At 40.3% G+C, this 143137-nt stretch overlaps 8 protein-coding genes and 1 non-coding gene across 22 annotated transcripts; 5 read left to right on the top strand and 4 right to left on the bottom strand.

Annotated features, from left to right (window-relative positions):
- The first annotated feature begins 13200 nt into the window (after positions 1-13200).
- scg2a (secretogranin II a) lies at positions 13201-17710 on the top strand. 4 transcript variants are annotated; one of them, XM_042415093.1, is made up of 2 exons: positions 13201-13284; positions 15403-17710. In XM_042415093.1, the coding sequence occupies exon 2, from the start codon at positions 15411-15413 to the stop codon at positions 17373-17375; it is 1965 nt and encodes a 654-aa protein (XP_042271027.1). In that variant the 5' UTR covers positions 13201-13284; positions 15403-15410; the 3' UTR covers positions 17376-17710. The 4 variants fall into 4 exon arrangements, with proteins under 4 accessions (XP_042271027.1, XP_042271024.1, XP_042271026.1 ...); XM_042415090.1 differs by lacking the exon at positions 13201-13284 and adding an exon at positions 14000-14119; XM_042415092.1 differs by lacking the exon at positions 13201-13284 and adding an exon at positions 14027-14166.
- Positions 17490-22842, bottom strand: ap1s3a (adaptor related protein complex 1 subunit sigma 3a). Of its 5 annotated transcripts, none has more exons than XM_042415097.1 (6): positions 21874-22036; positions 21216-21313; positions 20691-20846; positions 19978-20086; positions 18342-18479; positions 17490-18241 (listed from the first exon to the last, which is right to left on the bottom strand). In XM_042415097.1, exons 1-6 carry the CDS (start codon positions 21874-21876, stop codon positions 18206-18208), a joined length of 540 nt encoding a protein of 179 aa, XP_042271031.1. In that variant the 5' UTR covers positions 21877-22036; the 3' UTR covers positions 17490-18205. The 5 variants fall into 5 exon arrangements, with proteins under 5 accessions (XP_042271031.1, XP_042271032.1, XP_042271034.1 ...); XM_042415098.1 differs by having other exon boundaries at positions 17493-18241; positions 20691-20869; positions 21874-22034; XM_042415100.1 differs by lacking the exons at positions 21216-21313; positions 21874-22036 and adding an exon at positions 22734-22842 and having other exon boundaries at positions 17493-18241.
- Positions 22843-22849: 7 nt separating this feature from the next.
- dhrs12la (dehydrogenase/reductase 12-like a) lies at positions 22850-31562 on the top strand. Of its 2 annotated transcripts, none has more exons than XM_042415095.1 (10): positions 22850-22930; positions 25120-25253; positions 26604-26686; positions 26790-26885; positions 27146-27227; positions 27330-27391; positions 27866-27970; positions 28851-28941; positions 29109-29246; positions 30597-31562. In XM_042415095.1, the coding sequence occupies exons 1-10, from the start codon at positions 22875-22877 to the stop codon at positions 30710-30712; spliced, it is 963 nt and encodes a 320-aa protein (XP_042271029.1). In that variant the 5' UTR covers positions 22850-22874; the 3' UTR covers positions 30713-31562. The 2 variants fall into 2 exon arrangements, with proteins under 2 accessions (XP_042271029.1, XP_042271030.1); XM_042415096.1 differs by lacking the exon at positions 22850-22930 and adding an exon at positions 24871-24937.
- A 98-nt stretch (positions 31563-31660) lies between these two features.
- Positions 31661-53045, bottom strand: wdfy1 (WD repeat and FYVE domain containing 1). Its single transcript, XM_042414844.1, has 12 exons — positions 52772-53045; positions 50946-51013; positions 50702-50775; positions 50459-50513; positions 43537-43687; positions 43320-43432; positions 39108-39234; positions 37929-38034; positions 37328-37429; positions 37084-37214; positions 36804-36912; positions 31661-35239 (listed from the first exon to the last, which is right to left on the bottom strand). Exons 1-12 carry the CDS (start codon positions 52906-52908, stop codon positions 35180-35182), a joined length of 1233 nt encoding a protein of 410 aa, XP_042270778.1. The 5' UTR covers positions 52909-53045; the 3' UTR covers positions 31661-35179.
- A 7055-nt stretch (positions 53046-60100) lies between these two features.
- On the bottom strand, positions 60101-70073 carry serpine2 (serpin peptidase inhibitor, clade E (nexin, plasminogen activator inhibitor type 1), member 2). The gene is made up of 9 exons (XM_042415399.1): positions 69839-70073; positions 68146-68425; positions 67736-67963; positions 67232-67429; positions 64454-64652; positions 64262-64359; positions 62498-62584; positions 62317-62400; positions 60101-60692 (listed from the first exon to the last, which is right to left on the bottom strand). Exons 2-9 carry the CDS (start codon positions 68405-68407, stop codon positions 60655-60657), a joined length of 1194 nt encoding a protein of 397 aa, XP_042271333.1. The 5' UTR covers positions 68408-68425; positions 69839-70073; the 3' UTR covers positions 60101-60654.
- Positions 70074-72347: 2274 nt separating this feature from the next.
- Positions 72348-89861, bottom strand: prss16 (serine protease 16). Its single transcript, XM_042414108.1, has 9 exons — positions 89581-89861; positions 89192-89373; positions 87389-87621; positions 86093-86228; positions 81025-81139; positions 75018-75219; positions 73825-73915; positions 73476-73678; positions 72348-72670 (listed from the first exon to the last, which is right to left on the bottom strand). Exons 1-9 carry the CDS (start codon positions 89788-89790, stop codon positions 72561-72563), a joined length of 1482 nt encoding a protein of 493 aa, XP_042270042.1. The 5' UTR covers positions 89791-89861; the 3' UTR covers positions 72348-72560.
- Positions 89862-90286: 425 nt separating this feature from the next.
- Positions 90287-100560, top strand: psmd2 (proteasome 26S subunit ubiquitin receptor, non-ATPase 2). Its single transcript, XM_042414107.1, has 21 exons — positions 90287-90491; positions 91740-91796; positions 91909-92073; positions 92675-92796; positions 93373-93597; positions 93714-93872; positions 94143-94287; positions 95155-95215; positions 95377-95523; positions 95614-95720; positions 96036-96163; positions 96380-96467; positions 96559-96721; positions 96864-96965; positions 97116-97264; positions 97400-97483; positions 97943-98111; positions 98989-99083; positions 99190-99316; positions 99464-99582; positions 99808-100560. Exons 1-21 carry the CDS (start codon positions 90369-90371, stop codon positions 99988-99990), a joined length of 2718 nt encoding a protein of 905 aa, XP_042270041.1. The 5' UTR covers positions 90287-90368; the 3' UTR covers positions 99991-100560.
- Positions 100561-102325: 1765 nt separating this feature from the next.
- On the top strand, positions 102326-142833 carry LOC121898492 (eukaryotic translation initiation factor 4 gamma 1-like). Of its 6 annotated transcripts, XM_042413616.1 has the most exons (33): positions 102326-102374; positions 108354-108406; positions 108718-108839; positions 109315-109401; positions 110418-110450; positions 111410-111430; positions 112044-112238; positions 113240-113342; positions 122010-122149; positions 126810-126902; positions 127495-127585; positions 128800-129801; positions 129989-130077; positions 130315-130507; positions 131586-131719; positions 132007-132132; positions 132252-132662; positions 133678-133824; positions 133985-134221; positions 134348-134452; positions 135899-136192; positions 136472-136583; positions 136685-136790; positions 136979-137217; positions 137353-137480; positions 137854-138026; positions 138466-138591; positions 138703-138784; positions 139088-139186; positions 139400-139534; positions 140016-140097; positions 140325-140465; positions 140665-142833. In XM_042413616.1, the coding sequence occupies exons 3-33, from the start codon at positions 108765-108767 to the stop codon at positions 140844-140846; spliced, it is 5181 nt and encodes a 1726-aa protein (XP_042269550.1). In that variant the 5' UTR covers positions 102326-102374; positions 108354-108406; positions 108718-108764; the 3' UTR covers positions 140847-142833. The 6 variants fall into 6 exon arrangements, with proteins under 6 accessions (XP_042269550.1, XP_042269551.1, XP_042269552.1 ...); XM_042413617.1 differs by lacking the exon at positions 102326-102374 and having other exon boundaries at positions 113240-113333; XM_042413618.1 differs by lacking the exons at positions 102326-102374; positions 111410-111430.
- LOC121899598 lies at positions 133528-133602 on the top strand. The gene has a single exon (XR_006096781.1). It is a non-coding gene; the product is annotated as a small nucleolar RNA SNORD66 (small nucleolar RNA).
- Positions 142834-143137: the final 304 nt, after the last annotated feature.

Raw genomic sequence — 143137 nt, 5'->3', positions numbered from 1 at the left:
CAGTTAAAAAGAAAAGGGCACTTCTATGCATTCCTGTGGGCAAATCACTTACCAATGTATCAGCATGGTGTGAGTTCTGGTGGTCCCTTTACAAGTCAGTGTAATTTTTAAAATGCCTTTATTAATGCCAAAGAATATTTAGATAGTAGTTTTTGTATTTTTTTAGAGAGTTGGTTCCTTCCAGAAGGGACATGTAGTTACTGGTCCAACAATACATAGCATGAATGTTTTAATAGCCATATTTGGATGTCATCAACTTGTACCTACTGCTGCTCTCTTTAAAGTAAAATACATGTGTATCACAACGTGCAAAAGCTGATGAGAACCAGCCTAAGTCCTTTAAAACGACTGAGTCACTGCATCTAAATGAGCCCGAACTTTTATTCCCATATGACAACAGAGTACCACATTTCAGATGCTGAGTTCTAAACAGGAAGTGTCATAGCTGTGAACATAATATGATGTGGCAGATTGTTGGTCCTAGCCAAGTCCAGAGGGAGGACTATATCACTGGCAAACTTCAGGATGTGTCTGTGAGGATGGAAGCTACATTCAGAGAAATCTAGCAAGCATTTATACTTTTTCTGCCATTATTGTTTTTGACATGTTTGCCTTTACTTGATAGTTAACGGTAGAGACAGAAAGGGAACCTTTAGAGAGAGAAAGAAGGGATGACATGCAACAAAGGTCCCCAGCTAGAAACAAGCAGGGGGAGTTGTGATTACATGGTATGCATCTTCATCACTAGGCTACAAGAACACTCTGTAAACATTTAGTTTGAAAAAAAGTTATGACCGCTCAGAAAAAATGGAAATTGGAACAACTCTAATTGCATGACAACTGAGCAACTACATGTGCCGAGGAAGATCATGCAATATGATCAAAAGCCCCGGAGCAGCTACTGAATCAACCATGTGATGAGACTGTTCTGCCAACCACTGTGTCCAAGGTCAAGGGAGTATATCCTGGACAGGTGACCAGTCTCTCACAGGGATAGTACCATACCGTAAAGCTGTTTTATGAACCCAAAATATACACGTTTTTTCTTGGTTGAATAGTAGAGAGGTGACAGGAAATGAGAGTAGAGAGAGATGGCTATGACTTGCAACAAAGGTCACTGGCTGGAGTTGAACTGGACACCTCAAAACATTTTTTAAAACTGTCCTGCAATATTATGGAGTAAAACATCCATCAACAGCTTTCTGGGGATCCGCAGGTGTGAAAGCTTACAGTCCTGCCAGGAGCTCAAGATCACAGACTGTATTGTGTTAAGGTTAAGGTTACTTTATTGTGTCCCACAGGAGAAAAATGTCTTGGATTAAGGGAACTGTTGCATCAAACCAGACATTACATATTCATAGAACCTGCAGTTATCTTAGACCTTCCTTCTCTGTCTGTCCTCCAGGAGTTGCCCATTAATAAGTTTAACCAACAGAGGGATGAAGGAATGTTTATAACAGTTGTGCTTACACAAAGAGACCCTGTACCTCCTTCCAGAGTTCATTAGCACATACTCAAGAGTTCAACACATGGGAAAGGTCAGAAAAAATCCTGTTGGCCTGCCGAATAGTGGACTGCTCAAAAATGTCTTGGGGAGTGAGTGGTGTGGGTGTTCCTATAGCTCTTCCCTGCTGTTTTAACCAGACTAAATATTTAAGCTTTAAACTTGATTGTTAGGTTTCCAAACCAGCAGGTAATACCATTAACATAAGATGGACTCTATAGTAGCTCTATAAAAAATTAACATAAAATTCCTGCATACACCAAAAACTCTGCGTCTCCGAAGGAAATGAAGGCGCTGATGGTTTCTTGCAGAGACACTTGCCACATGTGTGTGCCAGTTAAGCTCACTATCGATGTGGACATTGCAAGAAGTGACCTGTCTAATGTCATGGCCATGTATGGCAACAGAGCTCTGCTCTCCATTGATCTGAGAGCTAACATGATTTCCTCAGTTTTACATACATCGATGTGCAAGTGATGCTCATCACACCAGTCCATGAATCTGTCCACTCAAGCTTTATAGCTGGCAATGTTGGAGTCATTTGTGAATAAACTGAGGATAACAGTGTCATCTCAGAATTTCACAACAAATTGATTGATTAGGTTGGGAGCTGACACAATAATTTGTGTACAGAGCAAACGAGAAGGGTGAATTAACACATCCTGTGAATTTATTTCTATAATTTCAGTACTTTTGGCAGTAGCTAGAAATGTAACTGATTACTTTTTCAAATTAAATAATGAAATTACAATTGCCGAAATTTAAATGAGATCAAGGACAACAATATCCTGGTGAGCTGTAGTCTATGTGCAAGTGTGAGAACTTTATCCTCATCAAAGAATAGTAATTCTAATCCTCTGAAGCACCTAGTTAAACAACACGCTTCTACAAAGCTAATCGCAAAAGACCTCAGTGGTAGCTCCGCTGACCAAGGAGCCACTCCATTCAAACAGCCAAGGCTTGATTTTAAACCCAAGAATTTGTCTGCACAGTCTGTAAGCCGGGCAGAATTAAACAGACTGATTGCAGTCCAGTCCCATCATTTTGTTGTGTATAGTTTTAAGAACCTTGGTAACAGTACATGGATCTATTAACATTCTTTCATCACAAACATTACAAGTTACTTTATCTAAAACCTCACAGCATTCCTTAAAAGTATCAGTTTCAAATGGAATATAAAAATTATTCAGTTCATTTGCCCTTGCAGTTTCATTGTAGGCAAACAAGGACATCCTTTTGGAATCCATACTGGTCATTTCACAAACTGCGTCCAACAGTTTCTTTGTGTCAGATTTAAATGAGTCTTGTTCTACCCGAAACTCTCTGAGAACTCTGACTGAGGAAGCTTTGTTGATTCAGTAGCTGCTGCAGGATATTGCACAGCTATTTGTTGACCACCTTATTTACCTGTGGGGTGTTGAAGACTGAGGAGACGCTGGGGAAAAACACCAGCAGAGGTGAAAATGTTGACAAAAGATATTTGGGTCTTTTAGGTGCCAAAACACACCTGCCAGCCTGAGGGGCAAACAGCAATAGCTGTGCTTATGAAAGGTGACATTTTCACCTTCATGAGGTTAGTGCTGTTGTTGTAAGGTCGCCGGCTGCTGCTTTATTTTTTTTGACTGAAATGAGGATAATTAGAGTCCAGTGTTGGCAGGAAAACAGCGCTGGGTTGTTCACCCCAGAGTTTCAATCTACATCCTCACAATCAAAATCAGATTAATTAATAGAGTGCAATTGACCATTCACTAAACCCCACAACAATTATCCAATCATAGCTAAGCAACTGTATCTGGGCATAGAAGGCCTGTCAAGCTTTGTATTTCTCCACAATAAATACCACTTAGAGTATGGTACTGTAGATGCCTTAATTTACTTACCAGAAGCTTATTTGTTGTCAACAGTAAGGTTTCAAAAATAAATGTTGAAAACCAACATTGGACAGGCCTGTTGGGCCTACCTTATCTGAAAATGAGATATCCAAAAATGAGTTAACCAAATCCAACCCTGGGGGCACAGACCTCTGTGGGTCTGACATCAAAACTAGAATGTCATCAGCAAAAATGTACATTTTGTTTTCCCGACCATCCAGTGTTATACCCCCAACAGATTGATTTAGAGAGTGGAGAGAGAGGGAGAGCAGATCACCCTGCTTTGCCCCTTGTCCTGCAGGGAAAGCAGATCACTAGTTGTTACCATAGATTTAGGCTGATTGTATATAGGCTTTAAATGATCCAAATTCTTTTAGAGTGCCCTGTGTCAATAGCAGCATTGAATGTCTTAAAATCTCAGGGCTAAGCTCCTCCGCAAACTTCTTATAGAATTCGCTAGGTATTCCATCTATACCTGGTGTCTTCCAACTAGGCAACAGTTTGATTGTTTTATTCAGCTCCTCAACAGTTATTGGGCATTCTCAGCCCCTCTTGTTCTCCTCTGAAAATTTAGGGAGATTTAGATGTTCAAAAAAGTCTCTTGCTTTGATTATGTCCATCTGACATCATCTGTAAAGTCCCTCATAAAACTCTCTAAACAAGATGTTAATTTCTTTATGATTGGTGGACAGATTCTCATTTTTGTCTCTAATCCCCCCAATTTGATGGGCAGCTTCTCTGGCTTTCAATTGGTTGGCTAGCAGTTTACTAGCTTTGTCATTATTTGTCGTTATTTTGCTTTTTTTTTTGTGTGAAAATAGTATTAGTTCATATTTAGCCTTAACTAGACTGGCTAGGCATGAATTGTTAAGATTTTTCCAATATTCCTTTTCCAGCCTTTTAAGTTACAGATTTTTAATTGGTCCTGTTTTTTATTATTGCTGTTTATGGTATCAAGACTCCCCATATGTAAGCTTTAAAAGCATCCCATACATTAACCTGTTCAGCAGGTCTGTTATAAAAAAATCCACCACACCACACACCACCAACCACAGCAAACATAATTACTAGGTCGATGGGAGCATGATCTGTCATAGCTATTGTGCCTATACTATAGATTCCAATGCTTTCAATCAGAGAGTGTGAGATCAAAAAATAATTAATACGAGAATAAACAGAATGTCTATTTGAAAAGAATGTGTAAAGAATGTCTAATCATGAGCAGTTGAATTTAAAAGTCTCCATGCATCATATAGTCCCATATCTTTACATAAGGCCCTTATAGAATCCTGAGTCCTGGGTGGTCTAACAATGCCAGACCAGAATCTGTCTAAGAATACATCAAGCACTTTGTTATAGTCACCACCCAAGGAAAAACAGGAAAATCCAAAATGATTTCTTTAAGTTGAGGAAAGAAGTCTGGGTCCTCCACATTAGGTGCATATAGGTCGCCTAACATTATATTTTGTCCTTATAAATTTACCAAAAGTATTATTATTCACCAGTCTATGTCTCTAAATTATTTCCCTACCTTGACATTAACCTTTTTTGAAAATAGAATAGACAACCCCGCTTTTTTTGCTTTTTAATGTTGTGGTAGGCTCAGCCAATCCATCTGTCATGAATTCTAACAGTATATTCTAAGGCATGTGTTTCCTGAAGTATCACCACATCTGAGTTCCTTAGCACCCTTCACCTTTTCACATATGAGCCCAAACCATTAACATTCCAAGAAGAAATCTTAATTATACTAGTTCCCATTGACTACCTAGCTGTGTATGATTATCTGACATGTGGTTATCAGCACACCTCTTCGCTCCTGCTGCTGCGTCCTCAAAACAATGTCTCCTTTCACCGACTGTAACCCAAAACACTGCTGGATATTGCATTGAGTACTGCAGTTCCTGTTTCATGCGTATGTGTCTGACTTCCGTGAATTTGTTTCTCTTGTTCTGTACATCCTTAGTACTTAATGCCCATTTTCTGTGCCTTCTGGTATTCCTTTAATATGAATGTTGCTTCTTCTACGGTAGATTTCCTGGTACTCAAGACAAGCCTTGAGCTGTGCAATCTTGCTATCCACAATCTGCAATAGGTTCACTAGGCAAATGTTCTTGTCTTCCAACTGTGAGATTCTTCCCTCGGTATGATCAATATTATTTAACAAATACAATTGAAAAATCTCTGCCTCTTCAGCAAGCAACTGCTCCTCGCCACATCATCCCCGGAGGTCTACATTGCACTTTTTGACCTTCAGATTCCAGAACATTCCCTTTTTATTCCATTTCATAAATTTCCTCGGATCTGGTGTCTGGATCTGTGTCTTGGTTCTGGTTATTGATTGTCCTCCTGATCCCAGAGCTCCCACTGCACAGATCTCTTGAATCATTTATTATCAACCATTTCCTTTGTCAGGTCAGAATACAGAGAATCAAGTCCTCCACCAGGCCTCCACCTCCTATTGTGTTGTTTACACTGAAGATTTCTTTTTATCAGTCTACAAACTGAATACATTTAAATAAATACATAGATACAAGATTTTGTGCAGTGTATATGAATATTGTTTTTATATTTTATATCGACTGATGTGTTACTTTTGCTTTTAGCTGCTCATCGAAGCACCAACCAGTGAATTCAGCTTAGATGAGGGTGCTTAAGTGATACACTGTCTAATCTATGTCATTTTAGCAAAGAACTGCAAACTCTGAAGAGAGCCAGCCTGTTGTGAGGGAAATTCTAGTTTGATGTACTGATTCAACAAATGAAGGCAAGAGCAATGTGCAACAATACAAGATACTCATGGAGTTAACAACAGAATTCAGCTAAATCTTAACTGGAATTAAAATCGTGATTGTCACTGGTCAGCTGGTACTATTGTTCCCTGGTATATTGATTATCATGATGACTTTTTAGATTCCTTTGTTTCTTTGGTTGGCTTACGGTTTTTGTCAGAATCAACAGCAAATGTAGGAGTTCCTGGCCCAGTATGAAGGCAACTTTGTAATGAGAGCAGTTATGGGGTTGGTTATGAATATTATGGGCCTCAATCAAAGAAATACTTATCTTAATGTTTATCAGGAAATGGTTACCACTTTCACCATCTGTGCATGCTAACATTTGCTAATAAGCACAATAAACAAACAGTAGTCTACCTGCTGATGGTGCAAGAGGACAAGCCAGGGGATGCTACAATTCATCCTTTTGGGAACATCAGTGACTGTACCAGATATTAGATCCTTACAACAGCTGTGCATTTCCCTCAGAACCAAAAATGTTATTTGCTGGTGGAACTAGATGAAAAGTAAATGGATCATCAAAGCTATTTGGATACATAATTTGGTAACCATGAATGTCTGTTGATATATTTCAGTCTGGACCAAAGTGGATGACTGACTAACAGACTGACAGATCAGCCAATCAATATCCTTAGAGCCTCGCTGCTAGTGTGGCTAAAAATCCCTTTGATGAAATAGGAAATAGACATGATACAAGTGAAAATGTGTTTCTCATAAATCCTCTTGCAAGCATATGGGAGGTGCCTGTCCTCAGATAGCACCTTGGATTATAGTGCAAAAATAACTGCAACATCAAATTCTGTGCATGCTGTGTGTGTCCACAAACACAGCATCTGTTCTGTCAGGATATCATCCATTTATGTCACAGTTTCACAGATGGTTTTCCATTGGCATTACATTGTGGGTTCCCCTGGTATCCATGTGGTATCCATGTGACTCCAGGCCTGGAGCCTAGGATAAGTTCCCTGTATGTAGACTGTGAAGCCAGGGAGCTCAAACTGGGGCTTCGGCTTTATCCCTGCAGATACACGACACAGTCAAGTATCAAATCTTCTGTGGTAACAAAGGCTCAACCTCTCCTGTCCATCTCCACGTTCTCTGCTCTATAAATGTAAAATGTTATTGGAGTATGGTTTATTTCGGAAACCTTGTTTAGCCCCATGCTCCTTTACAAGTGTCCCCACTGTTTGCTGATGTGTCGCAGCAGAAAAAAAGGCTGTTTCTCAGAAAAGCCGGTGGGGTAGCAGAGGAGGGAGGGGTAGGTTTATTTTTGTCTTTCACGAGGAGGTAAACAACAAATATTCCCTTATGTGCCAACAACACAACATCTGCTCTGTGACTTTAAGATGGAGGAATGAAGCAGAGGCCTGATTCAAAGACAGCAACATCAAAGCTCAGGACCATGAAAAGGCATCAAGATGCTTCTTAAGCAACCAAGTGTGGATGTTTTTATATCCTTCAAATAAAATTCAGTGAACCTAACAGTGTAACTTGGCAGCAATACTATGAAAAAAGATCCTAATACTTTAAGATGCAGAAGTCTTAAAACCCAGGAAAGAAAGAGAATGTGCCCCCTTCTTTATAATCCCTTCAGACAACTTCTATTTTTCTTAATCTTCTCTCTCTTTCTGGGTCTCATCAGCTGCCTTAGGCAAGAAAATATGAGGGAACAGAGAGATATGGAATACATCAGAGAAGAGAGATCATGCACTATTGTACCATTAGTGTGGTAAAGCCATGTTGCTGTATGCTGCATTGTCACAACACTGATAAAGAGTGGCCGAGAATAGACATAAGTGAGTAGGTGGTGAACAAAAGAGAACATAATTTTATGGAAAGCATGAGACATTTTGTTCTACAAAGGTTTGAAGAAGTTAACTTCAGAAACAAACTCACCTGTGGTTATGATCAACAATAACACTGATCCAATTAGATATGGAGCCTCAGTGTGTTCAATATTAAATCAGTAAAGTAATTATGAAATAATCACATGAATAAATTGGCTAAAATGTGTAAATTAACTGATAATTTGCGAGAAAAAAAAATTGACTCATTATTATGTAATGTTATTTCATCGTTCTTAATTTCAGAATATAAAAGTTTAATTTGAATTTATGTTAAGTCTGTTTTTACTTTATAATGACACATTTTTATTTCATGTCACTTTTTATTTCATAATGTCACTTTTCATAACAGTTGTCACATGTCAACTCCCCCTCCCTTCAGCCAATCACATGCCCCAGCCTCCTCTCTTAACAACCACTACCCAATTTAGCCAGTTAGCTACTGTTAGCTAGAGCACAAACAATGTCAAAGTTTTCAGAATTAACCAAGTACAGATGCTGCTTTAAATAAACATAATACTGTCTCAATAACTATCTTCTCCTTTAATTTATCAGGCTAACCAGCTAACTGGCTAGGCTGGGTTGTGAGCTCAGCCTCAAAGTGGAGAGCCAGACAACTATTTTATCATCCATCACAACAATCACAAGGTACACAGTTGCAAAGAAAGCTGCCAGGAATGTGTGTTTGCATGTATGTGATTGGCCAATGCTGCACCTTGCCTGATGACATCACAAAAGCTGAGCCAGGTTCAACTTTTTTTTCTTTGCACAAGCCCTCTGAAAGACGTACAGCTCTGTGAAGAGAAAGATGACAGACTTTCTCTGGGGTCGCTTTACCCAACCTAACACAGGCACTTTGTTACTTTGATGCTGAATAAAAATCCAACCTCGCAACCCAGTCTAGATAGTCAGACAGATATGTGGCATGTGCAGCCTAGGTAAACTAAATAAAAGCAGAGGTTAGTTACTGTGTCTGTACGATCTAGCTGGTTGATTCAGAATGAGTAGCTCCCCACAGTCGATGGGTTAACAGAAGAGGAAAGCAGAAAAACATGTTTATGCTACACAAAGTTATGCTTATCCTGGCGACTTCTTAATTTTTTGCAAATTACTGAATAATTTTACTTCTTTATGTCTACTTAAAGCGGAAAAAACAGTTGAACTGGTCACAAGTGGTTGAGACATGAAATCAGGGGTCAAAATAAACATTGTTTTGTTTTAAGGAGTTACAACCCAAAAAGGTTAGGGAACCGCTGCTCTAGCTAGCAAGGAGCTAACTGAAGTTGGAGGCATGTGATTGGCTGAGAGGCGTCATTACAGTGACAACTGTAATGAAAGGTGACACCATAAAATAAAAGGTGACATTATGAAATCAAATGTGGTATGACATAAAAGTGTCACTGAAAAATGTCTACAATTCAATAACAATTACAATTACGAAATAATGTTTCATAATAAGTGAGTATTAAATGATTATCAAATGAGCTTTAATGATTTCTTAAACTTTTTCAAATATATGGTTCATTTATGTATTTTACACAACTTATTCATGTGACTATTTATATTATAATGTATTATTTATTTAAAATTGAACACTTTGGGGTTCCATAATCAAGCTTGTTAAAACATTTGGTGATTAATAATTGATTAGTATTGGAGCTTTAAACAGAGTTATTATCTGTGTAATGACACAGATCTGACTTTCACCTCTAAAATCTGTTTAAACTCCCTCCTGCATCCTTTGCTTCCTGTTTTATTTTTCCATATGTGCTAACAGGTCCTGTGAATTTCATTTTCATAAACAGAGTGGTGTGATTGTATCTGCTGTATTCTCCTCATAAAAGCATCAGTAAACCCAGTGACTCATGCTCCTGTGGATACACAAATCATCTTTACCTGCAGAGGGCCTCTTCTTTTCATTAGCAAAACAAACACATCATGAAAATGGATTTGAGTACAGTTATATTAATGGTGTTTTTGGATGAAGCACTTCAAAATTTGCACTCCAGGGTCTTTTAATGGTTGTTTCACAAAAGCAATATTTTCAAAATGTCAGGCTCTTTGTGTTCTCTTCAGTCTCGTTCTCTCTTTCAGTAGCACATATTGAGTGTCCTTGTAGTCATGTGTGAACCTCCCAGACAGATGTGAGGCCTGGAAGCATGCAGTTTTCTGAACTGAATGGCTTCATTGTTATCATCATTTCAGGTAAAAGTGACAAATATGGTGGGGAACATTTTGTATATCTGCCCTTTTAGGCTATGAATGACTCGGAGGGTCGATCTGTTTCCACATCTCACATTTCACAAAAGAGCAAAAATTGATGCATCACACCTATTCCCAGACACTCACACACACATACACACACACTCACACACACACACACACACACACACACATAATCGACCAGAGAAAAGAGGCTGACGTCAAACGCTGTAGACCCATTCACAACCTCTCCCTCGCTCTCTCTCTCTACATTGTGCCTGCCAAGCTTCTGACAACCTGAGTTAAGGAGCAGAATTATTGGTTGTCAGGCCTGGCGGTAATGAATGGGCAGCAGGCGGTCAGTCACCAGGGGACAAACACACAGAGAGCAAAGGTAAAGAGAGGAGAGGGATGATGCTCTCGACAAGGAGAGGTGAGTGTTTATGTGTAAAAGGTACTCATAGTTACACATTTTCATGTGCTTTGATGGGCCTGAAACCACACTTATTTTTAGAGATGTATTCATTTAAAATTATATATTTAGTGTCTTTAAAATCCCTCATTTGTCAAACTCCAGGCCCCCAGTTTATAATGTAAGTTGTTTGTCAAACATCTGAAGTCTCAATACTAACACCAGATAACCCTGATGATGTCATCAGGGTTATTTCTCAGATGTGAGAAAGCTCCCTCTAGAGCCACAGAAGACATGACACATGCTGAGTAATTCTCTCCATGACATGTAAACTGACCTTTATTTGTAAAATTGGTGAAATGCCCTTTTTAATGGTATAAGAAAACTATGGTGATTAATTATAATCTGGAGACACATCATTAAATGTAAAAGAAAGAGGATAAATTGTAAAGTTTTTTTTATTTAGCATTAGCTTTTTCTGTTCCCAGTGAGGGATAAACCAGTATCAGCATTGTCTGACAAGACTGGGACCCAAACAAAGTCACACCATCCGTTCCCTGTACTGTATAATGAGCTGGAACCTGAGGTGACAATAAATGTACCACTTACTGGGCTGGATAAAAGTTTCAGAGCTGCCATCTTGTGTGACCCCAAACAGTCACACTACACTGCTGTATGAATACATTTTGGACAGTAAAATTATAATTACCTTAAAGAAATTTCTCATTTGACCTGAGAAGAGCCATATGTGTGTTTTTTTAGTGGACATGCAGTGGAAATGGGGGTGGAACTGAGCTGTAATTGGTTTCTGTTTACCAGTAATCCTGCAACAGACACAACCACAAGCAATTAGCCAGACAGCTCAGACTTTATCAGAACAAAACTGGCATTAAATGTGTGTGTGTGTGTGTGTGTGTGTGTGTGTGTGTGTGTGTGTGTGTGTGTGTGTGTGCGTGTGTGTGTTAGTCATGAGGGAGAGTGTAATTAGGCTGAGGGAGACATGAGATTAAAATCAGCTCTTTTGTCCTGGTTTCTTTTGGTCTCCTGGTCCTGAAACTTCTAGTATGACCACATTAGAGAGGTAGACTTTAAGTGAAGGTTACTCTCACTGCAAAATGAACAAAAAATGCTATGTAACTTGAAATGAATCCATAGAACTGTGAATGTGACATGACTGAACCCTTCAAGTTTGAAAGGATCCTCTTGTATATGATTCATCAGTGTCTTTTTTTCCTCCACATTCCCAACTCAAGGGTCCTTTAAAGCACTTGAAAAAATGATTATTTTGGCTTGTAGTATGAAAGAATATTTTCTAGCATCAAAGAGAATATTTTATGAAAGACAAATATGGTTCTAAATGTTGCAAACAGGAAATATGGACAGCAATTTTGCTAAACTCTGTTTGTTTATTGAGATTCAAATGAGTGTGAGTCATTGTGGGTAGCAACACAAACCTAAATATGTGAAAAAACCCTGCTTTTTCTGTATACAGAGGACTATTTTTGTACTGCAACTGTGACAAAGCTGAAAACAAAGTAAGCTTCGCTGAATATGAGACAAGCAGGTCAGTGGAGGATAGCCTGAGCTCACACCAAACAGAGCAGCAAGGGGGATTTATGAATGAAACTGCAAACAACACAAACACAAACACAAACACACACACACTCACACACACACACACACACACTGATCCATACTAGACAAGATTTGACAGGCAGCCAGAAATAGAGACCACAGTGCGTGCTGGCTTACAACTAAAGGGCTCTCTCTCTCCTTTTTTCTTTCTCTCTCTCTCTCTCTCTCTCTCTCTCTCTCTCCCTCTTTCTCTTTTACACACACACACACACACACACACACACACTCCTCTGCAGTCCCTCTGTCACCCCGCCCGTCTCAGGCTTTGGCGGAGTCCGTATGTGAGTCATCGGTGGATTTTAACTGTCTCTGTCCCTCAGTGCTGCAGCAGAGACACAACAGCTGTCAATGACAACAGCCATTCAACAATTACTAGTAACGGTTTAAATAGCCAATTAGATAAAGTCAGTATTAAGAAAAGTAAATTAATCATAATAAAATCATTTTTAAGCCATTATTAACAATTTGACACAATTTACTTAACAAATTAGTGCAGAAAAAGACCTCCAAACGGTGAGAAAACGAGTTTCAGCTCAGCAGTATGATGTGATGACTTGTAATCTTTATTAACCTATTAAAACGCCTACAACGTGTGTTAATATGAACAGGTTCAATCATCTGAGACAGGAGAGCCATATCAGCTCCTCAGTAAGTCAGTGGTCCTAAATATAGACCCATTATGGATGTATTCATTTCACCATAAACTGCGACAAAAGCCGTTATGCAGCCATTGAGCTGTACTGGGTCAAAACTACTTTCAGTCCATGTTCAAAGAGAGAAGCAGTTTTGTTTGGCTGACTCAAATTAACTGAGCGTGTGTGTGTGTGTGTGTGTGTGTGTGTGTGTGTGTGCGCGCGCGCGCGCGCGCGCCTGTGTTGCGTATCTCCCAGCTCTCTGACGCACAAGTCAGGTGGTCCCTCTAATAGCATGAGGAGCTGTCCGCGGTGCTGAAATCAGACTCACACTGCGAGACAGAGATGCTCAGTTCACTCACGACCCTCGACAGAAACTAATAACAAAGGTAAGACTTCGTTGTCTTGTTAATAGCATGACCCACATTACACTAAAACTTACTCTAAATATGTTTCCTATCACCCGTCATAACATTAGACGTTTTTTTTCTTACTTGAGCCAGCTTCAGCTGCAGGAGCTGTTTACCAACCTGATGCACCGCCACAGATGTTGAGGCGAAGATGTTGCGTTGTGTTGCCCGCAGTCTTTGTTCTCATTTCGCCTCAGATTATTCAGAATTGCTTGCGCTCTGTTACTCGTATCAAATGCTACTTTTCTTTTCCTCACAAGTAAATATATACTGTAAATGACAAAGCGACGTTTAGCCGTTTAAATTCTGGTTGGAAAAATGAGGTAAAAAGTAAACAAGGGGAAAAATAATTGCTTATGCGTCGTCGCTTATGGTCTGTCATGCCCTTTTCTTTTTTGGCTCCTTTGGGAAAAAGTTCCTATCTCAAAAAATATTAACTTGTTAACCTTTATTATTTAAAGCATTTGCCTCCAAAATAAAAATTTTAATGCATTTCGCATGCTTGTTTTATATTGGCTAAGCCCATATAGGCAGAATTTATCCCACTGACAATGTGTTTCAACGCAACAGTGTTTAACTGGAGTTAAAGCTTGAAAACAGTCATAATTGGACTTTAAAGGTTTTCTGCGGTTAAAGGAGAGGTTCCATGGGAACATCAGCCTTACCGGGTTACCTTGACAACGAGGCAGTGACTCACGGAGAGCAGCAATTTGACGACTAATGAGATTTGCACGGGAACTGAATGCCGCTGCTATTACTGCTGCTGGCAAACAGGCGGCAGAATTCCAGTATGATCCTCAAATACCAGCAACAGGCAAGAAAATGGAGGAGAGATACAAACACCCTGCGTGATATTTTACGGTGATAACTGAGCTGCGTTACACTTAAAGGTCCTATTATTATTATTATTATTATTATTATTATTATTATTATTATTATTATCATTATTATTATTGTTATTGTTATTACTACTGCTACTACTACTACTAAATCGACAAGTACTTCAAATTAAACGACCTATATGGTCGTTTATACCTGCACTCCAGAATGACCCACTGGAGCGTAATATGCTGCTTTCCAAAACTGTTAGAAATCACTGTTAAAAAATAACGATGTTTTAAGATGTGACAAAACTGTGATTAATGTCTAGTTAGGTTTAGGCACAACTTGGTTAGGGCTAGGGAAAGATACTGGTTTGCATTAAAATGTTCACTTGAAAAATTGTTACTACTTCCTTAAAGTTAGGCAACCTCCGTCGTCATGGCAACAGTTAATACCAGTTACTTTTTTTTTTTTTTTAAATGTCCCGAAGTGAACAGAGTCTCCTGCAGCTTAGTCCATTTTTTGCCATCTAACTAAACTATCTAGCCGTTTGCCCAACCCACCTCCTCCTAATGAGGAAGTCACCTTTATAGACAATATTGGAACTGTAACTTCTCCGGGACATAATTGCTACGGCCGCTAGATGGCGTCTGATAGGCTACTCAAACGTAACTATAGATAGTTTTTGGCAACCGAGTTTTTCTTGGGAGGACAGGCTCATTTATTTATTTATTTATTTTTTGCTGCTGCAGACTTTCATCTTTTTGATGCAAACATAACTGTTAGTGCTACATAAAACATGACTAAAGAATAATGAAAAAAATCTCATCAAATGCAAACAAAAGCATTACAAAAATGTAAAAGGAATAATTATATGCTCAAGTAAAATAAAGTCCCAATGAATACATTTTAACCAAAGGCTTTATTTAATGTGAGTCATGTCGCTCTCTCATTGTTTCCCGTCATCTCTCTATCAACTGTCAATACAGGCATAAAATGGCCACTTAAAAAACATATACTATAAGAATAAATTGAGGTGTTTGACCTAGTTTACACCAGTGCAAAAGTCATGGATCAAGACTTTATATATTTCCAAGCACTGCCTCCAAATCAATACAGATGTGTTCATGGTCTGTGGTGTTATCACCAGACAATTAAAGTGATGATAAGAGCAAAAGACATTTAAGAAATGCCAGAGCGGTAACCGTTGCGAACCTGTTAGCTTAATGTGTAAAGGTCAGTCCTGACATGTGCCTCTTTGTCTTCCCTCTCCAGGCGTCACCATGCCGTCACTCCCCAATACCTCTACAACAGGCAAACCTTACCTCGTCTGTTTTGCCAGCCTCCTTCTAATCCTCCTCTTTCTCAGCTCCTCCGGCGTTCACGGGGCTTCTCTCAGAGACCACAGACTGCGAGGAAGTGAATCAGACCCCCAGAGAGGAAATGTCCACCAGGCTCCCAATGCTGACATGCTCAAAGCCTTAGAGTACATCGAGAACCTCCGTCAGAGAACTGGCACAAACTCCCAGCAGCATTCCCCTCTCACTGCAGGGCACGATGCCAGCCACATGGATGACGCTGAGAAGCTTCGTGCCATGCTGAGACTGGCTTCTAACCCTACGCAAAGCAAAAATGAGGATGAGGAAGAGGAGGAGGAGGAGGAGGAAGGAAGGGAGGATAAGAGTGAAGAGCTGCTCCAGGCTGTGCTCAGCACCCTCCAACAGACAGAAAAGGCCTCCAAGCAAGCTTTGCTTCGTCCCTCCTCCCTGGGCGGAGGCGAAGGAGCAGCCATGAAGGACAGCATGTACCCCAGGGTGCAGCAGAAGCAACATGGCATCATGCCTCACAAGAAGCTACCATTAATGTTTGAGGATGAGGAAGAAGGTGAAGGAGACGAGGATGAGGATGAGGATGAGGATGAGGAGGGGCCAGATCTGGAGCACGAGAGCCCCTTCAAGCGCACCAATGAGAACGTGGAGGAGAAGTACACGCCTCAGAACCTGGCCACGCTGCAGTCTGTATTTGATGAACTGGACAAGCTAACTAATGTGAAGTCCGTGCACAAACGGCAAGATGAAGAGGATGCCATGGAAGAGGAGGAGGAGGAAGACGGTGATGATATGTTTAATGTGAGGAATGTGGCGTACGATGATGTGGATGGGGATCTAGCAGACTGGGGTCCACTACAAGAACAGGAGGAAGACGAGGAGGAGGAGAGGGACAACAAACACGAGTTTGATCGAGGCCTTGATTATGTCGACGATGAGGACGAAGAAACTGATGACGACGGCGAAGAGGAAGATGATGAAAGCTATCCAGTCAAGAGGTCAAAGGATCCAGATGATGTGACCAACCTGGTGGACTATTACCTTCTCAAAGTGCTGGAGAAAACAGAAGAGGAAGAGCAGAAACGAGCAATAGAGGAAGAGGAGAAACAGAGGGCTGAGAGGAGAGTGGCTCAAATGCAGTACAGAGATAACATAGACCCACAAGCCATCTACCAGCTCATTCAAATCTCCCAGAAATACCAGATTCCACCTGAAGACCTGATGGACATGCTCAAGTCTGGAGAAACAACAAATCAAGACAAGTCACGAAAGAGCAACGAATTAGCAAGAGCACAAAACAAGCTCTCTCAGATATCCTCAAAGAAGACACACAAGAGTACTGAAGCTAAATTCTACAACAGACGCCTTCCTGATAGACAAAAGACCCCGGAAGACCTGCGGACAGAGGAAATCCTCAACATCCTGGGGTTAGGGGGCACAGAGAACAAAGATCAAGCTCCTGTCAGGAAGCAGAAGCAGTACAAAAGCTCACTGTCACGACTTCACAGTCTGCCTGCGGGGCTTTTGGGGGAATCCGCTCCCACGCAACGGCGCCTTCCCAGCAAATTAAAGGACGACTATGATGACACCGTGGACGAGGATGAACTGGCAGCGTATCTAGCAGCTCAGATGCTGGCACAGTATCCCAACCCGGCATACAGGAACAACAAAGCGAGCCAAAAGAGAGATGAAGTGGGACACAGCATGACGGGGTCTTTTGAGCAGGCAATACAGAATTATTTTGATCAAATGGACTCAGATAAAAGCATGGATGAAAAGAGACAGTCTGAGCACGATGAAAAGGGCGGTAATACACAAATGCAAGGCTTTGATAATGAGGCAGTGATGAAATTGCTGAGCTATCTGAACCCAGAAACTGAAGAAAGTGATACCGATGCCAAAACTGCCCCAGGAATATAAATAAGGCTGTAGATACATATACATATATATATATTGTTTCGGTGGAGGGAGAGGGTCAAAATAAAGTATTTTGAAAGATAAAACATGCAGTCAGCTGTAGTTATTGTGTAGGTTTACAAATGTTCTTATTTATTAGCAGAAATGTGAGTGTTCAGACATTCATTTGAGTTTCAACAACACTTACAACCAGTACATGTGACTCACCAGCCTTACATTTCAACGCACACAACCAAATCAGTGTTGGATCCCTTAGATTTGTGTTTTTTGGTAATTATTTCTTAAATGTGGTCATATGTGACATACTTGAGGTTAATAAAGCATTGACTTTATTTTTCCTTACTGTGTAGTGTTTCTTCAATTATTCAGCATCATACAAAGCATCGGTTTAAATGTAAATGACAGATTACATTACAAAAACATTAAAATATATTTTTAAAAGGACATTTGGATATATTGACAGATGAGACAATGCTGTCACACAGAGAATATGTTTTCAGTCATATTTCCTGTCACCCTGTCAACCCTGAGAGGCTTAAAAGGCACTTATAAATGCAAATGTAATTGATATTATCCTGAAAACTTTTCAACAAAAATAATATTGACTTTAATCAATACTCTGAGATATATTTTAAGTATCAGATTTTCAGAGATAAACATTCTTGTTTTAGCTGCATTACATTAAATGGTTTTAAATGAGAGTGGTAGACATTTTGAAGAACGTAATTCTTGCAACTTAAGTGAAAACATGAAAAATTAGGCTGAATTATTTGTTAGTCGCTTAGTCAACATACTACGCAATAATAAACCTTTCATCCTTGTCTTCTCTCGACTCAGTAGGCAGGTTTACTCATGTATTCCTCCATTGTCTGTGATAAGAGATGAGATATGCAAACACATATCACACAAGTCATTTCTTCAATGAAACCTACAGTACGTTCACTGAGGGTCTGTGAAACTATACTGCACCTCTTGGAGTGTGTCAGCCTCCTCTATGGATACACCCACATCTACTTTGGAAGTTTCTAGGACTTCTCCTCCCATCAGGAATTCATCCAGGATGAAGTAGGCCTTCTCAAAGTTGAAAATGATGTCCAACTCACACACCTGACAGAGGAGGAAAAAATATACAGTCCACTAGATTTGAGATTGAGTTTTAAGATCAGGTCTTAATTAAATATTAGAAAGACTAAAAAAAAATGGCAAGCTGTCTGTATAATACATGTCTTGACCTATCTCATTTTCATTCATTCTCTCCCCTTTCTATCTGCTCTTTTCCTCTTGCTCTCCTCATTTTCATTGTTTGAGTTTTTGTAAATAAGAAGGCGTGGCTCTCCTCCTGTAGATAAAAACAAGCAGGGTCCATCTCAAAGTCGTTTTGGAGCAAGGGCACCTTGTGGACACCAGGGGGAGTCTGACTGGTAAAAAGCACTGTAAAATATCCATTTGCAGATTCAGGAGGGAAGGAGAGGGCATTTTACTAAACTCCTGCATAATGTAAAGCAGGAGTCACTGTATTTCAGTGTTTGACCTGTATAATTATAAGCATTGATCAAACTGATGTGGAGGCTTTTTAAGAAACATGTCTGTTCTCCTGCACAGAGCCCTGACCTCAACCCCATCCAACATCTTTGGGATGATCTGGAATGCTGACTGCGAGCCAGACCTCATCACCCAACATTAGTGCCCGACCTCACTAATGCTCTTGTGACTGAATGAGAACAAATTTCTGCAGCCAGCAGAGCAAATCATTGTGTTATACACCACAAGACAAGTGATCACTGAGTCAGAGGTGACGTAAAGTTGGCTTCTTTCAAAATAACCCAACACCTTTAAAACATGAAGGAAATTTCGGCTTAATTAATACAGTGCACCCATGTGCAACATGTACTTAGAGCTGCTTTGTGGTGTTGTGTTCCAGGGGCACCTCTTTTTTTCTATCTCCTCTTTTCTTTAGCAGTTTTTATTTTCACTTCTATTTTTAGTTTGTAATTTCATAATATCTGTTCTTTGAAGTGACTACACATTAATTTCAATGGGCCTGGACTTACGATCTCCTGATGACTGAGCACTATATTGTCTGATAGACAATATCAAATCTTTGCTTTATCTTAGTCATTATGTGAATAGCCATAGCAGTAGAATTTAAAAAATATAAATATTTTGGATAAAATTACCCTCTGTAAAATACACACTATAAGTTTTAGACAATGTAAAAATATTCTTGGGAAATAAACAGTTTGAGAGCAGACGTTTAAACCCCTACACAGACTGTCCACCCACACAGTTGTTTTCATTCTGCCTGATTAGACCTTTTCTCAGGACTGTGTGCAGACTGAACTTCATTGACTTCTACCTCACTCTCCTGTGAGTTTTGTTGCAGCTGTTGAGGAAGGATAAATTAGACTTTGTACATGGAGTTTGGTGATTTCATGTAATCCAGATTACAGCAATGCGTACTGATGCCTAATGTCAGCCTGAGCAGATGTCTAATTAGCCAGAGTGATTGAAACCTCCTGTATGTCTGTGTGGGCCCAACTAACAAAACAGATTGTTAATGACCAAACAGAATCTGCTTGAGCAAAAACATTTCAGCTCTACTTACATTACCAAAGTATTTATCCAGCAACTCCACATATCTGTGGAGCACCTCAAGGCTCAGCAGCTCATTATCCTGGTCGTCCAGACCAGTACAGAAATACAGACTGGCATACCTGCATTTGAAGAGGAAAATGGTCAAATGTCACAGCAATGATTGACACAATGTTGTCAAGAATCTGGAGAAACATGCAAAGCAAATCAATAAAAAAAATACCATTGTAAGTGTCATAAAAGTACAATGTACTGCACTTTTTTTTATTTTACTTGGTTATTATACTAGATTATTATATTGTAAAGTGTTCCTGTTATTTTTCCACTTCCATTAACTCCATATTTATCACAAGGTTGTTACTATGAGACAATGAGATGAAAGGTCATGAGAGGATAAGTGCTGTGTTGCACCATCACTAACATGGTTCGGCCAGTAATCTCAATCATGCTCTGTGTGTTTAAGTAGACCTTTACTCTGAGTGGTCTTGTTAACCCATTGTTGGGAAAAGGCGTGTTTGCATTGTGTGTATTTTGAGCGGTAGTCAAGAGAACACAACCATTAAGCATTGGCAGAGTTAAGGGTGGTTTCTCTTTACTGCTCAACACCCATGTGGTACCAAGTCTGTACCTGCCAGGCACATACTGCTGATGACGAAACATGAAAAAACAAAACCTAACTGATAATAATAACAGGAATGAAAGAGCAGCTGTGTCTCTTGCAGCCACCTTTTGTAAACAATCTTGAGGTCCCTCCATTGGAGGAAGTTGCAGGAACGTGGTGGACGGGCCAACACCATCATCGTCATGTCCCGGATCACCTTCTTCTTCTCTCGGTCCGTTAATGGTGTGAACCATTTCTGCAGTCGCAGCTTCCCCTGCCGACTGAACAGCAACAGGAAGCGCATCTGAAATTAGGAAAATGAGTCATACGCAAAGTGGTGCCTAAAACTGACATGACATAAATTAAATTTTTGTCTGAACTGAGCAATATCAAGGCTGACTGCACAAAAGGGTTGTAAAATAATCAAACATTGTTTTGTGAGAGAAGCAACATCCTGTGTTATACAAGTTAATTAAGCATTCATTCAGACACATGCGTGTGCGAACAACATAATACTATCTCCTGCAACAGTCAGTTAGAGCTGCAGCTAAAATGAAACCACCCAAAAGTGGTGACGGTGTTTGCACCAAACAGCAATTAGATTTCCCAACTAGAAATGTGAACGAAGAAACACCTCACCTTGCACTCACCTTTGAATGCAATAAAACAGTAAATACAATGCTTGCGTTGCACAAGGGCATGAGAACTCTTTGCCCCGAGGTGCAGTTGCAAGCAGCAGTGCATCTGCCTGCAACAAAACCATGACATGTGGACTAAAGAAGGCCAGGAGTGTAATTATAACACAACTGTCTGCTGGACGAAGATGAAAAAATTATTTGGGCTTAAATTCTTTATTTTAATGCTATGCTATTTATTTTTATGCTATGTGATGGTTGTCTGTGAATCTGAGTGATCACATTTAATGTATTGTTAAAATAAATCACGCATCACCAGGATCACGGATTTCCATTCATTTGCCTGTCACATACAACATTGTTGTTACCCTGCATCCTTTCCAAGCCCTCTGGTTGTTTCTGCAGTAATGTCAACGCTTTAAAGGAGTTTTTAGGAATGTCTACTCTGTCTGCCACTCCACTATCAATTACATGACCTTTGAACAAGGAAGTCCCTCTAATAAATTGAATTGCAACTAGAAAAAAGGAAAATAATCACCCCTCTACCGGCTGAGTTTTCACTTTAAAAAAGTTATTTGGACATACTACAGAATGAATGAATTACTGATAGGTTTACAGTGCAGGATTACCTACAGGTACATATCCGACTATAGAAGCGAGCTCGAATACTCACCATTTTGTCACAGCTGTCCGAGAGAAATCAGTCAAATTCAAATCCTCCAGCCTTATAATAAAGCCTACCCCTGAATCCTAGTCCTCCTATCCTACTGAATCTCATGCGTTTTCACCATGGTTTTAAGATGCGGCGACATTACTGATCTTCCCAGAAATCAGTGCGCTCACACCTTCTCCAGTCACAGCCGCGCCCTGCTGCGCTCCAGTGGCTGATTGGCTGCGAGGAGCCAAAGCGCAAAGCTGCACAACAAACAGGTAGGTTAGATCCTCTTTATATACAGTCCGTGACTAGACCAGTGCAGCTGTTGGATGTGTGGTAACTCACAGTACAGGCTGCAGTTATATTCATCCTTAGTTATTACAGTGGTGGAAGAACATTTACTAAAGTACTGCACTTCAGTAGCCTGCAAATTTGAGGTACTTGTACTTAAGTACTTTTTACTTCTACGCTATATTTTAACGTTTTAAATACTAATTAACGTTACTTTAACGCTACAAATGAAGGTTTTAGACAGTGTGGCTCCGTGCAAGTTAACAAAATATGCCATGTAGGCACAAGACCCCACGTAAAATGTCGTTCTATAGGTTTTAAACAAACCAGATATACTGTTTCAATTATGTTGGCGGGTTTTAAAGGTTCCTGTAGTCAGATTTTATTAGCTTGACTACACAGCCACAACCATGCACGTAAATGTGTCAGGAAAATGATGAATGGAGTAATGTCATGTAGAAAATGTAACTAACAGTCTAATAAAGTCCTGTGTACATTACAGGAGGAATAATGTGCTCTCATAACGCAGGCTGTAGATCACTGTAAATTCAGCTTTAAGAGCTGTCGCATCATAAACTGAATATTACATTTGAGGTTGAATATGCATCCTTCCTGCCTGCCGCTGGGTGGTCCTCTGATGTTAATTCAGTGGGGCCACACGTGGTTTGGATCCAGAGTAAAAGCGGAGGAGAGAGCTCAGCGCAGCGAGAGGCTTCCAGAGCAGCACCATGTCTCTGTACCGCAACTCCGCCTGGTTCCTGAAGGGAGTGACTGAGTTCACCAGGTAAGATGACTTTATACTGTATCTCTGCCCTCTGTACTGCTGAGACTTCACTTCAGTGTTGTAGGAGCTGCAGTGAGTGTGTGTGGCTGATGTGTCCTGTGCATCACTCCCAGTGTAGTGAGAAGGAACAAGCTGACACTCAATAACACTTTATAATGCAGCATAATCTCATCATTTATAGACAAACAAGAAACTCTAGATGAGAGAAAATGTAAAGATTCAATTTGCTAATAAAAAATGTCATTTTCTGTTATGATTATAATGTGCTTCTTTCTGATTCTAATGGATCTAAACATCAAAGTGCACTTCAGTTAATGTGTTACCAGATGTAACTTTTACAGGCATCCTTCTAAAAGCTTGTGTGACATTTTTACTGCATGTTTAAACTGAGTTAGAGACTCAGATGTCCATTTGAATTTGAAATAATAGAAATAGTTTACTGCTAGTGAAATTAATTATTTGATTTTTTTTTTAATTATCTAGGTGGATGTTTTTGCCGCAATATACATTGAGTTTCTGTTCATTTGTCTGTTCAAAAATGTATATATCATGATGGTTGTCTACATAAATAGATCTTAAGAGATGGGATGGGTTTGAGCCACTCCATTTCCCAATCAGCCTAGATAATGTAAAATAGAATAGAAAAGAATAGAATAGAATAAAATAGAGTAGAGTAAGGCTGCAACTAACAATTATTTTCATGATCAATTCATCGGTCGATTATTTTCACAATTAATCAATTACTTGTTTGATCTTAAAAATATCAGAAAATGGTGAAAAATGTTGACCAATGTCTCCCAAAGCCTAAGATACAAACTAAAATGTGTTGTTTTGTCCCCAACCCAAAGATATTCACTTTACTATCATAAAAGACTAAAGAAACCAGAAAATATTCACATTGAAGAAGCTGGAACCAGATAATGGCTTTTAAAAAATGACTCAAAATGATTAATCAGTTATCAAAATAGTCTGCAATTAATTTTCTTATGATCGACTAATCATTGCAGCTCTAGAATAGAAAGGGGAAACCCACTTAGACTGCATTCATGTCTCTTATTTAAGACTTTTGTCAAAATTTTAGGTTGATGTTAGTAGTCCTGATGAAAGATAACACCCTAATAAGTAACAACAAACTGGGTTAGAGGAAATGTTATATGAGGACTTGATCTTTAGAAGGGATGAAATGTATGTGTAATGGGTCTGATTTTTATTTGTGCTGCTGCACCCTGCTGATCGCTGACTACAGATTTTACCATGTGAGTCCCACTACATCACTAAACAGAAAGGAAAGAAAGGTTTAGAACCTTCGAATATCACTGATTTATGAATCAAACACAGTTTCTAGTGACTCAGCAGGAGTCATGTAAGGTTATAAGTCATTTGTCCAACCAACAGAGCTCTAAATGTCCTGATCTGATCTGATCTGTTGCAGCTCTGAAGCGCCTTTCCTCATCAGTATAAAGCAAGCCAAGTTATCTGAAGAGGTGCTTTTGTGATTGTTTCCCTTCTCCCCTTTGTTCTGTGTTATCTTTTCTCTTAGAGAGCTGCCTGGCAACCCGCTCTGACCCTTCACTAATAGCTCTCTGCATGACACCATCGAACAGAGCGGGCATTTAGCCTCACTACTACCCCCGTCCCTGTATCCCTTCATCTCCCCCCTTCAGCCGCCCGCAACAATGGCATCCAGGACAAAGGGTGGAATTGAGGTCCTTGGTGCCACACACACTCACATACACACATACAGCGATCCTGTTGTCACCATCGGTAGTCTCAGATGCCCCCTCCTCACCCCCCACAAGTCTTCTCATCAGAGATGATGCCAGGCACGCTCCTCCTTTCATTGTATCTGTACAGTAATGCTGTGAAGAGACGTACTGTACAGTAAGCAGGCTGACCTCAAACACGGACCCTCTCTTACCCTACACACACACACACACACACACACACACACACACACACTTTCTCTCTCAGGACCGGATGTGTGCAGCTGAGTTTTATTACAGCATTGTAAGTGCCAACTTGATTTTATTTCATTGCTGTCCTTCTGCAGTGAACCTTCTGACCCATTTAAAGTCTCATCCCAGCATCCACTGGACTGAGCCCTGAGGCTGAGATTCAGACACAGTACAGATGTGCAGATAAACAGGCTGCTGATACAGAAATAATTCATAAATGTTTATGCTCTGCAGGAATGCCTTCCTGTCAGCCTCCAAGCGATTTGTGGAGAAGGACCTGGAGGTGTCCATGGCGGGACGCTCCTTCATGATAACAGGAGCCAACAGTGGCATTGGGAAAGCCACCGCCATGGCCATCGCTAAGAGAGGTACCAACCCTACTGCCCTCTTTGTCAGCAAATCAACTCATACCTGAACAAGCAAATTAGACATCCACACTGAAACTGTACTGTGGAAGTTTCTAGTGTTATTACTAGGAGTTACAGCTGTAACTATGAGTTTCTATGAGTCACAGAAATGCTTCTTTTGTGAATTATATTTACACAATAAATTAGGTTACAAACAATAATATAGATACAGTATATATTAGAAAAAAGGGAAATAAAGAAAAAAAATATATACATATGTGCACATACTGTATATACATACATATGCAGATACCCCTACACTGTATTTTATGTACATACATATTTAAAGCTGTTAAAGATAAAAAAGAAAAAAATTGAATACAATTTTAAAAAATAAAAAAGGGAACAGGTGGTGTGGTGTAAAAAGTTAGTAATCTATGCTCTACACTTCCAATTCCATGCAAGCCACAGTTATGTAGGGAAAGTCAATGAATCAAGGATACACATATATACATGTACACATATATTTACAAACACACCAAGACTTACTTGGTGTCTATATTTTCTCGCATACATACAGAACATGTTATCTCACATACACATACTGTATTATATATCAAGTAATATGAGTAGTATGAGAATAGTTATGCTTGTTTGCTTGTAAGCCCATACATCTAACTACCAAACACTGATGGAATTATAATTGTACATATTGCACATACAATAGGAAGAAAATGTTAATAATTTTGTAACATCTAACACTTTCCCAATATGTATTATACAAATGTCCAATTCTGCAAATCTTTGAATGGGTCAGGTAACATTAGCCTTTAGTAATACAATACTTAGGATAATCAAACACCATGTAGTGATGATAAATCTCTCATAAAGTACACAGATAAGGTGCATCCAGGTCAAAATCCTCACATATTTCTTTTATTTATCAGATTTATTATCAGATATTTGCAAGAAGGCAAATCAATTTTAGAAGATGGTGCCTGAACACTGAGTTGATGTTACCAAACAAAACTCAACCTTAAAACATTGCAGCTGTGCTTCATAACTATTTTGGAACTTTTTAATCTATTCACAAAGGACAGAAGGATTTTGATGAATGGTGTGACAGGTTAATGCAAAGTGAAAAACATGTGCTGTGTGCTGTATATATTGTATCTTCATAAACTGGTTGAAAACAAGCAGGAACAAAACAAGCATTTGGTAAATATAGTAAATAATATAACAGCCATCATATGAAGTTGGGCTCATCACAGGAAGGTGAAGATAAACCCTGTTGTCTTTTCCTCTTGAAAACGCATCCAGATACAAATTACCTGCTGGTAAATAATGATGCTTATTCGATCTTTGTCACAGGTGGAGCGATCCACATGGTGTGCAGAAACAAGGACAAGGCTGAGGAGGCTAGGGCTGATATCGTCAAGGAGACAGGGAATAAAGTAGAGTGTGATTCACTTCTAAACAGATATTTTGAAAAACAAGGGGACAGACTCTGTCTCTCCAGATGTGATATTATTCATTAAATGGCTCGTGTCTTTGCAGGAGGTGTACGTCCACATCCTGGACCTGTCTGAGACCAAGAAGGTCTGGGAGTTTGCAGAAGCCTTCAAGAGGAAGTACAAGGCTCTCAATGTACTGGTGAGTGATATGAGTAACCTGTTTTTATATTGGAAAATATATGGCAATGTGTTATCAGATTATTATCTCCATCTTTCTGTCATTCATTCGCTCAGTGTTGCTTTTATTGCTTTTTGCTGGCGCTCACTTCAGTTTTCTCATATATTTTAATGTTTTGGTTCAATAAAAGAAAAGAGATACATCATAATGTCACATCTGTCAGGTCTCTGTTTTCTTTTGACTGCAGTGAATGATCGTCTAATATGTTGTAATCTGTGCAGATCAATAACGCAGGCTCTATCATGAGTCAGAGGGATGTGAATGCCGAGGGGCTTGAGAAGAGCTTCGCCACAAATGTCCTGGGTGAGTCACAGGTCAGGGGTGAGGTTTGAAGAAAGCGATGGGAGGAAAAAAACAAGGGTAGTTGAGAAAAGTGTTTTTTTTCCATCCTTGTCTGTCCTCTAGGGATTTACATTCTCACAAAGAGTCTCATCCCTTTACTGGAGAAGAGTGCAGATCCCAGAGTGGTGAGTCTGACAGACACAAGTCAGAATCTCCTCCTTCAGTTAAAAAATGTAATAAAATGCTCAAAGAGGCTTTTCTCAGCATGATCCATCATTTTAATGTACATTTAATGGGTGTGGGCCACTGGGTTGTGGCTATGTAATGGTTAATTGCTGGTATGGGGAATTTTTGCGAGACAAATGCAAAATACCAGATCACATGTTAAAAGGTAGTATATATTAGGAAAATCATCAAAAATAAAAGTACTCATTATGCAAACAACAACAGTGTTATCTTATATTATAATATTGGATTATAATTATTAGTGCAAAACATGTAAGCAGCATTTTAATGGCTGAGGTGGATCAAATTTTAAACATTACAATACACTACAACACTGTATACAATTGATATGAAATTGGATCTTATATTGTGCCCTCTAAAACCCGAGCTCCCTCCCCCACCCCTCACTCCTGTTTCCATTCCTCCATGTTCAGATCACAGTGTCATCAGGGGGGATGTTGGTGCAGAAGCTCAGGACAGGAAACCTGCAGTCTGAGAGGGGCCGCTATGACGGCACCATGGTCTACGCCCAGCACAAGGTAAGAACTCAGCTTGTTCTGTGATGTTTTAACGCACTGATAAGTAGTCGCTTATCAGTGCGTTAAAACATCACAAAGGTCGTAACTGACAGACTGTGGGACATTGCCGACCTTCAGAGTTTGTCAGGAAACAGCCAAAACTGGCTTATTTCCATGCAAATTGTATAAAAGAAAGAAAAGAACTACAATGGTGTGATTAATCTTTTGGAAAATGTTTGTCATAGTGACAGATATTTGTAAAGCATCTTTCAACAAGGCAATTCAAAGTGCTTAATATAAGACATAAAAAGGTATTAAGACAAGATATTAAAGTAGTATAATGATAAAAAGTATATTTCCTAATTTTTGAGCTAATGTGGGCCTTTTATTGATCATTAGGATATTTATGGAATAGTATATATGATGTTGTATTTTTGATTGTATATTAATTGAATAATTGATCAGTACTACACTGAACCTGAGCTTAACTGAGTCTGAATTGTGTCTGATGCAATTAATTGTTCCAGTTCAATATAAATCTGCATGAAAATGTTTTAGTAAGTTTTGGTTTTAAGAGTATGTTTTATCCTTTAAATTAGGTTAGGTTAAATTCCTAACCTAGAATTTCTAGTATTAGAATGGCTCATGTTAAGATATTTAATCGCATGTTTTTAATGTATTTCATTTTATAGTATGTAGAACAAAATTTGGGATGTCAAAAAATATGAGTATCAGCCTTGGTATGATGCAGTGATCATTTCAATGGGAAGCATCAAGATGTTTGGTTTGACTGACCGTGCCAAAGACAACGTGTGAATCACCTGCCTATAGCCACACAGCATGTACCTCATCTCTTTAAAACATGTTCATACATGCTTGTGTGTGTGTGTGTGTGTTCCAGAGGCAGCAGGTAGTGATGACAGAGCAGCTGGCTAAGACTCACACTAACATCCACTTCTCCGTCATGCATCCTGGCTGGGTGGACACTCCAGGTATCGTCCACACATGTCACATCCACTAGGAATTCATAGCTGCCACTTTTGGGACATATTTTTACATAAATTCAAAATTTGAAACACTATCAATTTACTCTTTATTATAAACACTGGGCTCTTATCTTTTGTTTCCCTCCCTCTCTATCTGTGTCTATTTGTGCCAGCGGTGGCTAATGCCATGCCAGACTTCCACAGCTCTATGAAGGAAAGCCTGCGGACCCCAGAGCAGGGGGCCGACACCGTGGTGTGGCTGGCTATCTCTGAGGCTGCGATCACAAACCCCAGCGGACGCTTCTATCAGGGTAAAACTAAAGAAGCACCTTTTTATCTTTTAGGGATTTGTGTGTTGAAAAAAACGAGGAGGAGAAAGGAAGAGAAGTCCGCTGACTGAATTATGTGTTTGTCAGTTGTGGGTGGGATGGGGGGCATGGGGTGTGTGTGTAAGTTTGGCCTGTGTCCATTGCAGCTGGAGTGGGCTGCCTTTGGTGCCAGATACTGCCAGAGAGTACAGTGCCCCTCTGAACACACACACACACACACACACAAACGACTGCACGCTGGTGTACACACACATACACACAATGACGTCTGTGGCCTTGAAGAGGGAGGCTGTAGCCTAATAGAAAAAGCACGTTTCATTACATCTTATATAATATGAGGCACTATTGTTGGGTTTTCTTTATGTTTAGATATGAGCACTACATATTTCTGATCTTTAATAATAATTGAGATATCACTGCGATGTGATGAAATAATGATATAGGCGCAATAAATAGCCACAGCTGTAATGGTGATGCATAACAACAGCTCTGGCTGTTGGAGAACTTCGCCGATGCAACACAGTCAGTGAAACTGCTCTATTTCTGTCCTGTTTGTTTCACTGACAGGTCTAAAGACTGCTGGGGCAGCATGTTGATATGATAACAGCTGATTAAGGGCGTCTTCATCCATTTATGGTTAATTGTGGGACTGGAGATAAGGCTTGTGCACATGCGCCCAGTTCCACAGTGATTAAAATTTATAAAACAGAACCATGCATATGGATGGCTTGCTTTGTGTGTACACACAGTTTAATCATGAATTTACACAGAGTTTTCTGATTGGGCATCACATCTATCACACAAGTGAGAGAAAATCTTATTTCAGATACTTCCAGCTGCAGTGTTTTTTTTTCTATGTCTAACTAACTGTGTAACTGCAAACAAGCAATTTTGAATTAATACATTATATAATAATAAAATACTACAATTTAGAGGTGATTTAATGTTTTGCTTATTTTAGAACTAAATTGAATACCTGCAACTACTGACACCTTTGAGGCTATTTCAGTGTCGTTCCTTGTGGAATCAAACAGTCATGAACAGTGAAAAGTAAAAATATCCTACTAAAATATGTTCAGGCTGTTTGAATCTGTTGCCATTGGCTGAAAATGAATCCTGTTTTTTTCTGCAACCAATCACCTTCAAAACTAGGAGGCAGATATTTATACATGTGTTTGGTCCTTTTGGCTTTCTATCACTGAACTCTGATACTGTATTTCCCCTGACACCTTGTGGAAAACAATATTTTTTAAACATCAGAACCAGATGAGGGAACACATGTAAAGCAATGAATAGCTCTTACAAGTATGTTGTGTGTGTGTTCATGTGTAGACCGAAGGATGGTGTCCACCCACCTGCCGCTGGCCTGGACCCACAGCTCCTCCCTGGAGGAGCAGAAGTTAATGTCTCTGCTGGAGGACTTCGCCAAGACGTTCCAGCCACACTGAGACAGCAGGAGCTGGGTACCAGTACACCCCCACCACTAACACCACCAGCTCATACTGACTGAGGCTGGGCTCAGTATTTCATCCCCCTGTTGAACATACACTCCAGGAGAGGGGGAAGGAATAAATCTGGGTCTGTTTGGAGAGTTAACACTGGCTTCAAACACATATGAAGCTATTCTTTGAGTTTTAAGATGTGTTTGGGAAACGAGCCTCACAATGCCAGATTAACTCACCTGTAAGTGAGGGATTAGCTAGATTTGTAATGCTTTATAACTACTTTTATAACTATTTTTCTTATTTATAAGCTCAAATTTATAAGAACTAAAACTTTTATTGTATAAAAATGTTTGATGTTTAATGAGTTTTCAAAGGATGTTTTCTTGCTGATAGAGAGAGCAGCTTCATGAGCCACACACACACACATACACACACACACCAACATCCCAGTCTTTTACTGTGACTTTATAAGAGGTGTCAATCAGATGGGAATCTGATGCGACCAAAGTCACGCACACGACGCCCAGTCTGCATTCACACAGCACCAGTTATGTGTTCAGTCTCATTGTTGTGTCTAGATAACATAAACGTGCCAAACTGCTGATGTGTATTTAACAGCTCTGTTAAGTGTATTTGTTATATTGTAGTGCAGTCGCTGTAATGAACAGGTTGAACTCAGGCTGGAGGTGAAGTGTTCTCTCTATGAGCCGCGTGCCTTAAATGCACCGCAGCAGCAGCATCACTTTACGTGCAATAAAATCCATGTTTTTATGACTTGGTAATATCTGCCCTGCACCTTTAAAAAGGCTTTTTACTGACTGTGGCTTTGGCTGGAGTCTATCTTGTAAATGCATGCTAGAATAAAAAAAAAAAAAAGGCTGTTTGTGTCTCATTGTGCCTCCGAATTACTTATTATTCTTGAACCTCTCCAGAAGAAAAAGAACAGTCAAATAAACATATCAGAATATCTTTATTAAGCATTGATTCTTTTCTCTCTGTGACCTGGTTTGAGGTCACAGGGAGACCAAAGTCAGTACTGTATTGTCAACAAAAGTATTTAAAAATACAATTATTTTGAGATATACATTAACAACATCATTTTGGGACAGCAAGTGTCTTTTACAAGCAGTTAGAAGAGAAAAAGTCAAACAGAAATCAATTTACAGAGTTTGAGATATGGGCCCTGGTGTTGTGGAAAATGAGTCATCAAGTGTTAATGTGGCCTGTCATAAACATGAAGGCTGACCATTCTAGTGTTAGATGAACTAAAGATGACAAAAACTGAACAAAATGACTCCTATAAATAAACCATGACATTTATGACTTGACAAAATCTATTCCTTCCTTCCTGTGACAGTCTGGTAATCTGAAGATCTATTTCATTAGCTTTTTCAGCAAACAACCAATCCAGCCATTCATCAAACCTTTAACATCTTGTCCATCTGCTATGCAGTTAAGACCCCGGAGTCAGTGTTTGAGCAGACAGCCTTTTTATCACCAAACACAATCTGTTACCAGGACATGATTAGAAGTAATGACTGGAAGAAGCTTCAATGTTGAGTTAAGTGAAATAGGAAAGGAGAGCTTTGACTCCTGATTGTACGGTAGCATCGTCAATAACCCTGTAGATCCCTGATGACGCTCTGTGACATGAGTTTTTATAATACTTGAGGTTAGACTATCTGATCAGTTTCCCAAAATTGGGAGCTGACTAAAAAGTCAACAGCGCTGAAACATGCAAAGACTTTTTAAAGCTGCACCTATTTTTAAATTACCAATAGATCAAATGATTATATGTCATGTGAAAAGGGTATGTTTTCCTGTCCCCTGGTGGAACATTAAGCAGCTAAAAGACAAATATTTTCCTTAGGAGTTGGTGGAGACCAAAATAGAGCTAAAAGTGAACAGCTAAGAGTGAATATTGGACTTATATTCCTCAAATGGACAGAGTAAGGAACCCCAAATGAATCCTAATGTTGCTCCATATGTCAACTTTTTGATTACACGTTCAACATATTTATAGTATTTTAAATGTTTTCAGCCAAAAAAAAATTAATGCAGCTTTAATGACACATTTTGCCAATTTTTGTGATAATTATGTATAACAATTTAAGGCATGTTTTATCCCAGAGCATCCACTGATGTCAACATGATAACATTAGTTTATAATATTGGCTACTGACATATTCAATCTGTTTCAGCGTTCAGTGTAACCCCAAGTATTATATTGTGTGACATCTAAATATCTATTGATCTGTCTTTCTATTGATGTGGACATTGATGATGGGAAACAATAGCAGTCAACCACTGCTGTGACTTGATTAACCAACCAGTCTCTGTCCTTGTTAGGATGTAAAATTCTGCTTAATCTGACATTTCATTTCATCTCGTCATTAGAGTTTGAATGGGCTTCATTTGCTTAACATGTTTTAGTTTTGCTATCACGAGGAAATAAAGACTACTAGATGGGCACAAAGAAAAGTAAACAACCATTTACAGTGATAATAGATAAATACTTTACTACAAATATAAATATACACTACATAATCAAAAAACTGGAATGTAACTACATTTGAAATCAGGAACTCCAACAGTATAATGCTCATTTTTCCACTTACAATAAGGCAAGCGTTAGTCTAACATTAGAAGATATTAGCCACTATTTACAAGGACGCTACATCTAATCCAGCTATTATCTCTCCCAAATCAGAACTTGCAAAAATGTTTTAAGTCAACGACAAAGACCACGAGTTGTGCAATTCAGTGCAGTGGTGAGAGCGCTATGAGACATCCTTTATAACACAGATGTGTATGTGTGTATGTGTGTGGGGGGGTGGGGGTGGAGTGGGGGGGTGGGGGGGCTGTAAGAGAGTTCAGAACAGAACATGAGGGGAAAAAAAAGAACAGGATGAAAGGAACGCAAATGAGACATCCAGAGCTTTATAACAAGGTGAGTGCGTGAGAGTGAATGGGTGAACAGTCGTAAGCACCGACAAACTACTAAAAAGGCTTTGTGAGTGTGTCCTTCTCTCTTTAAGGCTTTTGAAGGAACACAGGCAGCCCTGATTCAGCTGGCAATGACTTCAACATACCAGCATTTGCTACATTAAGTTTAGAGTACCTGTCCAGTACCTAAGTGCCTTTCTGGTAAAAGTTAATCCAATTTTGCACCACAGTATAATTTGTAACTCTGTTGTTTTTCTTTTTTAATTACAGATGACAAGTAATTCTCACAAGGCATTAGAGTCTTGGGTTTATACCATCAGTGCCATGTGTCGCATCTACCTAAACACAGATTTCTAAAGAGAGTGATAAATGCTAATGATGTGCTATTTTTTTTAAGACTTGTTTATCAAAATTAAGTTGGTTGAGACCACGAGATTAAATCTTGAACTGATCAAGATAGAACGGTTCATCTCAGGATGGCTGCAACAATATGTTTGATGATGCTGCGGTCAGTGCATGACACTCAAACATGACTTGTTACTACGGCGACGTATTCCAATTTTCCCTGGCTCACTTGGGTTCATAAGGTGAGAGGATGTGTCAGCGTTGTCAAGCAAACGTCTGACAACTGCATCAAATTTCTCCGGCAGCATCTTCAAATGTACCGAGAGATTTCATTCATCTATCAACAAGTGGTTGCTCTATTGATTTTCTTACAATGCTCGAATGAATACACGTTAGGGATGGTTTACGACTGACATCAAGAGCCCCGCCCAGCGACAACCTACTGATGTAAAACCTCCTGAGAGTGATTTAAGGCCAACTAGTGAAAGAGAAAACAAGAAATCAATAAGAGAGAGGAAAAAAAAGAGTCATTTCAAGCAAGTATCTCTACTATAAACATGATGCAGGGGTATATACAGATGCTTTTTAGGTTTTTATACATGTTACAGTGACAGTGAGTAATATGCAGTTAGTGGGCCACAATAATAAGCAGGAGAAGCTAGTGTATGTTTTTTTTTTTTACAGGACTGGCAGGTCAGCGATTTTGTGAAACCTAATGTTACAGTGCAAAGGTAATAAAAAAAATGACCTTTGTCAAAAGAAGCATCAGAAATATTAAATGTAAACACTAATATCAATACCATTCCTCCCATAGGAGGAATAATTACGATACATGCACACATGTACACACACTTACACGCCATCGTTGTGCTTAGGGTTCTGTTTCGGATTCAGAGCAAAAAGTCAAAAATCAGTCGCACACACTTTCATGTAGGACTGAGGAGTAGTGAAATTAAAGGATAGTTTGTTATGAGAAGCAAAAGGAATGTGGAGACCTGCACCATCAGCACTCACACACTTACACACACACACATTCACCAAGAGCAGGCCTGGTTGTAGCTGAAGAGCCCAGGCGTGATGGGGAGATATACTGTACAGAGGGGTTTCCATGACATTGGAAGAGTGGGCGGAGCTTGGAGAGAGGGGGGGTGGAGGGGGGCACGTAGTCGGCTGGACCAATCAGCGCGGAGAGAAGCCTGTTGCTAAGCTACAGCCAACCACCTGCGTCATATCCCAGATCTGTGGAGACAAACAGCCAATGACGATGACAGGAGAGGTGGTGCAAAGCTGAGAACACTCATGAACAGGATGTAAACGATAAAGCAGATCATCTGCAGCTGCAGCTTTGTGACAGTTTTTCTGTCAACAAGCTAGATTTAAGACTTTCATTTTTCTTGATAGCTTACACCAGTTTTGCAGTTGAAATAAATATGAACATGAAACAGTGAAAGAATTCATGACTGATGTGAGCTTTTACTGGGAAAAAAACACCCTCTTTTTTCAATAACACCCCCTCAAGGCTTGAAAGGGTGAAGGAACATCTAAACAAACTTCTCCCTAGTATGTAATCCACCTCTGTGCTGTCTATTCATATGCAACAAAATATAGCTAAAGACACTGCTTCTGTTACTCACCTGCCTGCTTACAAACCTAGCAACATGGTCTCAAACATAATGAGCACATGGATGGACAGACAGAGAAGTGGTAACACTTACTTTTATGTCCTCCTATTTATCATTTATAAGCAGTATATAAATAGTTAATACATGGTTTGACACATTATATAGTTATAAGCTGTAATATGTACATTATAATGTGTTTATTAATGTACAGTATTTGTCAGCTATTATAAATTCTCCTGTGAAGACTTGTTTTTTTTTTTTTACTATATTGTCATTCATTATCATTATATACCAGTGTCTACTTATGGCTGCCCACAGGAGTTATACACTAATAAACACTCATATCTGCTATATTATAGTGTTAAACAATTTATGAACTGATTATATGCTGCTTATTAATGCTAAACAGGGTGACTTAAAATAGAGTGTAACTGGAGAGATATACTATGCTGCACCAGCATCATGGTGGTGGTTTAAGAAGTTACTGTGACAGTTTTGATGCTTTGTTTCCACAGTGAAAACTAAGTAAATTGTAACAGATATGAATTCAAGTTAACTAGAGTGACTGTTTTAAGAGTGTAGTTGTTTTATAACAATGCAAGCATTGGCCTCTGACTTTGTCCATACCTGGAGGATTAAAATATACATCCACAAGGGGGCAGATCAGAGCCAAATCACTTCTGACCAACACTGGAATATTATCTTCCTTTAAAACGTGTTCTTGGACAATATAAAATTAGATTATGGCGTAAAAAGTGGCAGCAGCAAGAGACGTCATATAAATGTGGGGAATTTTGAACAAGCTCTACTGGTTTCCTTCAAAACTGTCTTCCACTGTTGTTGTCTGTTGTCATCTTAATATACAGCACCCCACCACTCAGGTGCTTCATTGCCTTTTACAGGCATACAGTTATATGTGTAAGTGCCTCAACAACCTTTCAAGCCATACAGGGGTCAAGCGTTTGATATTTGAGTTTAGATTACAGATAATTTGCTTTACTTAACCAACTGCAGACAGTCTTATTTCATACCAGGAATCTGAATCTAAGATAACAGCTTTGAAAAATAATACTAATTTGAATATTTGATTTGTTTCTGTTGCGATTCAAAGGACCTGTGTTTGACACAGACCGATCACATGCAAGAATTACTGTATCTGCTATCAAAGAACTGTTGTTGACCTTAACAATGCGGTCGCTTCCACATGTGACCATCAGGCCTCTAGATGGGTCCATGTCCATGTGGGCGATGTTGTGTTTCCCCTCGTGGAATGTGGCCAACGGTGTTCGACTGCAAAACACACACACACACACACACACACACACACACACACACACACACACACACACACAAAGACAGCATTTCATCAGGGTTTGCTTCTGAAAACAGGGATATAATGAAAAGAAAAAGAGATAGAAGTGACCAATCAGTTACAATTATTTACACAACCCCTTTACTCACTCTTCTTCTTTGATGGTGTCAAAGCAGGCATCACACACCCGCACCGGGAACTCGAAGCCCATAATTGGGAACGTGGAGCGTTTAGAACTACATTTCCCACACACAGCTTTGCCGCACTTCCTGCAGTGGTGCTGCACACAGGAAATACACCCATAAACTTCTGACAACTGAATGGTGCGCAGGATTAACAACGGTTCAGAAAAACTGATACAGGTGCACTTTAGTAAGGACACCACTCTCCTACCTGTCGGAGCCCCAGGGTCTTAGTGTCCCACATCTGTTTGATGTTCCAGAAAAAAGGCTGCTCACACTTCTGACACGAGTCGCTGTCTAACCACTGGGGCGCCTGCAGAGACAGGTACAGGTGAAGACCTCCATTAAACATTCAGCAACATCACAATGCAAAGTAAGTGCTACTAAAATCATTTCTAGTACTTCTATGATCATTATTTTAAATCATTCAAACCAGAACTGAGACCAAAACGCCCCTCTAAAATACCACAAGTTCCATGGCAGCTACTGTATACTGCTCGTATTATAGTGAGTGAGCACTATTTTCCTTCTAGAACATAGTAGGATCATGACTTTGTTACTTCTTTATATGTATATAAGCATCTGATTGTAAAACATATTGATTTATATTTTCATGTAAGAGATTCTATTACTTTACAGTTTGCAATAGCATCAATGAGAAAAACTATTTATGGCAAAACCTGAAAATAATGGTATAAAAAAGGATATGAAGCTATCAACCGTGTATCTTGTATAGTACAACACTGTGAGTAGACTATTTAGTTACACCCTATTTTTTTTTTTTTTCCAGCAGCTGTAACAGTGATGCAAACCTCTTCTCTGGGTGTGTCCATGTTCCAGACTGCGATGCCTCCGTCAGCTGAGCACGAAACCAACTGCCTGGTCAACTGGAGGTAACGCAGGGCCTGGACACGCTCACTGAGGGAGTTGCCGAATAAAGGGAAAATGAATGAATAAACCTGAATTAAGCAATATTTTAAAAAAAAATCACAGAGAATCAACACCAAACCCTGCTAATCTGCTGATGTTTAGTCTCTTTTAGCTCATTGTTTTAGTATTTTGGCATCACATTTACTGCAGAGCCACTGATAAAAACCACTGCCCAGCCGCAGACAGCAGACAGACAAAGTTGGTGACTAGCAGTGAACACAGTAGAAACTTCAGCAGCTTCAAAGATAGATATTTTTTCTTGCTCATAGTCAACCCTGTGCTAACATATAGGCATAACATAACAGTATGATAAACTGTGTCAGCTTATTTTGATGTTTTTCTGTCCCCTACTGGCCAAAAATGAATGACTGCAGCTTTTATTACGACACGTATAAGGATTAGAGTAAAAGGTTAAACAACACAATAACACAAATACACAGACTGAATTTTAAAACTAAAACTTTCATTAATTCTCTCTTCTCGTATCTTGTCAACTGTCATACCACCAATGTCATATAAATGTTAAATCCCATAAAAGGAAGTCTATTAAATACATTAGTAAAACGGAGGAGAGGAGGAAAAAAGGACACAAAGAGGGTTGAAAAGAAACGAGGACCAGGTCAAACAGGATTTAGGACCCTTCCGAACCACAAGAGCATTACAATTCTCATTTTTATGGGTGTCTGAGAAATAAACCTCTGTAAATCCTGCTGTTATCGGCCTAGTCTGCCACACAGTACACAGGCTTTGCGATGACTCCTGTTAACGGGGGAGAGGGGAGGGGATAAAGGGTGGTGAAATATGTATGAAGACTGAGAAGTGGAGATAAAAACAGAGTCAGCGCCTGGGGACAGCTGTTACTGACACCACTGAGACCTGCCAGTGACAAGAGAGTGTGGGGATGACTGTGACAGACAGATAGACGCTATTGTGAGAAGAAAAAGGTGTTTTTTTTGTCCTCTGAGAAATATGCGACACATCTACATGTCGTTTCATCAGAGCCCGTTTTCCCTGGTTCACGTTTTAAGCCACATGTTCATATTCAAAGCTGCAGGACTTACTGGTGTCCCTGCAACAGTAGCGTTCGTCCTTTGCGGCCTCCGATGTCCCACATGATGACGCTGTGGTCGGAAGCCCCTGAGAACAGCAGCCTCTGGACGGGGTCCCACCACAGGACTCCTATGCTACCTGGAAGCAATTCACAGAGAGGAAGGCGGACACACTTGTTACATGTATAGTGTAAGAGCCTGTGGAGGGACAGTGTTAAGGTCTGACTTGTTGGCTCCACCCAGTGCCATGTGGGAGAACTACAGCCAACTCCGACCAAACACATTCAGTCTGGAACTGGAGGGCCTTCTCATTTTAAAAAGGCATAATTTTTGGATGAGCCTTGTTTTTCTATTAATGCACACCAAACTGAGTTGATCTTACCAAGATCTCATTAATTGTTTCGGTATACGGCTACTTATTGTAATGTCTTGCTTACCAGTCGCACTCCTCTAGGCTACAACGCTATAAACTTAAAGCCCCTGATAACTTACTGCCAAAAAGTCCGCCTCCACTCAAAAATGTGTTTCGTTTCTTGTCCCTTCAGCTGGATGTTTGAGCTCCACAGTGCAGAATGATGTACGTGCAGAGTTTGACACTAGAAGGCTGTTTTCACATTCATTTGCTGAAGAGGGAAAGTTTCAGTTCGCCTTAAATCTGAATTTAAGATGAGGATGTGCGAGCATGATTTGTGATATAAATAGTGTGATGTGGAAACTTGAAGCCTCCAGTGCACATATGCTGAAAATGAACTTTAATATTCAGGGATTCTGGATTTTCCAAAGAGGGAGAGAGTGTAGATGTAATTCTAAGAATTTCTTACTAGGTAGTTGAACTTCTTTGTGGAAAAATCACATCAGACACAACTTATTGTTCAAAGCAGAGTATTTTCTGCTCGTGTAAGACTACATCTGTTATAGTAAGCAGCTGATTAAGAAAACATAACTAACATCTAACAAGAGCTGTGGAAAATTGCTGGAAGAGCAAGAAAAGCTCAGCACTGTCCAATCATAGTTATGTTGCCAACATAACTATAACTAATTCTCATTTATTTAACCCTACAATAAAAATCCATTTCTAAAATCTGCCTATTGGTGTTAGTTGCCAGGGGTTAGCCTGTGTAGCTAGCAAGAAGCTAACTAACTAATGAGAAAATACAGCTACTTGCCAAATTATTTTCCTTGAGACTGCTAAGGAAAAAAAAAGACAGCAGACTAACAGCTGTTGCCAATGATCTGACAACGGATGGGCACAGATTTCATTGTAAATAGTTTGTGGAATTACAGTATTAGCATTTTTTATGGCTTTGTTCTGGCTCAGCCTTTTTGTCATGCCCTTGGCTCTAATTAAGCAGAGAACAGTTGCATTCAACTGATCAGCTACACAACACAGACCATCTGCCTGTTCTTCTGAGAGGATAAAGCACATCACACATGCTTTCACTTTCCTTCTGTCTGAGTATGAAACAGAATGTTGTTAAAGTATGTACAATCTGTTTAAACCTGAGTTATGGTGACTTAAAATGCTTAAACTGCATTTCTGATTTTGTTGTATCACTGATTTTCCACACAAGCCAACTTGCAAAGACATAATTCTTTTCATGTTTTCCACTGGAACTCTTTTGAGCTTTCAACAGGAACTGAACTGTGGGACACACAATAAAGCTCTTGAAGTCAGACCCACTCCAGTCATATGATGAATAATTTATGGTCTGTGGCAGGTGGTGGAGGACTGATTATGCCGGCAGAAACTGTAGCTACATGACCCACACAGCATTTTACAACCGTAGAATCCTGTCATCTAATCGCTTATCAAAGCTTTCTTAGGTACTTCAGCTTTTACACAGTATTCTCATTAAGCCACATGCAGCACGCAGTAGGGAGCCAAGCCATTTATAGCTCCTTATTGATAATGTTTAGCGGAAAAAACAGTAGCTGTAACTTCATTCTCCTCTACTGCAACTATAAGTCACACAAACTCTAAGCAAACGTATATGCAATATAGTTACAATATGCGACTCAGTTTGGCAAAAAAGTAAATGTGAAAGCCCTGATGTGAGCAAGGCAAAGTCTGACCTTTTCATTTCAAATTTGATTAATCATAATTTCCATTAAATATTTGGATGGAACTCCAGCTTGTACACAGCTTGAGCCAAAGCCACACCCTTTAATATGGATTACCATCAGTCCAATTAAAATGTATTATATGAACACTGCAGTCAATTTGCAGATAAAAAGAGAGGCAGGGAATATATTTCCATTTTGTGACTCTTATAAAATGTATACTAACATATGTCAATACTTGATAAAGAGGATGTTTTGTAAGCAATATGGTTGTGGTAAAAACAGAGGCATTTTAGAGAGATGAGATAGGCATTTAGATGAGTCATCGTTTGTTCTTTTCTCAACAAGCTCATGAGTTCATGTGTGATAAATCCCCAAAGAAGAGCATAAGGAATGGTTTGTTTCACTCAGTGAAGTGTCCTGGCAGTTTGTTTTTGTTGTGTGGTCCATTTCCTTGGCACAGCTACAAGAACATTGAATGACTTCAAAAGGTAAAGTAAACACTAGAGAATATAAACCATCATCTGAGTAATGTTCATCCACTGATGAAGCATTTGTGTTTAGATGGGAGATTTCCAGAAGGACAGTACTCACATCTAAAAGAGATCAAGTGGTCATTGGATGGCTGGAAGAACAGCAGAGTTACCAAATCTTAGCCTAAACCAGCAGTTATGGGAATTTCTCCAGCACTATGAGACAGCATTTCCCAATCACCATCATCCAAAGCCAAAAGATTGGATTTCTTTTCAATGGTGTCACATCCTGCCTGGAGACAATACTCGGAAAATAATGTTCAAGTGTGTAAAGCTGTTGCTGGGGCTCAAAACTCTATTCTGGTTTTCTGCAGGGTAGATATAGACTTGAATAGAATAGTTGTTTCACAATCATACCGGCTTGTATGGAGTATGAAAATATCACAGAAAACCAGTAGGGATATGAATATGGACTATTATATTATATGGTTTCAATATTTCCCAGCAGTGTGTAACAAAATTCCTAATGACATATTTAATTAAATAAATGCGAGCTGGACCCAGATGAGCAGCATATAATGAACAGATGGATTTGTGACTGAAGACTTTTCAATACCTTCTAGCATCCATCTACTGATGGAAATGTCTCAAATTTCTTACACTTGTTTCTTTAGCATTTTAGTTGATGGGAAGTTACATTATAACAAAACATACTCATTTTATTTGTACCAAAACTGTGAAATCACTGGGGATCTTCATCAAAACTGAGATCTCCATAAGCTTCATGTGCTGCAAAAACAGATCTATAAGTTTGGGAACTTTCTCAAACTCTAATGAGACCTCTGTCCCCTTGTTCAGAAAACCTAACATTCTTTCAGTATATGACTTAAATATTCATCAGCTATGTGTGTGTGTTTATATAAATATATGTTTTTCTCCAATTATCTTTTAGAAACTTTTTAAAAATTTGATTCCTAAACTCATTCTTATAAACACCAGACAGATCCATCAGCTCATCTTCATCTTCCTTTTTACAAAATGAAACATGGCCAGTGTTCGCTCAGATATCGTGGTGTACAGATATGGAATGCTAAAATACACATTAACAAGAAGAACTTGCTATCTTTTGAAAATTAAAGAAACAAATTGTCATCACATTTAATTCATGTCTAATTCTTGATGTCTTAATTTTTATTTTATTGTCTTTCATTCGTGTATTTCTTTGTTTTTAAAGTACTGTTGTCTCCTGATTGATGGACTCTTCTGTTCATTTTGTGTGTTTCTTATTGCCATTTATTTTCTTTGTATTTTGATGAATCCTGCTGTATGTATTAGTTTGTATTTCTTTCCTTTGGGTTAAGGGAAGCTCCATTGTATAAGCTTGTGGCTTCTTGACCTTATTTCTATCATCTGGTTTTTATGCTGTTAAAAAATAATTTTTAAAAAAGTCTAAAAACCTCTAAGGCCTTTTTTCAGGAAATAGATTTCAATGCTTTTTCAGACTTTTCAAAACCTTCAAATAGCCACATAGATAAATCTATAACTAAAATCATGCAAAATTTATTTTTGAACATTGAAAACAGTTTCATGTCATGTGGAAGAATTTTTTTTCAATGATGAATAGCTGTGTCAATGATAAACATGATTCTTCACTTCTGGGCAGGTGTGTATGCAGCATGTGTGTCTTTACCTTCATGTCCTTTCAGTGTGGTGATGGTGGAGTACGTCTGCTTCTCCAGTTTCAGCAGCGTGATCTGTCCTGAGTAATCGCCAACGAAGGCATGCTGTGTCTCGTGATCGTATCTGAGCAGGGGGTCAGGGTTTAAACAGGCGCGACATGTTAACAACTCAACTGAGAAATACTCCTACAGTAAGTGCTGCACACATAGTGAGTGAATGAAGGATACTGTAGGCAGGAGGCCCAGGCAGTGAAGTAGTGTCTCCCCAGCATGCTGCCACTCTGAGTGCACATCCAGCTCACACTCTTGTCATGGCCAGTACTCACTACCCACTCACTCTCCAGGGAAAACACCATATCTGACACACGGTTCTGGTGGGCTGCAAAACACACATACACGACATTTTAAAAAGGCACAAGACATGTTGGATAAACATCAGACAAGATCACATCTATTCCATTTCTCCAAACTGTCATGGATGAGCACCATATAAGACTAATTTGCCTTTTCCAAGTGCTGATCCCATCAGAGGCTCTGCTTACTGCCGCAGTAATCCAGACTAAGTCAGACAAATCCCTTCAGCCGACTGTACTCCTATCAGAGTTAATAGTCCATCTGGGAATCACCACCAAGGTGCACACTTTTGTTGTCAAATTTCTGTATTCAACATCTATGGTTTTACAGACAGCAGGTTTTCAAGCCTTTTTGAAACACTGCATTGTTCAAAACTATGGCTAATATAAAAGAAAGGGTAAATACAGAAACCATGCTGATACGCAACATACAGTATTTGCTGATGTAAAGTATCTGATCTCGATACGGGATCGCAATAAAAGTTATGTTGATAACGATGATAAACTTCAGGCATTTTTTACTCAATATGGATAGATCTAACAAGTCTCTATGTTGGAGTCTGTCCCCAGGTAAACAGTGAACCCAGGCTGGCAAAGAGGGACAAACTCAGCCGCATCCGCTGACGAGGCTATGCTAAAGCTAACATTAGCAGGGGTATAGCTGGAGTGCTCGTCATGTCTAAAGTAATGTTTTTTATTTTTTGCCATGTCACCCAGCCCTAATTTCACCAGTACAATCAAACAATTTTACATCCCAAAATATATTCTCAAATGGACCTCCAGTTGGCTCATCATCACAAATGTTTAGAGTTATTTTTATTTTTTTATAAGATCCCAAGTTTCCAAAGATACAAAATCTTATATCATGTTGAACTATTAAGAGTTAATAAGAGCCCTTATTTATTTCTATTTCATGCAACACTGCAGCCATAAAATGATGGTTGTTAATGATTGTTGCAATACTGCATGTAGATTCAGAGAGAGGACATGAAACTATCAAATCATGTGGAAAATATTTTTCCTCTATAATTTTTCCAGCTGTAAAGATATATAAGGGAGAATTTAAAGGAAAAGTCAGGGTTCAATAGGCTACAATCTATTGATGCAGGGTGTAACAAACCACATTACTGTGCATGAAATATGGACAGGCCTTCTATTACACTTAAATGAGAAATGCTATACTGGGTAAATCAGGTTTGTATGGCCGCGCATCTCTCACATGACAAGTAATTTCTCTCTTCTTTTAGTGCACAAGAAAGTAAGATTAACTATTAGAATTGAGGCAACGATAAACCTGAAATCATGTCCAATTTAAGCTAAATAAACCCATTTTATTGGTTCTAGAAGGCGTAGACCAATTCAGTCACTATTCTGCTAATAATATTCAACAAAGTTAACATATGACTACAAGTCACTCATCAGTATAGGGAAATGGTCAACTCACCACTTTGTTAACTCTCCTCCTGCCAATTCTGCTACCTGGCTGGTCGAGGTTTTCGAAAGTAAATCAGAGTAAACATTGAGGGAAAGGTGGAGGGGAAAAACACCAGCTATGATCCTGACCACATAGACAAGCAAGACCATCTCTGCATGCATCTCTGCATCCATCTCAACATTGGAGGAAACACTGAGGTAAACGTGGAGGGATTAAACACCGGCTGTGATCCTGGCCGCATGGATCTTCTCTGCCAAGTATCCTGTTTAGCCAAGGTGTTGGTTAATAAATTGGACGACCTCCGTGCCCACATCAGTTTCCAACGGGATATCAGGAACTGTAATGTCCTTTCATTGCCCTGAAACTTGGCTAAATCCTGGATGGTGGCATTCAACCACGTGACTCTTTTCTGTATACCAATCTGACAGAGTGGAGGACTCTGGCAAGACAAAAGGAGGAGGTGTGTGCTTTATGGTGAATATTAAAATGCTATCCCATTCTGCTCACCTGATCTGGAATGATTGTCAATCAAATGCAAAAGGCACTTTCTACCAAGGGAATTAACATCAGTCATTATCACGGCAGTCTACATCCTACCACAGGCAAGCACAGAGGCTGCCCTGTCGGATCTTTGCAAAGACTTGAACTGCTCGCAGACCAGTAATCCTGATTGTTGCTGGGAACTTCAATTAGACTAATCTTAAGGTTATGCCTGACTTCCATCAACTTATTGACTACGCCACAAGAGGAATAAACACTCTGGATCACTGCTACATGTCATTCAAAAACAGCTACAGAGCAGAATTGCTCACCACATTCGGGAAGAGCAATCATGCAGCCTTCTTGTTGAGTATGTCCAAGTATGTAAACAAACTAGAACGCACGCCCCAGTGACGCAAGAGGTCAGGAAATGGTCAGGCCAATCAGAGGTTGCCCTACAGTCTACACTACATGAAGCAGTCTGGAGTACAATCCAGGACACCACTGTCGACGTCACCGATGACATCAATGAATTCACTGAGTCCGTGGTGGATTTAATTTGTGAAACAACAGAAGCAACTGTACCCAAAACTGCAGTTAAATCATTTCACAACCAGAAACCATGGATTACCAGAGACATCCGGGATGCCATAAACACACGCACTACAGCCTACAACTTAGGGCTGCGGTCTGAAAACATGGACAATTATAAAGCAGCAGCCTACAATGTAAGAAGCAATAAAGGAGGCAAAAAGGGACAACAAGAACAAAGTGGAACTACAGTACTATGAGGGCATCCCAGAAACATGTGTCAAGCCCTCCCCCTCCTCCTTGTCAAGTGCTGGTGCGTCTCTAGCAAGTGAGCTAAACAACTTTTATGCTCGCTTTGAGGCCAGCAGCAGCTGGCAGGCAAAAACAGCTGAAGCAGAGGTTGATGGATGGGTGGGTGCACCTTTCACACCTATCACCCTTTCTGAGCATGACATAAGGAGAGTTTTCAAGCATGTGAATGGCAAGAAAGCACCAGGACCAGACAGTATCAGTGGGCAGGTCAATCAATGTCAGGACAACAACCTACTCCTGAATGTCAGCAAGACTAGGAAGCTGATAGTGGACTTTGGGAAGAAGCAGGTAAGGAACTATGCCCCCCTTATTATCAACAGGTCTTGTTGGAGAGGGTGGACAGTTTCAAGTATCTTGGCGTCCACATCAGCGAGGGCCTGACCTGGCCACTGCATACTGACTCAGTTATGAGAAAGGCAAGGCAGAGACTGTTTCACCTCAGACACTTAAGGAAATTCTGGGTATCCCTTAAAATACTGAGGAATTTCTACTCCTGCACCATCAAGAGCATCATGATGGGGAACATCACTGCCTGGTACAGAAAAAGCACCGAATAGGACCACAAGGCCCTGAAAAGAGTGGTATGTTCAGCTGAACATACAATAAGCAGTGCTCTACCCTGCCTAAAGGGTATTTACATCAGGTGCTGCAAGAATAGGGCTAGGAGAATCATTAAGGATCCCAACCACCCAGATAATGGCCTTTTCTCCCTGCTGCAGTCGGAAAGAAGGTACCAGATAAACCAGGCCAGCACTGAGAGGCTCAGGAAGAGCTTCTTCCCTCAGGCCACCAGGATCCTAAATGGAGGTCACTGCCTAAGACTGCCACCCCTCCATGCAACTGGGTCATAGGGAAGGTTGTTCAGACAGTCCAAGACAAGAACAGACTTGAATAAGGCAGTGGTAAAGACTGTCCTCCTCCGGGGACCATGTGCTAGTAACCTCTGGCCCCTGAGGAAAATGGTACATCAAGTAAGAAATGAGAAGATGGCTTGAAGAAGAAGAGTCTTGTCTTCATTGTTTTCCCTCCAATCATACACATATACTTATTACTATTTCTATTCTATTTAAACTCTTTTTAATGCACAAATTGAAGGAACTGATGGGACTACATTTCACTGTGATTATACTTTTTATTATTACATGTGACAAATAAACTTGATTGATTGATAGATATACTTGTACTTTTAATCAATGAAAACATTTTTTTGCATATTTGTCCTCTTGCATTTTACTGCCTCATGACCAAACTGTGGTCAAGTCTCTGAGGCTGAAACTTTGATCTTCCTTCTCCCCTTTTTCCTCTGCTACTCTACTTTTCTAAAAATACTTTCTGGCATCAGTCACTTCAGAAACATTTTTTATCACCTAAATCTATTTAACATACTATTGTGTTTTCTGTAGACTGTTGCTGTCTCTTGTCTGATGGAGCAACAATGTTTGTTCCTTGTGCAGTGTGTTCACAAGATTGTCTGCATGAAGCCACCATGACCATGATTACAGAATAACGCAAGTAATTAATATGAACTACACAGAGAAAAGCATTTTCCAAAATCCCTTGGAAAAAAAAGAAAGAAAAGAAATCAAGACTCCTTTGTCTGCAGCTCTGAGGGAAGTAACACTGACTGCCAAAAGCCAAATGGTGATTTTGATCCCTGCATATCTTTGAAGTGCACAGACAAATCCTAATGCCCATTTGATCTGGCCGTGAGTCATATTTTTGCTGTTCAGACTCTGCTGCTTGATTTTGCTACAAGTGGTAGAAACCAGATGGAGCATTCCAGTGGTGACATGTGGTGTTTCCTCTCTAAAGCAACAGGCTGGCTGTTTTCCCTTGTTTTCCACTGAGGAGGCTAAATCGCTGCTGATACAGTCATTGGAACAGTGTTCTGTTCATAACCAACAAATTAGACCACTATGAGATGGGGTCAAGATGTAAAGGCTGTAAATGACTGCTTGCTACATGAGGGCTGTGACTTCTTCATTGTCAATCAATAAGCAAAAACTAGATAATAATAACAATAATAATAATAATAATAATATAATACAGGACTACAACATTTCTTAAATGTCTTATACTTGAATCTATTGGTACAGTTTAAAGGTACCCTGTAGAGTTTTTGGCCACTAGTAGCACTATAGAGCGATGTTTTCATGAGTCCTTGTTTTGTTGGTGTCATGCACACTAGGGTTGGACCAATGTAAAAATTTTCAAACAAGTATGATATTAAGCCAAATACTGGACCAGACTGTAATACCGAATTTTACCACTAGGTGGTTGGCCACTCCAGAGTGGAACATAATGAGAGCCCATTAATGTGAATATAATGGCACCACAGCATGCACCACAGTTAGAACAACTGAGTGACACATCGTATTTTTATTTCTCACAACCATTCAACTTAACTTTTCTTCTTGTGCCAGGGTGCTGTGTGTAGCTGCAGTGTTTCCAGTTTAACAGCTGGAAACACCACAGCGACACAAAGCACTACTATGCTATGCTAATGATGCTAGCTATGCTAACTAGCTGCTAGCCGCCATGTAGGCTGATACACAGTCCTTCCACCAGTTTAACACTATACTTCTGATCAGCCATTGGCAGCAGTAATGCAAAGAAACAAAGTAAAGCACCAACAAAGGCAAGGAAGAAGAAAAAGACTGTAAGCTAGCAAACATGGATGTAAACAACGCATGATTTAAATATTCAAAAAATTTGCTTTTCAAAACTTTTATGAGAAAGAAATGCATTCCACATGTTTGTCAGGCCTCAAGGATGCACACAAGGAGTTTGGTGGGAAACAATGCATGCAAACATAATGTTTTTTTGTTGTTTTTTTAGCAAGAAAACTCCACAGATCACTTTTAAGGGAGACTCTACCTGAGCATATATGATGTGATAGTCTATTGACAAAACACAACGCACCTCCAGTTAATTTCTAGTTTATTTATGTATATGTGTTAACTTGAACTTAAATTTAATGATCACTTGAGAAGTGGCAAAACATCAGCTATCTACTTTAACTAATAATTCTGATCAATTATATTCACACAGTATATATCATAGGGTTATCCACTTTGATGGAAAAGGAAACTTTTATTAGACATTTATGTTGTCTAATTGTCCATTCCTTCTGCTTGGTCTAACAGTACAAAACAATGCAAGTACTGAGAAGAAGTTAACTGCTGCTTTCAGCTATGTCACTCATGCTCAACGTAGCTCTCCCTTGACAGTCTCCTGATGTCTCTTGGGGCAAGGAGGGGCAGCTGACAGTACACACACCACCACTGAAACACTTACTCACATGCACAGATCAAAGTCACTCTAGAGATCTACATACTGTATCCAGAACTACAGTATAAAGCCATATAATTCAAGTACAAATACCCATAGTGGATATGTCACCAGTGAAAACAGGCCTGCAGATTGAATCTCTGATGGCTTAGTAATGTCCTTTCACTCATTTACTCAGCTTCATACACCTCAGAATATGTTTCCAACTGTAAGTGACAGCAAAAGGACTGAGCAGCACACAATCAACACATTTTCAGTATTTTCATTGCACACTCACTGGATATAACACCATAATACACTATGGTAGAGAAAAAGACTGAAGAATGCAGTTTCATGGTATACCTATTCTCGCCAGAAAGTGTTTTCTATGATATTTTAATTCATAAACCAACTTACAGTCCATAACATTTGCAGCGGCAGAGTTTTGTTTCTGGGATTTGCTCGGAATAATCCATAAGAAAGGGTTCATGCAGATGTTTTTCGTTTTTTTGTTTTTTTTAATCTATGGATGGACTGTGGATACTATATACTGTCATTCTGTTAATCTTTGCAACCACTTGGCTACTTGTCAATGAAGGGAGGCTGTGATGTTGTAGCCTGCAATCATACTGCAATCATACATCATACTGCGATCAAAAGGAGTTTGAGGCTGTCAGTCAAAGATCAACAACACATTACAGAATGACAGTGGGACTGTCACACTGGACCTGACAGCTGTGTGTAATGTGTTCTCATCTTAAGATCTCACCTGGATATGTTTTGACATGGTTCATCTTGTTGAAATCTTCAGAGATGAGAAACTCCTAGAAGGCAGGCAAAAAAAAAAAAAAACAAGTTTCAAATCAAATAACCATCCTGCCCCCACAGGCATTTAGAGGAGGCCTGTTTGAACCAGATATGCAGGTTTTTAATAACTAGATTGTTTGACCATTCAAAAGAGTAAGCCTGGAGCAAGAATATGAGTCCATTTGTTTGACTTAGTCTTACTTACCACAACAGCCCCATTGTCCTGGCCTATGAAGATGCGTCTGCTGTCATGGTGGTACGACATGCAAGAGCATGGAGCTATAGGAGAGACAGAGGGTGATAGTCAACATAAGCAGCAAAATAAAGTATGCCACGTTGCAGACTGTGTGTATTGAGTGGCTGTAGTGGTCTAAAATAATTCTTTTTTTTTTTCTCCAAATTTTCTCCACACATTTATTATTCCACTGAGATAATGCAGTCTTACTTACAGGAGACTGTGTGGTAGATGCTTGGCCAGTACTGACCGCTGTCTCTCTTCAGCCAAACCCGGATGGTTCTGAGGATAAATGGTAGAATGTATAATCAAGCATAATCAGAGCACTCTCCTGTTTCTTATGTTACTGGTGCAAGGCCACTTGTAGGACATTCTGTCTACTTTCTTTTATGAAGGTCAACTTTGGACAATGGGGATCTCAACTTTAAATGCATTTCTAATATTTTACTTACGCATGCACCTATCCTGCAGTAAAAAAAAATACAAAAGTGATGTGAGAATGAGGCATGTTTCAGTGAGAAATACTCCATGGATATCTCCACTGAAGACTGCTCACATCTACTGTACAGCTGGGCTTAATCCTCCTCTGGGAAAGCGGCCCTAATTCTCTCTGCAATGCTTGACTCTGTACACAAAAGAGCGCTGAAACGGCCAGAGTAACATATGTACGAAAAATGTGTTTTACTAATTTCAGTTGGTGAAGTCACATTTTGGTGGACACCTAAGCCTGCACATAAATTTTGTAAACAATACTGTCGAGACCGAATTACAAAAGAGATGAGTCAATGCTGAACCACTTTTGAAACTGTCCTTGCGTTGGCATTTACCAGCTCCTCAGAGTTTGTTGTATATACACCGTAAATTAGGCATTTAGGCTAATGCTTATTTGAAACGTGTTCTTTCAGTAAGTATTATGCTTTACAGCATTTTAACACTTTAGCTCTAGTCTGTTTATATAGTACATATTTTAAAGGCCCCTTTATAACAGCACACAAAACTGGACAACTTTGCACAGTACATATTGTATGTTCTGTCATGTTCTGTCATGTTCTGTTTACCAGAATCCTATTACATGTGCTGTCTAAGTGCATTTAAAACAAGCTTCTTTAAACCTTTTTAAAGGAAATGAGATGTAAGAGGGCCACACCAACGTCCCACAACTTCCCCACTGAATTATCAAATGGTTTATCTGTCTAATGGAAACTGCATCACATTTCTTCACAGCAACTAAGTTCCCTTCTCTTTAAATGAGGATGTTGCTTCTTCATACTTGAAACCAAGCATGACAGCCCTGATAACACTTACAGCTCATCACCCTCGCCCGGTGAATGTGATGTACAAGTAGGACTATGTTTACCACCTTCACAGCTGTGATTATCTGGCAACCGTTAAAGAGAGAGCCAGTGGGGAAGTTCATTCAGTTACAGCCGCACTGCTGCCTTCACAATTCCTTGAAAATATGCTGTTGATTTGATGGTTTAATTACACATAAACGCCACAGCGATAATATTTTTTAACAGCAAGTAAATTAATACGTTTATTAGGCTACATGTAATTTCCCTTGTGATAAAGATGACTAAGAGCACTTGAAGGCAGCATGTCAGTTATTTGGAGAAACTAATGAGTTGTCGCAAGGTAGCTTAACTAATAACCTAACACAACTGTTACGCACATCAAAGCAGAGTCGTAAAACCAGCTTTACGGGATAAAATACAAATGTTATCTCCCTGTTTACTGCCATGATAAGCTAGGGTGCGGATATTTTATGGAAACGACTCATTCTTGGTAAATGAATGTGTCAAATGCCAAACCCCACACTCGCCTGGGCTAACCTTAGCTCCTTAGCTCCATATGGGATATCCCAACCAAAAAATTATGTCTATAGCTAAATATATATAACTTGGGGAATTAATAAATGTTTGTTGTGTCCTTGTTAAAACAGTGTACCAAGAAATACTGATATAACGACCAGCAAATAGCCCGAGCCCGCTAGCTGCTGCTGCTGGGCTTTCGACCGCTTAGCCTGCTTGGCGAGCTCACCTGTCCTCGCTGACCGTGATCACTCCATCTTCTTTTGGTATTAAAACAGCTGCATTGATGGCGTCTGAGTGTCCCTCGATCTTGTTCAGAAGTACCGGTCGGGCGGTCTGGGGCCTCGAGTGTATCTCCGCAGCCATGGTTTGAACTCTCCAGCAGTGTTTTCCTGCAGCTGATTTTCCTACTGAGGATCAGCTGACACCCAGAGCTGCTGTCAGCGTTACCGTAATGACGGCAACAATGCGCCTAACCAATTCAGGCTGTATAGTGGGGCATGAGCGTCGAGTGAGACCTTCATCTTCTTCGTTTAGTTTTATTAGCGGTTGGCAAACGGGTTTTGAATGCAATACCGCCACCTACTGATCTGGAGTGTGGACTAAAGAGATACCCTCTCTCTCTAATATTTCTACCAAACAACGAATTACAATCAAAACAATAAACAAAATAGTCATAATTAAATAAATAAAATGGAACCAAATGAAAATAAAAATAAATAAATAACTAATGCTAATATTTCTCAGATTCTGTTCATTAATCTTGTTGATCTTAAAATACTCTAGTAGGAGTTTCCAACACTTGTCATCTGAAGATTTTTTTTAGAATATTACTGATATTATGCTCTCCAATCTGTCTTAGTCCATCCTTTAAAACTTCTCTTTCTGAAACATACTTGGCAATATACAATATGGCAATACAATAAAACATGGTCCACTGTTTCTTCCTCTCCACAGTATTCGCACTTTCCATTATTATGCCTTCCAATCACATAGAGAGGACTGTTTAGACTAGTATAACCATTCCTTCATCTTCAACTCTCTCCTCTTTCCTATTTCATCCTCCAGACCGAGCACTCCCAACTATGGCATCTTTTTAAAGATATCTTCCTTTATTTTCTTTGTTCCATTCATTCTGACACTTCTTTTTGATTAGTCCCTTAATCACTACTTTAGCTTCTAACTGACATTAATTATTTACATTAATGTGACAACTCCCACTCTTCAAAGCCCTTTTTGCTGCTTTATCCACCTTCTCATTCCCATCAATTCCAATATGAGGAGGGACCCACACAAAACTAACAGACAATCGCATTTGGTAAATTCTGAATTATGAATGTAGTATTTCAAACAATAAATCCTCTCTACACCTGGAGTATCAGTGAGACTTCTGTTACATCAGATACTATATTAACCACATTACAAGAGAGTTGGATGTCTAAACCATTAAGGGCCCAAAGGGCACAGTGTTTGCACAGCACCACAGCCTGGTATCAGCACAGAGACTAATGAATTAGATTCAACCAGAGTGGTGCCCAATGTGCATCATTTCATGAGCAATCGCACTCCTGGGCTTCATCCAACAACAGCGGGCAGCTACAACATCAGTCTGTCTTTTGGACTATCTGGCTGTTTGTCCACCCTTTTTAATCCAGACTTATGACATTAAGACATTTTGCACAGATATTCCCTGTTCCCAGAGGATGAATCCCTTTGACTTTGGTGAGTAAAGCTCAATTCTGCTGACTTCTCCTCTTATGCCACCAGGTTGACCAGGTGACAGTGTAAGCAGCTGTTGAGAGTTAATGGGCAGTTACAAGGATATTTTACTGCTTTCTACCAACCAACAGCGTCATTTATATTCACTGAAGCACTCTGCAAATCTGGGAGGCAAAATAACACTGTAGCATCAGGGTCAAGACAAACACCACTGCACAAGCCCTGAAGCAGGGAGTTAAAAAGACATCCTGTCTAGCCTTCAGTATCTAGCCCCATCCAGCCAATTGGTAGCATCATCTACAGACCCTGAGAGAATGCTGATTAAACTTGGCTGCACTGATCTACCATCACATTTTGTCCATTGAAAAGAAATAGACCCTTGAGTGATCATTCAAAGCTTTGCAGCAAAGCTCAATACTGCTGACTCAATTAGTATTTATGCCCCTAAAACAGCTTATCAGCAGACATCAAACAGGCAACCTCAGTAGTATCCTTTAAAAACCAGCTAAAACTTATCTTTTCAAGTTAGCTTTTTATCAACACATCAGTTGTTTTTAATGTAATCAAGTTTTTAGCATTTTATTATTATTCATGAATTTCTGTGTGAGGCCCAGCAGCCACAGGCATAGGAGGAGACCAACCAATGATGCCGCCTCTTGACACACTTTCACCAGAGGGGAAACTCTTCTTTTCTGAATCTCCCTGTAGTCAGCCAGTCCTGACAACAAGCAGCAAAGATCACACACTGCTGGTCATAAGAGAGACCTGTTTGTTGTTGTGGACCCACTTAGCACTCAGCAAGGCTGTTCACACCTTCCATCCCAGTCTTATTATGTTCATCCACAGACTAAAACAATAAAAAAGTACAAAGTGCTTTAGTGATACTTGAGGGCCAAGCAGTTTGTATTATTTTCCATACTACTGTGTACTGTTTTATCTAATTAATAATCTACTTACCAGCTGCTCCTCAGGCCCCTCGGGTGTTGCACCTGACATGGAAGCAGGAGGGATATGGACAGCAGAGGGCTGAATGGATGTGGTCAGAGGAGTGTGTGTGGAGGAGAGCTGGGCTGTTGGCAACCGCAACAGATTGCTTCCAGAGAGAGCTGGAGCAGTGGCTGAATGAGGAGGAAGAGCCACAGCAGGTTAGTGTCACACACAAAAATAGACAAATAGAAAAAGACCCCTGATAAAAACTGAGTGTATTTATATCCATTAGTTTCCTCTTTGAAGAATGAATTCAACACTTGCTCAGCTTGCAGTTGCAGAGGTTGGTTTTGTTCTCACAGAGGCTGTAGAAGAAGGGACAAAGAGAGCAGGAGATATTCTGAATAAAAGTTTCTGGCAAGCCAGGCAGGGTCTGGGGTACCAGAGGTTGAGATAAACAACTCCTAGTATGTAGCTCCTAGGCATGTAGATCAATATTCACCATTCCTAACTTCAGAGCTGGCTGTTTTGATTTTGTCCCTGATCTGTATAAGGGCCTCTCAGATATCTGGGCTTTGGTATCTCACAGGCTCCACACTGTTTATCCGACTCTCCCATCTGGTCTCACTCTATGACTTCAGGGTTATATTTACTCGCTGCTTCAGAACTTCCCATGTCTGTGGTGCTGCTGAGAAAAGACTGTACAGCTTCTGCACATAGTCAAAGTAGCTGATTGCATCTGTGGATGATTTTGCAGCATCAGCCACCACAAGATATAATGTATGAGCCCCACAGGACACATACAGTGCAAAGGGATTTTTCTCCAGGAGACAGGAGACAGTAGGAGAACACCTTTATTTTTTCCCTTCATGTTTGCGCCATTGCTGTAAGACTGTCCCCCGCAGTCCTCAAATGAAATGTTCAATTCCTCCAACTTCTTCAGTATCAAGGTAGACAAACCATGATCTGTTGTTTCAGAGACAGCGAGAAACCCCAGGAAGCACTCTTGAACCTCCAGTGATGGTCCCATTTTCACAGATTGAATGATGACTGACATCTGTTCTTGGTCGCTAATATCTAGAGTGCAGTCCAAGTTGAGCAAGAAGTACTTTGATCTTTTTATTTCTGCCACTACTCTGTCCTGTATTTTCAAACTGATTGAGCCAATGAGTTCATTTTGAATTATGTTGCCTGGGTAGCTGCTTTGGCTGAACTGCCCACTTTGAACGTGATGAATGTGCTCTTTCATGACTGGATCAAATCTTGCAAGGACCTCCACCTCCTTCATAAAATTTCCATTGTGTTCTTCGTTAAAGGTGGATGAAGAGCCCCTCAAAGCTAAGTTTATCTCAGCTAGCGATTGTATAACAGCAATCGGTCTTGTAATTATATCTCGCCAACGTTGTCTTTCAGCCTCCAGCAGAGATCTTTCCTTAGCGTCAATGGTACTGCCAGTTCTATGCTGAAGCTCCAATTCTTTCTACTTTGCCATATTTGTGGTGTGTTCTTGGCTGTTCTCATGGCTTTTATGTAAATTGCCAATGTTTGTCTAATCACAGAGTCCTTCTTTTGTTAATTTTATGTCTTTTGAGAACAATAATTTGCAATAAAAGTAGGTGACTGTGTTATTCTTTCTGGAGTAAATAAGCCAGCTTCATTTGATCTTCTCTCCATTTACTAGCTTCCTGTACATGAAATGGGTATGGAAGCTCCTGCTGTCTTTTCATTTGGGAATGTAAAATATGGGTTGATTCTAAATGGCCCTCTGGATATCATTTCCATCCTGTCAACATCTGTGAGGACAGGCAGCCAGTCTCCTGGATCTACTGGTGGTGCACTGGATGGAGGATGAGTGGTTTGAGCAGGAATACCTGAGCTGGGTTGTGGCTGTTGAGTTGATGGACCTGGAATTTCTTCATCTTCTGTTGGGTCAACTGGTGCTGCACTGGATGGATAATGAGTATGTTGTGGTTCCGAAGTAACTGAGATGGTTTCGGGCTGTTGATGTGATGTACCTGGGGAATCTGAATCTGGATCAGTTGATATAAAAGAAATAAAAGAACAAGACTACTGTAGGTCAATACCTAGTGTATTGCTGGACCGTGTATGATCAGTCTGTGAAATTGTGGCCAGTTTGTTACAGGGATAGTCAGTGGTAGTGTCTATAATGTGAATTCCTGGATATTAAATGTTCATCTGCAATTTTCTGTAGTGGTCTCAGTAATATTTTTTGTTAAAGTGTACTGAAGTAGCATATCACATGACATGGTTAAGCTACGTTTGAGTCAAAAAAGAATTACGAATGCAGTTGCAACAAAAGTACTTTCCACTCATATCTTGGAATGTTTGATTTGAAAGAGAACTTATTTTAATTCTAATTATAACTATTCTAAATACTCTTTCCTGGTCGATGATCATGGAGGCTGAAGTGGAAATTGTAAACAAAATTTTGGATTTTTGGATGCATTTTGGACGCAAATTCAGGAGGCTTATCAGGAAACACCGTCGCTCTGCGTCATGCTGCTGTCCTCCTCAGGTTTCCATCATTTCGCACCATTTCATTTTGAAAGAGCAATGGCCAATGGAGAAACTCCAACACTTGGCCGGCCAACCAATGATGTAACTTAATCACTCACTCATTCATTCACACAGTTGTCACGGACACAGTTATAGGGCTGGTCCATGGCAGTCCAGCCAAAAAGATGTATCATTAAATTACTGGGTAACATCAATTACTGTATAATACTAATATGACGTATATTGTAGGAGCCATTTAACCTGTTTTGATTAATTTGTTATTTTTCTCTATATAACCTGGCATCTTTGTGGAAGTGATAAACAGTGTCACTACAATATTATTGTTAATATTAGCAGCAATAACAAGATAACACAATAATAACAACACTAATCATCATCCTCAAACTGTGTGTGTTTTGAATGTGCTCTGGGTTACAAATTATTTGTGATAACTGCATTTGCCATTTGTGTTTCTTTGTGTAGTGCTTGAGCTTGGTATTGTTTTTCCTTTGAGTTCAGGGCTATTGTTTTCTTTAGTTTTATCTCTGCCTTGCTTTGGTTTTATTCTTGACAGTTTGTAACCTTGTTACTCTATCGTATCAAGACTATCTCTCCACTCTGTTACATATTCCACATGCAACGGAGTGGAGAAATAGTCTCTTCACTTAGAGAACCAAGGTTACAACATAACCAAACAGTTTCTTATGTCTCCTAGTCCTGCTCAGACTGTTTCCCTCTGTTCTGTGATTCATTCCTCGTGTATTTATACCTGTCTGTTCTTTGTCAGTTTGTGGTCAATGAATCCTGGTGTTTACAGCTGTTATTGTTTTTCTCTCATGTTTCGAGTCAGCCAGTTCTGTTTTTGTGTTCGTCTGCCAGTAACCAGAGTCCGGAAAATAATTATTTTCTTCGATTCCTGTCGCTTGCTTGTTGTTCCTGCATTTGGGTCCACTTGCCTGCATAACTTTGACAGCAACAGTGCTCACTCAATTCAAACATGACTTGAAAGAACCTATCCCATTGTAGTGAGCAAGCAAACTATGCATGCTGCTTAAACAGCAGCAGCAAGGTGGTTGTAACCTACCTGATGGTTGACTTTGTCCAGTTGTCTCCTCTGGTACTGCAGCTGCACTAAAATATGTCTGAATAGCACACACACACATACACACACACACACACAGCAAGATTTAACAAAACAAAAGCCATGTCAGGGCCAGGGGTAGGTCTACCTTATGTGACTTTATTGTGCAATAGGCTAACACTGAACTTCTTTATCCAATAGCCAATAATGTGCTTTTATCTATTAATTCAGTCCACACAGATTGATATATAAGTTATTATTTGAGATCGTATCGTCCATTTTTAGATTTCAGGAGACAATTAGCTAGCATTAAACAAGGTAGACTAAGAGAAAGTGAGCGTCAAAGGCTCCACATGAATTACAGTTAAGTGCTCCTACATATGAGCCCAAATTTAGCTAATGCTGTTATCTAAATTGCGAACTTATTTGTATTTGAATAAAAGTGGAAATAGGCGTAACAATTCTGTTTTTGTTTTTTATTACACTTCTAATTTTAGGATATTGAAGTGTTAAAACAGTGTTCTTCAAAAATCTACTTGCCGTTGACTGTAGTTTGGGAGACTGGGGTTTGAGACCCACACCGGGTCTCAAACCCCAGTCTCCCAAACTACAGTCAACGGCTCTGACCCCTCACATTATTTATAGAGTGAGACAGAGACAGCATGTAACCTCACGCATGACTCATGTTTTCATCATATCACGACTGTTTTAATCAAGCTTTAATCAAATCACTTGATAATTTATGGTGTGTGCATGACTGGGTAAATGAGCAGCAAACCCTTGTAAAGTGCTTTGGATAGAAGTGCTGTATAAAATTTTGCCATTTAAGAGGACCCCCTGTTTGTGAAATAAAAAACAAAACAAAAAACACCCCACAAGGGCCCCCTGGTGGTTAGGGGGCCCATTGCAGTTGCTTATGCAAATGCAAATCTGCCCGTCTAACAAATCAATTATAAATTAATAATAATGACATCAGAGGGATGAGATTACATGTTTAGATGTTGGAAATTAAATCTTCAACTCATTAATTTCCCCTTTATGTTCTCCGTACAAAACAAAGACTATACACAAAGGAAAGGGCTTCAAGAGGGCGATGTTCCATTCATATCTTTATGATTAGTAAAGTCTCAGCAGTGGCTTGTGTTCACTGCTGATTAGCAATGTCAACATGCTAAAACATTAAGGTGTTTTAGCATATAGTCTCAAAGCACTGCTGTTACATTATAATGCAAAAATATAAACAAACTACAGAATGTCACAAAGCGAAAAACATGGTCAGAAATAACATTACCAAAAATAATCAGGGCAAAATCATTGATGTTATAAATATGTGTATTTATTTTATCAAACATGCAGCAAATATGACAACAGAAGACCTCCTCAGTGAGGGAAACAATCATCTTAAAACAGCTGAATGCAAGGCATTCAAGATGGGATGTACATTGTCATAATTTGAAGAAACTGAAGAAAGACTGGAGTGGCACGACTCGAGATGGAGAACGTTTAAACTGAAAAAGTGACATGATAAATAAACTGATTATCCCACTCCAGAGTTCAGAAAATACACAATCGACATTCAAAGTCTTTTAAAAACATAATAAATTCAAAAAAGTACAAAAAATTAAAACAGCTGGAAAATTTAGTCTGCAAAACATTTTATAAAGCATGTTATGCATTACAGGAAATGGGTAACATAAAAAGCAATACTTAAAACAAATAATATCATATGTCCACATTGTACATAAGTCTACAGCAAAGTGTGTGTGTGTTGGTGTGGATGTGTGTTCATGTGTTCATGCATGGCAGTGTATAAGCATTTCCTGTGCTGGCCTACGACACTACCAGGGACTGGCCAGTGATGGCTGGACTCAAGGCTGGTTGATCTGGCCCATAAAGAGAACAGTACCTGGGGACAGAGACAGAGAGCACTCATCATCGTCAAGCACAGCCCCAAGCTAGAGTGTAGGCTATAGTTCACCAAGAATATTAGCAAAAAATCAAGATTAAAGGCCAGTTAAATTATTTGCATTTTGGTATCTCTGGGTTAACCTGGCTTCACCAAGTCTAATACTGGCAATCCCGGAGAACTATTATCACAAAGCTGGTTATCAACTGGCTAAGTTAACTCTGGGTTTTCCTATCCAGCTGTGAGCGTGCATGTGCATGTGAAAGAGGCAAGTTCTTAATTATAAGCAATATCACCAGAACCATTAATATTCAATAGATGATATAAAACCATGATTTTGATGAAATTCGATTGTTGTGGTATTTGTTTTCTAATAAAAGACAACAGCAGGTATACTTTTTTATTTTCAATTATCACAAAGTTGCCTCAAGTTACTCAAGAACCGCAGTGATGAAATAAGAGCATGAAAGCGTCCATACTGTCAGGAATCTTGTTGAAAATGAAAGAAATTTAGCATAATTAAAATGCAACTATAATCACCATTCATTAGGTATTTAATAAGTAAACTAATCTGTTTGTTAGAAGCTTTGTTTCAAATCCAGAGTGGACATAGAAAGGCTGGGGCAGTAAGATGATTTTACTGATCTACAAAAATATCTTTATGAATTGTGACTTTATTATAAACTCTGTAGTTGTGTCCATGTCTGGATCCTATAGGAAATTGGAAAAAAGGGAATCATTGTTCCTGAGATCTGACTGAACAGCAGTCAGGTTGTAGACCAGTGTTGATGTGATCTTCTGAAAATAACCTGCTCTGGTGCAGCACAGGTTACCACCATGGTGATGTAACCCACTTACAGCTTCTTGATATCAGAAAAAAACTGAGCCAAGCCCAAAGATAACTGGATAACCTACAAATCTCAATTTGTAACTGTGTGAGCAGTATCCCAAAGCTGGTTATGAAGTGGCTCTTAACACTGTGTTTACTGAACCAGCTTTAAGCATGCTTACATGGAAGGAGTGCAATCACATGCAACATCAACGGAGGAGATAAAAGTTTTGTTAACCCTGGGAAAATGTGGTTTTTAGATTTAATGGAATGTTTTGCCCTGTTACTCCTGATCCATCCTTGTCTCAAGACAAATCCATTGCACACTGGAAAGGAACATTCATTATTGAACCTCGAGTGTGACTGACAATATTTCATCACATTCACTTGCATCACCAACCTTTTACATCAAATATTCTTTTGAAATTTCTACTATAAGTGGAATTTTACACAAAGCATATTTCTTATTTCTGCTTGGGTCACTGTATTACACATATTTGTTATGCCAAATACAATTGTTTGGCTATAAGGCACAATTGAGGTTCATTTGTTTATTTGATTATCGCTAGACCATCCAACCTTTCTACAAGTACCATCTGCTTTTGAAGGGAACCAGACCGTGTTTATACTGAATAGCACCATTATCTGGTTAAATTGGCATATTTCATATGGCAATATTTGCACATTTCATGTGCAGATGCAGCAGGAGTTCAATTATAAATAAATAAATAATTCCATTACCATATATGCCTTTAAAGGTGAGTAAAGCCAGATGGAAATAGAAGGCATGTTTACCTGTTGGGTTATGTCGGACGAGGAAGAGGAAAGGTCTGTCCACTGAAACCCAAGGTGGAGAGGACCGAGCCAGCAAAATGGCAGCTAAATACAAAAAGCAAACACATCAGAAAATTCTAACAGCGTGGGTTATATAAAGTACATTATTAACTGTGACTTTTTCACTGAACAAAACACTCACTAGTGGCAGCTGCTGCTTTTGTTCCATCTTCATTCACCACTATTTTGGCTTTCTGGAGTGCTTTGGATACATAGAGTGGCTGGCCACCTGTGAAAACGGTAACTGTTAATTCTAGCAAATATAGACAAATACAGTGCGTTAGTTTACAGATTATTATTACCAATTTGATATTGCTCAACCAATGTTGGCCTGTTAGTGCAATAATACACAACAGTATTACTGAACCAAACTACATTATCTATTTATGAGAAATCCTTAAGGGCTCTACATGCCCAAGGTTCAACCATACACTTATGTGGCCTAATTAGACCTCTTCCCATGACTATGTGGACATGTATAGGATGCTTTCCATTCAGCTGCGTATGCTTCCTCCTGCCCTCGCTTCTCCATCCTCCAGCCCATTAACCCTGAAATCAATCAAGGCCAGTCATCATCATTCAATCCCTTAAATGTGTCTTGGAGGAGATGAGGAGAGATGAACCACCAGGTGTGGCCTATGTAAAATATTTTCAGCCAGACAGCAGCACCAGAATCTGTTTTGGTCTGCTGATCTGATGGGAAAGTAAAAAGACGGCTCCTGTGGAAACAGCCTTACTGTAATATTAATCATATTGCATGATTGCATAACTGTCAGTTAGGCAAACTAACTGAGGAGACAGCAATAACAGCATCAATGGCAGCTCTAACATTATTCATGTTTAGTCTAAAATAAAATTAGATGTGTGTTAATCACTAAATCACAAATGTATCAAAAAAGCACTCCTCAAAAAGGATTTTCTTCTTTTTTATATTCTCAGTTCAGAGTGCTGCTCATCAGGAACATCAAGGTACTCTGTCCAAAAATAAACTGCTCGGGTTTTCATGGTTATTATTAGTCCTGTAACATCAGCCTGAGCCTGGAAAGGGCATATTTACTGTATCTGCTGCCTCACACAAACAAATTACACAAATTTTACTTATAACATTTATAGCAGTTTTTCATTGCATCCTCCTGTTTGATGTCTTCTTTCAGTAATAAAATCATTTTAATCAGTCAGTTGGTGTTATGTTTATGTATGTCATATTCTGTGATACCCATCGGGCAGCTACCATCCCCTAAAAAGACACACTGGAGTGAGTGAGAATGCCCTTTTTGGTAAATACAGCTCCTTCATCCTCACATCTCTTGTATCCCCACAGGGAGAAGCTAAGATGTGAGGAAGAGATGTGAATGAGAGAAGCGAGGAGGCACATCAGCCAAATGGAAAGCACCAAGAAAATGTGCGTGATTGGAATCTCCCTTAATCTGCTGGTACATTGAATGATGGAAATAAATTAGTGTTTGAACTGGATTGCACACAGTTATGACATAGGTAAATGACATAGTATGCTGGATTTCAAAAGGGAAATGGACAGAATGAATCTTGTGATTTGCTTTTTCAGAGATCAACATTAACATTTTGTGGGAATTTTCTCAGATGAAAAATGATTAAGAGCCTCTGATGCTCAATACAAAAATACAACGTCAGCCTGGTTTACACCACATGGTGGCACTGGAACACCTCATTCAAAAGTGCTCTTGGGACTCAGGGAGAAGCCAACGGAAAGAAAGAGAACAAGAGTGATTCAGTTTGTCACACTGGACAGCCAGACACATTTCATACGTCTTACTGGCTCTCACAGTAAACAGCCAACAATTCAAACCTCAGTCGTATCCAAATAAACGTGTTCTAAATACTCAGAGGCATTGCGTCACTTTCGGGTTTCAACTGTGCTTTCACTCACACAGGTGTCTGAAGTCAGCTTTCCCCTTATTGAACATGTCCGTTATTCCCAGTGCTTCAAAGGAAGTTTTCAAATCTATCTCTGCATCGGCGGTAAACCTACAGACAACACACACATGTAAACAATGTTAATGTTTTCCAGCCAAGTAAGTGAAGAACAGCTGTTGCGTGGGTGTATCTTTGTGCATCTTACTTGGGGATGAGCAGGCGGATTTTCCTCATGTGCATCAGTTTGGTCCAACTCTGCACCGTGGCTGTGCTGATGTGTGGGATCACACTGGACAGAGGTGTGTCCTCATCAGTGGGCAGGACAATCAGCATGCTGATGGTGTTGCCGTGATAGGGCAACTCGATGACCTTATATTTCAGTCCCTGAGGCGTGGTGGCCATGCCTGGCAGAAGAGGAGAGGTTATGGGTCAATAGTTTCAAAGGTCAAGGTGACAGTAAGGATAAAGCTTGATTCATGTTTATACTCACTGATATATTTGTTTCTTAGTATATCCTTCTTGTATCTATTAAACATTTTGGGAAGACATGCAGGACTGCAAGACATTTGATATCATTCCCTCAGTAGATATGACATTAACTTTGCTAAATCTGACTAAAGAATACAATTCTTTAAAAAGCTCCTGCTTACTTGAAAAATGCGTCCATAAGCGTAAAAACAGTAAAAGATACACTGTTTTTCTAAGTTTGTGAGTCTGTAGCACCCATTTGTTATGTTTGTTTGGGCTGCAACAAGAATAAACGAGAAAGACTTTTTTTTTTCTTTTTTTTTTTTCCTTTTTTGGTTGCTCTCCAACAATCCATTTTGCCAGGATTTTATGTTGAAGTTTCTGTGGGTGACAATATTTTCTTTGACCGTGATGGTTATCGCAGCAGAGTAATTTTATTTAGTCTAAACAAACTGGAAACGGAAAAAGCCTCATTTCCTGAGAGCAAGCAGACTCTTCCACAAAAAAGACCCACCAGAGTAGCAGATGTTAAGGATAGCAAATGCAAAAGACTCACTGGAACAATATTTAAATATTAGTCTACAAGGGGGAATAGCAAAACTAATATCATAAGAATGATTAGTTTTCATTTACATTAGGCTACTATGTATTTGGACCTGTATTGTTCCATCCAAGATGCATTAGACAGTTTGAGTGTGCTGTCCTGTATAAGCCCACTGACCTTTTAAGCAATAATACTTTCGTTCTAGTACAGCATGTAGCTGCAAAATAAGAATGACAAATGTACTGTACACCTCAGATATGAAAGTGACAGTTGGCTAAAAAAAACAACAGATGGAGTCAAAGCAGTTCCAGCCTTATACCACAGTCTGACATGCTTTATACGGCCATTAAACTAAATCACAGCACATTATGTTATTAAGTTATAAAACCAAGTATGTGTAAACTGAATTACATTCATAAAACATGACTGTATAAAGCCACAGTAAAGTGATTTAGTGCTGTTACAAACTTGCCATATTTTTTGTGCAGTTTTTTTCCTTTATGATTGAAGTGTGGTAAGACTAAAATCATCACACAGTAGGATACTGAAGAAACACACAAACATCTGTCCCACGCAGCTTAACACCATCTTACTTTAATTGTGGCACCGTATGAGAATCCATTCACAGCACCCACTGTGCTAACACAACTCTGATAGCCTCAACTCATCTAAATATAGACCACTGACTGGTATATCATGTCATTTCACACCAGCCTAAATATTATCCAGCAGAGGTGGTATGACTAAGCTAACATTTCTTTACAACAAAACACAATCTGACCGATGAATCATCAAATCATAATCAAACATTTTTGACGACATCTAGCTCTGGAAGTTTGAATGCACTTATTGTAAGTTGTTTTGGACAAAAGCATCTGCCAAATGAAGGTAATGGAATGTAAACTGGCACTGAATGAGACTACACCATGAAAACAAACTATTTAATAATAAAATCTGTATTTATATTGCAATATTTTTTTTGGCTGAAGTATAATAGCTGCCTGTTTGCCATTTATCTGAGCCTCCATTGATGAAGTATTAACCCTATCATGACAGTTAAAATACTATCCAGTAATTACTCGAAGAAATGTATATCAACTTGACTGAGTTCATTTTGAGTTACTAGGCTCATTTATACAGAAATCCTGCATTATACCTGTAAAGAAGATCCGTCATCAAGCTGTCTTTGCTTTTTTTACACTGAACCAAACAAAGCCGGCATAATGCCGCCCTTGTGTGTGCTTTTACATAGCATGCCAGCGCTCTGGTTTCAGAGGTGTGATGTGTAACACAACAGTGTCAGCTCCCTGTCCCGCCTTGTCAGCTGTCCCTTTTACATAGACATTGATCCGGTTCTGTGACTACCTCTGTAGCTGGCTTTTTGGCGGAGCGATTCTGCCCCTCAACTCCGTGTCCATACCTTTTATACAGAACACTGAGGTGGAATAAAGGCACAGCATTCCCACCTTGAACAGGCTGTGTAAAAGGGCTTCTGTCTGGCACTACTTGCATATCACTATATGGAAAACCCCACTCAGCTTTTATCCAACCATGTATGCATTATGACTAAACACGCCCCAACAACCTCTACCAACTAAACCAGCATGTCTAAAAATAAATTTGTATGTTAATTCCCCTGGATTTACATTTACAGATTATCTAAGATCTTAAAGCACACGCATTGTTTAAATGTTATTTTGTGCAACATGTCTTGACTGGCTACCCTCATTGACAAACAACCTTCCCAGCAGGCTCATTTCTAAATGTTTACCTCATTTCACCCAGTCAGAATCCAATATTACAACTATCCACCGCAGAGCCTTCTAACTATCACAAATAACATCCTCAAATGTCATTTGGGGGTAAAATGTAATGAAGAAAATGTCCCTTATTCACTGTCATGATGCATCTAAAATACAAAAATAAATACAAGTAAGTCTATGAATTAAAAGCAAAATCATGACCACTCACCGATGTTGAAGACAGATAGCTGGGACATCGTTGGGACCTTATAAACATTCCCGTTGCCACCGTTGAAGGGCCTCATCTTGGTGTTCTCGGGCTGGAAGCGGGACTTCCATAAGCCTTTGAAGTAGATTGAGTTGACAGTGACCAGAAGGGTTGGACCCGAGTCCAGCATGTTTGCTTTGATCAGGCTGGGGATGTGACCTGGACAAATATGCAACACGGGATGATTATTCAGTCAGCACGGTTTGATAAAAACCACTGTATGCAGTTCAACAAAGGACATGAGGAAGTAATAATGCAACGTCATATCCAGGACATGCCAACGTCCACAACTGAAAATTAACTACATTACGAAAGAAGAAGAAGAAAAAAAAAAGGCTTCCTACTGGGGGATAGTGAAAAAGTTCGATGGTATATAACAAAATATACAAGTATTTGAAAAGCCTTTTTGTCACAAATTTTATAACTGTTTCAAATATAGCTGTGATGTACATTCACATGTCCTACCTTTGGTCTTATTGTTGACCCATGCATTGATTTCATCTGCTGCCCCTTGGGGGTTGTTGAAGTCCAGGCTCCTGCTCTCACATTGGAAGTTGGCTTTGTTGGTGGTTACAAAGGCTTCCTCCATGGGGAAACCCTTCTGGCTGAACATGGCATTGGCAATTAAAACAAGATCCTGGTTGGACTTTGCTGTCAAGGTCTTGTGCAGCTTCCTCAGCATCTTGTAAGGGCCTGTGCGGACAAAGTAATGTTTGAATTATGACTCAACAGATGCTCAGGGTTTAAATATTCAACACATACTTAAATCAGTTCATACGGAGAGAATTTACCAAATTCCCATGCTTGCATCTTTGAAGATGTTTATCAGAGGAACTCAGAAAAGTTTCTACACTAAAGCCAGAAATGGTTCTTACCATTTTTCTTGTAACGGAGTGCATTGAGGACCTGTTTCCGGGTTTCCCCGTGTGCTCCTGGTAGCAGCATGCCAAGGATGGAAGCCACTCCATGGGGTGAAAAGACCACATTTTCCAGGGGCTTGGAGCGCACTACTTGCTGAAACACCTGTATGCCAAAATCTGAGCCCCGCTCACCGTAGGAGGGAGTCTGGGACAACACACCCTTATGGCTATACAAGGTCACCAGCGCACACAGGCACAATAATGACAGGTGCTTCATTTTTGATTTCTACAGCACCTGGTAAGAAAGAACAAAAGAAAGAGTATCAGAGGTATGTTACCAGCCATCTGAGCAGCTGTAGATTTATAGATTTATGAAAACATAACTGGCAGTCAATGCAATATTATAAACAATTCCAAGAAAGTGAGATATCCTTTTCATATGACGCATCAAGGTTAAGTACAATTACCACATGCACTTTTGCTTCCTTAGGCAACAAAACCTTTCACCCGGTGCTGCAGGGTCTGACTGACTCTTACTCACTCTGTCTGAATATTGCAGTTTCACCAGCTTCCTCAAACTGATCCCTTCTTTCATTTTAGACTAAATTAAATCTTTCAGACCATTTTAGGAAAATAAATCAGCCTGCGCCCCACTCACTGAGGCAGAATGAATGTAGCCACAAGAGCCAGCCAGAATGCCTGCAGGCTTGCTTGCTTGCTTGGAGGGACACATAACATCTTTGTGAAATGAGGTGATTAACTGTAGATGGGCTTAATCATGATATATTTTTCTATGGATGAGTTTTAGGGGTAAGCAGTTTGGTCAATACACTTGGTCAGATTTGCAGTGAAAGTTGTGACAAACTGGAAAAGGCATTGAAAAGCCAGTTTATTTAATGGTGAACCACACATCATCTGCAAAAATCTGGCAATTTGATGTTTTCTCAACAGAATGACCTGAAATATCTGATGGTGTCCTTGTGAATTTTGCATGAAATGACTGACCAATCAGCATTCATTTCAATAAAACGGCAACTTCTACATTTGAACCCCAATGTCAGGTTATAAATACTATAATTAATGTTGAAAAATATAGGAATAATACTCGACCACATTATAAAAACGAGTATGCCGTTAAAATATATGACAGAACTTGTGTATATAATGGCCTAATGCCAAATGAGGGATTCTTGATAAGAATTGTCTTCCTGTTTTGCACATTCTATGTTTGCAAAAAACAAAACTACAATTCTTTTTTCATAGATTGTCGTTTGTGCTTCTCTCAAATGTCCAGAAATGGAGCGCTTAAACGACCAAAATGGCAAAAAATACATCCTTTACCATCATGCTTCTTCCCTTGAATTTAAAGAACACTCAGTCAAAACTGTGGGGACATGAAGAAGAAAGCACGGCTGCAAGTGAAACACACTATTTTAAGTTGGTATGACCTGCGCATTCAGAAACAATTTAAGCCATTTTATTTGAGCTAATTTATGGTGTCAAAAGAAAACCACCTGACGGGAAAGCTACATAAATTAATGTCATATAGAAGTTCCTACAAAGGAGCTTCTTGCGCCAGATTTCAGGCTCACAGGTGGTGATAAACGACGTTAAACTGCTTAAATTGTGTCGTTTGGTCCTGTCCTGAATATATTTTGTTAATTGTGCTGCAGAAGAAACATCAGAAACACGGCGGTCCTTAACTTACCTATCACGTCAAGACGTTAGTTCGTCTTTTAGCGCAGGTGAAAAACAGTCCGCTTTCCACTGAAGTCCAAACGAAAAACTCTGGCTTGTACTCTGAAGAAAGTGTAAAAAAATACCCTCTTTATTCCAGTGAAAGCGAGAGCTACTACTGACTCAAGTGAGGTTTCAATGAGGACTTTAATGGACTGAACTCCGCCTTCTAACCAAACGGCAACATGAAGTGTGTATCCGTTAGTCAAGGTCAATATTACAGCGCACCAACATCCGGTACAACCTCAAACTAAAACCACATAAATTACCGTACATTATGACTACCCATTACTGAATCACAGTTTCGCCCCTTATAATATAACTCTCCCTATAATATTTTGATATATTTATGTTGCCAAGTGGCCGCTCATATTCTGAGGCACAAAAGTTAAGTTTCATGTTTATATCTATTTTTTTTACTTCCGGTAATATCTTGGCTAATTCTGGCTAACTTGATGCACCTACGAACTTCAGTTGTTTACAACAGGAAGTGACAGTGACGGGGAATGTTTTGAAACAACTTGTAAGCGCAATCATCTTGCTCATGTTTTTGTCATATGAAATGGAAAATTACTGAACGGCTCAAAATCACCTTAATGCATTCACGTGCCTACACAAGAAAAAATACAGACACCAAGCCAAAGTCTCTCATTATAAAGTAAAATTGTCTTGTTTCCCTTCGATATAACAGTCTAACATACAGCATTTTCTAAATAGAGCGAAGATGAGAAGATAAAAGATTAACTGGTCAGTTTGTTACATTCACAGGTATCACCATATGCTATCTTATAGAGGAGTTTGGTCTTATCCAATTCTGATGTGATATCTACATAACCTCCAAGTGATGAAAAGGTGCACAGGAAAATTTTGGTTTAACTTGCCCACAACTGACGCCAATTCAACAGGGACCAACTCATTCTTTCTATCCAGTGAGTTGATACAGTTGGGTGGTGACACACACACACACACACACCTGAAAGGAGGCTGAGGCTCAATTACATCCCTCTGGCTGCCAAAGAGAGGATTATGAGTAGGTGCATTGGGGTTTGAATTACAGGGGATTAAATGAGTGTATAGGCAATTATGACTAAATCCATCGTAAATGTTTATCTGAACAAAGACTGGATTGTGGCCTGTCATAATAACATACATTTCACATGTATATTTTGTGGGCTGAACATTGGCTTTCATAGATTCAGTTCACACAGCCTCTGATTGAAGATGGAGGCTTTAAGAATTCAGTGCCACAGCATGGGATACGCATAGTGAGGCTGGATTCAGCGCAGGATTTTGGTCTACAGTCTTTGTGGGTGTGTGGTTGTGGAAGGAGTGGGGGGGTCTTGCATGTCCAGCTGGGACACAGAGATGTGACTGTTGTGAAAATAAACACTCTAAGGGGAAGTGGGGCAGGTCATTGTGTGTGTGTGTTTTGAGAATTTTGAGGAGGTACTGAATGAACACACAGCTGTGTACTATAATCATGCCATGCAAGGGCACTTTTCTATCGGACAAAACCTGAGAACAGCATGTATCCAAATGACATCACTTCCAAAAGCTTGTTGGTATGACTGATACACCAATCTCAGGGTCCCACTGGAGATATCATCATGCCCCTGTTGAGCAGCCAAGACAAAATTTTAGTTACATCACCAAACAAGACAAAACTTGTACTGAACAAGACCAGATGCGTGCATGTTTGTGCAACACATATCCCATGCAAACGCATGCAAGTGAAGCCGTCGCTTTATGGGCAAATTCTTTGCTGAAAAGTTTCTGTTATGTTTTATTGCTGCCTGTGTAAACATGATTTTTTTTTTAGTGTTTTGCAACCATCAAATGCTACAGTTAAGGTGTAATGTTCTTTTATAAACTGTGCATTCATAATATTGATGGACTTACTGATAACGTTGGTTTTAAAATTTCCAAAGGCTGCTGGAAGATAGACTTTCTCAATATGAAATGCATTTGTCAAGACTTGGCTGTACAAAGTCTCCTGTATGCAGACAGACTTTGTCAATACAGTGCAACAAAAGGCAGTGACATTGTGTATTGTATTGAAAAGCAAATGTTCTGCTCTGTTTCACGTACTTGCACAAGCTTTTTTGGGGGTAAGAAACTGTTCTAGAAAAATGATGTCATCAAAATTATTGTTTTTCACTGAAATAGTTACAATAATCAATGTAACTCCTCTAAAAAAACAGCATTAATCTGTAGTTAAACCTGCCTCCATAAAAGTTTAATTTAACCAGGTTAATCCGGTTTAGAGGGCAACATTAGTCTTGAATTCAGCTTAATCCCTGCCTGGGAAACTGTCTCAATACATCCTTCAGAAAGCCAAGGTTTTTTAGACTAGGACCTACTCCTTATGTAATTTATACCCTGTCCAGAAAACAAGTCCATAGAACAGTCCTGATTACTTATAATGTTCTTGAAATGTAAACTCAGAATGAAACTGAAAAATGCAGAGAGAAAACAGTATCTACAGTCATAAAAAACATCTTTATTCAGCAGTTTAAAATTGCCTCACTCATTCAAAATACCTGAACTTTGGAACTCTGTTTGCGTAAAGTGCCTTTTCAAACAGTCATAAATGTGACAGTAAAATAGGAAATCTCGTACCAACTTAAACGACCTTGACAAAAGAGTTATAAATTGGCTTTGCAAAGCCACTGATTGGCCTGTTCAGCCGTCGGTTATTGCTTCAACCACTGCTGGAGGAGTAAGAAGATGTGGTCGCGGGCTAGAGCCAGTTGGAGGAGATCTTGGGACCTGGCAGGGTACATGTTGGCACAGTGAGCTGTTCCTACACCAGAGAAAAAAAGAGCAAAATTGTAAAACTGAGATTTTCTGAATTACAAGAACAATTATCCACCTTAATAAAATTGGAGTGGAACAAGTACGTCATTGTTCTACTCTAAAACAGTTGTTTGGTAATGTAAAGAAAACACAAATGAAATTCTTGCATGAAAACTTTTGAGACTCAACAAATTTTAGACCTGGAAATACATAATAATATGATATAATTGAAAAAGTTAATGATGAACTCTGGTCAGGACTTACCGTACTTATGATTTTGGCTTGAGTTTTGCACTCCATGTTGTTTCTTATGTCTTCAACCATGCTTTACAGAGACTAATTTTGTCAAATTGAAAATTGGCCAATTGAGAGTAACATCTTTACCAAAATATTAAATAAATAAAGTAAATAAAGTAAAACTTGACTCTATTTCAATACATAGTTACAAATTTTGCTTTTGAAAAAAAAAAGGTTCAACTTATTCTTAACAAAATTCAAATCTGGATTTTGATCAGAAAATCACCAAATACTATTGGGAATAAATTGACAAATGTATTTTTAAGTTAGTATTGTAACCAGCTGAAAAGCCATATCTACCGAGCTAGTCTGCTATCTAAGATAGCAAGTTGAATGGCAAAGGTACGGTACGGTAGCATTACTCAAGCATTTTTAAGTCACAGACTGAATCATAATATTAATTTTTAGAATCTTATTTCTAGACAGTATAACATCACATTTCTTTTGAGCTGTTAGCACAAAGTCAGAGCTTTTCTACCTTAGTGGGATTTCCCATTACACATATTCTTTCTCACCTTTGATGAAAACAGCAGGGAGGTTGGCCGTGATGTCCTGGGTGATCCCCAGTGCATGCCAGGGGTCAATGGACCCATTGGGGAACACTATTCTGGTGGAGCGGATATCATAGCCACCATAATACTCATTGGTCTGGACTACGGCCTCCGCCAGCTGCTCAGCACTTACATTATAGTAGTCTGCACACTGTTTCACATGATACCTGGATGAGAGAATACAATAAGAATAAGGCTAGGAGAAATAAAATGGCCAAGGCATGATGTGGAGGTGATGATGTACTAGAGGGGGCCAGTGCAGGAATAGATAATTATGAGTTTATTCAAGAGACATAATGTTCAGTGTACTCACGGAAGAGGGAAGCCAGCGAATGGCTGGTTGGGCGAATCGGTGCTCTGGTAAAATCCAAATTCAGTGCAGGTCTGGTAGACCCACTGTCTCCCTGACAACACACACACACACAATTTACCCATGGCCAACATATTCATTAGGTTCGTAGAAATCAAGACACTGACAACACAGGGCAGGTCAAGCTAAATACAGCCAGTTTAAAATGGCCTTTTCCACAAAAAATAATTCACTTTCAGTTATTCAGTCCTTATTAAGAGGGGTAAATAGTGCAACTGAAACCCACAAGACAAGGGGGGTGTTTGAGGGATTTTATGCAGATGCACCAGTGGCTTAAGAGACCACTTCCTGTTCCAGTGATCCCCCTCCAGTCCACCCACTCATGAAACTGAGGCTGAGAGCTAGATCCATGTCTAGGATAAGGCTACAATGTGGAATATAGAGAATCAGTTTTTAGTTAAACAGCCAAGTTTTACTCAACACTGAGTGCTTCAATGTGCTTAACAAATAGATTACCTACAGTCTCAGAATAACCCACTATCCTTTGTAAAACTGTATTATTTTAGAGTAAGATGAAAACTTTGCAAGGTTCTTTAAGTAATATTACCCCAAGATTATGACCACATATAGTATTTAGGTGACTTAAAATCCACCTCTCAATCCTATAGACATTACTTTGGGTAGTTTACGTCATTTTAAGAGCTATTCGGTATTTAAATATATTTTGGTGCACCCACTTTACCAGTCCCTGCCTCTTTTATTTCTTATATAGTGAGTAATAACCCACTTTTCCCAAAAAAGCCTTTCAACAACACCCAAAAATGGGTTTGCTGGGTCATGATTGTAACCACATCCCATACTCAACACACGACTGTTCTTGTGGCTGTGTTATATTCTGGTTTCCTGAGACCACTGATGGTGGAGAAATTGGTGTTACAGTTGATTGCTCCAGTATTATTTTTGGGTGACAGTGGAAACATTCAATGTGACATCACACTGTCTATGCCTGTTATCCTCTGTCACAAGGACAAAAACATGCCACCTGACAACCCAACAATAAAATGGACCCAGAAATACAAGCTATATAAAAATAGTTCTTAAAAGTTATTGAGGTTACATTTTTAACCAACAGACCAAAATAACCGTATTTACACACATAAATATACCATTTCCCAGTACGACATGTTCATACCCACCTCCCCCTGCAGCCGGCCCATCCCAGGATGTATTAGTCATGACTTTGAGGTTGCTACTGAAGCTGGCATCCAGGCATGTTAATGAGAAGGTTTCCAACATGAGACGGGCCACAGCGGCATATCGGGCATAAGGCTCTCCCAGTGAGATGTCACTCATCACACCACACAGGACCTGGATGGTGATGTTGGTGCCTATCGCGCCCTATATTGACACAACATCGCCATGCCAAAAAGAAGAGGAAAAAATCTAATTAGTTAAGATGACTTGCCTTTTCTTATCACCTCTTAAATATATCAGGTTAACTCAATTTTATCCAAATTCTGATTTGCTCCAGATTGGATGATATATGGTTATTTATGAATGCTTCTTTTGGCTGAGCGTATTCCCTCAAGTCTGACTGAAAGGACGACCAGAACAAGATACATGAACTTAAGTTTCCCAGATAATTCAGACAAGCGTACACATTACCAAATTAACTTAATTTTATAGCTAAGAGAGGATGACTTTGAACAAAAACAATATAGGATAACAAAGAAATAAAAGAGGCGTAAACATGGAGTTCCTCCGGGGAGATGATTCACAAGTAATGAGATAAAACTAATATGAGTTTATTACTAGACTGATCACTTCAAAAGTGTCTTTGAGCTACAAACTCTCTGCTGCTCAGATAATAGTGTAGAATATGCCCGCTGAGTGCTCTGAATAAAATTTTAGAAAAACAACTATTGTCCCCAATGTACTTTACATTAGAGTCACACAATAACATGACAACATTCCTCCACAAATTTTGTGAAAATATGACTGGCAGTGCAGCAATTTTCCCTTTGAAATGTTTCAAGGGGAAAAAATATTAAGAAAAAGAGAAAGCCTGAATACACTGTGATGTGATACTGCAAAACAAGAAAACATGAAAGACTTCAAGGGATAAGTGTTTTTTTGTATGACGCTGTATCATATTCTGACATCTACATAGTGCTTTTATCCAAAGCGCTTTACATTGTGTCTGCTGCTTATTCACCCATTCAAACACACACTCACACACCAACAGGGGCAATTTAGGGTTCAGTATCTTGCCCAACAACACTTTGACATGCGGACAGGAGGAGTTGGGCATCGAACCCCCGACACTTTGCTTAGCGGACCGCTCTACCTGCTAATCCACAGCCGCTCCCACAGCTTGAGGGGCAGGTGTGTTTGTTTACCTGGCTATCTCACACTGGAAATCATTGGGTGTTTTTCCACATGCAGGCCTCCAATCAGATATTTTCTCGTTTTTGTTCGCTGCCACCAAACACATTGTTGCCTGCAACAGCTTAAAGGATCAGTTTGCTCAAATTTAGAGGGACCAATATGCTGAAACATGGGCACGTAAAGCTATCAACAATGGCAATACTGCAAGAGATGAGAGAGCAATTATGTGTATAATCAGCTAGCTGGATGTACCATGATGAGCTCAAGTTTCATCATGCAGTATTATGCCTGTGGTCATTTCAGTTTTCTCTACATGCTAAACTTAACTGCAAGTAATTTTCTTCCTAATCACACGTACTTAAACACATTTCATGTAAATAATGAAGAGCGATTATGATAGTATTGGGTTGATGTATCATGGCTAGATGTATACATGCCAGCCCCAGGTGTTTTCTCTTACTGTTAATTAAACAACAATAAATGTCCATGAGATTAACTCTTAAATCTCAGTATTTAAGTAAATACTTGAACGTTATGGCTGCAGTGAGAGATTTCATTGATTTATTTTCTTAGTTTAACCTTTATTCAATTAAGAAAACCTCACAGATTTTTTTCCCCTCAAGTGGCCAAGATGCTATATAAGCAACAGAGAAACAAAAAACGAACAAATGGTAACAAACTGCCAATTGAAACATTTAAACATTAGTCAAAATCATAGAAAAAGTTCTTTGTGAAGACATGAATAATGCCACATAGTGTTCATAGTGCCACAGGCTTTCCCACCATAATCAATAGACATGTGAATATGCAGTGCTCAGGCTCTATATAGATCAAAACTATCTCTGCATGAATAAAAAGGTTAGCCCAGCGATCAAAGAAGACAGTTCATGGGAACTGTTGGATATCTGTAGTGATCCAATCTCTGTATCTACCCACAATGCCCCTCAAAAAGTATCATGGCTACTCAGTGTCATCAGTCTAACATTATTCCAGGTATAAACTTGCCCCGAAACAAAATATGTTGTTGGAATGAGGGTTGCAGGAGTAAACAGTTGGCAGTGACTGCAGAAAGCGTTGTTGCCTATAAATGAGCCTGTACTACTATCCCATCATGCATCTCTCTGCATCTTCTATTCGGAGTAAAAAGAGGAACTGTTAGTACTTGTTCTGCAAGCTGTAGTGTTACATAATATCCTTCCGAATTTTATGAAGCACCCCATTGATAACCCCTCGACTGTGGGTTACACTGCTCTGACTCTTCTGATTGAGTTACACCTCACTTCTGGTTCGTACACAAATTCCTCGGCGGTACCTAAAACCTGGTAGTTTGCTCTATACCTAGCCCTTTGTGTCAGAGAGGCAGCTGTTGGCTGTGTTTGTCTGCAAGCGCTGTGGACTCTGTGGCCCACCGCTCCTCTCAGTTCTTTTATAAGCGTCTCTTTAGCTCGGGGCGACAGGAAACCAGAGAGACCAAAGAGTCTTTTGTTACTTTTTCACATCAGCTTATTGGTAACCGGACTCACGTCTCCTCAAGGCACCAGGGGGGACAGAGAGGGGATGGGATGAAGAAAGAGGAGGGGAAAAGAGGGGTAATTTGTAAAAATGGGCACCAAGAGGGAAAAAGAAAGGTGACAGATGTTACAGATAATCAGAAAAAGGAGAGAATAATTGCACTACATTTGGGAAGTATACGGTATATGAGTCAATGGGGAGTTTGTGAAACAGCTTTAAGATTTCCCACATGTTTGAGACTAGGGCTGGGCAATATATCAATATCTACCATTTATTGTCTATCAATATAATTGTTTTACAGGATTGTTTTAATATTATGGATTGTGACACTCAGTTTTGTCATCCAAATTAACAATACAAAAAAATAAATCAGAGAAAGAGTCATACTTCTCCCAGTATGTTTTTCAAAACATTTAAAGAAATAGTTCATTTCGGAAAATACGTTTATTTGCTTTCTTACCAAGAGTTAAATGAAGAAGACCACTCCCATGTCTGTATGCTAAATATAAAGCTACAGTCAGAAGCTGGTTAGCTTAGCTTAAAGACTGGAGACAGAGGAAAACTGTTAGCCTGTGTCTGTCCGAAGGTAACAAAATCTGCCTAGAGCTCACTAATTAATACATTATATCTCGTTTGTTTAATCCATATAAAAATCGAAGTGTAAAGAGGGCAAGTTGTGGTTTTATGGGAAGTTATGTGCAAGACTATTTCGAAGCAGTGATTTCCTGGACCTTCCGCTGTTTGCCTGGCAACCTCATGGTGACAATAAGACTACAGGTGCTAGTTGGGGGATGCTGTTACCTTTGGATAGAGACAGGCTAGCTGTTCCCCCCGTTTCTCGTCTTCATGCTAAGCTAAGCTAACCCTTGGTTAGCTGTAGCTTCATATACCATACAGACATGAGAGTGGTATCAAGCTTCTCATTTTGCTCTCAGCAAAAAAGAAATAGCCATATTTCCCAAAATGTCAAACTATTCCTTTAACCATGACAGCTGAAGTTTCATTTTTCCATTACTATACAGTCAGTGTGATGGATATCACCTGAACACCTTGCCATATGCATTTCCATATTATGATATATAACAAAAAAATTCTCAAAAATGTCTTCTGGTAATGCATCTCATTCAAGACTCCTTTGCTCACTAGGTTTTGATATACTGTCTGCATAAGGCCAGTATTGTTAAAAATCTGATATCAGCAGTCAGTGTCCACACTCAATATACCATTAAATAACATAACGCCGGTTGATTTACTGCAGAAATAATCAATACTACACCGGCTGTTCATGTTGAAACCACTATCCTAAATTGATTATCATGGACCATTTTCAAATTTCATTCTCACTGATTATTCTCACCAATATTATTGTCATTACATCATTGGAGGATGTCACTATTGTTTATTGTGTTTCAGAAGTTTTTCTACTCTAAGAATATCAATCAAACAAGTTTTCTGACTGTCTTCATAAACATATAAGTCTAACCAGACTTCCTACTGTCCAATGTTATCTTACTCATTTTACCCTCCTGAGTCACAAGCCACCTAAATATAGTTTAAAAAAAGGGGCATCACTTTTCTTATAGAGATAGAGACATAAGCAAGCAACGAGCCCCAGAACAACCCTGGAGACCCTCTTGCATGACAGTATATCTGGGCCTCTCCTTGTTAAACAATGGAGGGTTTATTATGTTTCAGTATACTGCTTGGGCTGTCTGCAACCCTCCTTCACCTCATAGCTGCCTTCCACTCAACCAAGACTGGACAAAGGTTCACCACAAATTCTCCTTTAATGTCCCCTTTTTCTGAATCAGGTCAACTTCGAATAAATCATGTCACATCTGATGCATTGTTTTTATATCAAGTGCCCAACTTTGCTATGGGTCCACCTCTGACAGAATATATTTTTTTCTGATCAGTCAATAAAAAAGGCAAGCCGCCTAAAAGGTCTTCTATTTTTTTTTATTTTAACCTGGAATTTTTCCCATGGTACTGTTTATATCATCAATATATCAAATATGTCAAATTGTAAATGCTTGAGGGATTTTAGTGATTGATTTTTGAGTGAAATTATATTTTAGTTGTCTTTGACATATTAGTACAGTACTAGTGAGTCATGCATCAAGATACCTATAATGGTGCAACTGATGAAAATGTGGTAAATGTGGTTAGAATCAGTCAGCAAGATTGGGGTCTAGATTGAAAATGGCTGGATTATCTTTTAAACAGATAAAAATCTCTTGAGCCTTAACCTCTAACCTCTGGCGGTAATGCGTATTAGGTACATTACCGCCACCTTCTGCTCCAGAGTGTGTACCAGAGATTGAATCCTACACATTAATCCTGTCTGTCTAACGAACTCAATGAAAACTCTACTGCTCCACCCACTTGGTAGGCTCATTAAAGTTTTAAGGCTTCCTAAATTCTTCCTTCATATATTGTCTTTCTTGATCATACGCAGTACAATCTATGCTTGCATGCATAATAGTCTCCTCAGCCATCTGGAAAAAAATATGTGCATATATCGGTATCGGCATTGGCAATCGGCCACAGTGAGTTGGAAATATCGGCATATCGTATATCGGCAAAAAATCCAATATTGTGCATCCCTATTATGTGTTTAGTCTTTCACCCCCTTGGGATGCAAAGAATACATAAAAATGGCAAAATTATTGGAATAGTTCAACATTTTGGAAAATAAACCGATTCACTTAGCTCTCAAACCATTTTGTTGTTGTGTGCAGTGACTTTCTATCACTTCCTATGCTGGTTACCTTCTAGAACTGTCATTTTACGCTTTGGTTTTGTTTTCCCCTGTTTCTGGTCTTTATGCTAAGCTAAACTAAGCAGCTGCTAGTTGTAGCTTCATGATAGACAAACATGAGACTGGTATCAATCTTTTCACATAACTCTCTGCAAAAAGGCAAATATATGTATTTCCCCAAATGTCAAACTATTCCTTTAAAGGGGCACTCCACCAAATGTACATATCACAATATTCAGTTGCATATTAAGGATCCAGTGTTTTTGGAACTTGACCCATCCTAGGGGCGGAAAGTTAGGAAAACTCAGCCTCTTCTGAATCAATTTTGAATTTTTTTTTTTTAACCTGTCCGTTGGACATCCTCCAAGTTTATGGGAGCGCAATACTAAGTCAGTGGAGTGCCCCTTTAAAGACATCAACTGTTGGCACATAATATAAGTTTTTGGTTGCTTCACCCCAAAACCCAGCTGTGTCTGCCTCCACAATCAATGTTTTACTGATGTTTTACTGGAGTTATTTGGCCTGTGTCTCTTCTCTCTCACCTCAAACCCCCTGTTGTCTTCATTGTACTGGACCACATCCATAAAGTTGCCAGCCAGCGTTTCCAGGAAGTAGGCAGAGTCCATCTCTGTCTGGATCTGCAGTTTGGAACACAAACTGGAAAGGGAGAGGAGAAGGAGAGAGGAAAGAGAGGAAAAAAGAAGGAGGAGGTTACGTAGAGTAGAGAACAGAACAGGAGGGCAGAAGGTAGAGGAAAGGAAGCAAGGGAGCAGGGAGGAAGAGAAAGGAGAAGAAGAGAATGGAGGGGGGAAAATGGGGGAGGATAAAGGTGGAGGAAGACAGATATGAAAATGGGAGGAATGTTATTGTCCAGAACCTGTTAACATTTGCTCTTTTCCTGTGTCCTCAGGAAAAAAACTTACTAGAAGTACACAACTAGCCATTAACAAGTGTTTAGAGAGTTACTACCCATCATAACCTCCAAAATATTACGCTTCTTTAGAGCAGCGACCACCATAGATAATTGGTAAAGCTATCTGCAATCTAGAACAAATCAGATTGTGTTGAGTGGAAAAACCCTTTTCCACAAGAAGTGAGAGTCTGAACAGTTAATTTTACTTCTGAGTGGGACAGTGATTCATTAAAAGTGAATACACAGATACTGATTAGGGTCATCTGTCAAGATGGCAGTAATGAAATGCAGTGTCAAATTGGAAATGATAGTGTTTGTTATAATTTAACCGAGAGTCTGTGTGTATAGATGAAGACGTGCATGAGTCACTGCCTATAAAAAAGATTGAGGTGGTGAAATGATGGCTTCCTCAACAGATTTATCTCTCATACCCTCACTCTGGCAAATTATAGTAACATGCCGATTTTAGAAACAACTCATCTGTGTGTCTGCGTGGTGAAAGATACTTCCTTTATGATGAAATCATGACGCAAGTACTGTATTCTCTAAGGGACTGTGGTTTGGAAGCTGGACAAGCCTCAAAACCACCTTTTGTGACCTTTGTGTGTTTGTGCCTGCATGAGAACATGTCTGCATCTACGTTATGCATGATCTGCGAGAAAATAAAAAATGTCCAATGTGGTCAGGACAGTGCAGACACAAAGACAAGTGTTCTCCATGACAGCATTACTTCTTTCAGACAAGCCATGCCATTATAAAAGCCATTTAAGCCTTATAATTCATCATGCTGACCGACCATACAGTCACTATAACAACCTAAAATACGCAAATATAAAATAACATCAGAGACAGCCCATAATGACAGCAGACATAGCACCAGCATGCTAAGAATAACTTCATGCTTACAGTGTCAAAACAAAACAATGAAAGACACTGAAAAAGAAATAACGTAATGAGAGAATGAGAAAATGTCAAAGATAAATGCTGGTGTACATTACATTTGGTTAAACAGGAGCCAGAGGCCTTTTTAAAGGGTCGGTTCACCCAAATAAGTAACAAAAACATATTTTCTCACTTTCCATGCAGCCATGCAGATAGTTTTGTTTTTGTGCCCGGGTTTTGAGACATCCATCTCTGAGATTTCTGACATTACCTCAGCACAATGGCAACGAATATAAATTTTGGTTGTGGTGTTTATTTGATTTTTAGAATTTAAAGTTGCATTCACATATTCTTTGGGCCTTTGGGAGCACAGAAGAAGCTGAAAACACAACACTGACATATTAAAACCTTAACCGTAAATGCATGTTACACAAGGGGGAAAAAAACTCCATAAAAAAGGTGAAACATGCCCTGACAAATTATTGCTGACAAAATTGTTATAAAGCAAACAGTTGCCTATTCACACCTCGAGGAGACATGAGGCAATATTAGCATTCATTTGCAGGTGTGTTTCTGGCAAACTGACAAATGTAAATCCAAAATTCATTGGCCTTATGGGCCCACCAGTTCCTGAAAGAAGTTGCTTTGGTGCAAATTGGTGCAGCTAAACGCACCAATGTGTTCACCAGCTAGTCGCTAACTTTGTCGGACTGAGGTTTGGTGCTGGGCAGGTAGCTTACAGAGCTAGTATCAGAGGTATTTTGTTTTTGTTTCGTTTGCTTTTTAACCAAAAAAGCTACCTGCTGCATCTAGAACTGAGGTTGGTGAGAGTTAAGCTCACAGATGGCCTCTAATGAGCTAAATTAGCTAAAAGATAGAAAAAAGCTCTGTACAGCTGATGGATAACGCCACTACAAGGACCCTATTTCACAGTACACGTAGTCATTTAATACATTGTTTGTATAAAAACTGTTAAGCGCATCTTTAAAATTTTCAATATCAGTATCCATTCCATGAACCTCCATTGTATCAGGTTGGAGGCAGAAATCTCAGGTGCGATTATCTCAAAATGTTGGCAGTTAATATCAAAACTATCTGCATGGCAGGATGCCAATAGAGACAAATGATAGAAGTATAGAAGTATGTGTTTTTGTAACACCCTTTAAGCAGTAGCCACTGAAAACTTGAACAAATTAATAATCATCATTATGAATGAATGCTCTGCTGTGTGTGGAATATGATTAAAATGTTCAGTTTAGTTTGATAGCTTTCCATAGACAATCAATGTAGTGTTGATCAATCCTACAATAAACACAAGTTATCAAATCTGTATCATATCCATCCTATCGCGGTTGGATGACACTGGCTGACTGGCTATACTCTTAATTCGGATATCTGCCCGTTGTATTACAAACAGATGAGTCTAAGACTAAATTAGACCCTCTCTGGAGCTGGTCCGACATTCCAGAGTCCCAGGCTCAGTCCAAAAGGCCTCGAGGACGCTCATCACGCTGTAACAGGACCTGACTCAAACCAGGACCCAATACAACCCCCGCTGCTCTTTGAACTACATAGCTCCAGCTGTCACTACAGTCCACCTGATCTCAGACTAACCCTATACCTGCTCTCATATGACTGTGTTGTTTCACACGCACTGATAACTGTCTGAAAATGAGCAATGGTATATTTTAATATTTTGGGAAATATGCTTATTTGCTTTCTATACCAAGAGTTATATGAGAACATTGATATCACTCTCATATCTGTCTGTTAAACATGACACAACAGCCAGAAGCCAGTTAGCTTAGCTTAGCATAAAGACTGGAAACAAAGGGAAAAAGCTAGCCTGGTTCCACCAACTTGTGGTTTTACAGGTAGTTATGTGTGCAACTACTTCTTGGCCGATGCAGTGATTTCCTGGAGTCTTGTAACTGAGTTTTCCAGGCAACTAGTGACTCCAGGAATTCACTGCACCCCGCCAAGATATAGTCCAGCCTTTATACAGATACAAATTGCCCTGTTTTGTACAGATTAAACAAAGCAGGAAAAAAAAGTGTTAATTAGTGAGCTTTAGAGGTCTTGGTAGATGGATTTTATTACATCTGTATAGAGCCTGGCTTGCTGTTTCTCCCTGTTTCCAGGCTGTATGCTAAGTTAAGCTAAATGTCGCCTAGCTGTAGCTTCATATTTAATAGACAGAGACACAAGAATGGTATCAATTTTTTCCTCTAACTCTGGGAAAGAAAGCATATAACCAGATTTTCCAAAATGTCAAACAATTCATTTAAACCTGCAGTGCGGAACTTTTACATATAAATGAACGTCATTTACATTCAAGCCCCCAAAAAAGTTCACACAATGCTGATTACGCCTATAACTGCCAGATAAATCTCTCTGTATTTCACAGTATACAGAGTTTTTAAATCTCATGTCAGATGGGACATTCCTGCTCTGGCTGTTTAAAAGCGCACCCAGAGACTTTTGCCTGCTAAGCCAGCTAACTTCCCGTTAGCCCTCTGCTAACTTGAATGGGGATAAAATAATTTAATCATGCAGCTCTTCTAGACTTTCCAAATGTTATCGGACCAAATGGATCAAATTCTGATAGTGAAACAAGTAATTTTGCGGGGGTTGTGTAATGCTTTAAACAATTTATACACTGTTTTACAGTAGCGACAGAGTAGGCTACAGTGGAGCCTATCATGTAAGCACGTGTCAACAGTGTTTTTGTGATTACTCTCACTGCCAGAATGGGGAGACAAAAGTCTTGCACTCGAGCTTTAGGACAGTAGCTCCACGCAAAATAAAGGCAATACATTATGCACATAGTGTAATTCCGAGATTGTGCCAAAACTGCAACAACGATTCCTCTACAAATTTATACAGGACAGATAGCTATGACAGCTATAGCTTTCATTACAAACTCCATGGTCATTTCTGTGATTTGACAGCAAAGACACTCTACAGACCTTTATCACAGCAGTTTAAAAGTTTGAGGAAAAGGTCCACAGGTGTTGTCACTATTCTGTCTGATCAGATGTCTGTTCAGGTTGACGGTTGGTCGAACAATGCTGGGAGTTTACCGAGGTCATCAAATTTCCTTTACTATTGACAATAGTAGAGGTCTAATTTGTCCTGCCCTAAAATTCGCTAAAAAGCTAACAGGAGAGTGAGTGAGATGTCCGCACAATCCTGACAAGAGCTCTAATCAAGCAAAGTAAAATCACTGTACTATGTTCAGGTGTACTGAACTGTGTAGTTTAAGAACCAATTATCCCAGGCAGTACTGGATTCAGTACTGCCTGGGATAATTGGTTATTTTATGTAACAATTTATGGAATTGAAATCCTATCAAATAAAAACAAAAAATTTCCAACAAATGTAATCAAATACTGAATAAATACAACACTGGGGCTAGAAACTGTGATAGAAAATTAAATGTATAAAAACACTAATAGTAATATAAATGTATTATGCAATGAGAGTTCTTCCTTGTGGAGTAAATATATAGTATAATTAATATCTGTATCTATGTTTACATGAAGATATCATAATGTGAACTGGCAACATATCATAATTTACATCCCCATCTCATACCAGCTTACTCAAGAGAGAGATTATGTTTGGTTGGTTATCTAGTTGAGATTACATTTATGAACTTAAATACAGTCTGATACTTGAAAGAAGTCTTGTAATGCTATTTCTACTTCCACATCTTTTAGGATGACGTACATCATCCCAAGCCTTGTCAGCTCACATTCTGCTGTACGTTACATGATAGAGAAAGCAGGTGACAAAGAGTATAGGTACTATACTTGAAATCTTTGGTGATGTTGCTGTAGGTCTTGGGGTCTTTGAGGAGCTCCACTAGGGTATCTGAAGCCTTTTTCACCAGTAGGGGGCACTCTGCATTTTCTGAGGCCAGCGAACGCCACACAACCTCCAAGTATTCTGGTGAAATACGCAGACAGAGGGAGAGGTGGATACTTAAACCTGGGCTGCTATAAAAAGACCACAATAATACACAAAAACGCAGTTAAACATACAGGACTATTTTGAGTAACTGCAAAAGCACTAATTCGTCTTCAAAGAACGCGTGAATCAACGTCTATTCAAGTGCTTGGGAATTATTTATTTAAAAAGGTTTTGGGTAAGGCTGAAAATGAAATGATGAGTCTTCACGGTTTACAACACACTAATAACAGCCAGGAGAAACTTTGCATTACAAAATCTTGGAATATTTCCACTTGGAGTGAATGCCAACCTCTTACTGGTAATAATGCTGACTAACTGCTGTTGTTTTGGGAAATAATAACCATGTGGTGCGATGAGCCAGGGGATAAAAGATAGCTGACGTCAGTGCACCATGTAGACTCTTCTCTGTGTGTTTTGTATCTGATATTTTCTTACAGTCAAAGGGAATGTGGCTCAACTGTGTGCGATAGTGTCTTCAAGATAGCATGAGCGTGTGGGTGGAACAGCACAGGTCCATGTTCAAAGCCACTTTGACCTTGATTCCAGCCTGCCGTCTTCCGGAGGAAAACAATGAGCTCAGCCAAACACAACACAGACACAGATAGAGAATGAACCATTCCCCATCTTTGATCTGTCTGGGACTCTTACTTCCAAAACAGTGAGCAAAACTGGAAAAATGCTGTGAATTTCATATTAACTCTTGATGTGTTCTACAGAGTTGCTGATACTGTAGCACACTGTAGGAATTACAGGCAAATTCAATTCAGAAGAAGAGCTGTTACATTATGTAGAGCTGAATTTAATAGTGAAACATAAAATTCAATAATCTCAAGTCACCTTTCATGTGGTATTTAGTTTGTTTCCTGGTGGCAAATCTATCTTAAATTCCTTGATTTTTTTGATAGAGTTTGGCATAAACCTCCAAAAGGGATGCATGTCTCAGGGCTAAACTTTATAAGGTGAAAATGAAGACTGATATTCAAATCAATTCAATTCAATTTTATTTATATAGCGGCAATTGATAACAAAAGTTATCTCAGGGCACTTATAAGTGTGTGTGTGTGTGTGTGTGTGTGTGTGTGTGTGTGTGTGTGTGTGTGTGTGTGTGTCATATATGATGCAATGTCTCTTTGTACCTGGGAAGTTGACAGTAGCATGAACAGGTGCGCTGGTGGCCACAGAGGCATGGACCAGGTGAGGGTACTTCAGCCTGAACCAAGCAGCAAGGGAGCCCGGGTACGACCCACCGAACGCCACCCACTTCCTGTTGGTCAGCCCTTTGCTCTCACCCATCACAGTGCGGAAGTGAGCCAGGTCAGCCAATGCCTGACGACTACTGAGGAAACGCAGGCTGTCTGTGCTCAGGTCACTAAATGGAGAGAAGAGGGAATGCATCATTTAGTCTATACAATATACCATCTGAGCCATGAGAAGGACCGTCCTTATCTGAATGCAGAGCTGCCATCTAGTGGTACAACAGCTGAAACATCAGCTACTGCACACACCAGGAACATAAAGCTGGTGATGTGAATGTCCTTTTGTTGATCCCATATTATTGTGCAACCAGAAAACTGAAAGCTCTTTATCTGCTGTGAACACATAAGGGTGATCTACACAGCTGCTATTTAGCACAGGTCATACTGTAAAGTGGTATTTCCACTGGGAAACTACTGGATTGATTTCATTTATCTTCATTCTATAGCAGGTGTCAACATTACAGTGTAAGAAGCTGAATAGCCGGGGTGAATGAACAGAAACCAAATCTTCTGTCTTTGAAGCAACCTCGCTGAAAGTAATGGATAAGCAGAATTCATAACCAAGAGTAATTGACATGGACTTTGACTGTACGGCCCTTCAGTGTAACAGATGTAATTAATTTGCATTTTGCAAGGACTCAAAAAAGAAAGACGGCACCTTTGCAATAAGTTACGTGTGTTGCACGAACATTTCATCATAATTCACACTGGTGGTCTGACGGCTGATTGAAAGACCACATCTCAGAAGTTTGCTAACGACTCCTCTCACCCCAGTTACAGACTGTTTACACTGCTGAAGTCTGGCAGACGCTTCAGTAGCCTTTAAACTGAGGCTGAGAAGACGTTTTTATCCTCAGGCTGTTAATAAACTATTCATAAGGTAATGTAGCAAATATGGTGTATAGTGTATATACTGTGTAGTGTAAATATAAATATACTGTTGTCTCTGCTGTTGCACATTCTGCTGTTTTTTGCACATTCACCTGCTCACCTGTTGTTAACTATACTATACATTAAGTGTACATGTGTTATTTATCTGTCTATTTATCTATATTTTAAGGCTTATTTATATAATTTTATATGTTTAATGTGTCTTTAAATCTTTCCTTTTTATATTTCTTCACAATCCCCAAAGTCCATACCCCTTCTAATTCTTTTCTCTTCTTATATGACCTAATGTTGCAGTCTATGGAGCCAGAATGTAATTTCCTGTATGTTAAATAAAACCTTTGAATAAAACCTCTGAATCTGAAGATATAACACCACCACACAGATTTCACACCTATAGGTTGTTTTCTTTGTTACAAACCAAAGTGGCAAAGTGTGTTTGCATTTAGCTTATTTTCGCTCACAGTGATGTTACATGAACCAAAATAGTGGAAGTGAAACTGACAATAAGAAATTATTTTGGCACTGAGAAGAGTCAAACCAAACCTAATAATAGTCATTAAATCATTGAATAACGATGCTTTTTCTGTACTTTGCTGCCATAATTGACTTTTTAAATTTTCATACTGGTAAAGAATACATGAAGAAAACAGGATTTTTAGTTACTAACACCTGTACTGCCAAAACGAACTTCCTCTGGTGTTCACACTGTTCAGACTTTTATTAAACCGCTCTAAACAAGCTTGGAGTGAACACACCCTCAAACAAGAATTGAACCAATAAGGTCAAACATACTCTGTTGGGTGACTCTTCCCATAGAAGCGATGTTCCAACATCAAGCAAAGAGCTCCCAGTTTCTCAGCATAGGTCAGCCAGGTGCCGTACTGCATCCATGCTGGATTGGCTGGGCCCTCTCCACCTATCATCAGAAACACCGGGCCACCTGGCTTGTAGAAGGCTTCATTCACAAAGTACCTCTGAGAAAGGAAAACGGGAGGGAGGGTTACAAAGACAGGGAAACATCATGGGCCAGTTTTGCATCAGTGTATGTAGTCTTTACAATGAGCCCAAAAAGGTACATTTCTTAACACATGGCAAGGTACAGGACTGGCATGATCTGATCACATTTTAAAAATATATATTCAAGCCTTGAGAGGACACACATAACACATGAACAGACTTACTTGCTTCCACACTCTGCTGTCTGCACCATTGAAGTGATCCAGTTTCTGAGTAAACCAGAGTTCCTCAAACACATCTCTCTTTCTGGTATCCTGCACTCCACTAAACTTCCTGAAACCCTTATACTGTCCCTCTCCCAAAACAAAGAGAGTAAATAGAAAACATATTGTTGCTTTACACACACGTAGCCCACACGTCTGCTTGAAAGCCATGTTGATATAAACAGGGGGGAAACAGTTAGGGGCATGTGATTGGATGTGGTCATATGACTTCTTCTTTTTCTGCTACTTTAAATCACCTGCAAAAAATGGGAGATATGGGTTTCCTGCGTATTTCCGAATTACGCTGTAATACTTGCAGGTAATTATTGCCATGTATAATTTTTAGTGAACTTGGTTGATAATTTTGAGTATAAGTTTCTAGATTATAGTATTAGTTTGTCTGTAATAAAAAATATTTAAAATATATGGACAGACATTTTCTTAACTGTTTGAACTTGACTCTCTCTCTCAGTTGTAAAATATAGTCTCAAATGTATCACTCCTGTGATGCGTGAAAATACTGCAAAAAAGCAACTTAATACTGCAGTTTTAACTAGTTCTGAGCGTACAGTTTCCTATCGTTTAACCGTGATGTTATTCCTGTGTTTTGCAGGACTTGAAGTATCCACAAAAAACCGTAATAACTCACCACCAGCAGGGGCGGTAAAGAAAAAGCGCAGCAGCTTTTCCACGGTGAAGAAGACGTGCTCTGCTTCGTTTGCTAACCGACAGTTCATAGAGCCGCAACCATGGAGGAGGCAAAAAACAAAGAGAATAAGCAGTCCGAAAAGACCGATGAGAAGGAAAAAGACAAGGAAAAGGGCCAGCAGCCCTCGGGGAAAGACAAGGACAAGAAAGAGGAGCAAGAATTGGTAAATTGGCGTGTTTTATATGTGCTAGGTTCAGTAACGTTGTTATTTCACCTGAGTCACTGCCGCTGAGCAGGCCGAAGAACCTGCCATTCAAGATAAGACGACCAATCAACTTTCATTTACACTGTGGTTATTTCTCATATGAAATATACCCAGTCTGTCTTATTAATGTTTTGTGGTCGTTTTAAAGCTCCGCGTATACACTCATTCAATTAGCTAGCTTTAGCCTAGCCTAACTCAACCGGTAAGCTACCGTTAGCTTTGCTGCCAAACTGCTAGCATTCAGCTAGCCAAGGATAAGTTAGCTACTGTGTGACACAGCAGCTAACTTAAAGTTAGTTAAACAAATGCTACACAACAGAAGTGACTCTACATGAGCTTAATTTACAGCAGGCTGCTTAGCTTGTAACGCTAGTCGGCCTTATGAATAGATTGAACTAACTGTCACTTTTGAGACTTGGATAATCAGTGAATATCCATGTAAACCTCAGTTCAACCATGAATATTTGTTGCCTTGTTCATACGCGATTTCATATTTCAACATTTAGATCTGATTAACATGTCATTGATACAATGTTGTTGCACTCAAATACATTCAGTGTGTTTATGGAGTGTATTAAACTGATACCAAACGTTGACATTAATAAAAATGAAATGCTTTGAGGAGAGATATTCACATTTCTGAGTCATAGATTAGTGTGGCTCTAAATATCCCAGACAGTCACTGTTATTTTGGACAGTTTCATGAAAGATATAATAGGATTTTACATGGTTACCCTCCAAGTTAGCTGATTGATAAGAAAACACATCACAGTTAAAATTTAATAGCATGTCAGTGGTGGCTGGTGTTAATTTTCTATTCTAATTGTGTAGATAAGATAATACATGATACAAACAGTGCTGATGATGTATAACTACAGAGTGGCCAGTGGCTGCTAATATCATGTCTCATCATTTGTTCATGTGCGTTATTGGGGTTATAACACATATTCATAACAACAGCACAGTGTATTACACTGGTGAGCAGCACCAGCAGTATTCTGGTAGTTCTCTGTGTAAGGTGGTGGGTACATATTTCAAGAAGGCTGGTTTAGAAAATATCATCATCACCGCATTATCATATAAACAACTATTGTCATCCCACTTACTTACTATGGCGGTAGTGACGAATGAATCCTTATTTATTTTAAGTGTTATGATTTTTGTAAAGAACAGATAATTAAATTTGTTTCTCTCACTTATTTTCAGTCAGAGGAAGACAAGCAGTTACAAGAGGATTTGGAGATGATGGTGGAAAGACTGAGTGTGAGTATTCAAAGAACATTTTGACATGTTACTACAAGTGCATGTTTTCAGGTGTATAAGCCAACACAAGATAAACAACTCTTTAATTCCACGTTTTCCTTCACATTGGCAGGAGAAGAACACAGAGCTGTATCGTGCTGCATTGGAAGAGCTGCGCAGACTAATCCGCTCCTCAACCACCTCCATGACCTCAGTACCCAAGCCCCTCAAATTCCTGCGCCCACATTACGGCAAGCTCAAAGAGATCTATGATGGCATGGCCCCCGGAGAGAACAAAGTAAGCCTTTACTGTCCTGTGAGAAAATTGTGAAATTCATGTACGTGCATGTTTTTCAGACTTCAGTAGAATCACAATGTGAAAAAATGGTGCAGGTGTGACATGACGACAGAAATTTCATGTTTTATAACATATTTCATATTTCACAAGGGAATGCACAGCAATATTTATGATGTATGGCAGTTCTGTCTCCACAGTAGTATCTAAAGAATATATATCTTAAACGTCAATGCAGATATATGGAAATGAAGCAACAGATAGTTGGTATTTTTTCCAGTATTACATATCTTTGCAATTTCCTTAGACAAGAAATTACATGTTTTCTTCTCAGAATAAAAATGAGGTATATGGTATTTGTGTATGCTCACATAGTGTTTAATGAAACTCTAGTATTAGAATAAGATGAAAACAGTGGTTCAGTTGTAAATATGTAATTGTGGATATTGCATCATAATGTCATAAGTACTTGGTTATTTGCCTAATGCGTCACTATAAATGTTAAACCTGTTGTACTTTTCAATCACTGACATTAACATAAACACAGGAAATGACTCGACTATCAGAATCAAGTTCAAACTGCAGACGGTCTTTGTATTTGCAGCGTTTCTGTGCTGATGTGGTGTCAGTGCTGGCCATGACCATGAGCGGTGAGAGGGAGTGTCTCAAGTACCGTCTGCTGGGCTCCCAGGAAGAGCTGGCCTCCTGGGGACATGAATATGTCAGGTAGGACATGTCAACACGACTTGGCCTTAGCAACCAATACATGTAAAGCTCTCGTGGTTATTAGAGAAGCTTCAACATAAAAGGAGGAAATGCAGAGATTCTTTTGGTTTTTATTTTATATCTGATTTGGTTCAGTGTCAGAAATAAATGGTGTTCCAATTCTTCCAGCCATAATCATAAAAATAATAAGAACAGTTACAATGAGCAATGAAAACTAACAGGACAGAAGCTGAGGTGGTACTTGGGCTATTAATAGAGCCGCTGATCAAATATGTCACAGCAAATTTATTGTATTGACTGATACCATTTTTTCCAGTGACCATCAGAATGCAATGAAGCTGTAAGACATATTGTGTTCAGAGTATGGTATAAAGGTCAGACTCAGAAAAATGAAATTATTGAAGAACATGACTGATGTTAAGGAAACGCATTTATACAAAAACTGGGCAGATGAGGATGAGAATTTTTTTCTTTGATTGAAAATAGGAAACTTTAATGTCATTTGATACTTGCTGGTTTATCTGCTGTTTGCTTCATTTCCTAGTGATAAATACCTTTCTGTCCACCATCTTTCAGGCACCTGGCAGGTGAGGTGGCGAAGGAGTGGCAGGAGGTGGAGGAGAATGACAAGACACAGCAGGAGACTCTGCTGAAACTGGTGAAGGAGATCGTGCCCTACAACATGGCGCACAATGCCGAGCACGAGGCATGCGACCTGCTGATGGAGATTGAGAGGCTGGACATGCTGGAGGACTACATTGATGAAAACGCCTACGGCAAGGTCTGCCTCTACCTCACCAGGTATGTTCAGGTTTTACATTCTCTTTTTTTAATACAGTCCAAATAGGACTTGTTGACTTACTTGTCACTGAAATGTGCACATTTCATCTCTTTAATTTTCTGCATCACTCTTCCAGCTGTGTGAGTTATGTTCCTGAACCAGAAAACTCGGCGCTGCTGCGATGTGCCTTGAACATCTTCAGGAAGTTCAACCGTTACCCAGAGGCTCTCAGACTGGCCCTGATGCTCAACGATGTAGAGCTTGTAGAAAACATCTTCACATCCTGCAAAGACATGTAAGGACTATAAAAATACTCTTCACGGAAGATATAAGACGATTGTGATCATAATAAATGATGTATAACTTTTTTAAAAAGCCAGAAGAAATAATTAAAACTGAAATTAGACATGTCTTCCCTCCACTGTACTTTTTTTAATTGACCCTGTGCTCTGATATATTTTGGTCTATCATTTTTGTAATCACACGTTTTGAAACACAAGTCCCACTGTGTCATAGTTGACGGTGAACATTAAATGCAAACTCCCTGCATCTTTGTGCCTTGCAGAGTTATCCAGAAGCAGATGGCCTTCATGCTGGGCCGCCATGGCATGTTCTTGGAGCTTAATGAGGACGTAGAGGACTACGAGGACCTGACAGAGATCATGTCCAACGTACAGCTCAACAGCAACTTCTTGGCCCTGGCCAGAGAGGTAGGAGAGAGGGCATCCCAGAATGAACTTGTAGTCGCAAAGCAAGTTAGAATTTCCACAGCCATTGTAAGGCAAATGTAAATTTGCTGGATTTGAAAGTTGCAGCATATACACACACTGAAGATGTATATTTATAGCTGGTATATCACCATCACTATATTGACAAATTAACCACATCCCATCTTTTCCTCCATACTGTGCAGTGCTGCATTGAGTCCATAAAAACCTATTATTGGCAATTACAAATCTGAGGTAATTGCAACTGGCTGTAAATAGACAAATGGGCAAATCAAACAAAGTTTTACATAGAAACAGTCATGGATGTTATAAAAATGGCACTATATATGATGAAATGGCCGAGGAAATGTGCCAGAACCCTGAACCTTCAGACTCCTAAAAAGGAAAAAGAAAAGTAGCCAGAACATAAGAGGTGTTGGATGTGTGCAGAAAGCTTTCAGCCAATTGTTAGAGTAAATGGAAAACAGCATCGTGTTTTGATATGATTTATCATTGTCAAAACAGAAAATGGGTTTTGGGCGGATTTTAAGGGAAGGTGCTGAATGGTGTGCAGAGGATAAGAGGTAGAATAATGTACGGCTGTGGGGAAAAAAAAGTACCAATAGAGGAGACAGAAAGTGCATGACGGCTAGTGATGAATGAAAGTCCGATTTCATCACTGGAAACTGTGGGAAGGAAAGGATTTTATTTATTTTTTTAACAATGCGGAGGAGTGACACAGAAAGAATAATGTTGTTTGATGGAAGATTATAACGTCAGTTGAATACCAATATCAAATGGCTTCTTGTTTCTCACAGTGACTCAACACATTACCTTTTATTCATAACACACTCATCCTGTCCTCCCCAGCTGGACATCATGGAACCCAAAGTCCCAGATGACATCTACAAAACACATCTGGAAAACAACAGTGAGTCCATATTTGGAGGATGTGTGTGTGCAGCTGGGTCGGTTGTTAGTCTGGTGATGGATATATTTCAATCAGTCTAGATAAGGTCATCACCTATTGTAACATAAAGATTACCGCTGCTGTGGCAAGTGAATTTAAAAATGTTTTTTTGTGTGTGACAGGGTTCGGAGGCAGCGGCTCCCAGGTGGACTCTGCTCGTATGAACTTGGCCTCTTCTTTTGTGAATGGCTTTGTCAACGCAGCCTTCGGACAGGACAAGCTGCTCACAGACGATGGCAACAAATGGTTGTACAAGAACAAGGACCACGGTGAAGATTTCTTTCAGTTTGTGCTTTTTTTATTTCAATGTGTTTTTAATTCTATTGTTCAGTGACTAAAGATGACATAAATCTCCTCAGGCATGTTGAGCGCTGCAGCCTCTCTGGGTATGATCCTGCTGTGGGACGTGGATGGCGGCCTGACACAGATTGACAAATATCTCTATTCTTCTGAGGACTACATCAAGGTAAACGTTCTGCTTGAACGGATCGGAAGCTTTTCCATAGTTCCTTTCAGATTGTTGCCAATATAACGGTCTTTGTTGACAGGCGAGCTATGAAAAGCGTATCCTGCGATTAACTACCTAAATTTTACCTAAAGATGCATTAACTCCAGCTACAGAATTCATCACATTGACTGGATTACAACGCTGTTAGGATTATTTCCTCAATGAATTGTGAATTTGACTGTCTGAACATGCATAAGCGTATTACTTAGGAGGAAAAGCTATGAAAAATGAAGCACTTCTTTTCTCACACCTGTGTCCTCCGTCTGCGTGCAGTCTGGTGCTCTCCTGGCCTGTGGCATCGTAAACTCAGGTGTGAGGAATGAATGTGACCCTGCCCTTGCCCTGCTCTCCGACTATGTCCTCCACAACAGCAATGTCATGAGGATAGGAGCCATCTTTGGGTGAGCAGAATGTTCATGTGTAGAAAGCTAAATCAAAGAAATTGTTGTATATTTTGTTAAGTATTATAGCACTGTACCTTTGATATTTTTTATGTCCACTTAAGTCTGTGTTGTGTGCTTCTGTAACACTTGAATCTCTCCTCCTAAGATCAGTAAAGTGTTATTTTTACAATACATTATTGCTGTGTGTCTTGATGGTCATCATCTGGTTTTCAGATTGGGTCTGGCCTATGCTGGCTCCAACAGAGAAGATGTGCTGTCTCTGCTTCTCCCCGTCATGGGAGACTCCAAATCCAGCATGGAGGTATGTATGTGTGTTTTATTTCTAAGTGCCTTTCTTAACTTTACAAATGTTAAAAGTTCAGCAACATCAGAGTGTGTGTTTAAATCTCCAGGTGGTTGGAGTGACAGCTCTGGCATGCGGTATGATCGCCGTGGGGTCTTGTAACGGCGATGTGACGTCCACCATCGTACAGACCATCATGGAGAAGAACGAACAGGAGCTGAAGGACACATATGCCCGCTGGCTGCCTCTAGGCTTGGGACTCAACCACCTGGGTAAGTGTGGGCGGCTACAGGTGACAAAATTATAATGATGATTTTTATTCCATTTCTGCCTAAACATTACTTCTGCATCTTTTTTTCTCTTCCCTTTGTGATGTAACTGCTCTAACTTTGTGTTTTTCTCTGTCTGCCTCAGGTAAAGGAGAGGCAATTGAGACAACCCTGGCAGCTCTACAGGTTGTACCCGAACCCTTCCGCAGCTTTGCCAACACACTAGTGGATATCTGTGCATATGCAGGTCAGCATCACAATACTGTCTTTCAGCCATTCCAGTGATTTTGTTGTTTGCACATGTGCAGCTATCTGTCAGTCAATCTGCTGATTTAATCTTTCATTTTCCAGCACTGTTATAACTCATTGTCATGATTTGCCTCACCCACCATCCCAGGTTCCGGCAATGTGCTGAAGGTGCAGCAGCTTCTCCATATCTGCAGTGAGCACTACGAGGCCAAGGAGAAGGAAAAAGAGGAGGACAAAGACAAGAAGGATAAGAAGGACAAAGACAAGAAGGAGACTGCAGATATGGGCTCACACCAGGTATGGGCGGAGTTTGTACCATGATTCTTCATGATTTTCTCTCTGTTTAGTTGTTCTGTTATCAGCTTTATTCTAGATGTTTATCTTTTTATGTGGGGGGGAAAAAAACAGTTTATTTTCATGTTTTCCTCTCAGGGTGTGGCTGTTCTTGGCATTGCCCTCATTGCCATGGGGGAGGAGATTGGTTCTGAAATGGCACTGCGAACATTCGGACATCTGGTCAGTAGCGCTATACGTCGTCAGCTTTCTGTTCTTTTTTTTATCTCTTATCTCATTTCCTTTACTGAATACTTTCTTGTTATCTCAACTCATATTTTTTTTTAAAAATTTTGATGTACATCACACTCTTCCTTCCTCTGATATTGCTCAACGAGACCGTTTTGTCTGATTGTCTGTACTAAAAGGTTGCTCTCATATTTTCACATCTACCATTTTCACATTCTTTTGATCCGCATCACATTATCAGTCCTTTTCATCCTGCTCCTCATCTGTATATACTCTGTTGTGATCTGTTATTTATGACTCTGTGCAACCCCTCTCTTCATTCTGAATGTCTTAATGAATCAGAACATGCTAGCATAAATAATTCCTTTCTGTCATGTGTTGATTAAGTAGACTTCTAATCTTTTCATTTTTAGTGATCCGTCTTTTATATTTTCTCCATGTTCATTTCATCAGCTGCGTTATGGTGAGCCCACCCTGAGGCGAGCGGTGCCCCTAGCTCTGGCTCTCATTTCAGTGTCCAACCCTCGTCTGAACATCTTGGACACCCTCAGCAAGTTTTCCCATGACGCTGACCCCGAGGTGTCCCACAACTCCATCTTTGCCATGGGCATGGTGGGCAGTGGTAAGTCAGGCTCTGGGCATTATGTATATTGAATAATGATAGCTATGTGATAATTGTTGCCAGGCTACCCAACCTCTGTGTAAGTGTCTCAAAATGTTTCACTTCTATGATGCGCAGTAGCCTATTTTTAAACAGACTACATAAATAGTTAATTTGTAATGTAATCTTTGCTCATGGTTCCAGTAGTAGTATAATGACTTGCATATATTGGCTTAAAACATTTTTTGCTGTTAAATTGACAAAACTAAGTGATAGGTTTTGAAAAGGGGAAATATAAAATAATAATAATGAATAAATGAATGTTTTGACATTTGGCCAGTAGTGGCAGTTTTTTTTTTTTCTGTCATGTTTAATTTCTGTGTTTTACTTTCTTCATCACCTTTTATTTCTTCTTTGAATCTACGTCACATTGGTCCTTCCTGCTCAAGGAGAGGCTCCTATCTTGATTAAATACTACATACTGTCAAACTTGGAAAAAGGGAAATATGATATCAAGCATTATAAACAAAGCTTACACTATTCAATAATAAATTAACACCCATTCAAAAACAAACCCTTAAAAACAAAGGGGGTATAAAGATGAGGAAGAGTTGGAGAGCTATGTTCAGATCATGATCATGCACTGATATTGTTTATTAACTGCTTCACATTTTGTAATGTCACAATTGCTGTGTGTTTCTGATTTTTTATTTGACATAAAAGCTGAGTCTGCTGAAGGTTTGAAACTCAACAAATTTTTAAAGCTTTTGTGTGTCAAACCTAAAAATGTTACAATAATAAAAGGTGACCTCACTGATATTTTTCAATTATGCACAATGCTGCCTCCTATGTAAGTGCGACAGATTTAACAGGCTCTCCTTTCTTTTCATTTCCTTAGGCACAAATAACGCCCGCCTGGCTGCCATGCTGCGGCAGCTGGCACAGTATCACGCCAAAGACCCTAACAACCTCTTCATGGTCCGACTGGCTCAGGTAGGTGGCAACACAAAAAACCACTCTGCACCACACACAGATGAACTAATGGGGAAAGTGTGTGTATGAGGTGACTATTGACTCTCTGCTGTTTGTGCCTCCACAGGGTCTGACTCACCTGGGCAAAGGCACACTGACACTCTGTCCCTACCATAGCGACAGGCAGCTGATGAGTCAGGTCGCCGTGGCTGGACTGCTCACAGTGCTCGTTTCCTTCCTCGATGTCAAGAACAGTGAGTTTATTCTCCTCCCGTTGCCCCCGCCTTTGCTATGTGTTTCCAACACACTTACCGTTATTGTCCATTTCTCTCTTTTGTAATCATTCATCAGTGATTTCCTTGTGTTAATCTTCCCCCTGGTGTTCACTGTGTGCATTACAGTAATCCTGGGGAAATCTCACTACATTCTTTACGGCCTGGTAGCAGCCATGCAGCCACGCATGCTGGTCACCTTCGATGAGGAGCTACGACCACTGCCCGTATCTGTCAGAGTTGGACAGGTAAAGTACAATGAAAAGACTGATGTTTTTGGAAAGTCTGCAGTTCTTCAATGATTGTGTAATACAATTATGTATTACAAAAATACTTCTGGCCTTAAAGAAAACGTTAAAGATCATGAAAATAAACAGTTTTTTCCCAGACTTATAATAAAGAAAATTATGAAAGAATGGCTGAAAGAAAAAATGTCTCTATCTCACTAGTTTGTTTATATGATCTGTCTACAGGCAGTGGATGTCGTGGGCCAGGCAGGCAAGCCCAAGGCCATCACAGGTTTCCAGACCCACACCACGCCGGTGTTGCTGGCTCATGGAGAGAGGGCTGAGCTGGCGACAGAGGAGTACCTCCCCGTCACTCCCATCCTGGAGGGATTCGTTATCCTCCGCAAGAACCCCAACTATGAAACCTAGACTTCCCCCAAAACCCTCCATTCTCACTGGCCTCTCCCTGTGTTTGTAAGGGTAGCCCTCCATGGCTCATTGCAGTCGTTATATTTAGTTGTTTATTGCATGACTGGAAAGAGCCATGCAGGCTTATCCTTCTTCCTCACTGTTGTCTGTGGCCCAGCTCCAGCAGTCATTAAAAATGGATGGTTGGGGTCTGGTTAATTGGACTGCTATGACACAGGGAGGGTAAACTGGGACCTCATCTACTCTACATAGATGGTTTCCTCATTGCTCTAATTTTGATCCACACATGTACTGAACCAGCTGTTTGACTGAGCAGTTCAAAAGCGGGAACTGTTCACCCTCCTCTTTATGTTTCAGTCATCAGTTGATGAATAACTGCTCAGTTCACATCAGTGCTTCATGTTTTTTCCCCCCCTTACATCCTCAGTCATTTTTTGTAATTACAGCTTTTAAGAGTATGTGTTCTTCATCACGTTTTTCTTCTATTTTTTTTTTTTTGGTTTTTGTTACAGTACTGTAAAAGGTTGAATCAAAATAAAAAAACTGAGATCCACATGGTGGAAATGTGAAGGCTCTGTGTTGTTGTGTTGATCATGTGCAAAGCATGTCATGGAACTGGTTTATAATTTACTGAAACTTACAAGCACAGTCATTCAAATTAAGCAGGCTGCAGGTTCCCCAAACAGTGGTATCGGTTGTACAGGTGCCTACCAGCCCCACCTTAGGGAAAAGAAAGCCATGAATATTTACACACGTGTTTGTACATACATATGTTACACACAAATATATACTTGTATATTTGTGAAGGAAATTAATAGCAACTTTGGGGGGTGGGGGTGTTTCTGGATTTTATGTGTGATAAACCTGTTATCTGAAATACTTTAATGACTTCTAAGGTGTCACACTAACATCCAGTGGATTATTAATACTACCATTCTGCTATAAAAGGTGTAGAAATGTATCATCTGTTCTCTGAACATCTATTAACTTGGTACAACACTGGTCAGGCACTTGACCATCACACAAGTGAGCCTGTTAATTTTCTGAAGTCTCCTGTCCAGAACTTAGAAATCTACCAATTAACATATAAAGTTCAAATATTCAGTTTCAAAGACTTAATGAACCTACATTGCTGAGTTCCTAATACTTATTTGTGTTCCTATTTGGGCCTCTGCCTCCCTATCTGGGTCCTGGTTTCATGTTTATCACTGTGTCCTTGGCCTTGTGTGTCACAGAGTTTAATTATGGACATTTGCGAAACTTTTATAAGGGTTTTATTTTTGAAGATTTGTTGTTATTGACAGAATAGTTTTGTGGCCATGCACTGCACCAGCTGTGCTGACCATCATATAAACCTTTTATAGATAGTGGCTAATTTAAACTTTAGTGAAATTAAACAAGTTTAAATTAATATTTAAACGTCTCCAATTGTTGTTAATGTGCAGACACAATAAAGATAGCCCTGGTTGACAATAAATACAGTACTTACAGCCTACAACATTTCTTTTTTCCCCCCATCTCTTTATTTACAGACACCATCACTTACAGCATGAGACATCAACACAATAACAGAAAACACTTTGGCATCAGAATGAAATAAAGATAACACAACAGGCATGACTTCACTTTCAATTGGTTGATACATTCAACATGGTAACAGGATATATGGCAAAAGTAATAATAATAAAAATAATATAAAATAATAACAGAAAAGGTTGGCAATAAAATTAGAATATTGTGGCACACTAACTGTATGTGCACATTTCTTATTGTTTAAAAGTTGGATCTCAAGAGTTGTCTCAAAATAGTTTCTTAATTCAATCATGAAAAGTTCAAACAATGGGCGAGACCTAGAGAACTTGGATTTATGGATGTGAAATTTTCCCATTAAAATTAATAAATTGACAGTCGTTGAACTTTCTGTTTTTTTGTTTTCATAGTAAAGTATTACATCATTGGCTTCCAGCTTAAAATCCTCCACTCAAAAATGTGTTTTTCACCTTGTTCCTACAGTTCGATGTGTGAGCGTCAATGTGCAGAATGATGTATGTGTGTCTGACGCTAGAAGGCTGTGATGTTGGAAACAAGTTGTTTCGAGCAGTTAGACTCTCGAATTTTTAATGGGGGAGAATGAGTAGATGTAATTTCAAGGATTTTAAAAAGATAATTTAACTTTTTTGTGGAAAAGCCATATCAGACATAAGTTATTATTCAAAGTAGAGTATTTTATATACATCTTAAAACATGTCTGGAGGGGATCTTTAATTGAATGACTGGTTACTGGGAAAAGTTTCACGTGATTGGGATTTTGCCGGAATTACCTCGCTACCGGCTTCCGGGAAGATTTTCCGTCCGTCCGGCTCTGCGGACTCAAGGAGAGAAAGGTAACGCTGCGGTCCCGAGGAAAATGCTTTATGAAAATGCTCAATTTTTCAGACAAGTGTCAAGTCACAGTTACATAGACACTTGGGAAGGACATTCAAAAGCGCGTTTCACCTTTTTGTCTCCACATATACGTTGCTGTGGTGACTTTCTTCAGTGGCTCCTGCTGTGTTTTCAGGGATTAGCTCGCTAGCTTTCCATGCTAACACGACGTGGGTGTTCTTTCTTCACTTTAGCTAGTCCAGCTAGCCAGCTAACACTGCGATAGACAGACAAGATTAGCTCTTACTCAGGTGACGGTTACAAACATATTATAATATGTGTGTAGTGTGTCATATAAGGCAAGCGATAAAGGAACTGTCGCATCTCAATGTTGTTGTTGTGGTCGGTTAACGTAATTTATGCTGTTAACTGCTAGTTAGCTACACATTAGGCTAGGCAGGTAGCAGTAGGTTAAATCTCTGGTTATGTCGAAGCCGTGATTTGCTCTGTAAGGTTATCTGCCTCCCAGCATAATGTTGTGGAGTTTGTGTGCTCTTATTTGCCAGCCTAGCTTCATATAAAGAGATTGCTGTTGACAGTTGTCATTGTAAATTGACTGATAACCTGATACCTGAAACCATGTGATGGAGATGTCACGTCTCTGAAACCATTTGCTTTAGGCGCTAAAAGTGTGTAAAAGGTGGCTGAAAGATCTGGTTGTGTACAATCCGTCTACTCATGCAGCAGTGTGGGTCTCTATGTTCCTGATACAGTGCTGGTTGTAACAAACACAACAGTAGTATGAGACGCAGGAGGAGCAGAGGTGTTGGAGACTGAGCTGACAGAGCAGCTGTTTTGAACCTTTCAGCACTGACACCTTTATGAGTGAGCTGACAGGTCGCCTTCAAGATGTCAGCCGCTACAACCGAAGATGTGCTTCATAAAAATGTTGGTGAACATGGGATTTTTCGCGGCAACATCTCCCCACAGAAACTGCATCATCTTGAAATGAATCACTGTGATGTTGCTGAGCGAGCTGAGCGAGATGTTAATGTTTGGCTACGAAATGAAACGGAGGTGTCTGACTCATTGTGACTAGTTACAGTACTCATTATTGTCACGACATAAATGACAGCGCCACCAGCTAAAGCTGTCAAGCATATTGAGTCATTGAATATATGATTATGCGAGCTAGCTAAGCAGTAATTGTTTAGGCAGTGTTCCCATTCATTCCTCTCTGACGCCTCTGTTTGTTTGGTATGGTTCATGTTTTTACGTAGAGAAGATATGTTGTCATCATATAGCCAGCATGAGGTGTGGCTGGCACGAAGCCGGCAGCTGGGATGTGCATCGCGCCAATAGCAGGGGAAACCACGTGGTAAATCCAGGTTGGGCCTAGGAAAGCTAGCAGCATGGCTAACAGCATAACATACAGCAGCACGTCTTCGCACTCATATTTTTGAGGTCTTTTGGCAAGGCCGAGCGTTTGAAGGGTGTGTGTTTTAATATAATCCCATGCAATATCTATCTTTGTCGTGTATGTGTGTGTGTGTATATATGTTTGTGTGATGTGGGGTGTGTGTATGTGTATAGACAAGCAGACACGCCCCTGTCTCATTGCAAAAGTGTCCCGCAGTTTAAGCGGACGAGACACCGGTGTTTGACCACAGCTTGGTATGAGCGTGGCAGCTGTTTCTTGACACTGACATTGTGTCAGATTGTTTGTTTAGACGGCAGCATGGCTGGTATGTTCCAGCATAAGCCAGTTTGTTGATCACTTCACCCTACTTGCTGCTGCAGACATGAGGCTGATGTTGAGGACAGCAGGCATGTGACCTCAGCTTAGAATATGGGTTCAAAATGGATGCTGTTTCCTCTACATTTCACATAGGAAACCCTATAGCTAGTGAAGGCAGACCTGTCTCCCACGTCGTCGTCTTTCCAACCTTGTTTATAATTCATGCAGTACAGGAGAATATCATGCAGTGATCGGTGACATGCTCTAGCCAGAGAGAGCGAATGAAACCAAAAGCAGAAGTTCAATTGCAGGACAAATGCATGATGTGTCAAAGCCAGGCTATCACAGTTTGCCTGACATAAGGACACTACTGAGCTTCCTGTTGTGAAACTTGAAAGCTCAGAGTCTGGGCATGTGTGGGTTTTAACCAGAGAGACATGGGGGGGGTGGGGAGCAGGGGGGTTGGGTAGAACAGGCTGTGCTGGTGTGATGCTGTGTCATTGGAGCTTAACTTTCACTGTCTGTACATCCTTCCCAGCTTGAAATGTCTGACTGAAGCCACAGTTATTGTGAAGTGCTTATCACTGACATGTTATGGTTGGAAATATGATGATTCAAAACCAACTCTGTTTCAAATATTGACCAATGTCAATGTGGGTTTTATTATGGTTTGTACTGTTTTGTCTTTGTTGTTTAATTCTGTTATGTTTGTTTGATCTGTTCTTACTTTCTGTTGAGAAACAACATGGTCTTGCAGAAACCTGACATCAGCAAGCATAGATAACTTTTGACTTCTTTCTGGTTAGGTTAGCGAACCCTAATTTGTTAGAAATTTGTTGGTTCTGTCTATAAATGTTGGACCAAAAATACTGCTCTTTTATACAAAACTGCTATGATGCTCCCATTTTTGTGGCCTGTGGTCTAAATGTAAGCTATAGTTTTCCACAGTAAAAGTGATCTAGCTGAGCTGAAGCCTTCCACCACTGGAGCTGTTCGTGTCACTATGTTACTACCACCAAATACACAGGGACTCTGTGGCAGGTATGTACTGCCATTAGAGCCTGCAGGCCAGCGAACTGTATATACAGAGGAGTTACTCAGTTACACCTCAGTTTTTAGCACAGGCAGCACTGGTAAAAGCCCATTTCCAGTAAGCAGTAATTTAACAACAAAGCTGCACAGTGTACAGTGAATGTAGATCATTTGTGCACAGACAGTGGAAAACACACAGGGGCTACACCCTCCAGAGGTGACATGATAGCCAACTTCTTAAGCAAACTTGAGCAAATGTTCTCCCCCTCTCCTCCTTAGTGGGTCATGGGAGTGCATGCAGAGGCTTATGCAACAGTTGAAGGAGCATGTTTCACCAGCGGTGGTGCCGGTGGCTGGATCTCCACGGTGCTGCATGTCAGACCAGCTCGGATGACTGGACTGTGTGTGATTAGGGGATTGGGTGGGGCCTCTCGGGTACCCCTCGTCGCTAGTTTTGCAGCGCTGCACACCATTTGCAGCATTCATGTTCATTACTCATTTTCATAGATTCTGCAGACTGACCTGTGTGGTGCAGAAGATGTGTGTGACTGGCAGTGTAGTTATGTAAGAAGCAGGCCATGTTTCACTACTTCTAGGTGAAGCATTCCCTCAAACACCTAAAGGTTTTTTATTAGTGTGTCCCCAACTGAGTGGAGTAGAGCCTTTGAGGCAGTGTGGGTTAGTCTGAGGCCGTCTTTTAGCCCTGAGGTTGTTTACTCAGCATTTCATCTCCCAGGCTGCCCCGCTCAGTGGGACAATCTTTCTGTCTGTGGATGAGCTTTTTCAACTGCTGCCTGTCACCCCTCTACAGTCTTTAGTTATGCTAACTTTTACTGCCGACGTTCTCTAAACTGTGAGGATCCAGTTTGGATGAGCCCACCATCGCTGGCAGTCAATGTTTTTCTGAGCCGGGGATTTAATATGCCTGTATGGGAACCTTGGCTCGGTTAAAATCCATTGTCTTTTTGTCTTTTTTTTTTTTATATTTGTATGTTGACATATGTATGTTGTCATGGTAACAGTGGTGATTAGAACCATTTCTGCAGCGTGATTTCCTCTTCTTTGAAAAAAGGAAAAAACATCCTGATTCATCATGACTCAGGCTTTTTACGCTGCTCTGTGTGTGTGTGTGTGTGTGTGTGTGTGTGTGTGTGTGTGTGTGTCAGAGAAAGGGGCGTATGTGTGTGTCACTGGCAGAGATAATGTAGGCTTCAGCTATAAATACCAAATGTGTCACTATTGTGAGGGCTGTATAACCTGAAGAGCATGATTACACAGGAATCAGTAACTCTTGGCTCAGTGGGGGGGACAGTTTTTTTTTCAGTTATTCTGACTAAAGCTGCATTATGAAAGGTGGGTTTCTTATGTCAAGGTGTGTTCATGCTGAATACAAAGCAAATTAAGTGGCCAAATTGCATGAATTGTTAATTGAAATACACCAGTGGACACAAATAAACAAAAGAGTTGCTTCAGAAAGTGTGAACTGAGGAAAAGACACCGAAGTTGAAAACAATTGAATTCCAGCTACACGCACTGATCTAAACCATCGAAACAATATCTTTGCCAGTACTGACCTAATTACATGGATCAAGTATCAGCCAGATAAAACAGATGCAGAGTCACTGTCATTATGATGTTGTAACAGTGCAAGTTTATAAATCTTCTAGAACATTCAAAGCCTAAGAGGAGTTTTAGTGTATGAAGGTCTCCATTTGTTGTTAATTAAGGTGTAGTTCATGTTACCCTACACATAGATGAATACATAGATCAATGATTCCAAGTTCTACAAAGGAGGATTTACAGTTTTTTTTAATGAAAAATTAAAAAACAGCACCGGTATCAGATATTTACTTATACAATTTCAATTCCCCAAATTAAGGTGTTGGTTCTGGTATCACAGATTTGGTCTGTTTGTACTTGTTGGGAGGCACATTTCCTGAGTTAAATGGAAAAAAGATTCCTTTGTCTCAGTGTGAAGTGAGTCAGTTATTTGTACTTCAGCAGCAAACGAATGACAGTTTTGCAGACACATTTTAGCGTGGAATATGACGCAGCACATGTCATGATGTTAGGTCGCAGACACTGTGATGCTGTCGGTATTAGACATGGATTGTTTCGTAGATGTGATTGGATTGATTAAGAAAATCACAATGGTTAGTCTCTCTCAATTATCCACTGGATTGGTGATGGACACATATTAGATCTATATCATGGTTTGGAGACATACTGAGATCAATGCATTTCTTTGTCAATTTCCCTCATCTGCCTCACAAGCACTGCATTCCCCTTCCCTCCCCAGATATTAACTGCAGCCTAAAAATGTTAGGTCGGTCTACCAATAATTAGGATCCATTCTGAGAAGACACCTTGTGTTTTAAGGTGTATCTCTGGGATGTGTAAGAGCAAACTGAGAAGTATCTTGGCTAGACTGATGGATAGGAGCTTATTTTTGATTGGACCCTATACCGTACGTACTAGCAAAAAGTCGTTAAGATAGGGCTGTTGTAAAGTAAGCTACCACTATCATTTTCATCCAGGCTACTTTCAACTGGCTCATAAGCTGCGAATGTGGCTTTTATATTTCACTCGATAAACTACTATCCAGTAGGATGAGCGTAGTTAACGAGGCACATCGCTTTGGTGGTGCTTGGTAGTAACACTGACTTGAATAGATCTTTTTCAGAGCAGATATTGACTTGTCATAGAAAAAGCACAGGTGTATTATAATATACACCATTATGATCAAATTAACAATAACTGTTCCAGCCAGTGAGCTAACATGCACAATTCGAGGGCCCTTAAACCTGCACACATGAATGTAATGCAGCCATGATTTATGTTATTAATTAAACTCAGGCTTGTCCTAGTATGACATGTTAAAGTTTCTACTGTGAAAAATGTCTGTTAACGCTGTTAGTTAATTAATCCCATACAAATTGACCTACCAAAACTTATTGTTGGTAATATTCTTGTAGAAAAAGCACCTCTGTATATTTTGGTTATTTCAAACTGTAATTCACCAGAAATGTATGGTGTGAAAATTTTGTTGCCTTTTAAGATGATCATTATTATAACATATAGAACCAGGAAATTGCAGACTCCTATCATCAGAAACCATCTGTTATATATTTTACTCAATCTTACATGAGCCGTTACACTAAGTTTCTGTTTTTTATTAGCCAATCAATGCTCTTTGTTAACAAGGTTTTTCTCTCTGTCTGTCTTTTAGGACAAACTGTTCCTCAGTGTAATCACACTTAGGACCTAAAAGGATTCATAAATGTGAGTATACAGAGCATTATCAACAGGAAATATTCATTTTGCGTTTAACCCTTGATCTACATCTGACTGATCTAACTTAAACTCTACACAGACATGGCGGAGGTGTTTGGCTAGAACACTTATTCATATCAACCTTTAACTATTCTTTAAAACCAAAAGACAAAGACAAAGATCCTGCATTCCACTCTGTGTTTTCTCCTACCAAAGTAGAAGTGAATGTGATAATAACTTCTGTAATGGCTGCCAATTTTCTAAGCAAAAGACCCATTTAACCCCCCCCACCCCCCCACCCATTTTTTCTTATTCTACAGATTTGTACACAGGTCCAGATCCGCCTCCCCATGCAGAACTCCATGAAATGAATAAAGCACCACAGCCTATAACAGGACCCCCCTCCACCCCCCACCCTGCCCCCTCCCCTGGCCTTTCACAGGTAAGGAACCCCCACTACTTCTCTCTCTTTATCGGCTTTTTTAGCGTGCGTTTGCACTATTGTGCTTAGTTTCTCACCAGAAAAAGGGCTGCGCCAACAGGAGGGTTTTTTTTGCAGATAATGAAAAGCAGATCAATACATTTTCTCTGGAGGAGACTTGCTGCAGCTGTTCTTTGGTACAACTCCCAACCTGACACACAATTGTTGTACTGGTGATAATTAGAAATAACTTCATCCATGTTTACTACTGCCAGTGTGTCCATTTCCTGCCCTATTCTCACATTGTCAGCTCAACTTGGCCTGCTTCATCTTTTGTAATTATCCAGGCCACAAAAAAGCGTGGTTGATACCTCGCGGTCCTCGTTAAAATAAGATGCTGTTGACCACTTGTCTACTGTACGTTCTCGCTTTTTCACTCCCTCTTCCTCCTGCATCCCACTCTTCTCCCGTTGATATCACTTCCTGTCTCTTGCAGCCCTCATTCCCCCCTGGGCAGCCCCCTTCTGTTGTGTTTGCCACCCCACCGCCTCCACAAATGAACCCAACACCACAGCCCCGACAGGTAGGCCCGCCCACTGCTCACCCACCCCACAGCACAACTACACCCATACATAGGTGGACTCTGCTGTATTCCAGAAGAAGTCTCATGTTATTAAAAACAAATTGAGCTAAACTACATCTTTCAGGTCTTTCCTTCCCACTGCAAATGTCACTGCGTCTGCATGTTTGGCATAATTACCGCTACCTGTCGCTATCTGAGATCTTCCCAATGGAAAGCATCGCGTGCAGCCTCCCGACTGCATCTGTGAATTTCTTAAAATGCCTGCATGTGTGTTTGCCTACTTCTCACCAGTTCTGCACCATTTTTTTTTTAAAAGTCAGTGTTATCTTGTCCTTCATACTCGACCCTGACAGAGTCTCACAGCCTAGCGTGCAATATGCTCACACATTGGCCTTAACTCCACTATGTTTTGTAGGCTACGTGTTAATATATACATTATTTAACCGTTATGCAGAGCTTAAAGTTCTCGGGCACCGTGCCTGATTTCAGGCATAGGGCAGTTTTATATTCATCTAATACTTAATTCAATACATTGCACATATTTCCTCTGGGATGACTTTTCAGGCTTACAAATCTTTTGTTGCTTTAATCTCTGGTTATGTTTCTGTATTCAAGTTTTAAATATCATCATTATGCAGTCTTATCCATATTTATTATTTATCATTTCCAGTGAAGTCTACTGAATTGAGCAGGTTTATCATGTATTTTTTATCTGTTAAAATAACAAGATTCCTGTTACATTGTTAATAAATCAGTAGGCACGTGCAAATTGGGTAAAACAAATGGGGGGGGAAGTAACAGAAAGTGAGCATGACTGATGCTGTCAGTGGGCTAAAAATGTGAATAAATGTCAGAAAAGCGGCTTTCCACCGTTTTCAGACTTTCTGAACGATTTTATATCGGCCTTTTAATTGTGCTTTTTATGGTGCAGAAGTGGAAGGAGGCTGTCTGAGAGTGAAGCATGGATCTCGTGCTTTTGTCTTTAACCTCTGTCCTGTCTGCCTCTCCTCCTCTAGTTTGCCCCAGGGCCCCGGCCTATACATCAACAGGTACTAACAACACAACTGACTCACCTGACTGGGGGTGGGCGGGTTTTCTATGCTGCCACACTGCCACACTGCAATACAAGGAGCAGTAGATGAATTGTAGATGTTCCAATGGATGTATTGATTTATGAACTAAAAACATGACTGTGGACATCGATCCCCCTACTGAATCAAAGAGCTACACTAACTTTACACGATGTTGACCAGAATCAATAATGCGATAATGCTTTAGGGGTGATCTTTGCTTTTATGAAAATATTTATAAATGAATATCTAGGATATTTACATTGATTGATCTTCCACTGAGCTATTATCTAAACCAGAAACTGTGATTATCCCCCAGATTATAAAAAAATATCTAGACGGCAGAGAATATTAATTACAAGTGATGTCGTGGTATCAGGGCTGATCTGGGCATATTTTAACAGATCCATATCAGCTAAAACAAACTAGATCAAATACTTAAGTTACTCTACTGTATTTTGTTCACTTCAGCTTGCTGTGTTGAAAAGCTGACAGTCAACACTAGTGTGGAAATTTCGCTGCTTGTGCGAGTGAAAAATTAGACCTGTGAATGTGAAAACAGATGTTTCACCAGCCTTCATTAAAATGTTATGAGAAAGTGAAAGGTTTGATTGAAAAAATAAACACACCAACACCAGTCTCAGTCTTTGTTTCAACTAGTAAACACTGAGCTGATTAAAGCTTCATCTTCTGGTGATAGTTTCTGAGTTTTAGTCTGCATCTTATTATAAACTAGTCCTAGTTTATTGGGATTCACTGTTCTGCCTATTCTCTGCATGCTGCTTGTTAATTCAGTGCTTGGCTCAGAACGGATGGTTTCTGGGCGCTTTGCTCTAACTGATTGTGGTGCTCTCTTTCTCCCAACCCTTCCTCTCCCACCCTCTTCTTGCTTCCATTTGATGTGTCTCTGTGTGTGATCTGTGTTTGCGCTGCTGAAGGGAAGCTTCAGATCGCTACAGGTAACTCAATTTCCTCTTTCTTCAATTTTTTCCGTCCTTTTTTTTCACATCCTCTTGAGGAGTGCATATGTGTGTGTCTAATATTTGGCAGTGTTGTACTTTGTTGGCTTGATGTCATTTTGCTGGCTACGGTGGTTAGCTCCCAGGCCAGCAGCAGAATGTCAATGAGGAGGCTCTGAATGAACCAGCATTAGCTGCTTTATCTCTTCTGGCAGGCAGGGCCAATATGTTTCCAGTTGGAGTCTAGCCACAGATTCATGGACAAACTATGAGCCTAGCCATTAGGCTGGACAAGCTAGCTCCACTTGGTCCAAGAGATAAAATCATACGAGGGCATGGGAGATGGTTTTTATGTCAGAGGTTTCAGAAAGGTAACTAATTCCCTAATTTCTCTCTCTGTCTTTCTCCTTCCCCTGTTTCCATCCTGTTCTTCTGTCAACATGTTCCTGTGGCTTCTCTTTTTGTCTTGCCTCTCTACATCTATTCTCTGTCCTTTCAATGCATGTTCCTCCTCACCTTGCTTTGCTATGTCACCACCTTTTTCCCCCTCTTTTCTCATCCTTTACACTCCCTCCACACTCCACCTTGGCTTCCTTCCCTGCCTCTTCTCTAGCCCTACTACACCAACAGGGCCAGCCTGCCTCCCAGCAGTGGGCCCCGGGGTGTCCCACCCAGCAGCGCCCCTCGGCCTGTGACGCCAACCCATGTCTACCAGCCGGGCCCTGGATCCCAAATGATGATGATCCCTGGCCAACAGTTGCCCTTCCCCAGCTCACCGCAGGGACCTACCTACTTCATACCGGGACAGGTAGGAGGCAAAAACCAGCGTGTGTTGAAGTCATGGTAGCCAGATGGTAGAGAGCTGAAACAGCACACCACTGATGCACAAAATAGATGTTTAGTTTTCCATGCTCTGTATTTATGTTTGGATCGAAAAAACATTTCTGAATTAATTGGAGTGGAACAGAATTGGAACAAAATACATATACAGCCCTGTCGAATGGAGGGTTTTAGTGCGGACCCACTCTGTGAATTTTTTAATAGTCCATGAGCAATTTCTCTCTGTCTTGGGAGCCTCTGTGTCTGTTGATGGTGAGCAATAGTCAGAGATTCCGAGTGTATAACATTGGGCATGTGGGACTTTAATGATCTACATCTAGATTAGCATAGATGCTAGCGTGTGTGACATGTTACGGTGTATCAGTCAGTGTAGTGACATTTTATGACAATAGAGAAATGTAGACTTGAAAAGAAAAAAAAAATTCAATTAATTCAGTTTTATGATAAGGCAGGTGATATTCCATATTTTTATTATTTAAACAAACCCTGTGAAAAGACTAAAACTAACAATGTGTTTGTCTCTCTGACTTCCTCAGCCTATCTGTAGCTCTGAACCACAAGTCCTTTTTTTCTTACTGAAGACGTAAATCTGTAAAAATGATTCACTAATATATATACTTTCATTTTTTAAAAAGATTAAATAAAAATAAATCCTCAGTGAGTATTTATGGTAGCAGGACAGTGTATGTGCCCATGTTCATGATAATGAGAGAACATGTCAAAGATTTTCACCAGACTTATACTTGAACATCTTATCCATAAAATATAATTTAGTTCAAACTGCACCTAAGCTGTGTATGGTGAAAATAAGTGTCATCTGGTGCAGGCCAGTGTATGCTCATAATACAGTTAAGAAACATCATTATTTATATTGCTACTATGACTATATCTAATGATTTTTCTTTCCTCTTCCTCTCACTCCTCTCTACCTGTCTTATCTTTCATGCTCCCTCTTGTTTGTTTCCTTAGTACCGCTCAACAACCTATGTGGCCACACCCCAGCAATACCCCGTACCAGCGGGCACCCCAGGCTTCTACCCAGGCACCAGCCCGGCTGAATATGGTACTTATGGTAAGAGGCTCTACCTGGGCCTCACCTGACACTCACACACAGAGACACATGGCAGAATCAATAGCAAGCACTAGTCCAGGGACTTCATCAGTCAGAGAGCTATTTGTGAAACTAAAAAGTAGAGGAACAACAAACACATAGCATAACATTCTTAAAGGTGAAGTCAGTGACTCTGCTCCAATAGACTTTCTTTGTCAAAGTCAGTGAATATCTCCTCACGGTCAACGTATTATCCGTTCTGTGCGTGCGCTGACAAAAAACTGGTGTCCATACACAGCACTGGCTCTGTAAATGGGCATGTAAACACAGTGGCTCGGAGCGAGCCACACAACACTAGTCCAGCCAATCAGCAGCAGGGGGCGTTCATGCTCATGCTCAGACACAGGCAAGTCATCAGAGCAGCTGTCTGTGTGAGGACATGACAGTCTCCCATCTCCAGCACCCGTTGAATGATGGGGGAGTACTGGCGAACTGGAGAGAGAGAGGCTGTGGCCACTTCAGATAGAGCGTGTTTTCTCACAGAACAGATACGCTTCCATTTTATTAAATCTATCAATCTACACTGAATCCGAGACCCCTGCATTTTTTTACACTCTGAGTCTGTTACTGTTGCATTCAGTGAGGTGTAATCTGAGCAGGCAACTGTTTAAATCAGACAAATATCCTGCTGTATATGTATGTGTTTTCAACATATTAACCGTATCAATTAATCAATAAATACAAACACTGTTGATTTCTTCTCATGGAGCCAACGTGTAAACTATTTTGGTTCAGTAAATTTCTGCTGTCAGTCAGCCTGGTGAAGGCAGTTTGTCCAGCCGCTGTCCTCTCAGCTCCCCAGGAGTTGCAGCTGACGGCTGCTTCTGTGGACAGAGACGCTGAACGCAGGTTGAGTGAGAGGTGAGGAGGCTGCATAGAGGCAGAGAGTATGGATGAACTGTTGTGCTCACATGGGACGAAATATTTTTCCCGCTCGTGATAATGTGTGAGAGGAACAGAAGTGAATCTACAGCTAATAAATCGCTCTGAATTTCGCCATATTTCTCTTTTGGTCGTTGCCTTGGCGATGTGTGTCCATGAATTTGGGGGGTGGAGCTTTTGAAGAAGCATGAAGGGATGGGTGTATTTGACTTGAGTGCAAGTATGGAGTATGGCACACTAACAAACGGAGGCATGTGTAAAAACCTACCAAGATCATCAGTAATGGTTACTGATGATTTGGACATTACCCCAATCAAGGCAGTTGTTGAGTTCATCTAAATTTGAATCATAATTTTACCCCTCAACTTCACCTTTCCTTTAGTTTGCATAGTCTTCATGTTTTTCAGGTCATTCGTGGGCTTTGTTCATCTGCTGACCTACTTTGGCCCACACCTAAGCTTTTGTTTGAGAGCCTTCCGGTTTGTTTTGTATTCTTTTCATATCAATATTAACAGAAAAGCACTGATCTCCCTTTAATAAACCACATACTTATGTTGCTATTAGTTGTGGTTACCTTTATCTGAACCCAAAAGTCGTGTCAGTGCTTACAACACTTCTTTTCGCTGAAGGCATTTCTGTTTAATAAGAAATGAGAAGTAACAGACCAGCTGGTTTAGAGCACAGAACAAAACTGATGGCACCTGCTAAGAATCTTTTATTGTAGCAGTGGAGATCCTTGGGGCAACTCAAGACATTCATACATACATACATTAAATCATGTTGTAGCATGTAGCAAAGCAATGTGCTTTTTTTTTTTTTTTTTAAAGCAAAAGGTTTTGTCGTAAGTTCCTCAGAACCAAAGAGCAGCATCATATCTCTAGACTTGGATTTGTGCAGTGACATTCAGCAATTACACAGGGAGAAATCAGCTAAGGTTGCTTTTTCTTTTCCTCAACCAACATAAACCATATGAGCATAATGAAATGCAGCTACTAGACAAGCTGTTGTCAGCGAAGGGTGTGGCTGCATTCTGGAAAATGTCAGAAGTCGCTGACTGTCATAGTTAAAGCAGGTTGAGTGAAACAGATACACTAGAAAAGTAAAGTATGTCAGCATAATAACATCTGCATTGGAACATTACAAATGTTCCATATGTAACAGTGCGGGAGTTCACAGAATATAACTATCACAGAGCAGCTCATACACGTGGACATTTCTGGGTTTTAACCTCTGTGGTAATTCATTCCAGTCATCCTCTTTTATCTTAAATTTACATAACTTCTCATCTACTGAACAAAGTAGCACTGCAGACATTTTTTGCAGTTGATTCCATGTGTGCTTACACCCTCTAGAGGCGGCCGAGTGTCAGTGCACCACAAGAACTGATGATGCCCTGAAAACAAACTTGCTGACCCCCCACTGGCAGGCATCTGAACTATGTGTTGTCTTTGTTTAAACTGTAGCTCATCAGCAATAGGATGCTCAGGCTTGAATACAGGCCTGTTAAAAACACAATTCTTCCCATTAGGTTTTCCATGTCATGCTCTTTGCACTTCAGTGCTGTATGATGTACATAAACAATGCCTCTGCACATTCTGCACCTACAACCAGCAATAAAAGATAAGGTCTGTTTTTTTGTTTTTGGTAGATGCAGTGTAAATCATCCTTTTGCTGGAATATAAAGTAGTTCTATAATTTATCGGTTGCAGATTCAGTTGGTTGGCATTGTCCTCAGGCAATTAGGGTTTAGTAAAGGAAGCAGGAATTTAATTGGCTTATATCCAGTTTACTCTTTAAGTAAAGGGTAATGTAGGGAATATATAAAAATGCTATTGCTAAAATGCTAGAAAAGACTATTTCTTGGCTGGGATCAATGACTTCCTGCAGTCTTGTCAAGTAAGGTTGCCAGACAACCAGTGGTTACAAAATTGCCAAGAAATAGTCCTATGTTGAGAGGATACAGTGTTTTTTTTTCTAAATGTCAGATTGCATACAAGAGAAATCATTCCAATATAATGTACAGGATTCAGGATTTTCCCGATCTGCTTAGGCCCTCTATACTGTATATAATGTTGGTCTTCTTACTAATCCTGCACCTCAGAGTCCCATGTTCTCAGGTGGTCTCTGCTTAACGCACACTTGAGTTTGAAGAGCATCATTCTCATTTTTCCAAGTGATGTGAAATAAAGAGGTAATGACTCTGACTTTGAAAGAAATAGAACTAAACATTTAGTTGCAATTATATCCTTAGTGCCAATTTATGATCTGAATGTTCTTATTCTAGTGAAACCCTGATTCTTATACACATTATTGTATTATTTGAAATGAAAATGGTAAAAAGGTATTCCTGAAAACCCATCACAGGTCAACTTCACAATGCTTATTCCAAGAAAAAGAGATGGTTTCCCCCTTTTTCCTCTGATAGCAACACACCAGAAAAACACAGTTTGTTTCATACTGTGTATCTGTTATGTTTATTGGTGTGACTCTGCCGGGCTTGGTGCTAATTCAACAGTAGCAGGTTACTGGTTGTATGAGAGCTACATGGCTATTTATGCTAGATATTTATTTCACCATCTGAGACATAATGTCCCACCTGTTTGCTTGAAGTTGTTTGTCACATTGGTCATTCTGCGAGTCACATGTCATGACATCAGGGTGCCACATGATCCTAAATAACGGGTCATGTGACAGTGAGTTATGGCTCTCAAACTCTGGTGTCTGATTGACTGGCTTGACCATTATATTTGCTCTGAGAGTGCATTGCTGCAGAGACATTCAGGGCTGTTGTAGGTATCCACAATGTCACAGAGGCAATAATGAGCCTTTGCCTTCAGGATCTGCATAAAATTCCAAATAGAAAAATGACCCCAGAATATCATCCCCCCCCCCCCCCCCCCCCCCCCCAGTCATCTAAGTGGTACAGTCTCTCTGAGATGTTTTCTAGCAGTCAGGTAAACATACACATATATTGTGGTGTTTTGACAGAGCATGGTGACAGGATATTTTTAAGACTCCCACCCCCCCAAGTTGTATGATTTGCTTAACTCATTTTATAGGAACAGCCTCCACTCGCTTTGTAGTAGGCTGTGATGTCTTTGCCAGCACAGATCAGATCACTTACCTAGGGCCTGTATGCCAACGCAGAGGGTTCAGTAAAAAAAAAAACACTGGGTCGTAGAAAACGTTGAACCTGGCTCAACTTTTACCAAACTACAACACAATGTCCTCCAGCATGCCACTGTGTTGGCCAGTTAAATACATGCAAGATTACTTTGTAATGTGAAAAGTGTATTTCTACTGTTAATCTCTCAATCTTCACTGCGAAAGATGAAATATTTGCCATTCTGACTTTCTAAAAGTACTAGGATGATTTCAGCACATAGACTTACAATGGGAATAAAATGGTTTTAGCCTTGAGATGCTTCTGGAAAACAGGGCCCAGTGTTGAAAAATCTTACATCAGATGATTATAAACTGCTGTACCGTGTTTTGGTGTCTTATAGCCTTCATAAATCTAATACTCAAACTGGACTTTCTGGATCCTATTTCATGTCTCACTGGTACCTGGAAAAAAAAACACACCCCCACTCACACAGTCTCTTGCGTTGTTTTAACGCAGGGCTGCTTTTGGTCTGAACATCCACTAACAGTTTAGTTTGCCTGCCAGCACAAAGGGAGGGGGAAAGGGAGGGAGGTGAAAAAAAGTGAAAGGCAGGGAGGAATCAGGAAGGTCAGAGGGAGGAGCAAAACGAAGACACGCTGGAAGAAGGAGGGCTTAGCATTAAAAGGAGTCATTCTGAGAGGGCACCTGTAGAGAGGACAGGAAGAAGTAAGAGAGGGGGTTTGAAGAGAAGCCCCCTCTCCATTTTACTGTCCAGACGCAATTTTGCATTCAGCAGGCATTCAGCATGGGGAATCGTGGGTCTCAAGAACAGGAGGACTCTCAGGGTAGGTGTTGTCTAGACTGTGTGTCTTTTTGCAGCCCCCTCCCCTCCTCTTACCATTGCTCTCTCCTTCTCCTGTACTTTGTGAGTCATATCTCAAGCCTCTTATTTACAGTATTGGGACGTTGTCCAATAAAAGTCTCATTCTGGCTTTCTGGTTTTGAACATGCTCCCCTTCTCCCTCTCTCTGTCCTTCTCTCTTTCTGTCTTCCCTCCCTCTCCCTCTTGCGTGCACTCTTCCCCCAGCCGGTGTGGGTTTTTGACTATATTTAGGCTGTGCTGCTCCTGGTCAACAATGCAGACTCAGTAATGTGAGTTAGACTGAAATGCATGCAGAGGGGGAGAGAGGCAGAGTGAGAGCTAGCCACCGCCAGGCTGAAAGAGAGGCCTCTTCAATCTGAGGATTTTTTTTTTTTTTTTTTTTTTTTTTTTTTTTTTAACCTCAGTCCTTCCTTGCATCTGAGTGTGACAGAGAGAGGGTGTTTTTGTTTCTGAGCTGTAACTGAGGCCAGTTAGAAGACCAGGTAATATCACTGAAGAGCTACAGTTCCAGTCAAAAGTTTGGACGCACTTTCCCATTCCCTTGTATGAGAAAGTGTGTCCAAACTTTTGACTGGTACTGTACATGTCTTGTTGACATTATTGACCGGGTAAGCTAATAGAGATTGTTTGAACGTTTTTTTCCTTGGTCACGTTGGCAGGAGTTATCTTGATAAATTTGTGAACATGATCAATATCCATGGCCTTAAGAAATAAGGGACCCCAATGCAGTGCAGGACAGAGGGAGAGACTGCTGTGTCATGGTCTGAAGGCCTACCTGCATAGGGCTTTCAAGGCGCTATGTCTCCTTCTGGTAACTGATGCATTCAGAGTCAGACACAACAAGAAGTGAGATGTTGAGATAGCACAAAAGCATTCAAAGTCAGTAGAAAGACACACAGATTTGAGGCAATGATGTGGATTTCCACTAGTTGCTGTAATTAACTGTGATTGAGAACAAGGTGTTGGTTGCAGGTTGTATTACTCCACTGCAGTAATGTTCAGAGGGAGGAGCAATAGGAAAAGGAAGTGGTAGAAAATACATGTGCAATTTGTGTTTTTTGGTAATTTTTCAAGAAGTTTAATTATAGTCACCTGATGTATGATTACATTACCTAGAGGGCTGCAACAACACACAAGTACTCAACTTTGCTCCAGTGAAGCGAAACAAAAAATCATCTTGTATCTGACTGAAAGCTGCAAGTACCAGCAGGAAAACAGCTGCACAGTTGTAGATGCTTAATGCAAGGCTTTATTTGACTGGAAATGTCATAACAGGCTGGCCAATTACAGCAACAACATCATGTTTCACATTGTTAAGAATATCAGTAAATAATACTCTTGGCATGGGATAAGAATATGATTACAAAACCTTTGTGGAAATTTTCTTATTTGCTTTTTGTCAAGAGGTACATGAGAAGATTGATACCACTGTCATTGTCTACATGGTAAATATGAAGCTGCTGCCAACAAAATCCACTATCCAGCACCTCTCAAGCTCACTAATTTACTTGTTATAGTTTGTTTATTTAATCTGTATCAAAACCGAAGTGTAATAACAGCAAGTTGTGATTTTTAATGGGGGTTATGTTTTGCACTATTTCTTGGCTAAGCACAGCGACTTTCTAGAGTCGCTAGTTGCCTGGCAACCTCACGATGTCAACAGGACTCCAGGAAGTCACTGCACCTGGCCAAGAAATAGTTGAAAAAAGTTGTAAAACCACTGAAAACTAATTCAGTCAATTTTCCAACCAATATTGGATTTCTACATACTGTATGGTTTTATACGGAGTAAAGAAACAAGACATATTACATATTAATTAGTGAGCTTTAGAGGTGCTGGTAAGTGGATTTTTTTACCTCTGGAATGGCTAGCTGTTTCCCCTTCTGGTCCATGTGCTAAGCTAACCTGATTGCTGAGGTTGCCAGGCAACTTGCGGAGACTCTACTAAGTGTCTGTGCTTGGCCAAGAAATAGTGCAGCACATAACCCTTGCTGTTTATTCACTTAAGTTTTAGCACTTATACACAAAAGTGTATTTCCTCAAACTAATGTGATTAATTGGTCTGAATATCTGTATCCGTATCTGTATATGTATATCCGTTACAATTATTCTTAATTACTAGTACAGTGCCCGTTCAAAACGTATCTGTTGGGAGCAGTTGCTTGGCCTCTGGCTGCCACTTAAACACATAGAAAAATGAATACAGTTGATTTGAGGTGTGAATGAGTACACACACCAACAACGTGAAAGAAACTAACATTCTTTTATACACAGATGATATAAATAATAGGTAGGCTACTCTAATAGTAAATAAATGTTCTATTCTCATTTCAAGTAAATAAGGGCTACATTTAAAAATAAAATAATGTGCATCCTAAAATAAAGTGGATTAATCATATTGGGCTCTTAGATCATTCCTATTTTCTGTGCCTTCGGTTTGAGTGGCTATGTTTGCTCCAAAGATTTGTGCTTTGTCTTTTGTGATGCTTCACGACCTCAGAACATATCAGACAAACTGGTTTTGAACTGCCCGTGTATTTCCTTCGTTTTACACCCATAACTACAGTAATTATGTATTGGGCTCTCAGCACTTCCAAAATGCGAGTGACCTATGCTCAACAATGTACCTGAATGCCTCCTGTGTAGTCACTCACTGCTGCTGATGATCAGCTAAACGTGCTGTTAATGATAGCTTTCTGTCTAGACACGGGTTAAGAGTGTCATTTCTTTATTTTCGCTGTCTACTTTTCTCTTTTTAGAGCACTTTTCTCTGACTCGTGTCACACCTCGTCTCTGGTTTCTCCCTGACATGCTGGAGTCAGTCAGCAGAGCCCTGAAGCTCCATCCTGCCCCTGCACAGAGCAGAGCGGCTTGCTGATCGCTGGTTTATTCAAAGTTTATTAATATTTAACATATCACGTGTCCAAATTGCTCTAAATTCGACACTGCACTCCGTTGGGTCCCCAGCCATAAATCCACCAAGTGTGGAGTCAATTGGATGAACGATTTAAGAGATACACGAAGGACATACATACAGACATACAAACAGACATACAGAGATTTCTTCCTTTAGTAGGTAGATTATTCTTATAAGTCTTTAACCTTGTATTAATTAATTTATTTGCTAATTCATTTACTCATTCATCATAAGCTTCATTCTTTGAGAGTAGCCTGTCCATATTTAGCAGAGTTGTAACCCTTAATAGGAAGTAAAGCTCTTATTCAAACATTTCCATCTCTCTCTGAAAGATGCTACACTGGTCATAGGAATATTATCAGGACACTAAAGCCTAAACTTGCCACTGATTACTTTTGTAAGCTAGGAATTGAAGTTTAATTTAGGTGTGTGTGCTCTGCTTGTACATTGTTCTTTACTAGAGCATTAAATAGTTTCCTAAAATGTAAATTTAAGTCTAACACATCCTCAGTTGGCAGTGAGAGGACTTAAGTACTTAAAAAAGTGCAATTACCTCACTGTTGTGACATTATAACTTTACCATGAACATAAAACTGCAGCTGTTGCACTGCAAATCCACAAGAAATAAAACCTTCACAACTTTGTGATGCAGCTTTGCTAACTGCCTCAACTTAGCCTCACAGGAGGGGGTGATGTTGGCCCTCATTGTGTAAACACAGGCTATATGCTGTTTAGCTAATGTGTGTGTCTGTGTGCATCAGACTGTTTGTGTCAAGTTATGGATATAGGATTAAGCCAGTGTGTGTTGGTTTACATTCTTCTCTCTGTCTGATCCACAGCAGGGGCCTACTATCCTGCCCAGCCTCAGTTCACTCCCTCGGTGCAGGCAGCACCCGTCATTATGAATCCTGCCCCTCAACAGCAGCAACCGCCACCTCAGCCTCCCCAACACATCCCCACCAAACGGGAACGTAAACAGGTACTATTCACTATTCTGCCTAATTGAACACAGGACAGTGTGGCTTTGAGAATTCATATCTGCTTCAGAGTTTCCATATTACCTGCTGATGAGAATCAACCACTAGTGGTGTTAAACAAATGTTCCCCTAAAATGGAAATTTTCTTATCAACCCTATTTGAACAAGATCTATTTATCAGGGCAGGTCAGGTACTTAAACTTGTACTATTATTCTATGTTAATTCCATCTGAATACATCACATCTGTGTCTGTACTCATAAGAACATTTCAGCCTCAAACAGCTACAGTGAGATAAAGTCAAGGTTCCTATGATAATGTTAGACCTATCTGCACATACATCTCAGTCATATTGCAGACTAAGAGCAACATTTTTGGCTCTTCAATGATGGAAAAAAGTTTGGTAACTGCTGTGTACTGTATTTTGAGATAATGCTCACCCTTATCTGTTTGCTACAACTTGCACAATCACCTGAACAGTGAGGAGTAGAGAAGATAAATTTAGGATGTGTGTTATAAAGTATTCTTTCTGAAAACAGCTATTGACAACTCGCCCTCAAGCCAGTCTAAACACAGTTGAAGTTTGTCTACATTTTGTCGTTCTCTACGTCGCACAGCTATAGCTGCATGTCAGCCTTCGTCTAAAATATGAAGAGAGGCCACTAGCTAAGGCACTTAACTGAAATATCAATTACAAAATGGATGCAGATATTCCCATCATTCTGTTATAGAACCAAATACCATGCTCACCAGCTACTTTTGTTATATCCAAGTAAAAAATGCTTGAAGCTGACACATACCATACTTATGAATTCCACCTGGGAAGTGGGATCTCAAAGGAGCACATGAAGGCAACATGTCTTTTATTCAAGATCAACATACAGTTTTGTGTATGAGGGCAATTTAACTGAGATTAAAAAAAACTGGACTTCTAGATGCACAATAGTTTGACTTCAGAACCTGTATGTACTATACTGTACAATCTGCTTTCACTAAATGAATTAATGAGAGCTCCAAACAGAACAGATGTCAACTTCTGTTGTTTTAGAGAAGGCTGGCACAGTGCTGCACGAGTTAACTGACCATATGGTATTCAAACAAACTTCACCATTATTTCCTCTCACAGGAGGGTTTATAGTTATTTATAAAGTTGTGTATTTTGAACAATATTCCTTAAACATTTTTAGGGACAGAGAAACGTCTGATTTGATTTCCTTGAAAGAATCTCTTTTTCCATTAATACTAAGTCTTTACATAAACTGGCCAAAATGTATTATGGGATTCATTCACAATAAAGATTCAAAACTAACAATTCAAAACTAATGATAGCCAACATGTATCCATGTTACCAAATAGGACACATGTATGATTTTCTGAGTGCTGCGACTTGAGAGAGAAAGAAGTTGATTAGAGTCAGTGTAGGTAAAGTGTGAAAAATGAATGTTTTGTTGTTACATTACAGTCATCTGATATTATTTAATACCGTTTTCCATAGCAATCAAACAACCCAATGGTTTTCAGATAATATAGCTTAGCTAAAAGGTGTGTTGCAATCTCTCTAAAGATGATTCTAGACTCATTCTTGAGTCTGGACATGGAGTTCAGTTTACTGAGTGAAATAGATAGTTGTCATCTTGACCTTAACTTGGTGTGCTGTAAGACTAAGCTGCTGTAAGACATATTCTCCAGTTCTACAGTATGTCTAGTGTTTCCTCTCCTCTCTAAGATGGCCCTCGCCTGGTATGTGGTAGCTCGCTGTGAACTGTAGCCCCAGTTTGTGCCTCTCAGTAATCCTCGTTTTTACATTTGAGACTTCTGCAGTCTTGGTTACATTCCAGTCCAAAGACTGCAGGAGAAAGTGACACACTGAATCTCCTTGATCATCATGTATAATGCATCACCAGAACTAAAACTGGCACTGTTTTATTATCAGCGTCATTTATCTGTTTTTTCTAGTATTTTATTATATTGACATATGTAGAAGAGTGTATGTTAGAGTAACAGTGTTTTCTTTCAGAAAAACATTGGCATATGTGCTGAGTCATCAGGTACTAAAGCTTCATGTAAAACTGATGATTACATGAGAGGCACAAAGCAGAGATACTGCATGTGAATAGGATTACAGTATTTGGGGACTGTATTTGCATGGTTTTTCCTCTTGCTACATTGATCAGCTGTCAGTGTCTTGAAACTAGATGTCTGGTTTGAATTTTTCATCAGGTTGTGTGGGTTTGTGGTTAATTTTTTGCCTGACTGACCAAAGTTTGTTTCACTTAAACATTTCTCTCTGTTTGTCTTCATTTGTTTAAACTTAAATATATGTTGTGTTGAAAAAATGACGGCATCATTCTTACTTTGTATTCCTATATAAAACCCTTTATACGTTAAAGCTTAGTGTTGTATGAATCCATTCATGTATCACCAGTCTTGATTTGACTAAGATTGCTGTTAGCATGAAGCTCGGGTCTTTTGCCACGAGACTTGCGTGATGTCTGGGTCCCTCTCACTGGGGAACTTGGCTGCTTATCAGTGACTGTGGTCGCTCGGGATGGACTTTGGCCCTTTCTCATGTGGGTCATCGGAGAAATTACAGCACAAATCTGATTGAGTGAGTGATGTTAGTGCTTCAGACATGAGATAGTTGCGTGTGCATAAGCTCACCACAAGCTTTGCATTCTTGGTTTTTGAGAGTGATGCATTTAAAGAGAGCAGGTAGAGATTTAGTGTCCTCTAAATGACACCTCAGCAGAAGCAAACCTTCCATTTACAGAAATGTGTGTGTTGAACTGAAAAGCTATTTTGCAAGTACATAAAGGTGCACAACTTTTGTGTGTGTCTGAACTTTCTTCATTTTAAAATGAGTATTTTCTATCTTGTAACAGTCATGTTTTGGAGATGGGTGTTTCACAACTGCCACCATCTACCTGGTGACATGCAATTTTCCTTTTTTTCCCTACTTTCATAGTCCCTTGCTCTCCCTCTCGCTGTGTGTCAAAGAGAAAAGCCAGAGGGGAGGGGGGTGAAGGACATGTCAGCACATAGCTCAGCTCCACGTGGCCACTGGTCTCCTCCCCCTTCTGAGCCGGAAGGGCTAACCAGGCAGCCTTCCTCTGCTGCTGTGCCCCCCCCCCCCCCCTCCTCCTGTGCTGGTTTCCTTTTGCTCTCAGAAGGGGTGAGCTTGAAAAAAAAAAAAAATCTGAAGAGCGACTTGAGTGTGCAGGATGACAGAGCAGAGAGAGAGAGAATGAGGACAAGGGGGAGTTACTTCTGCTAGCTGAAGCTCATTTGATAACGATAACTTTTTTTTCTCCCCTGGAAACCCTCCCATTCCCCCCCTACTCTGCCCCTCCTTCCCTCTCCGGCCCCTTTAACTGTCTGTTAGTTTCTGTGGGCGGGGGGGGGGGGGGGGGGGTGGGGGGGGGCGCATTCCAATACCATAGCTTTACAAGGCCAGTCACTTTATCCTTTTTTTCCCTCCTCCCTGTTCTGTTCAGCGTATGAGAGAGGGAGAGAGTGAGTCAAGTTGCTAGCTAGCTTACTGACAGTCAGGCCCAGCCCTGCTCTGTCCTGTTCCGCCGGCGTGTAGCTCTCTACCTCAGCCTGGATGTGTGTCAGTTAAACTGAGGTAAAAATACGCTGGCTACGTCCACCTACCGTTCTGCTTTGTGGGGTTTAAAGTCCAGCCCCGAGCCCGCTGGGACGACTACTCCAGCCCCAGGATGAGAGAGGCCCACTAGGGTTTGTATAATGCTCCAGGAGAGTAGCTGCCAACGGACTGAACCAGGTAAAGTTCAGTAGCTGCAAGCAAATATTGTTCTTAAAGTCAAAAGTAGACAGAGAAGCAACAGCGTTGTATGAGCTCTGTGTGAACTTTTACAGTTTAATCCAAGTCCAGTGACTGTGTGCGTCACTTTATTTAGCAGCATTCTGGTTTGTACCAGTTTCATGACAGCTCTAGCTTCCTACTGTAAGTATATAAGAGTATGAGTGAGAGAAAAAAAAAAAGAGTGCTGAATAGAAAACACGTGTTTGCAATGTATGGGGCACTCCTTGTGAATGAGTGATCAGATTTTCACTCTTGTTTTCTCCCTTCTTTACAGCAGCAGAGCAGTGTTATGTGTGTACACAGGAAAGTTATCTGTTGTCAAGTCTGATTGTGCTTTGCCTGCATGAGTGTCAGGCATTTTCACAACAACCTAAGCCAGCCGTGGAATTCGGTTGACAATTTGGTTTAAAGCTGGTTAACTTGATTCACAGTCAGTCAGACGGATTTACTGGTGACTGAGAGGCTGAAACACGTTCAGTTGTGCGGCGTAGGAATTTGCATGGCAGTTAGTGTTTGGATTTGGTGTGCCTCCGTGTTCAGAATGTGAGAAATGTAGCTTTCATTGAATGAGAGGCAGCTAGCGAGTCGTAGCGAGAGGGGAGGATGCAGAAAGGGCTGACGACTGTAGGTGTTGCATCATGGGAAGGCAACTTTTCTCTTCAATACAGCTGTCCTCACCCTGGAACATTAACCTTTCTCCTTCCTCTTCTTCAACCTGTTTTATTTTATCCTACAAGTTTTTCTATCACACGAAGATTATTTTCTCTGTCCTTTCTGTCCTCACTTCCTCTACGTACTTCTTTACATGACAGCTGATCTCCTCCCTTCCCTCCACAGATCAGAATAAGAGACCCAAACCAAGGAGGTCGAGACATTACAGAGGAGATTATGTCAGGGGGCCGTAGTGGCTCTACCCCAACCCCACCACAGGTGAGCTATCATGATACGATCCCATGCCAACACTGCTAAGACAGCAGCCATGCTAACACACTTTACTGTTACACTCACAGTTTAGACAGCCATTTCAAAGTCTAGTTACATTGCTTGCAAAAAATATAGAACTTGCAGAACTGTGATTAGGTAAGTGCAAATGGAGTGAACATCTGTGATTTACCAACACTCATAAAATTCAGTTTAGACACCCAAAAATGCAGTTAATTAGGTTTAGTGGTTCACCAAGATGTGTTCAGTACTTGTTTGCATCAAGTCTTTCTTTCTTGTAGTTTCTAAAGTCTAGATGTCTGCTTACTTCATTACAACACTTACATATATGTTTAAAAGAATTTATACGCCTGTGCTGTCCATATTAATAATTCATGGGGAATCCTATAGGCTGCTGGATCTCATGTGTCGCACTACAACCTGTCAAAATCAAACTGATATACGATTCGCTCTTGGAGTTCTGACAGGTGGCTGAGTTTATCGACTAGACGCTAACGTGGAAAACCTCATGGCTGAAAAGAGTGTTGTCCTCACTATTAAGGTCATACCTCATTTTTTGTGTGTGTATGTCTTCCAACAGACAGCCATATCTGGATCAGAAAGTACAGCAGTGGCTCAGGCCAACGGTGAGAGTGTCACAGCTGCAGCCACACCAGCACTGGTTAGACCAGGTGAGCGCCACATCACACAAAGATATAAGCGCAGTCTCAGCCAGGGCACCTCCTTTGGCTGCACTGACTAAGCTACTATGCTGATAAGCATGAAATGTACTGAATACAAAAGTCAAGGCAATTGGGAGAAGAAATGACTTACTTGCAAGTAAAGTTTTTCTTTTTTATTGGTGTACAGATACCCGTACAGAGACAAATAATGCAGTTTTCATATTAAAGGTATTGAAAGGTTCTTTTGTGCTGCATATCTGGATTGATATAGAATAAATATGTTAGCTCATTTACATATTAATACTAATTTTGGCTTTTCATAAGTCTTAAATCCAACTACATGAGCAGTATTCTCAAAGCTTCTTATTTTGATGCTAATATATTCCCAGCTAATGGATTCCTCTCTTAATTCACTGTTAAGAGGATGGGTGGGGATGATCCTGTTGCTATGTGTGATGTTTCATGAATTTATAGCTTACTTGCTGCGGTAATTGGTCAACAAGGGAACAAATCTAATTAATAAAACAAGCCCATGTTTCATGAGTTTATATGCTGTAATAATTAGATAATGTGATTATAAAGGTATTATGAATCACAGCCTGCAGGTACAGATACTCTAACCAAGTGATATCACACAGCAGCCTCTGGACAATAGGGGAGTCATGAGTTAAACATGGACAATATCAAGTATATTGTAGCTTCCATCAACCACATGTGCTGATGAAAGGTAATACAGCAGCAACAAAACCAAGTTGTTTGGTGTAGCTTATGGTTATATCCACAGGTAATATCACTGCATAAGAAGTTCTACTCAAAATACTCTCACATTTAATGCTGTTTACTGTGGTTTAAAGCTCAGTGTCACAAAACTTATGGCCCTCAGTAACCACTTTAACTGTTCATGGTTTATCCGATGCAATGTGATCAAAGCTGATTCAGTTCCAGCTTTTTTTTCAGGAAGTGGATGTCTTGAATTAGGTATGTGGCAAGGGAATGTAGGAGAGGGCTGGGACGCACATCAGAAAACTGATAATCGGTTAATATTTAACTCCTATTTGGGGGTTTAAACGTTTGGTCTGACACAGAAATAATATTTTATTTCTCCTAAATCAGCTTTTTTGAAGCTACAGCTCTCTTAGATGTATTGTGAATGTGATTCCAGGTCTATAAGTGAATTGTCAGCAATCTTAATAAAATTTCTTTTCTAACTTTTGACCCTTTAGATGACAGAGGGAAACCTTCGCCTCCTCCTCTGTCAAAGACCCCTGAACTCACTAAGGGTGACCCCATCCCCACAGAGGCTTCCTCCTCTGACACGAACACTAAACCCCCTGCACCCCCTCTACTATCACAAGCAGAATCAGAGGACACCCCTCCCAACACTATTTCCACCCTTGCACCCAGCGCTGCTGTTGCAGACGTGATGGATTCTCCCTCACCTCCCAGGGAATCCACTCCACCTCCCCAATCAGCGCCTGAGGTGCCTGCCTACCCTGCACCCCTCCCCGACCCTGTCCCCACCTCTGCTGCACAGGACAAAACAGACAAGAAAGCCACAGAGGCAAAGGAGGAGGAGGTAAAAGAGGAGGAGAGTAAAGCAGAGGAGGCAGCTGCCTCTTTGGACACACCCCTCGCTCCTTCCTCCACCTCTAACGGTGTGGCGGAGGGGGAGCCAGAAAGGTTGTCGGTCATGTTGCCACCCGGCCACCTGGAGGCCCCTCTGGAGTCTCCCATTGCACAGCCCGAGGAGCTCCGCCTCCCCAACGGCCTGCCGCTCCCAGCCCCGCAAGACCCAGAGGCCCCCGCTGTCAGCACGACAGAACGTGATGATAGCCCCATAGCTGAGCCTGATGTTACACAGACCTCCACAGCCATCACTCAGGCAGCGCCTACACCGGACATCCAAGCCACACCTGCACCTGTTGACCAGTCTGCATCCGCACCTGTTGTCCAGGAGGTTCCCGCAGAACCAGTCGTCCAGGCAGCACCTCCCCAGCCCGAGGTCCAAGAGACAGTTCCTCCAGTCGACCTGGACGTCAAGGAAGATACCCCAGTGCCCCAATCCGACGCCAAGGAAGAGACGCCATCTCCAGCAGAGGCGGTTTCCATAGCTGAGAGCGCTCCAGAAACAGTGCCCACTCCTCCTGCTCCTGTAGCAGAGGAGAGGGAGGACACCCCTCCTCCCCAGACGGTCGCCCCTGCCCTTGTAGAAACTACTATGCAAGGTCAGTCACTTACCACTCATATACGTATTTGATTTGTTTCCTCCTGAATTCCTGCAAGTTGTGATAAACCTTGCATCATGTCTTATGGTTTAGAATTAAAGTCTCCATCGTCGACTTTGTCAAGACTCTTTTGTCAGATATTTTTGGATTTATCTGTGGCTGACTGTGTTTGTCTTCTTCCCTGTAGCTGCTGTGTCAGTGCCAAAGAAAAAGAGGAAGATGAAGGAACTGAACAAAAAGGAGGCAGTGGGAGACCTTCTGGATGCCTTTAAAGAGGTGTGTGTGTGTGTGTGTGTGTGTGTGTGTGTGTGTGTGTGTGCATTAATGTATGTATTCATTCATTTCCATGCCATCCTACCTGTTTTAATGAGTCTGCGGTTGCTACATGCTGTGACACTGGCAAGGACAGAAACTCCTTAACTCAGTGTGATATGAACCAACCATTCATCATCACAGTCCAGTGAGATAAGAGACATCAGTGTTACTGATATTTTTACCCATATTTTCCTCCAGGAGCAGGTAGTGGCTCCACCAGAACCTGAACCGGCCCCAGCACCAGAGACCCAGCCCCCTGCTGCTTCCCCTCCTGCCCCAGAGGAGGCAGACCTGACCTGGGAGGACAAGGAAGACAAGCTGGATGCCGAGAACATCCAGCCAGATCCTCACTCGCCGACAGCCACCGACAAGAAGTACCAATACAAAGAGGGTGGGTCTCTGAACCTTGATACCTTTCAGTGCCTTACACTGGCAATTCAGTTTGAACAATGACCTTATCTCTCTCACATTCATGAGCTGGCGATATGTCAAGGTGACGAGGTTGGTTTGCGTGACTGAAAATCAGGGAGAGGCATTTTGCATGATTGTGGGTCTGTTCAGTGGAAAACGAGAGTAATGTAATTGCAAGACGTAATATTTGAACAGTACGCCACAGGATGATCTGACAGGTGACACTTTGAAAAAATCAAACAGCAGAAACAGAACTGAACGGTACCTCCTGCCCTCAAAATGAAAGCAAAGAGTTAATAATTTCAGCAGCTCTTTCTGAATTTATTCATCTGTCCATTTTTTTCATTCATTTTTCAGCCTGGTATCTGCCACCTGGTGGACATTTTGATTTATCTACAGACATACTGACCCAGGATCATAAGGCTGCAATCATACCAAGTACTGTACTAGCGCTGGGGTCTGCGGTGGTGGGGGTGTGTTGTTTTAGGTACCAGTGAGACAATGAAATACAATCCAGGAAGTCGAGTTTGAGTTACAGATTAATGCATTTAAGGACTGAAACACTGCAAAGCAGTTTATAAAACTAACAGACAAGATTTTACAACTTTGTTCCCAGTGATCTTGAGGTACACAGTTGCACACAGCGTTCACAAAGTAATCTACCAGGAATGTGCGCTTGGATGTATGTGACTGGCCAACGCAGCATGACGTTGAGTTGCGCTCCGGCAAAAGTTGAGTCAGGTTCAACTTTTTTTGCCGGATGGCCGCTGCAGTTTTTTGCTGAGCCCTATGCGGTTCCCACTCCTGCAGCATAAACACACTGCCCCCATTCAAATGAATGGGATGGCTGCTACATTGCCGGATTTGGTCTGAGGCCTTACTCTCCTCCAGTCTGCAGTACTCCTCAGCCATGTAGGGAAGGAGCAGTGCTTTCTTTGACACATGTTCTTGCTTCATTCTAACTGAGTTGACACTGAGGGGAAAGTGTTTTGAGATGTATTCAATAACAGAACATTCTCGTCATTTTCTGATCATTTTTATTTTTATCCCTGTTTCAGAACAATGGAAGCCAATCAACATGGAGGAGAAGAAGAAATATGACAGGGAGTTTCTTCTGGGTTTCCAGTTCAGCTCAGCCAGCATGAACAAGCCCGAGGGTCTACCAGCCATCAGTGATGTTGTCCTGGACAAGGTGCAGCCACTCACCCTTAAGACACGACCATATATTTGGTCGTGAATCTATTCTATTGCGCACATCTTTTTTTTTTTATTTCTCTGTTAATATTTTCTTCTTGTTTGCCATTCTGTGAGTCAGTAACTTATTTCTGCTAGGTTTTTCATTACCATAGGAACAGTGATGGGATGTAATTGAAGAGCTTGTCACTAGAAACATGGATAGACATGATGGCAGCATCACATCTTTAAGAGTCTGAGATCTTGTTTCACTTACTTTTCGTGATCATCCATCTCTCCATTCAGGCTAATAAGACCCCTCTGCGCCAACTTGACCCAAGTCGTCTACCAGGGATGAACTGTGGCCCTGATTTCACACCCTCCTTCGCCAACCTTGGCAGGTCTGGCATGGGAGGAGGAGGCAGAGGACCAGTAAGTTAACATTTTGTTAATGTGATCCAGCGCTCCACACTTCCTCGTAGCCCTGGAATTAACCGATGCTGGCTGAAATCGTTCTGTCCTCTAATTCTCCCTCGTCTCTATCTCCCCAGCCTCCAGGTATGGGCATGGGTGTCGGCGGTCCGCGTCGCTCTCAGCAGATGCAGAGGAAAGAGCCTAGGAAAATCATCACCAGCATGTCACTCAGTGATGACGTGCAGCTGAACAAGGCAGAGAAAGCATGGAAGCCTTCAGCGAAGAAAGTCGTCGTTCGCAACCGCGCAGGAGAGGAGTCAGGGGAGGATTCAGAGCAAATGAAGACCCAGGAGCTGTTTAAACGGGTTCGCAGCATCCTCAACAAACTGACCCCCCAAAAGTTTCAACAGCTAATGAAACAGGTTACGGAACTGACTATTGACACTGAGGAGAGGTTGAAAGGAGTCATAGACCTCACCTTTGAAAAGGCCATCTCCGAGCCAGACTTTTCGGTGGCCTATGCCAACATGTGCCGCTGCCTTATGGGGGTAAGTGATGCCACACACAATCTAGGAATATGTGTAGAATACAGTAAACCTGAATGTTTACTTTGGGCTGTTGGGATTTAGATTTTCTTTGATATAGTGTGTTAAATGTCAAACTAAGTAAATTGTATTTCTCACTACATAATCATGTTTTAAACTACTAATAATTTTAAGGTTTATGGAGACTAAATGCACTCGAGCCAAAGTTTACATTTGACATAGTTTGTGTTTCAAAAAATAATGTGAATTATGATCTCTGTGTAATAAGTGTTTTTTGGGTTGGTTATCATCTGTGTTTGTCTGTTTTAACATCTTGAGTTCTGCATCATGAATAATAGCCATATTAGGTCACAAGAAATGCCCACTAATTGAATCAGCTATATCTCTTGTATGGCTGATTGATTATCAGTACTAGCGTGTTCAATCTTATCACTGCTGGGGTCCTTCACCACGAGGTAATAAAAGCTGGGTATTTGATAAAGTTGATTGATTACAGTACTACATCTAGACCAATCACAGATATGTTGCCAGCATCATGGACTGAAGGAAATGACAGCTTTAGGCTGCTGAAAGAACACAACTGTCATGTTCTGAAATGTTCTAAATTAAGCCTGTATTTTGTTTTTGATGGAGATATTCAGACTTAGGTATTGAGCAGAAAACTGTATAAATGAGGGAAAATGGTTCAATGAAGAAACCATGTTTCTATGGTTCATTTATAATTCAGATTAGGTCTTCACCTCTCAAATCTTTTTGAATAGATAACTTGGGGGCAATATGGTGACAGGTGATAAAAGAAGGAATAAAATGGTTGGTGTTGGTTTTTCTGTCTTGTCACTGTGGGTAGCAAACAGACACCACTGACAGGCTCCAGTGATAACCTTAATTTAGTGCCACGTGTCTGGGCCACTGATCTAAGTGATGGGATTGAGGAACTGAGGAGCCACTTACACCACATAACCCTGCACCCTGATTTTTCCAACTCTTTGCTTATACACATTTTCTCTGTTCTTTTCAGCTTAAAGTCCAAACCACAGATAAGCCGGGAGTCACTGTGAATTTCCGCAAGCTGCTACTAAACCGATGCCAGAAGGAGTTTGAGAAGGACAAGGACGATGATGAGATCTTCGAGAAGAAGCAGAAAGAGATGGAGGCTGCTGCAGGGGTATAGTACTGCCTCATAAGATAGTACTTTTTTGAATAAAAACATTCATGTTGACGGTTTGGTGTGTGGTTAGAAGTTTGAGGGTATATTTTGGGAGGAAGGCACCTCTTCAATTTTCTCCTCTTCATCCACTTCACATGTGATGTCATTTCCCTGACAGGAGGAGGAGAAGCAGCGGCTCCATGAGGAGCTAGAAGAGTGCAAAGACAAGGCGAGGAGGCGCTCACTGGGTAATATCAAGTTCATCGGTGAACTGTTCAAGCTCAAGATGCTCACAGAGGTCATCATGCATGACTGCATTGTAAAGCTGCTTAAAAACCATGACGAAGAGTCCCTGGAGTGCCTGTGTAGACTGTTGTCCACCATCGGCAAGGACCTAGACTTTGAGAAGGCCAAGGTACATCAGCAGTGTGACAGATGCACACATAAATCTAATAAATTAGTAGTTTCAGTGTATCAGCTTGCAAATGTAGCGACTTGGATTCATAGAGACATACTCTCACTAAACTGTTTTTGTCTTTAGCCTCGTATGGACCAGTACTTCAATCAGATGGAGAAAATAATAAAGGAGAGGAAGACCACCTCCAGGATCCGCTTCATGTTGCAGGATGTGCTGGACCTCCGACGGGTAAATCAAATACGCAAACATGCAGTTTGCTACTTTACATGGCTTGGAGAATTTTAGCGTTCTCTGACAACTCAAGGAAAGCAGTTGCAATAGAGTTACAGCAGAGCCAACCAGACCACATGAAATAGTTGACAGCGGTCCAAAGCTGGTTGACGGGAGCAACCGGACAGCCGTCACTGCCAAGCCTTGTTGTCAAAATGTCTGGGTAAAAATGATCAAAACCATATCAGTGCTCCAGGGTTTTAATAATTTCATTCCTTTTGCATGGGCATGTTTAGCTCGTTATTTAATACCCCTTGTGGTGCTCATTTGTGCTTTTTGTCTTTTAGCACTTAGAGGAAACGTCCATGTTAGTCTCTGTGCGTGACTGTGTTTCAGAATACGTCTACAATAAGTCGCCTAAATTGAGCACACATCGTTGGCCTTCTGTGCTCACTAGCTGACATTTTGCTCTTGTTTTGGTCCCCCCTCTGTGCGCAGAGAACTTCTCTAAACTGACCTTAAAACATGAGTATAGAGGCAAGTTGTTCTCACATGCCACATGCCTTATTGTCGGACGTAGTCTGAGACTGTTTGTGGTGCCACTCGCAGCCCCAGAGACGCCCACACTGGTCCTTTAGCCCTGGCCTGTGCGAGTCTTAAAGGGGCTAAGAAAAAAATGTCTTCCTCAGCTCTTTAATGCAGGGCAGCTCCTAAACACAGAGCTGCTCTGTGCCATAAGCTGAGACAACGACTCCATCTCTCTCAGTAGCATGTTAATTCAGCCTGCTTTTGGCTGTCTTTCAATAGTTCATTGAAGAGTATCTAGTGTAAGCATTTGTCTGTCTTGTGGTGATTATCCTTTTTTTTTTGGTTCCAACATCTTATTTCAGAGCTAAAGCCAGTTCTTTCTAGTGGTGCTGAGGCTTATTTCTCTGAAGGAATGCTGCAGTCCTGTAGTTAGGCTCCCAGTCCCGCCCACACAGTGTTAAAAAACCTGCTGTCTTCAGTGTTTTTACAAGCCAAAATCAGCTGCTCCAAGTCAGCAAATTGGCCCAATTTAACAGCTAAACACATATCCTTTGCTATTTCCTTTCTAGGCAAACATGAGCAGAGTTAAAGAGTCACTACAAAGTTGATCTCTCAATCACTGTGGATTCTAGTCTCTCTTATGCAAGCTTTGTTTCGTTAGGCAAAACAAGAAATACCTGAGAACACTTCACTTGGTGTAATTTGTCTCCAGAACCTGCTTGTTAGGTTTTAAAAGTTAACGCCTTTTTTTCTTAGGCAGAGAAGTTATTTGCTCCTAATACTATGCTCTACTTGCAAAGAAAATATGTGTATTTCAAAATCATAAACTGCCTTTGAAGGCAAAATATGCCAAAAGTGGAACCGTCAGCGAATTATTTTGTCATACTGTGCACCTATTGCCCTGTACTCACCATTTCTCCCCCCACCCCATCCCAGAATAACTGGGTGCCCAGGCGAGGCGACCAGGGCCCCAAGACTATTGACCAGATCCACAAAGAGGCTGAGCTGGAGGAGCACAGGGAGCACATGAAGGTGCAGCAAGCCCTCATCTCCAAGAAGGAGTCAGGTGGCGGTCCAGGAGGCAGGATGGGTGGTGGAGGAGGTCCTGGGGGTCGTGGGGGGCCTCACACCCCAGGTCGTGGTGCTCCTCCCCAAGATGAGGGCTGGAATACAGTGCCCATCTCCAAGAACCGACCTATTGACACATCACGCCTTAGCAAAATCACAAAGGTAGGAGAGAGAGGCTCCTTTTTATCTGGTGCTGGTACACATCATAGTTCATCATTACACACATTATATCTGCTAACGCCAAGTTTCATGTTTTGCCAGGATTTAGCTGTATATTACTAATAATTGTATTCTCACACTTTTACCAACTACTCTCACATCACAACATGTAAACATTTTCATTACTTAAGCTGTAATAGAACACAAGACACTTCCATTTATGTTTCCTGTTTGTAATTTTACCCGGTTGTTTAGTTTTAACCAACAGTCTCTTCTTTTCAGACCCCTGTTCTCGACTTCAACAATCAGTTGCTCGCTCCAGGAGGTAAAGGCACATGGGGGAGCTGGGGAAAGGGTAGCAGTGGCGGTACCAGCACCAAACCTGCAGATTCTGGTAGGTTTCCCAGACTGTTTGGGCATACGTTTGATATATATCTAGTTTAGCACCTAAGAGCTGAAACTCAACATGTGCAATGTGTGTATTTTCCTTCCCAGGCTCAGAGTCAGGCGGCCGTCCAGCCACCAGCACTCTGAACAGGTTCTCAGCCTTGCAGCAGCCTTCGAGCTCTTCACTGGACTCAGATAGAAGAGTTCCTCAGAGGTGAGTAGCAGATATAAGTTCTAATACTGCATTTCTTTTGCTGTACATCTTAACATGTAATGCATTCTTAGAAAAAAACATTTTCTACTGATCATTTTTGTTGTGTATTGAGCGGTGTCCACCCAAGAAAATAGTTTGAAGCTCACCGTGGCTTCCCCTGGCTCTGCTCTCCCTCTGTCACTCTACAGAAACAGCTCGAGTCGAGAACGCAGTGACCGCTTCGACCGCTCCGATCGTGGCTTCGACCGACGGGACGACCGTGATCGAAACCGGCTGCAGGTCACCAAGCGCAGCTTCAGCCGGGAGAAGGAGGAGAGGAGTCGGGAGAGAGAGCAACGCGGGTCAGCAGATCCAGTCCGCAGAGTTGCAAGCATGACGGACGACAGAGACAGAGGCAGCAGAGAGCGAGCCAGGAGCAAAGAGAATGGTAGGTGACTCATACTCACACACAACAAACTGTGGAAATGATATTTTACTTGCTTGTTTGAAATGTAGCTAACCCAAATCCAGTTTTCTAGCATTGGTATTTTATTTAGCTCTTGTATTGTGTGTGTGTGAACAGTGAAGCGGGAGACCGTTGCCACCCCTCCACCTCCACAGACACCCACCAAGCCTGCCTTGACCGAGGAAGAGCTGGACAAGAAGTCCACAGCCATCATTGAGGAGTACCTCCATATCAACGACATGAAGGTTTGCACTGACACTCCTTCCCAAACAGTCATTCATTAAATCCTAATCAAACACTAACAGGAATTACTTCAGGGTGCACATGTTACAAAATCAATCTTGTCATCAACAATGTCAATATTAACACATCTTTAAGGAATATTTACAGATTTAATCTAACAACGTACAAACACACACTCCCCTTTCTCTGTAGTGTTTTTCTCTTTTGCTGCGACAGTTTTGAAGGAAAAGGAATTGTGTAGGACACAACACTGAATTTTAAAGCTCATAGAGAGCTGATTCAAATAGTATGAGACATCTGTCAGCACACACTGACAGCCATTAGAGTCACGCAACGCTAACACTCACTACTGTCTGGGTGTCTCTCTGCCAACAGGAGGCTCTGCAGTGCGTGCAGGAGGTGAACAGCACTCAGCTGCTGTTTGTGTTTGTACGAAACGGGCTTGAGTCGACGCTGGAGCGCAGCACCATCGCCAGAGAGCACATGGGCCTGCTGCTGCACCAGCTCATTAAGACCGGCATCCTCCCAACACAGCAGTACTATAAAGGGTCAGTATGGAGCCCCAGTGGTCATTTAGTTCATGGTAACAAAGCAATATGTTATATGTAAAATGTTTTTGAATTTAAGAGTAGACCTAGTAAGTAAATATATGTAGGCAAGAGCAAATGTAGTTGGACCAGACTCTACAGAGCTTTAAGTGTTGATTAATTTTAAGTTTATAACAGCATGATTTAATCTCACAGGGGAGATGCTGGCAGATTTCAGTATTAACTTGTTAATGATTCTGCTCAAGTGATTTTTAAGCAGTTGCTGTAATAGAGAAATGTATAAATAACTGTGGTCAACCAAAAAAGTCAGTTTCCATATGCTGGTGTCCATATGGTGCCATGTTTCCTAGTTTTCACATCTACTGAGTAATTTTCTTTATTCTTTAATTCTTGAATAAACTTTAAAGTTGAAGCTCTGTGTGTGTGTGTGTGTCTTCAGGCTTCAGGAAATCCTGGAGGTGGCTGAAGACATGGCAATAGACATCCCCCACATCTGGCTGTACCTGGCAGAACTGATCACTCCCATGCTCCATGAGGGAGGCATTCCCATGGGAGACCTGTTCAGGTCAGTCTCAGACCTCAGCATTTTAGAAATCTGCAAGTGAAGTTAACTCTGTGATTGTTTTTTAATGTGTTCATTTGATGTGTAACCCATGTTGACTTGTTTGCTCTACAGGGAGGTTTCAAAGCCTTTGCTCCCTCTGGGCAAAGCCGGAGTCCTGCTAGTCCACATCCTCACTTTACTCTGCAAAGGAATGGTGAGTGAACTGTCTGATATCATGAGTAATGCCATTGATCTGCAACTTATTACATTTTAGGGTGCATTACAGGTTCTTTAAAATTGCTAACTGATATATTTTTGTTCCAGTAGCTAATGTTTTATGCCAATCAATAGCTTTGAATTCAACCATTTTCATACAGAAAGCAGTAGTGTTCTTGGCATGACCAAAAAACCTCTTTGGGCATTATTTAACACGAGACACTAAATAAATAAGTAAATGTGAATCAGTGCATGTTACAGTGATGAATGTGATTTGTCAATGTGTTTCTATCCCCTCTAGAGCCATAAAAAGGCGGGCACAATGTGGAGGGAGGCGGGGCTCCGGTGGAAGGACTTCCTGCTTGAGGATGAAGATGTCAACAAGTTTGTGACAGAAAAGGTGAGAGGACACTCACCAGTTCATTTACTGCAATATTCCCAATATATTGAACAACTGTTAATCATCTATTATACTGGCTACTGTATAGTTTTGACTGAAAAAAGTTAGACTAAACACAGACGAAGTAAGTTTGTTGAGTGGTTAGAGATAAAATGAGGATGTGTTGAAAAAGATGAGCAGGAAGTCTGTTTCTGTCTTCATGGTGTTGAGCAGAATGTGGAGTTCACACTGGGCGATGAGTCAGAGAAGAGCAAAAAGAAGGAGCTGAGCTCTGCAGAGCTGACCAAACAGCTGGACAAACTGATCCAGGACAAGGCCGACAACCAGAGGATCTTTGACTGGATTGAGGTTTGAATTGTATTATTTTACTGCCATGATTGTTTACGATTTGGTCCAATTCACATTCTTTACCAGCTTAAAGTGAGGCTATGGTCTTGCCTGTGTCACGAGAACCAAATGACCTCATTTTAAGTTTTATATTAATTGCTTTGTCTGTAAAAGTAAAAGGTATTTTGTAATAAGTAAATGTAAGACCTAAGTATGCCAGCAAAACAATGCAGGAGAACAGTTTTTTTTTTTTTATCAAAGTCCACATCTGTGTGATGTAATTTGAGTTTTAAGATATCCAGAACAGGCTGTGAAATTCAAGCCAGTACATTTATTTGTCACCTGGGTCAAAAGAGTTTACAACTGCTGCTGGTTTTAATAAAACATGTAATGAGGTTGACTCACAGTAAACATTTTTTACAGGTTACAGGTTCCCACTTTTTGTTGTTATTTAGCTTTTCTTCTTCTAGCCTCCAGTTTTCTTAAATTTGTCTCTGTGCAGGCCAACCTGGATGAGCAGCAGACCTCCTCCAACATGTTTGTCAGAGCACTGATGACCTGCATCTGTCAGTCAGCAATCATCTGTAAGTCACACCCTGCACATTCCTCATCAAAGACTGTTAATAGTGGACTCAGATGAAGATGTGACAGATTGTTGCTGATCCCTTTCTGTTTGCTGAAATGTATGAATGTGGAAGATATGAAAATAAGTCAGATAATGCCCAGTATAACTGTTAGCCTATCAGCTCTGTCACTGGCTATGCCTTTAGAGTCTTGTTGGATGAAGTTTTCCTGAAATCCCTCCCTGCAGGTGAGAACCCCTACAAGGTGGACGGTGAGCAGATCAAACAGAGGGCTAAGCTGCTGCAGAAATACCTGAAGGATGAGCAGAAGGAGCTGCAGGCTCTCTATGCCCTGCAGGCCCTGATGGTGCAGATGGAGCAACCAGCCAGTGAGTGGCCAAAACAAACCTACTGTTATCCTTTCATTACCATTGATATTTGATGTTAGTCACAACTCTCAGATGTCCTACATTTCAGTTTTCTTCTATGCATTATTTTTCTGTAAAATAATGCATAGAAGACTGTGTCAGTCTAAAGTGACTTCACACTACAGATGTGAATATTTCCTGTCTTTCTTCCATCCATCAGATCTGCTGCGGATGTTCTTTGACACGCTTTACGATGAGGACGTGATCAAAGAGGAGGCCTTCTACAAGTGGGAGTCTAGCAAAGACCCCGCCGAGCAGCAGGGCAAGGGCGTGGCCCTCAAGTCCGTCACTGCCTTCTTCACTTGGCTCCGCGAGGCCGAGGACGAGTCCGACAACAGCTAGGGCCTCCGGGGACCGCCGTGGGAACTGGTGGCATTTCAGAAAGGATTCTTGGGGAGAGCGAATGTTCTGTGGATGATTCAGACGAGTCTGAATCAGCAAAATCCTTCTGCATAAACAGAAAAAAAAGCAAGAAAAAAATTCTTCAACTGGGAGAGATTGTATTATGGATCGAGCGTTCGATCATGTTATTTTTTTGTTTTCTTTTTCGTTTTGGATTTCTCGTTTTTCCTTGCGCAACCGAATGTCTTTTTTGAAGTAAATGAGAATACAGGATAAAATAGAAAGAATAGATATGAGAGAGTATACTGAGAAGCGTTACAAGCCGTGGGAGATAATGCTGTTTCCTTCAGTATTTTTTTGAGGTTTATCTCCTGTTTTCAAATGGCTTTCCCTTGCCACGGCAACACTATCCAAGACACTTTGCTTAATGACAGATTTAAAAAAAAAAAACTTTAAGAGGCTGTTCACATCTATATTTTTGATGACTTCATCCTTCATCATGTTGACACGACAAGGCAACATTGTCATGTCACATGTACGGTGTTTGATCTACATGACACGCTTATGTAGACGGCTAGCTTTTTTTCCTCTTCTTTCCGGTGTTGGATGATTGGAGTGTGTGTTTTATAATAAAATAGAAAACTACAAAGAAAAGTGGCGAGAGTTATCTAACGGACATTTCAGACATGAGTTTAAGTAACGGTTGTGGACTCCCAAGGACTTCAAGCAGACTTTATGAGGACGGTGTCACTGAGGAGAGGGGCAATGAACATTGACCATTTTTGCTGCTGGGGGGGTGACAATGCTTCCCTGACGCCCCTCGCCCCACCCCAACACCCCCCTACCTACCCTACAATGTGTCTGTTTAACTTGTTTCCTGCGCTTCAAAAAAGAAACTGGACTGAGAAAGGGAGAACATGAGTGAGGGCACATGGCTGAACCTCCTACAAAACCTGTTGTTGGATTTTTAAAAAGATACATTATCATTATTGAAACTTGAAAAAAAGGTATACAAACAAAAATCCACTTTAATGAAAAAGGACTTTTAAAAAAGTAAAGTTAAAAAAAGTAAAGTTTAACAGTACGAATCCTAAAGTGTTTTCTGCTTCCATGAGTGGAAATGCATTTCAGGAGAGTTCTGTGCATATATGATGAATTGTTTTTTTTTGTTTTGTTTTTTCAAAAAAAAATGCTAATGTAATGCCATGTAATTTTCCCCACTTCTGAAGCAAAGTGGCAGTTTTCCCCTGTATTTATATTTTTCTCTCCTCAGCTGGCAGAAGGTGCTTGCAATTATCCAACCCAAGTCATTGATTACAATTTAATTGAAAATTTGTAAATACTTTTTTGCTTTACTTTATTAAAAAGATATTTAATTAAAGAAATTAATGCCTCTTTTCACGTCCAAAACTGGAAGAGATAATAAAGATTGTTGCAAATAAAACTCCCATACTTGTGCTTTTGTGACGGCAGTTTAGAGGGCAGTTATCCCGTTCAATGTGAAACTCACCTCTATGATCTCGAAAGCCACTTGCACCCAGCAACACCTCTACTGTACATGAACTGTCAGCACAGGATGTAGATCCTGCTCTTCGTGTTCCTCAAACATTCAGAGAATGTACTGTTGTGGTTTTCATTGTGTTTTGTACATGCTACTGTTTTTCCAAAGGCATGGTAGCTTCCATCGACACATGAAGCCTTGGTGTAGAACCTATAGTTCTATTCCTGGTGTGTGTGTGTTTGTATTTGGGATGCCTCTGACCTCTTTCTACACAGTCCTATTCCAAGGATGGTCAGATTTTGCAAAAGCTTCCCCTTGCTGCCATCTTGGGCCACCATACTTGTAATGTCACCAAATGTTTACTCGCATTGCATCAATGGCTCTTTGATTTGATGGGAAGAAACACCAAAAATAGAACTTTTAGTCCTCTTACTAGCTTTTTATTGGGCTCTAAGCAGCAGCAGCAGCAGATTGAGTTTACTCAGCTCTCAGTTGTTTTTTTGTTTTGTTTTTTTTAATAAAAAATTTGATTTGTCCAATACTTTGGTTTTTGACAAAATGCCTGCAAAACGTAAAGGACCACTGTTTAGGATTTAGTGGCATCTAGTATTGAGGTTGCAGATTGCAACCAACCAAATACACCTCCCCTCCCCTTCCAAGCTTGAACCACAAAAACACAAGAGGCCCTTCTTGATCCAGTGTTTGCTTTGTCCATTTTGGGGTACTGTAGAAACATGCCGGTGCAACATGGCGGCCTCCATGGAATAGGGACCCACTCTCTATGTAGACA

The sequence above is a fragment of the Thunnus maccoyii genome, chromosome 6 (genome assembly GCF_910596095.1).
Source record: "Thunnus maccoyii chromosome 6, fThuMac1.1, whole genome shotgun sequence".
NCBI lineage: Eukaryota > Metazoa > Chordata > Actinopteri > Scombriformes > Scombridae > Thunnus > Thunnus maccoyii.
The sequence above is the reverse complement of the archived record's forward strand: the minus strand, read 5'-3'. Positions and strand labels throughout refer to the sequence as shown.

What these genes read in the sequence shown, in the direction of transcription:
- scg2a (XM_042415090.1), top strand. Translation starts at nt 14,026, where the DNA reads ATGAGATTTGCACGGGAACTGAATGCCGCTGCTATTACTGCTGCTGGC. An exon ending in TCCTCAAATACCAGCAACAG is followed by an intron (nt 14,120 to 15,402) that starts GCAAGAAAATGG and finishes TTCCCTCTCCAG; the next exon opens with GCGTCACCATGCCGTCACTC.
- ap1s3a (XM_042415097.1), bottom strand. An exon ending in CTGTTTTATTGCATTCAAAG is followed by an intron (nt 20,847 to 21,215) that starts GTGAGTGCAAGG and finishes GTTGCTGTTCAG; the next exon opens with TCGGCAGGGGAAGCTGCGAC. An exon ending in CTCAAGATTGTTTACAAAAG is followed by an intron (nt 20,087 to 20,690) that starts GTGGCTGCAAGA and finishes CTTCAAATGCAG; the next exon opens with GTATGCCAGTCTGTATTTCT.
- dhrs12la (XM_042415095.1), top strand. Translation starts at nt 22,875, where the DNA reads ATGTCTCTGTACCGCAACTCCGCCTGGTTCCTGAAGGGAGTGACTGAG. An exon ending in CATGGCCATCGCTAAGAGAG is followed by an intron (nt 25,254 to 26,603) that starts GTACCAACCCTA and finishes TCTTTGTCACAG; the next exon opens with GTGGAGCGATCCACATGGTG. An exon ending in CTTCGCCACAAATGTCCTGG is followed by an intron (nt 27,228 to 27,329) that starts GTGAGTCACAGG and finishes TCTGTCCTCTAG; the next exon opens with GGATTTACATTCTCACAAAG.
- wdfy1 (XM_042414844.1), bottom strand. Translation starts at nt 52,908, where the DNA reads ATGGCTGCGGAGATACACTCGAGGCCCCAGACCGCCCGACCGGTACTT. An exon ending in ATCACGGTCAGCGAGGACAG is followed by an intron (nt 51,014 to 52,771) that starts GTGAGCTCGCCA and finishes ATTTATCCTCAG; the next exon opens with AACCATCCGGGTTTGGCTGA. An exon ending in GAAGCGACCGCATTGTTAAG is followed by an intron (nt 35,240 to 36,803) that starts GTCAACAACAGT and finishes TTGTCTCCACAG; the next exon opens with ATCTGGGATATGACGCAGGT.
- serpine2 (XM_042415399.1), bottom strand. Translation starts at nt 68,407, where the DNA reads ATGAAGCACCTGTCATTATTGTGCCTGTGTGCGCTGGTGACCTTGTAT. An exon ending in ACTCCGTTACAAGAAAAATG is followed by an intron (nt 67,964 to 68,145) that starts GTAAGAACCATT and finishes TTGTCCGCACAG; the next exon opens with GCCCTTACAAGATGCTGAGG. An exon ending in CGTCCGACATAACCCAACAG is followed by an intron (nt 60,693 to 62,316) that starts GTAAACATGCCT and finishes CTCTGTCCCCAG; the next exon opens with GTACTGTTCTCTTTATGGGC.
- prss16 (XM_042414108.1), bottom strand. Translation starts at nt 89,790, where the DNA reads ATGGCTTTCAAGCAGACGTGTGGGCTACGTGTGTGTAAAGCAACAATA. An exon ending in ACAGCAGAGTGTGGAAGCAA is followed by an intron (nt 89,374 to 89,580) that starts GTAAGTCTGTTC and finishes TTCCTTTCTCAG; the next exon opens with AGGTACTTTGTGAATGAAGC. An exon ending in TTCGCTGGCTTCCCTCTTCC is followed by an intron (nt 73,679 to 73,824) that starts GTGAGTACACTG and finishes TCTCTCATCCAG; the next exon opens with GTATCATGTGAAACAGTGTG.
- psmd2 (XM_042414107.1), top strand. Translation starts at nt 90,369, where the DNA reads ATGGAGGAGGCAAAAAACAAAGAGAATAAGCAGTCCGAAAAGACCGAT. An exon ending in CATGGGCATGGTGGGCAGTG is followed by an intron (nt 98,112 to 98,988) that starts GTAAGTCAGGCT and finishes TCATTTCCTTAG; the next exon opens with GCACAAATAACGCCCGCCTG. An exon ending in CTTCCTCGATGTCAAGAACA is followed by an intron (nt 99,317 to 99,463) that starts GTGAGTTTATTC and finishes TGTGCATTACAG; the next exon opens with TAATCCTGGGGAAATCTCAC.
- LOC121898492 (XM_042413616.1), top strand. Translation starts at nt 108,765, where the DNA reads ATGAATAAAGCACCACAGCCTATAACAGGACCCCCCTCCACCCCCCAC. An exon ending in CCCGGCCTATACATCAACAG is followed by an intron (nt 110,451 to 111,409) that starts GTACTAACAACA and finishes GCGCTGCTGAAG; the next exon opens with GGAAGCTTCAGATCGCTACA. An exon ending in GCCTTAGCAAAATCACAAAG is followed by an intron (nt 136,193 to 136,471) that starts GTAGGAGAGAGA and finishes TCTTCTTTTCAG; the next exon opens with ACCCCTGTTCTCGACTTCAA.